The 121,896-nt window shown below is 41.6% G+C and overlaps 1 protein-coding gene across 1 annotated transcript; it reads left to right on the forward strand.

Moving 5' to 3' along the window:
- The first annotated feature begins 19,596 nt into the window (after window positions 1–19,596).
- Bmpr2 (bone morphogenetic protein receptor type 2) lies at window positions 19,597–121,352 on the forward strand. The gene is made up of 13 exons (XM_038315540.1): window positions 19,597–20,071; window positions 64,640–64,810; window positions 66,778–66,948; window positions 86,974–87,084; window positions 88,630–88,721; window positions 90,273–90,503; window positions 92,521–92,635; window positions 96,300–96,460; window positions 98,109–98,256; window positions 106,145–106,281; window positions 111,529–111,701; window positions 115,772–117,054; window positions 119,005–121,352. The coding sequence occupies exons 1-13, from the start codon at window positions 19,996–19,998 to the stop codon at window positions 119,253–119,255; spliced, it is 3,120 nt and encodes a 1,039-aa protein (XP_038171468.1). The 5' UTR covers window positions 19,597–19,995; the 3' UTR covers window positions 119,256–121,352.
- The last annotated feature ends 544 nt before the right edge of the window (window positions 121,353–121,896 follow it).

Here is a 121,896-nt window from a genome sequence, read left to right on the forward strand (position 1 = left end):
ATAAGAAATATGCAATTTCCAAACTCTAGAAATGATAGAGACATCTCGCTGCCTGCACAGTTACCCAAAGTTCTTTTGTACTGTTGGGGCATCCACCTTCAACCTTCAGGCCCATAGTATCCAGAGACATTTCCATGATGCAGGAAATTTCAAAGACAGTTCAATCAGTATCTGCTGTGTCCTGCAGAATGTCTCACAGACTCTTTCATGAGTCAGGAACCCCAAAGAATCATCTCACATTTAGGCAAGTTCAGCAGTCCTCTCTGTGGGTTTTCTGTGTCCAGTTTATGCAACAGTCCAAGCAAGAGCAGTTTCTTGCCAAAATGGCTATCAAACTCCATAAGTAGCCTCTTCGATGCCCATCATCCTCTTGAAGTAGCTGGTGCTGCCAGAGGCAGACGTGTCTCATTGTCATGAAAAACCTTAAGTTATTAAAACATCTAAAATGCGATATTCTGTAGTCTTTGAAAGATATGAAGAATGCCTATGTAACTTAAATAAATCTCTATATAGCTAGAAAATCTAACTAACATAACTACAAGTTTTACTAATATTGATAATTATCCATTATCAACCTATATACATTACATTTTTAAATGAACTACACAATCACAATACATTAATCAGTATCAGAAATACATATACATATAACAAAATTGACCTTAAATTTAAATCACTAAAGCCAAATCCATATCAATGCAAATTACTCATCTCCATATTATATCCCCCTTTAAATGTAAAAGAACATTTATAAACAATGTTTGGGAAAATGGGCGCAGTTATTTCTCTCCAAACTGCTTCCTGCTGAATGGGGACGCTGTTAATTAGGTCTTTCATGGTGTAACCTGTGTGCCAGGTTCATCTCAGTCATCAGTTGGGTGAAGTAATTTTCTGAAGGTGTTCACAGCAACCTTTCAGGAGGCCGTGGTCTATCATACCATATTGGGATAGAAGCAATCCACACGGTCTTATTTTCTGTAAAAACAAAAGAAACTCCTTTCCAAAGCATCATATCCTTAGATCTAAATTCTGAAGTCAAGGTATTTTCAAAATATCTATCTTGGATTAGTTCAGCAGCATTTGCAAACAAATATCTTTTAGCAGCTATTGCTTCTTCCTCAGCATTCAAACAATTCAAAGAGAGTATAATAGTATACAGTATCAAGATTCTCCGTATATTTTCCATCTTTGTACGGCTTTATTTTAACCTCTATTTCGTTTATTTTTACTTTTATTTTTTTATTTTTTGATAAGTTCTTTGTATATCTTTGTCCTGGATAACTCTGCAGACCAGGCTGTCCTTGAACTCTCAGAGATCCGTCAGCGTCTGCCTCCCAAGTTCTGGGATTAAAGGTGTGTACTACCACACCTTGAAGTCACAGAGGTCAATCTACCTCTGCCTCCCAAGTGTTGGGATTAAAGGTGTGTATCACCACAACAAACTACTTCCTTTTTTTTTACTTTTAAGAACTTTAATCTTTAGCCTGCATATATTTTTAACACAGTGTAAACCACTTAGACATTTTCTTCGACTTTGAATTTTTCTTTTACTGTATATCTCTCTTTCTGACTACATGAGTCTTTACTTTACCAAAAAATATCAGTAGGACTAAAGCCGTGACTTTGGCGGCTAGATTCAGCCCATTCCCTAGCTTTCCAGCCTCATGGCAGAGGTACCACAACTCTTTGGCGGTTTAAGGTCCCTGCCAGCAAGCAAGCTGCGACAGTGTTAAATAACACTCAAAAGCTCCATAGTCAGGACCGCCTGCTTGAAAGAGTCAAAGTTTGCCCTGATAGGATGACCCAGAAAGCTGGCATTTTAAAACAGCACAACTTTTTTCCTGCTACAGCTGAAAACTGAAAAGCTATTCATCAACACCATTTAAGTGTTTTGTGGCAGGACCTCTTAATGAGCTGCAGGGTTTTGCAGCTGAAGCTGAGTCAGGACGCCTCTCTTCGATGAGAGTGCTTGCTCAGACCCGAGAAATTGCTGTTATCAAGAAAACATGCTTTACTGTAGTCTTTCCCAAGCTTTCTCAGGCTTTCTGTGGATTCAGTTATCCACGTTGGGCGCCACTCTGTAGTGATGAGCTGCTGGCAGGCCTGCTTTTCATCCTGCCCAGCTCCCAGCCACCGGCTAGCTTATACCCCGAAATAACAACACACAAATTGTATTCTTTTAAATACTGCCTGGCCCATTATTTACAGCCTCTTACTCACATCTTGATTAACCCATATCTAATAATCTGTGTAGCACCATGAAGTGGTGCCTTACCGTTTAGTTTCTAGCATACGTCCATCTTGGGCTGGAGCTTCATAGCGTCTGGCTCCCTGAGCAGAGGCATGGCAGTCTGTCTAACTTAGGAGAGGCGTAGCATCTGACTGATCCGTCTACCTCACTTCCTCTTCCTGTTCTGTCTACTCCACCCACCTAAGGGGCGGTCTATCAAATGGGCCAGGCAGTTTCTTTATTAGCCAATGAAATCAACTCAAACAGAAGACTCTCCCACATCAAAGAGCTAGTTCCAGGACAGGCTCCAAAGCTACAGAGAAACCCTGTCTCGAGAAACAAAAAACAAAAACAACAACAAAAAAGAATTTTGGGTTCCTGGCAAAAGAGGAGAGAAAGAGATGGAAGCATCAAAGACAGCTGCTTATCTCTGGGTAGATAGGGACTTTATCTTAGAAAATTTCTGGTGGTTGTTCAATAGATGATAATAGTGAAACAGAGACTGATCTTAATCTTAAGGGAAATTAAAGGGCATTGAGCTATGGAGACAGATATAATAATGGTGCTTCTGCGGTGGAAGACTAATAACTGTGTTTTCCCTTTTATATAGCAATAGCCATGCCTTCCTGCCACCGTAAACTTGACCCTGTCTGACGTAGTGAGGAACAAGCGTGTCAACACCAATGTATATGCCATCGAAGGATTAACTGCCTGTTGCCAGTTTGCTCGACATCTCCCGTGAGTTCTGGGGACTGAACTCAGGCTTGGGGGCAAGTGTCTTAACTCACTAAGCAGTCCCACTGGTCTAGAGAAAAAAAATGGTTTTTGTTTTGTTTTGTTTTTGAGACAATCTTATTAGATAGCCAAGCCTGACCTTGAACTCACTACGTCAACAAGGCTTGCCGAAAACCCGTAGAGATCTGTCCATGAGCTGGGATTGAAGACATGGGTCGCTGTGCACTGTCAGAAAGTGTTTTGGTCATTAGCCCAAGAATCACTCTGGTAGCTTCCAGAGCTGGGCTAGAATCCAGGCATTCTGAGGAGGCATCATCATCTTACCATTAGGACAGACTTTCTGAAGAATCTGCAGGAAGAGACATACCTAATGACAGAAAGTTCAAGGCAAAGTCTGGGAAAAATGATAGTGTTTTGAAAAACAGAAGTCCAAACTGTGTAATGGGGGGGGGGGGAGGTTGTTGAATTTCCTTGATTTCCTATCAAGTTGGGTCCTGCACAGCTAGGCTTGCCCTTTGTTTACGAGTTGGCTTGAGTTGCTGCAGGCAGTTGGCTATGAGCAGCCTAAACACCCCAGGGCTGACTTCTTCCCACTTTTGCTTGGTGCTGAGAATTCCTCCTGTGAGTCTTATTTGCCAAGAAGGATCTTCACTTGAGAAGAGGACTGGGAGCAAAAAGAATCCTTGGGGCTCTTTCTCAAGAAACTTTCAAATAAGCAAGTAGGGAAACTTGGTTGAACTTTAAGATTGTCACTCGTTTGGAAAACAAGCTTTCCAATGCTAGTTTTCTAAATGCTAGATCATTGTTCAGTTTTTATTTATTTATTTATTTTTTAAAATGCGTAGCCCAGGCTGGCCTTGAACTTGTAATCCTTCTGCCTCTGCCTCCTTCAGGAAATCCTACTGGCAGCGTGGGCACACGCCACAACCAGCCAGTTTTTTTTTTTTTTTTTTTTTTTGCATTTAAAAGGTTTTAAGAACTTAAACTTTTCTCAACAGTGAGACATGCTTCTGGCAGCACCAGTTACTTCGAGAAGATATGGGCATCGAGGAGGCTCATTTGGGGAAGAAACTGCTCCTGCCTGGACTGCTTGATAGCAAGCTGTATGACCTGGACATGCAGAACCCACAGAGATAGGACTGCTGAACTTGCCAAAAGAGGTGAGACTAGCTTAGGCTCATTTCTGGCTATCTCTTTTAATTTATATTAACCCGTTTCTCTTTGTCTACCTTTTGTCTCAGGGCTTTTTTTTTTTTTTTTTTTTTTTTTTTTTTTTTTTTTTTTTTTTTTTTTTTGGTTTTTCGAGACAGGGTTTCTCTGTGGCTTTGGAGCCTGTCCTGGAACTAGCTCTTGTAGACCAGGCTGGTCTCGAACTCACAGAGATCCGCCTGCCTCTGCCTCCCGAGTGCTGGGATTAAAGGCGTGCGCCACCACTGCCCGGCTGTCTCAGGGCTTTTTACCTTTCTTACTTCTGCATCTCTTACTCTCACTGCTTCCCTACGGCCAGTTGGAGGCTGCTAGGAAGTGGCCCTGGGCATCTCCCACAGTCTCTCCTCTCTTCTCTCATTCCTTTGGAGCCTAGATTTCCCTTCCTACTCATTCTCTCTGCCCACCAACCCCGCCTATCTTTTCTCTGCCAAGCAATTGGCCATTATTAGACCAATCAGGTGTCTTAGGCAAACTGAAACAAATGCAATAAATGCATCTTTGCATAATTAAACAAATGCAGCATAAACAAAAGTAACACACCTTTGCACAGCTAAAGTAAGTCTGCAGCATAAACAAATATAACACATCTTTGCCCAATTAAAATAATAATTGGACAAAATCTACTCAGCATAGTAGATCTCACCCTAGTTGTGTGAGCGAGAGAGAGCCATCCCTCACCTGTGCAGTGTGGAGAGCAGGTGAGCTGGGCCCACCCCTTGCTGACGGCTCCCACACCTTGCACAGTAGAGCTTGGCCTGGTGGTATGAGTGAGGGAAAGCTGTCCTACCACACACACACACACACACACACACACACACACACACACACACACGGCAGCATGGGAGAGCTGGCCTGGTGGTGTGAGTGAGGGAAAGCTGCCCCACTATGTGCACACACACACACACACACATACGCACGCACACACACACACGCACACATGCACACACACACACAGCATGGGAGAGCTGGCCTGGTGGTGTGAGTGAGGGAAAGCTGTCCTACCACACACACACACACACACACACGGCAGCATGGGAGAGCTGGCCTGGTGGTGTGAGTGAGGGAAAGCTGCCCCACTATGTGCGCACACACACACACACACATACGCACGCACACACACACGCACACATGCACACACACACACAGCATGGGAGAGCTGGCCTGGTGGTGTGAGTGAGGGAAAGCTGTCCTACCACACACACACACACACACACACACACACACGGCAGCATGGGAGAGCTGGCCTGGTGGTGTGAGTGAGGGAAAGCTGCCCCACTATGTGCGCACACACACACACACACACACACACATACGCACGCACACACACACACACACACACACACACACGGCAGCATGGGAGAGCTGGCCTGGTGGTGTGAGTGAGGGAAAGCTGCCCCACTATGTGCGCGCACACACACACACACACACACACAGACAAGCACACACGCACACATGCACACATGCACACACACACACATGCACGGCAGCGTGGGAAAGCTGGCCTGGTGGTGGTGTGGGTGCGGGAGAACAGGCAGGCTGACCAACTCAGCTACCACCCAGGTCCAGATCCAGGGCTTTGAGTTGGCCAGTCCCAACATCTACCCCCTCTGTGAACTGCTGGAGCACATGAAAGGGCTGGTCCTTCAGAACCAAAGCTGCAGGATTTCCATGACACAGGGTAGCAAGAGGATATCTGAGAGGAGTCCCAGTAAGGATCCAGGATCCAGTGTTGAAGGTGTAGCAGAAACCAGAGGCCTTGAACCTGACCAAATGACTCACTGCAATGAACTTGTGCAAATAAAGCTGTTTGGGCAAAAGGGTAGACTGTGCGACACAGTGACACACCACAACTCCACACTGAGATTTTTGTTGTTGTTGTTTGTTTTATTTTGGAGGGGAAGTTGCAAGGACAGAGGGCAGATAGGCACAGACAGGGAGATGAGTGGGATTGGGGTGCATGATGTGAAATTCACAAAGAATCAGTAAAAAGGTAGAAATAAATAAGATAAAATACACAATGAAAAAGCTCATTATTTAGAGTCAAGAGTCAATTATTCTGTTTTAAAATGATTTTTAAATTATTATTATTATTTTATATCCCAACTGCATTTCCCTCCCTCCTCTCTCTTCGCTCCTTACCACCTCTCCGAGTCAATTAATTTAAAAGTTTCAATTAAGTTTATCTAAACATACACATAAAAACATAAAAATTATGCATATTTGTTAATGTTTGTAATTTGATTAGATCAATGAAGCTTTGACAAAGATGTCAAGATAATTCAGTAGGGAAAGGACAATGTAGTCAATTAAATGTGTTAGAGTAGATGCATATTCACAGACAAAAAAAGTATTCTACTATATACTATATACAAAAATTAACTCAAAATGGATAAAAGACTTAACAGACAAAACTCTTGATCTGGAGAGATGGCTCAGAGGTTAAAATCACTGGCTGCTCTTTCAGAGGTCCTGAGTTCAATTCCCAGCAACCACATGGTGGCTCACAACCATCTGTAATGATACCTGGCGCCCCCTTCTGGACTGCAGGCAGACATGCAGATAGAGCACTCATACACATAAAATAAAATTCTTCTAAAAAAAGAGACAAAACTCTTAGGATAAAACACAGAAATAGATGCTCATGATATTATAGTACAATAACTTATTAGATAAGACACTAAAAACAGACTGGGTGGTGGCACATGCCTTTAATATCAGCACTTAGATTATTAAATAAATAAATAAATATGTAATTGTATGAATTGATATAAATATTTTGGAGGATACATATGTATATCTATATAAATACATTCCTATACACAGTCACGTGTTAGTTACGTAGGCTACATCGTACAAATGATATGATTAGATACATTCATCTAAACATCAGTTAAAGGGGAGGAGTAGAAAATGAACATTTTTAAGTTGTACAGCCAGGTCTAGTGGTAATGTTTGTGATAACAGGACCTAGAAGTTAGAAGCACCACAAGCTCAAGGTAATACTCAGCAACAGAGTTTGGGGTCAGCCTTGTCTCAAAACAAACGAATGAACTCTAGAAGTTGTTTCTGGGACGTGCACAGTACAGCTAGAATTTTGTGCTACAAATAGTTAAGAGGGCCAGTGTGGTGGCTGGGGAGGGGGTAGCAGAGGGTGGGGTGGACAAAAGGTCTTGTGGCTGAGCCTGAGAACTTGAAATCTGTCTCCAGGAACTCACGTGGTGGAAGAAGAGAAACAGCTTCTGCATGTAAGCTGTGGCATTTTCCGGTCCCCAACAGAGTCATGAAAGATGTTTAAAAGAAAGTTAAAAACAAATTAACATTTGCAATTTTGTGTCTACAGAAGAGGCAAGAAAACAATTTTAGTACCACTCACAAGAGCTTGGGGTGCTGCATTTGTCTGAGTGCTAAACTGATCACTTTGTGTACTCACTCTTGATACTATGTAAAAACTGTGAGGCTGAAGTCCTGGGGGGATTATTATATGCTTTTGAAACATATATTTTTAAAAATTGCATAATAGCATCCCTCTGCTGAATTACATTTGCCAAGTAGAAATTCAAGCTGAACAAGTGAGAACCAAGTTCAGCTCTGGAGGAGGGGGTGACCTCCCATAGCTGCATTATTTGTCTCTCCCAGATAAAAATCAAGTGTCTTTCATATGGGATTTCAAAGCGGTTTAAAGTTGTTAATTAGTTCTCTTAACAACTATGAGAATTAGGTGCGTTTGATTTTACCTGTTCTCGACATGAGGAGGCATACATCGAATGATTTCCCAGCATTATATACTCGCATGACTGCCAGGGAAAGTAAGAATTCTTTCACTTCTGTCAGCAATTTTCTTTTCTTGAAACGTGACAAAGCGGGCTGGGGAAATAGCTCAGCCATGCAAGTATGAGGGCCTGAGCTTGCCAACGCTAGCATGCAGCCCAACACGTGTAATACCAGCCCTGGGAAGATACAGACAAGTGATCCTTGGGGCTTGCCAGCCAGTCTAGCCTAATCAGCAAGTACCAGACCCCAGGGAGAGACCCTGTCTCAGAGAACAAGGTGAGTGGCTCCTGCAGAACCATTCCCAAGACTGACCACAGGAACGCACACACATGGACATAAATAACACATACACATATACACATACATATCACACACATACACACACAAAGACAGAGAGAGAGAGAGAGAGAGAGAGAGAGAGAGAGGGAGAGGGAGAGAGAGAGAGAGGGAGAGAGGGAGGGAGAGAGAGAGGGAGGAGTTTTTGGGCAAATAAGCCAAGCTAAAATAACTATTCATATGTTGAATATTTTAAAAACACAACTATATTTTACTTTTTATGTTTTCTGTTTCTTTTTTTCCACCTTCACCTACAGTGGGATATGTTCTTGTACACTGTAAAAATTTGTCGCTCAGGGGTTGGAGAGATGGCTCAGAGGTTAAGAGCACTGGCTGCTCTTCCAGAGGTCCTGAATTCAATTCCCAGCAACCACATGGTGGCTCACAACCATCTGTAATGAGATCTGGTACCTTCTGGTCTGTAGGCGTACATGCTGGCAGAATACTGTATATGAAATAAATAAATAAATAAATAAATAAATCTTAAAAAAAAGATTTGTCACTCATATTGGTTTAATAAAATGTTGATTGGCCAGTAGCCAGGCAGGAAGTATAAGTGGAACAACCAGACTAGGAGAATTCTGGGAAGTGGGAAGGCAGAGATGCAGCCACCAGCCGGATGCAGAGGAAGCAACGTGAGAATGACTTACTGAGAAAAGGTACCAAGCTACGTGGCTAACCATAGACAAGAATTATGGGTTAATTTAAGTTGTAGTTGTAAGAGCTAGTTAATTATAAGCCTGAGCTAATAGACCAAACAGTTTATAATTACTATAAGCCTCTGTGTATTTCTTTGGGACTGAATGCCTGAGGGACCATGTAGGATAGAAACTTCTGTCTACGTTCATCCCACTTTCAGTGAGGTTTATTAGGAATAAAAGTACTGTAAACTCATGATTGGGGCTTGTGATAGAAAGGAGAACATTATTATTGTTACTATTACTATTATTATTATTTTGGGGGTTCGAGACAGGGTTTCTCAGGGTATCCCTGGCTGTCCTGAAACAAGCTCTGTCATTCAGGCTGGCCTCAAATTCACAGAGATCCACCTGCCTCTGCCTCCCGAATCGTTCTGTAATTCAATGCACAGCTTTGAATTTCTGACTATCCTCCTATTTCAGCCTCCTGAATGTTGAGGTTGTCATTACTTTATATTATTATATAATAATTATGCATTTTATATTATATCTTTTGGTGATCCTGTGGGTTGAACCCATGGCTTTGCACACACAAGGCAAGAACTCTACCACTGAGCTACCCCCAACCCTATTTCTTATGACGGTGATGATGACATGTGTTCTGGACCACACTCATGGAGACGCCAATGCAAAAAAACAAAGAATCAGTAAGTAAGTACAGGAATAAAAATACAAATGCGGAGCAATGGTTTGTAATCTGCAAAACTTAAATAAACTTTACTGACTGGTCAAACAAGTCTAAGACAGCTACTTTCCTGGGCCTATTCTAGAAGGTCAGCACCTTGCTGTTGCTGCAGTGATATTTCCAAACATGCTTGCTGATTTTCTAAGTGTAAGCTAGTAGCCAACGACTTCATCCATAATGCTCTTGCCATTTGTTTTCCATTCTGGTTCTGTTAATTTCTCTTCCCGTACGTACCCTTCGTACTGGGAGACCTGAGTGGCTCCTTTCTGTCGCTCCTCGGTTTCATCAGCTCGGATGCTGCAACCGTTGCATGGGATTGAATTCTGGAATTACTGGGTAAGAAATCTTTGAGAAAAACATTAAAGCAAGTCTGCCAACAAGAGATTGCATCTCGGCTGGGGCTTCCTGTGCTCTTATCTCAGCTCTGCCTCATGCTTAAAGGATTTAAAGGGGAGTAGAAAGGTCACTGGGAATCCCAGCAAAGTCTGCAAAGTCCAGAACCTACTTTCAGACCTAAAGTTAAGATTTTTTTTTATTGATTTTTATTGAGCTCTACATTCTAAAGTTAAGATTTTGTTTGTTAATTTTTGCATTTGTGTTCCCTGTCTATATCTCAAAACAGCTTAAGATCTCGGGCATTGTTCTCAGTGAACCAAATTGTTTATAAATATGCTGATAATATCAGGCAAAAAACCATGGGAAAGAAGTGGCCGGTTTTATCGTCTTGATTTCACACTGCTTCAGAGGTTAATGACTGACGGAGGAGAGGAGTTTTTTGTTGTTGCTTTTAAACTCCTGTCCTTTTTCAGTTTAGTAATTTTTAGAGTTAATGATAACATGCTTTCTACTTACATTTTAAACATTTTTATTTTTAATTTAAATTGTTATTTAATTTTTATTTTTTAGGTTTTTGTTTTTTGTTTTTGTTTCAGGACAGGGTTTCATAACAGTTTATGGTAAAGCTGGTTATGACCCTTTGGGCACCCTAGGTTATGCCTCTACTTCCTCCATCGTGACACAGTATCTTTGCATATTTGAACCATTATTACAGAGGCTGGAGAGATGGTTCAGTGTTTAAAAGTACATATTGCTTTTTTTTTTTTGGTTTTTCGAGACAGGGTTTCTCTGTAGCTTTGGAGCCTGTCCTGGAACTAGCTCTTGTAGACCAGGCTGGTCTCGAACTCACAGAGATCCGCCTGCCTCTGCCTCCCGAGTGCTGGGATTAAAGGCATGCGCCACCACCGCCCGGTTTACATATTGCTTTTGTAAAGGACTGAGTTTGGCTTCAGCACCTCTGTCAGACAACTCACAACTACCTGTAACACCAGGTCCAAGGGGATCTATCACCTCTGACTTCCAAAAGCATTATATTCATGCACACACACACACACACACACACACACACACACACACACACACATCAAAATAATACAAATAAATGTAAAAACCCATTACAGCCTTCTCCTAACTGACTCATTCCTTTTTGAGGAGATTGTTTTGGGGATCATTCTCATATCAATAATTTTGCCTTATGTATCTGCTACTGGCCAAAAGGCTCTAAAAAAATCCCCCTTCAAAGGATCAAGTTTGATTTCCATTAACCAGAGCAGGTCATCCCTACCCCGACTCCAGAGGAACCGATACCTTCTTCTGGTTTCCAAGAACACCGGCATATATGTGACACACACAGGCCCACACTCATACACATTTATAAAAGGTTTCTCTATAACTCTCAAGAAGAAGAGATTTATTCAAGCAGAGGTTCACATTTCAGGGTATTAGTTCTGTTTGGAAGCTGCCTCTAAATATTTAATTGGTTTTAACTAGGGGAATTCTAGATTGAGAAAGAAGAAACTCATTTTGGATGTGGGTTTCTCTTTGTTTTAGGAAGCCTCTCAAAAGGATGGATGTGTCCTAATCTTGTTCAGGGTGAAGGCCGGGAGTATGGGTATTACAGTAGCTTCATTCTTGCACAAATTGTGCCCTTGAAATTATCTTTGTAATTTCTGAAAGCAGATAGTACAGCACAGTTATTTGGAGGTCAGTATGAAGGGCCAGATAAATATTTATCAAAAGCCAGAAAGACTAGAATGCAAGGCCATAAGAAGGTCTTGTTTTTAAACTTGAGTGCATTTCAAATGCTCAGGCAGCAAATGCTCAGCCTCTGGGTGAGAAAAATGTGAACTTGCTTAATAGCCGGAGAAAGTGTTGGAAAATTATCAAACATCTGTAGAATGTGTAATAAATAGGATATTCATTATGATTCCCCTGCCCCCTGCCAACCCTCTAGGCACAGAGAATCTTATATAGGATCAAATGGTTGTCTTGTTTTACGTTCTTAGTTGGCTTTTCACTTTGGTTATTATTTTTCGGACACTTTCTGGGTTTGTAGCAAAAGAGGATTTGTTCACTGCTTTCTGATGTCACGAATCTTTCTAAGGAAATGCAATTTTCACATATTAACTGTATGAAATAATGAAATAATAGAGAATGCCAGGTAGTGGTAGCACACACCTTTAGTCCCAGCACTTGGGCCGGGCCGTGGTGGAGCACGCCTTTAGTCCCAGCACTCGGGAGGCAGAGGCAGATGGATCTCTGAGTTTGAGGCTAGCCTGGTCTACAAGGTGAGTTCCAGGACAGCCAGGCCTACATGGTGAAGCTCTGTCTCAAAACAACAACCACAGCAACAAAAACCAAAACCAAAATAACAAAAAAAAGAAATAACTAGAGGGATATATTTTATGCTGTAGCACGAACATTAGAACATTAGAAGCTCATCACTGAGAAGCACAAAGATGAATACTGATATTTTTGCAAAGTAAGGTTTCAGAAGGGGTTTGATGAGAGCTGTTAATTGATTAGCAACTTCCCAAGTCACTGATCTCTAAATGAATATGCTAAGATGGGAATCTGACTTTTTAGGGGCGCACGAAAGACACATATATTCTTCTCACATACTAGTATTGAGTTAAGTAGAACAATTTGTGTTCTAGGTATGAGCAGGTGAAAACAGAATACTTAAAAAGGATAATTTTTTAAATATTTATTTATTTATTATGAATACAATATTCTGTCTGTGTGTATGCCTGCAGGCCAGAAGAGAGCACCAGACCTCATTACAGATGGTTGTGAGCCACCATGTGGTTGCTGGGAATTGAACTCAGGACCTTTGGAAGAGCAGGCAATGCTCTTAACCTCTGAGCCATCTCTCCAGCCCTAAAAAGGATAATGTTATGGTCGTGTGTGCCTTTGATCCCAGCACCTACGAGGCAACAGCAGGTGGCTCTCTGTGAGTTAGGGGTTAGCCTGGACTATATAGTGAGACTCTGTCTCAACCCTCCATCACACCCCTCAATATAAACCTTAATAAAGCACAGTAATTGTGAATATAACCTGAAGAAGACTCTTTTGATGTAGGAATGAAATGTAAAAGTAGCCTTAAAATCTATAGTTAGAAATAAAAGGGTTATGGCTGTGGATATTAACTGTTCTAACTATCCCACATCAAGGTTAAATAGAAGATGGATACACTCCATGAACTTCAAGATCTCAGCCCTATTCTTATTCTTAAATTTTATTTTATTTTAATTTATTTTTTGGAGACAGTGTCTCACTTTGTAGCCTTGGCTGGCCTGGAACTCACTGTGTACACCAGGCTTGCTCTCAGACTCATAGAGATCTGTTTAACTCTGTCTCCCTGCTGGGATTAAAGGTCTCCAACCACCACGCCCAGCTTGTTTCTCATATGTTAGGGACAGTCTTAAACAATTTGTTTCAACAGTGTTTTTGAGGAAAACTACTAAGCTTCTTGCTAGGGACAGTGACTAATCAGGCAGTTACACAGTGTCTCATATTCTTTTTATTTATTCTATGTGTCTTTTACATCATGTATCTCGATTCCAATCATTTCTCCATCCCTTCACATCCACCCTACACCCCTTTACCCCCTCATACAGTCTCTCATTTTAAGTTGTTTTTTTCATCGAATAATAAAAGCCAGTGACCGAAGTGCAGTGTGACAGTGCATTAGACATTTGCAAAAAGGAGCCTGCGCAGGCCTCTAACCCAGCACTCAGGAGGCAGAGGCAAGTGGATCTTGGTGAGTTCGAGGCCAGCCTGGTCTACAGAGTGAGTTCTAGGATAGCCAGGGTTACACAGAGAAACCCTGTCTCAAAAAAAAGCAAAGGGAAATAATTAAATAATTATTCTTTAATTTGCATGTGTATGTGTAAGGGTATTTGAGTACCATGATACTTGTGTGTAGGTTAAAGGACTAGGTAGTTAGCCTCACACTGCCAGGCTTGAGGCCCAGTGTCTTTACCTGCTGAGGCATTTGCTGGTCCCCATGTCATGTTCTCACAGATAGTATTGTCTAACCTGACTGAAGAACGTGAGCATTCATGACATGGAGCGTAAAGTATGTTCTTGGCAGACAAAACAACCGAGAGCAAAGGCTCAAGGTTCCGTGTGCTTGAGAAACTATGTTGTTTGGTAACATCTAGCTCGGCCAGGGCACACAGTTTGACTGTTTTCTTTGTATGCAAAACTTCCTAGTATGAAGTCTGGTGTACAAAGATAAATGAGAGAGGACCTTGTGTCTGTCTGTCTTTCTTCTTTCTTTCTTTCTTTCTTTCTTTCTTTCTTTCTTTCTTTCTTCCTTTCTTTCTTTCTTTCTCTCTTTCTTTCCTTCCTTTCCTTTCTTTTCTTTCTTTCTTTCTTTCTTTCTTTCTTTCTTTCTTTCTTTCTCTCTCTCTTTCTTCCTTCCTTCTTCTTTCTTTCTTTCCTTCCTTTCTTCCTTCTTCCCTTCCCCTTCCTTCTTTCCTTCCTTCTTTCCTTCCTTCATTCCTTCGTTCCTTTGTTCCTCCCTCCCTCCCTTCCTTTTTTGAGACAGGGTTTCCAGAGCTGCCCTGGAATTCGCTCTGCAGACCAGGCTGGTCTTGAACTCACAGAGCTCCACCTGCTTCTGCTTCTCAAGTGCTGGGATTAAAGCGTGCACCACCACTGTCTAGCTCCTTGATGAGCCATTGTATTATCTCTTTCCGTCAAGTTTTTAAGCCAAAGATTCTTTCGCAAGATTTCTGCCTAGCCATTAATTCCAAAACATCATATAAATCTCAGATTAAGTAACACTTCCTCCAACAGGCCTCTCCTTTTGAGTCCTAAGGTAGAACAGTTGTCTCTCATGTGGTTTCTTCTTGCTCAAAGTCAACATGGTGAACAGTATAAAGATGGCTCAACAGGTAAAAGCATTGGCCACACAAATCTGAAGGTTGATCCCCAGACTCCCTGTGAAGGGGGAACAGAAGGGACTCCACAGAGATGTCTTCTACATCCACATGCATGCCATGGCATGAGCAAGCAAGAAAGCATACACACACATGTGCGTGCACACACACATTTAAACATAGGGTCGGGCAAAGTGGCACACATTTTTATCCCAGCACTTTGGAGGCAAAGGCAGGGAGATCTGTTTGTTCCAGGGTAGCCAAAGTCGCCCGGGGAGATCTTATCTCATGTGTTTGTTGTTTAGGGTGGATGGACAGATGTAGATGACGGGACTGGATTCTAGGAACATAGCTAGTGGACTGGAGCTAAGCAATAATACTTTCAAAGGTCTACTGAGCAGGTGTCCATGTGACCGATGGACTTCAGAGAACAGTACTCGGTTTTAAGCTTCATTAACCTTGTTTTAATTATGTGCTTTGTCTTTTAACTACGGACCTCAGTAAAAGATTTAACAATGGGGTGGTGGTGGCACACACCTTAAGTCTTAGAGTTCCCAGGCTGAGGCAGGGAGATCTCCGAGTTCAAGGGCAGCCTGGTCTACAGAGCAAGTACAACCTGAGGTACACAGGGAAACCCTGCTTCAAAAAAGAAAAGACAGACAGAAAGGAAAAGAAACAATAGGCCATGTTTCTACTCTTTGATCAACAGAGCCAGTTTCTGGCATCAGTAAGGAAGAGCTGTTATGTCAGTAAAGAAATCCAGGACAAATCAAGCAAACTGTGGAAACTATAGGGCTAGTGACATAGCTCAGGGGTAAAGGTGCTTGCTGCGCAATCTGAGTTAGAATCCTGGAACTTCCCCTTACCCCAGTAATAATAATAATACACTTTTAAAAAGTTGTGGAAAATCTAAGTCTTCTCTGGAGAACTTATCTTTTGGGGGGTTGTTGGCATGTGGGTTTGAGACAGGGTCTCTGTATGTACCTCTATCTGTCCTGGAACTCATTAAGTAGACTGGGCTGGCCTCGAGCTCAGAGATCTGCCTGCCTCTGCCTCTCAAGTGCTGGGATTGAAAGTGTGCCCCACCACCGTCCAGCTTTAAATCCTAAAATTTCTAAGCAGCTTTTTTTTTTGACGTTTTGTGTGACTGTATCTGAGAGAAAATACGTGTGCATGTATGACCATGTCCCCTTGGAGGTTAGAAGAGGGTGTTTGATGTCTTGGAACTGTCGTTTCAGAAGTTTGTGAGACACCTGTCATGGATGCCAAGATGCAAGTGCTGGGCCTTCAGAGTGAGCTGGGATGGCTCTCACTGCCTGAGCCATCCCTCCATCTCTTTAGCCCCGAAGTAGCTTTATTTTCTGTTATTCTGATCTGGATAGATATTTCCATACCAACCATTGGATATTTGCATGATTTTTCTGCTGGAGTTCAGTTTTTTTTTTTAAATGATCATAATGTCTCTTCTTAGAAGAATTCAGTGTTTCTGAGATCAGGCAACTCCTATGTGTCTTCATTGGTAAAACATGGACTTGTTTTGAACTTTACTCCAGTTCTAATAATCTGTTTATATGAGGACAGTTGGCTTGTATGTGTAATCAGAGCACTGAGGAGCAGTGGCAGGTTCAAAGCAGCTAGGGCAGTAAGTATACGGAGACTGTCTCAATTAAAATCCCCAAACTAATGTCCCCTCCTAACCTGGGGTCTTGCTGTGTTTTTATTAGTTCTCCAATTCAAAGGGAAGACAGACTCCATGAAGGACCACAATACACAATGAGGATACGTCAGTTTTTCAGATGTTGTTGGCCTGACTACTGGATTTTTGCGTCGTTTCCTGTCAATATCTAGGTTCCTTATTGCTGAGTTATCCCTGTATATTATGATACCCTCTTACGTGTTGGGCTTTTGGCAACTCGAGTACTAGGGATATTCCTAAATTGCATACAAACCCCACTTGTGATAGGTCCACTAATGCTTCTACCGAACACAAACCAGGGTAAATACGTTTGTCTCAGTAAGCTAGCTAACAAGATCTGTGGGATGTGACTATAACTTAGCCCGTCCTGATCACTGGACAGGACCTTACTGTCCGTTTTCACTAGTTAGACTTGTACTGCCTGTCTTCTCTAGTAGATTAAGTCATTGCTAACTTTTGTTCCCTCTCACTGTGAATCGTCACATCTCAACTCAGATAGTGACCGCAAGGGCAACAGAAAAGGAAGTAGCCGCACAGCAAGGACTACTGATAATTATTCCTGCTAAGCTAGTGGCATGAACTTTTTCTACATGAATTTCCTAAGACTTCTTTCCTACATAATTTATTACACATATGTAACATGTACAAGGGCACTTAATGTTTCTTAGGAAAATTTTATGCAAATAATAATTGAATAATAAAGTACTTGACTGCAATTCGAGGAAGAAAAATTGTATTTTACCAGTTAATAAACTTCCTGCGCCTTCAACATCTGTCATTTCCCTGAGAACTAGCTCTCACGTCTTGAAAACTAAATGTTAAAACAATGCCAGTTCCTTATTTTAGGCCTTTTAGTCAAAACAAAACATGGTAGTAAAGGTAAAGAGCCAATGCATATGCTCCTTATTTTTCAAAAGGGATTTTATTTCATAGGAAAAAAAATTCTCTCTGCCTGAAGGATAAACAATATAAAAATATTTCAGCTAAAAAAAAAAAAAAAAGCCCTGGGCAGGTATTACCACAACTCTTAATTATAGCAGATATTTACTATGATAACAGAAACCAGTTTAAGGAATGTGATTTATTAACATCACGTTCAGATAAAGAGATAAAAGACTTGAATAAGCAAGCAAACTTGAGGAGTGTATTTATGAATGTATCCTGGAACAGCCTTTAGCCACAATGAAAGACCGGCAAAACCAGCCTTCAGAACAGCCTTTCTGCCTACCACGAGAAGGGAGGGCTAGACTTCATCTCTTAAGATCGCCCTCCCACGCAATTTTCCACCTCGCAGTTAAAGAATTAAACCCAGACTTCCGATCATGGCGCCAAGCACGTCACCTTCTCCCCTCTCCCCTAGCAAAATCCCACCCAAGTCGGCTGACCCCCGCAGGGGATAGTCATAGTCCCCCCCCCCCTCCCCTGGTTGCCTCAATACAACCAAACTGTGATTAAAAAAGAAATAAAGAAAATGCTTAAAGCGGTCCTGGGAAACTGCGGTGCGGGCGAGACCTTGTGCACGGGTTGAGTGAGGAGACAGGCTCCCACTCCACACCTGGAGGCAGAAGTCTGCGCCGGCCGCAGCTCTCCCGCAAAGCCCCTCCAGCCTTTGTGCACACCATCCTCCCCGGGAGAGGGGCGCGGGGGCGCGGGAGCCAGACGGGCGTTTCCGCTCGCCCTCTCGCGAGCCTGGTCACCTACGAAGGCCGCGGGGACGGCTGCTGGAGGAAAAGGCCGACCCGGGTGGCCCACCGCGGAGGCCGAGGCTTTTGTTTGCACCTCGAGGGGAGGGGAAGGCGACGCGGCCCGGGTCCCGGCTCCCGCTGCAAACAACAGCGGCGGGACGTCCTCCAGGCTTTCCGCCCAGACCCCAGGGTAGCATGGCCTCTCTGTCACACACACGCTCGCACAGATCGCCACGCCACGCCATCCACGTGCGGAAGGGACGCGGGTGTGGAGGAGGAGGAGGGGGGAACCGCGGCTGCCCGCCCCACGCCGGCCCCACCCTGCCCCGGGTCCGCCCGGGCGACCAGACGCCGCGCCAGGGCCAGCCTGGGAGCGAGGGGCGGGGCCGGGCGGGGCCGCGGGCGCGCAGGCGCAGTGCGTCTCCCCGCCGCCGCCGCCGCCGTCGCCGCCGCCCGCGCTGCACCACAGGCCCGAGACAGACAGGGGTCGGGGAGAGCGAGGAGGAGGAGGAGGCGGCGGCGGAGGCGGGGCGACTCCGGTGACCGGGAGCGCCTCAGACTGGCAGCTGCGGCGACTCCCCCCTTTGTGTCTGGTCTGCTCGGAGCCGCCGGAGCCGCTTCCCGGAGGGGCGCGGGGTGTTTCGCAAGCCCCCGCCGCCCACCCCTTCCTCGGCCACCTACGTCCGTCTTCCCGCCGCCCCCCGCCCTCGGCCCGCGACGCCCAGAGCTGCGGAGAGCGAGGCGGCGGTGGCGGCGGCGGCGGCGGCTGCTTCCTCGGGCTGTGCTGTGATTCGCTCCTCGGAGCCGTCGACGGGAGGAGACCGGGCTTCTTCCACGGTGCTGGGATTTCCTGCAGGCCGGAGCCGAGCGGCGGGAAGAGCCGACAGCGAGGCCGCGGGCCGAGCGCCCTCGGAAGGCCAGCCGGGGCCGCCCCGCACCTCCCCGCGTGCGGCGCTCCGGGGCTCGCCGGGGCCGCGACCCTCGCTCCCCTCCCCCGCGCCCCGGGGCCCGGCCCGGCCTGCTGCCTGACGGCCTGCGCGACCCTCGTGCGATTGCTCCGAGGAAGCCGTGGACTCGCCCATGGAGGCCGGCACCTTTTCCGACCCAGTCGGCGGAGAGGATTTATTGATGTCGGAATCCGAGTGAAGCCAGCAACGAGGCGAAACTTTCAAAGGAGACCCTTCCGTCTGCACTCCGAGTCCGGAGCGATGCGACTCGGGCGGCCGGGCGCCGCCGCCCGCCCCGCTGCGCCCTTCCCGGCGGTCGGGAACTTGTTCTGATCCTCAGAGCCCCCCGCGAGTCCCCGCCCTCCATCCCCCACCCCCACTCCCGGCACTCTGGATATGTTTTCTCCCAGATCTGGATATTTTTTTGATATCGTAAAGCTACGAGGGAAATAATTGCAGGCGTTTCTTCAGGGCTCCCTGCTTCTCTCCTCCCTCTCCCCCCCACGGACATGCCTTCAGTTTGGGGAGCCGAGGCACCCTGTCCTAGGCGAATGAAGCCCCCCAGCCACGAGGGAGCGAAATGAAGGAAAATTCTGCAGTGGAATGAGAGCTCTCCAGCTAGGTCCTCGCATCTGCCATTTGTCCTTTCAAACTGCATTGTAATCCGGGCAGGATAAATCAGACGGAGAGACGAACAGCCTCCTGGCCAGCTTTCTCCGCCCGAATTTACTTTCCAGATTTCTTTTCTTTGCCTTCCTGCTTCTTGGCTGGCCCAGGGATGACTTCCTCGCTGCAGCGACCCTGTCGGGTGCCCTGGCTGCTATGGACCGCCCTGCTGGTCAGCACTACGGCTGGTGAGTAGCCCTGGGTGGCGCGTCCGGGCTCTTACCCCAGCGGGTGGCGAGGGAGGGAGCCAGCAGAGGCCGAGGCCTGTGCTCGCCCTTCTCAACGTGTGCGCTCGGATCCCGGTGGAGGAACCTGCCAGGGAAATCACCTGCACTGTTTTCGTGTAATTTCCCGTCCCCACTCCCGTATTCCCTGACCCCTCCCCCACGGGGGGGGGTAGAAAGACATATTGGGTGTGGTATCTTGACATTTTTAGCTGTGAGGTAATGCAAGGATTAAAAATAATATTTTAATCGCTAGTGAATTGTGTCTATTAGATTTTGGAGATAGAACTGGTAGTTTGTTTTTTTTTTAGTGTAAAGAAGCAGATTTGGTTTACAATAGAAAGAACTAAATACTCACTTGATTGAACCTTATTTTTACATTTGGATCACTCTTTGGGAATCCACGTTACTTTTCGTTATTTAAAAATGTTACCTGATGAATAGAATAATGTCGAGGAAGGCAGAGTGTGAGAATCTTGATACGTTGTATAATACTGTTTGTTGCTGCCATCGTTAATGTTGTTTTGCTCCCAAGAATCTTAGCTGTTCTCTGTCTTCTCAGCCTGGACATTTGTACTTTGTATGCTTTTGGAGTTACTGCTGGGCACACAAGTGTTTTGATAACTTTGCTATTAGTCATCTGGCGTCCTTGGCTTTCCTGTCATTGAGACAACTTTGACCCCGCATCAGACTTCTAGGAGATTTGACTCCTGAAAGTTCTTTGACATTTACTAACGTGTGAAAGGAAACGGTCCTCCCCTTTCCCTTGCCCATTTCCTTTTTAATTCTCAGTCGCCTTGAAAAGAAAGAAAAAAAAAAAAAACAATACATTTTCTCACTGCAGTTATTTTCAAGCAACAATTTTCGTGGTTTGCGTTTAGAAAATTTCAGGAATGAATTCTTAGTCACATGAAGTATGCATTTTAAAGCGAGTAGACAAAGTAATGGTTTTCCAATTTTTTAAAAGTAATTTTCACATTCAGTAAAATTTTCATTGCTGTATTAGACACACAGATTACTTGTTTAATTTACATTTTAAATGTTTGACGTTTCCTTTTATGAATTTGATATATTGTCTATTGTTGATTAACATTTAGTATTTTATATTTTTGGTTGTGAGCTTAACCTTTAACGACTGAGTCATCTCGGCAGCCCATTATATTGAGTATTTTAATAATAAATATATATAGTGTTAAAATCATTGGAAGATCTGATTTGATTACATTTTGAAACTTGATGTTTTAATATTTTTGATTATTTCATTTCTTTCTGAAGCAAAACAAACCTTTTTCTCTAAATTTCTTTGTTAGCTGTCTAGATTCTCTAGCCACAAGTCATGTGGCTCCTGTAAAATATGAAAAGATCAGAGATGGCCTAGACACGTAAGCAGCCATTCTGCAGGCAGAAATACAAGAGCGTTTCTGTTTAAATCCTTTTGATCATTTTAGAATGCAGATTCTCATTTATAGCGTTGCCCTCATCATTTTGTGACCAGAACTGATAAAAGTCAGAGAAAAATTAACACTGATTTCAAAACAGTTTCTATTTGGTAAATGATTTTCGTCTTTTAAAAGGGTCTTATATGTAAAGGGTCCTTGTATTAACGTGGTTTATATAGTCCCAGATGATGGCATTTCTGAAGCTGGATCCTAGAGCTGTCATAACTGGTGTTTACTGCTATGCACCAGCATTTATTAAAAGAGCTTTACATATATTTTCTCCCCTGATCCTCCTGACAGTTCTGTAGCCAAGGTTTTTATTTCCCTTTTACGGAGAGCAAAAAAATGAAGTGCAGAATTTTAAGTAACTCGTCACAGTAAACTGAGGAGCCGGGATTATAGCCTGCATCCTTCCACACCTTCTTGGTGCCCTACAGCAGGAGCAGCGGAGCCAGCAACAGCTTCCTCTCACTGTAACTGGAGCGTGAGATTTGAAAGGAAGCTTGGGCATTTATAAAGTAATGGTACGGGTACTGGTCATGCACTGCCATGGTTCTGAACGTGTTAAAAACTTGGTCTCACTCTGTGAGTTCGAGGTCAGCTTGGTCTGCCTAGTGAGTTCTAGTCAGGGCTCCATAGAGAAACCCTATTACAGAAACAACAAAAACCAAAACCAACTAACCAAACAGAAAACAACTTTGCCTGATGGTGAACCGGTCAGTAGTGCAAGTGCAGCTTCATTAAGTAGCAAGTGACAGGGGAAGCCGTGCGGCTGGTAGGTGCAGTTAGTGCAGTCGGATGGGAGAAAATAGTGCACAGGGGCTGAATATCTAGAAACTCATTAATTATATCTTTTATAACACACATAGGGACTTACTACATACTAAACTGTTCCCTTTACAGTTACAGCTTCTAGGTTTTGTGACGAGGTCTCATGGTAGAGCGCAGGCTGACATAAAACTTAGTCTTTCAAGCTCAGAGACTGTAGACAGCTACCATGTTTGGCCCTGAAACCTAGGTCTCAGTGATTTAGTCTTCAGTCATTTCCTGAAGCAGTGAAGATGACTGGGTGTGACAGACTTTATCTACTTGAGACAAGGTCTTCTGAAGCGCGACTGGCTTCGAACTGTAGAGCTGGCACTGGGCTTGAATTTACCTCCTTCTGCCCCTCCTAAGTGCTGAAATACAAGGTAGACTTGTTTTAAAACATTTCTTGTTTTGGTCTTGGAGGTGGATATGGTAAGAATACATATAATTTATGGATGTCTTCTGTGGAATTAGAAATAAGCTATTTTATGTGTATGGTTTTTTTGCTCGCACGTGTGTGTGTGTGTGTGCCTGGTGCCTGCAGAGGCTAGAAAAGGGAGTTGTAGATGCCCTGGAACTGGAGTTAGAGAGGTTGTGAGTCACCTACCATGTAGGTGCTGGAAATCAAACTTGGTCATCTGGAAGAGCAGCCAGTACTTTTAACTGCTGAGCCATCTCTCCAGCCCTGACAAAAAGGATCTTACTCATTCTTAAAGTAAGGAGGTATTTTATTAGTATTATGAAATAATTTTATTTTGAATTTGCTTGATACCATTATAGTATAAAATATATTAAAATGAATATGAATTTAATCTTTATAAAAATGAGTGCTGTGTATTCTGAAAAGAAATTCATTAGGTAATAATTTGGCCTTTGATATAAATAAGAAAAGTGATCAGAGCAGAAAATGACCCACCATGTATTTTCAAAATCTCAGTTATTCCACATTTTAATTATCACTTGTTTATGTATGGATTTAATGACTTCTAGAAAGTATGAATTTTTTTTAGGACTTGAATAGAAAAATTTTAGAATGTGTTGCCTTAACCAAACATGTATATGTTCTCGCTTTTTTTTTTTTTGTTAATATAGTGCTTGACAAAAAGAGTTTAATCTTTTACAGTTTTTGTTCAAATATGCATGACTGGAGTGGCCAGAAGGGTAGGTAGAGGAGTGTTAGGATAGGTAGAGGAGTATTAGGATAGGTAGAGGAGTATTAGGATAGGTAGAGGAGTGTTAGGATAGACAGGATCCAGGAGGATAGGTAGAGGAGTATTAGGATAGGTAGAGGAGTATTAGGATAGGTAGAGGAGTATTAGGATAAGTAGAGGAGTGTTAGGATAGACAGGATCCAGGAGGATAGGTAGAGGAGTATTAGGATAGGTAGAGGAGTGTTAGGATAGGTAGAGAGGAGTATTAGGATAGGTAGAGGAGTGTTAGGATAGACAGGATCCAGGAGGATAGGTAGAGGAGTATTAGGATAGGTAGAGGAGTATTAGGATAGGTAGAGGAGTATTAGGATAAGTAGAGGAGTGTTAGGATAGACAGGATCCAGGAGGATAGGTAGAGGAGTATTAGGATAGGTAGAGGAGTATTAGGATAGGTAGAGGAGTATTAGGATAAGTAGAGGAGTGTTAGGATAGACAGGATCCAGGAGGATAGGTAGAGGAGTATTAGGATAGGTAGAGGAGTATTAGGATAAGTAGAGGAGTGTTAGGATAGACAGGATCCAGGAGGATAGGTAGAGGAGTATTAGGATAGGTAGAGGAGTATTAGGATAGGTAGAGGAGTGTTAGGATAGACAGGATCCAGGAGGATAGGTAGAGGAGTATTAGGATAGGTAGAGGAGTATTAGGATAGGTAGAGGAGTATTAGGATAGGTAGAGGAGTGTTAGGATAGACAGCACCCAGAAGGGAGAACTGAAGTACCCGCTGGCAGACATCTATCATGCATACTGTTTACAGTTATTTTGTAAATCTTAATGGGGTGATACAAAAAAAAGACCCCTGCCCGTGCTCAGCCATCTCATGCCATGTATGTCATGATGAGATACAGGTTAGAATGCATGCTATTTGAAGCAAGGGTGGCACTTGGTGGACTGTTAGAATTTTGAAATTTCTTCTGCTACCTCTCTTTTTTTAAAAATTTTCTCTGGGTATCTTTTTGCTCTTCTCAATTCTCTTTTAAAATACCCCTCCCCCGTGAAGCCCTCTGTAAAAGGAGCAGTGAAAACAACTCTTCCTGGCTTCCTAGCCTACGCTTCTTCCTTTCTGCTGCTTTCCAGTGCAGATGCCACCAGGACTTCATTTCTTTAGCTTTTATTTATCTCAGCCTTTCTAGTGCCGGGAACACCGAGTGAGCCGCCACAGCCAGCCAGCAGTTTTCTCATGGCCAACTCTGGTCAGCTTCCAGCTTTTTGACTTTTACGGAACTCTGTTCTGCTGCTGCTCCTCTCCCTGCTGATTTCCCTCTTTGCGATTCCTCTCCTAGGCTTTAATTATCTCTGAGGTAAATGATGCCTAAGTGAAGTGTGCAACTGGAACTGGAAGCCCTGAGTTCCTCTTCCTATTACTACTGCTGTTTACTTTGGGCAGATTCCCCGTGTTGGCATTTGGGAACTGTGGGCATGGTCTAGATGACACTATACTTATGTAGTGTTTTTGCATATTGAATGAGAAAAAACAGTGGCCTACATAATTCTTAGTAGGCATATACGCACTTTGAATGATATGTTTGCCTATTTATTATGTGTATTTTTTTCTTACATTGATATGGTCAAATTTTATAAGTCCTTGTGCATGCTGGGCAAAACTGTATCCCACTGAGAAACACCACAGCCCCAAATATTTCAAATTTACCTTAGATTGGAGAAATTTTGAGGCATTCTAAAATTGTAACAAATTACATTGAGAAAAACATAATTTAAAAATGTTTTACAGCCAGGAAGGTGTTGGTGCGTGCTCTTAATCCCAGCACTTGGGAGGCTGAGGCAGAGGCAGGCAGATCTCTGTGAGTTTGAAGCCAGCCTGGTCTACAGAGTGAGTTCCAGGACAGGATCCAAAGCTACACAGAGAAATTCTGTCTCAAAAAAAAAAAAAACCCATAAAAAGATAAAAAAGTTTTATATTGAGTGCATATGTTGAAGTAGCCCCACGAAAGTGTAAAGAAGGGCTCTGTAGGGCTATGCTTTAATGAAAATGGAAGGTTGGTGCATATCAGATGTGTAAGGAGTGCTCTAAAAATATAAGTTTGGAAAGGACTGTAAAATGTACTTTAAATAATTAGAAGTTTAATAAAGATTAATTCATCTGGGTTGGACATAGATACCTTTAATCTCAGCACTGGGGAGGCAGAGGCAGGTAGAGTTCCAGGCCAGCCTGAAGCTGGAGCTGTGTAGAGAGACCTGGTTTCATCTGCTATCTTGTCTGTCATTTTAATGCCAAGCCTTTAAACTGAAAGTAAATAATGCTAAGGTTAGTTTCACCTCAGTCTTTTAAATATGGTATATTTTAAATCAATGAGATCTAGTTAATTTTTTAAGCTGTTTCTTTTTTTTTTTTCTTTTGTTTTTGAAACAAAGTGTCACATTGCAGCCCAGTCTGACCTAGAACTAGCAATTTTCCTGCCTCGGCCTTCCAAGTGCTGGTATTATGCGCCTGAGCCAACATACATACATACATGGTTTGATATTTAAATTTAGGTTAATGTGGTTTTGTTGTTTGCTTTTTTGTCTGAGCAGTGTTGAGTGAGCTGAGGACATTCTGTGCATGCCAGGCAAGCACTCATCACTGAGCAATTCTCCAGGCCTTCAAATAGTTTAGTGTGGCTTCACTGATTTTTTTATTCATATACCATATAATTCAGCCACTTAAAATATATAATTTAGTGGGTTTTGTTATAATATTCATAATATGTAAGATTTGCCATTTTAAACCTTTTTTCCCCCTTCCCTGAGACAGGGTTTCTCAGTGTAGCCCTGGAACTCACTCTGTAGACCAGGCTAGCCTCAAACTCAGAGATGCCCCTGCCTCTGCCTCCTGAATGCTGGGATTAAAAGCGTGTGCCACTATTACCCAGCTCATTTTAAGCATTATTAAATGTACATATTTACACTGTAAATTGGGTGTAGTAGTACATGCCTTTAATGCCAGCAGGCAGGTAGGCAGGTGAATTTATGAGTTTACATGTCCTAGGACAGTCGGAGCTACACAGAGAAGCTCAGTCTCCAACAGCCAAACAACAACAACAACAACACCCACATACAGGATAGAACATTCTTTGAGTAGTACATCCAATGGGCACAGAAGGAATCGCATTAAAGTATAGGGTGTTGCCAAGGAATTATGAATCTTTAACAGTGAAAAGTAATGTCTGGCAAGATGAGAGGTAAACATGTGATTGGTTAGCACTGCTCTTGAAAGGTACAATTTAGCATCCTGTTTTGTTTAGCACTATAACAAGCAGGAGTAATTATACGTCTATATTATGAAATGTGAAGTATGTAAAGGAGTCGGTCATCGGTGGGTTAACTGAGGGAGTTTTTTCATTCCGTGCAGCTATCAGAATGAGGAGGGTCTTTGTGGATTACTGTATCCTTTCTGGAGTGTTACTTGGTGTTGTTACTTCTTTCACAGTAGAGAGTAGCAGTGAGTTCTGCTGATGAGGAGTTCAGAGGATAACTTGTGGCCATTGGTCCTCTACCATGTGGGGCTTTGGGACTGAACTCAGATGATTGTGCGTGGAGGCGAGCACCTTCACCCACAGCGCCATCTCTGACTCTTACAGTTCCTCATTGAGTTTTAGTTAGCGCTCAGTACTTTTGTTGCTGTTGAATTTTGGAGTTGTTAAAGGCTATAATACTCACTAGTATTTGATTAAGCCTAGAAGTGTTACCTTTCTTTCTGTCCATGGGTTACAGGAGTCACACTCAGGCCTACAGGCTTGCTCAGCAAGCATTTCCCCAATCTTTTATGTGTCTTTTCTTAATTTTTAGCAACTGTGTGTTCAAACCACATGCTTACACATGTGGCAAGCGCCACCACCGCCTCACAATCTCTACACTACTTTTAAAATTTGCTGTAAAACAAAAACTACTTAAAAATAAAAATTTGTGAAAAACTACACATACTCATTTCGGAAATATTAGAAAATACCAGAAAGATAAAGAATAGTAGGAAAAAATATCACAGTCTTTACCTAGATATGAGACTGTTTTATTTTTATTTATTTTTTTGAGGCAGGGTTTCTCTGTAGCTTTGGAGCAGCTCTTGTAGACCAGGTTGGCCTCGAGCTCACAGATATCTGCTTGCCTCTGCCTCCCGAGTGTTGGGATTAAAGGCGTGAGCCACCTCTACCTGGCTAGACATGAGACTTTTGAATATCGTATTCTTCCCCCACTCCAGAACTGAACATGGAACCCAGGACCTCACTCAAGGGTAGGTACTACCCCAAACTCCTTTTTGCATATCTTCATTTTGATTTAAATGTTTTCCATGCAACTATTTAAAGTTATACTGTGCATGGCATATCGATGTATGCGCATGTGTAACTTCCAAACCTAGTTTTTATAATGAATCTGTAACCTGAATTATAATTAATTTATTTAAGGCCAGGTTTCACTGTGTAGCCCATGCTGCCCAGAACTCTTCCTTCAGCCTCCTGCATTATGGGATTTTGGTGTGTGTGTCACTTAGTTGGCGTCTAGAAGCTAAAACTCACTTATTTTTCGATATTGGAGACAAAGTCCATGTGTCCTTGATGTGTGTGCCCTCCCCTCAGGTCTGCAGCCCCAGCCTTGGACTGAGGGGTGCTTTCTAGTTTGTCTTGTAAACATGTCATTCAGCAAACTGACAATTCTATCTTTTCCAGTTGTTTAATCTGCAAATAGGCAATGTCTTCTCTCTCTCTCTCTCTTTCTCTCTCTCTCTAGGCAATGTCTTCTCTCTCTCTCTCTCTCTCTCTCTCTCTCTCTCTCTCTCTCTCTCTCTAGGCAATGTCTTCTCTCTCTCTCTCTCTCTCTCTCTCTCTCTCTCTCCCCCTCTCCCTCTCCCCTCCCTCGCTCGCTATCTTCCCTTTTTTTATCATTTCATTCGATCTGATGTCAAAACCTCTTGGTTGCCTTCATGATGTGTGGATTCTCATTGCTTTCTACCAGTCCCACCACCACCGTCTTATCCTGTGTAAAGTTTGACCAGTCTTTCCTGTTTCCGTCTACACTTACTATACTATTTTAACATAGCAGCCTTGGCGACCCTTCTCATGTTCCCCCTTGGTGGTTCTGGGGTTGCCTGTGCAAGGCTAGTGCTGTTCCGCGGACGTATCTTCAGTCCCATTTACTTTTTATTTTGAGACAGAGTCTCAGAAAGTTGCCTAAGCTTGCATTGAATTCAAGAGGTAGCACAAGCTGATCTTAAAACTTGCGATCCTCCTGCCTCAGCCTCCCCAGTAGTTAGGATTATAGACCTGCATCACCAGGCCCCGTTTAAATCATGACATTTCTTTAATTTCTCCAGTACCCCTCCATGTCACTTGAAATAATATTTACAAGTCATTTCAAATACATGTAATAAACATGGTATGATGGTAAAGCCTGTAATTCCAGCCCTTGGAAAGGGGAGGGAAGAGGCTCAGAACCCCAAGATCCTGGGACACTTATACTCTACAAAACACCCTGAGGTGATCTAGCCCTACCGTTGATGACTTCATGAACCAATTTCTCTCTCGCTCAAGTTTAATCCTGCTTTTAACTTTACAGAGAAAAGTTCAGAAGGTTAGATATTTTAGAAAAGGTTCTTGAGTTGCCTTATACTATATCTTTGACAGTGGCTACAATTAATGAGTAAATCTGTGTGCTGAAGGAGTAAGGGAGGAATCACAGTTTTTTTTTTTTTTTTTGTTTGTTTGTTTTTTGAAACAAGGTTCCTCTGTGTAGCCTTGGCTGTCCTGGAACTTGCTCTGTAGACCAGGCTGACTTTGATCAAACTTTTTTTTTTAAGATTTTTTTTTGTGTTTTATATGTATGAACATCTTGTTGGCATGTATGTATGTGTACCACATGTATGCCTGGTGCCCTTGGAGACCAAAAGAAGGTGTTGGATCCCATGGAGTCACCTGCTGGGTGCTGGGAACTGAGCTAAGGTCCTGCAAGAGCAGCAAGTGCTCTTAGCCATCTCTCCAGCCCCAGCATTTCTTGAACATTTAGTATATTTAAGTTCTTTTTATATTTATATCTGTTATCTCACTGTCTCTTAAACAGGCTGAGCAATATTATTTTTCTGTTTTTTTTTTTTTTTCCTGTGTGTGTCTGGCTTAGCTTTGAACCCAGGGTCTAAAGCATCTGGCTAAGAGCTTCACATTGGAGCTCTCTATACACTATTATTATTATTGTTCTTTCTGTAGACAAGTACACTGACTGAGTGGGAGACTTGAGATTAAGATCAGGACTTTATTGCTCCAAAGCAAGACATTCATATAACATACAGTGTTACCCTGAATGTATAAAATGACTTAGAAACTGTGTGATGGCCTATAATCTTAGCAGTTGGGAATTCAAGGCCACTGTGGGAAACATAGTGAAATGGAGTCTCAAAAAGTACCGTCCATTCCCAACCAAGTAAACAAAAAACTTGAATGTGCTGTCATTGTAGCTCCCTTAGTGTGCAGGAAAACTTGGGGCCTAGTCCCTAACACTGTGCAAACTGTGGTGGGGCAGGAGTTTGGGGAGGGACATCAAGAGGGCCAGAATTTCAGTGTCATCCCAGGCTGCATAGTAAATTCAGGGCCAGTCTGGACTATGTAAGAACATACATTTAAGCTGGACAGTGCCTTTAATCCCAGCCCTGCGAGGCAGTGGTTTACAGAGGGAGTTCCAGGACAGCCAGGGCTACACAGAGAAACTGTCTTGAAAAGCCAAAACGAAACCAAACCACCCCCCATGCATTTAAAATAAACAACCCCCCCAAAAACCAATCAAAAATATTTTAAATATCTAAAATTTTACATTTAATTATTAAAGAATTGATCAACTGAATTGTGTCTCAGTTGTAGTCTCATTTGCTACAAATTATAGCACATATTTGAGATTTTGATTTCATTTATAATGTTCAAATGTCGGTGGATAAAACCTTCTTTCCCTTGAAGATGGGAAGCTTCAGCTGTGGAAAACAGCAGAGTAGGAGTGTGATGATGACATCATCTCATTGAGGATGTGTTTATAATGTTTCCATGTGTTCATAGTGATTAGAACCCCTAGGGACCGGTCTAGCATGAAGAGTAATTTATATTTAGTGACTGCACCAAAAGCAGTGTTGCCGTGATAAGAAGGCAAGATTAACCCAGTTCAATGAAACCATTTGGAAACAACAGTTTCACACGGCGATGCCGTTGAGTTGTTTTTGTCCTTTGGCCAAAACCCATGTGTTACCTTGATGAAGTGTTATGAAGAACGTTAATTTATAAATTTACTTTATCTTTTAGCACTAACCTTTTACCGATTATACAGCTACTCTCTAGAAATCATTGTTTGTCATTGTTTTATACTTAGATTTCTGAGAAGTTCTATTTTCTTCAAGGTTTATTATTTATTTTTTTTTATTTTGAGACAGGCTCTCTCTGTTATGTAGCTCTGGCCAGCCTGGAACTCATTACGTAGACCAGGCAGGCCTTAAACTCAGAGATTTGCCTGCCTCTGCCCTGCAAAGGCCAGCGCCACCACTCCTGGCTAAGTCATTCTTTTAAAAGTAAAATATTGGGTTGGGTACTGGAGAGATGTTTTAGTGGTTCAGAGCACTGGCTGCTCTAACAAAGGACCCAGGTTCTATTGCCAGCCCTTGCATGGACCTTACAACCATCTGCAAATCCAGTTCCTGGGAATCCAGTGCCCTAGTCTGGCCTCTAAAGGCACCAGGTACACACCCATAAGCGGAGACCAAACACTTGTCTTAGGATTAGAAGAGACACCATGAGCACGGCAACTCTTACAAAGGAAACCGTTTAATTGAGGTGGCAGCTTATGGTTCTAGAGCTTTTCCATTATCATCATGGAGGGACGTGGTGGTGTGCAGGCTGACATGGTCCTGGAGCGGTAGCTGAGAGCCCTACATCCTGGAGGCAACATGAAGTGGTGTGTCTATACCAACTGGATGGTATATTGAGCATATGTGAGACCTCAAAGCCTGCCCTGATGTGGGAGGTCCTTCTGTATATGTGTTGCTCTTATTGGTTAATGAATAAAGCTGCTTTGGCCTATAGCAGGGCAGAATATAGCCAGGCTAGAAGAGATATATAGAGAGTAGGCGGGGTCAATGAGACACTGCCATGTCGCTGCTGAAGGAAAAAGACACTTCCCTATTGGAACCTTACCGGTAGGCCACAGCCTCATGGTGCTACACAGATTAATAGAAATGGGTAAATTTAAGATGTAAAGCTAGCTAGAAATATGCGTGAACCATTGGCCAAACAGTGTTGTAATTAGTATAGTTTCTGTGTGATTATTTGGGTCTGGGCAGCCGGGAAATTAACACATGGTCTCCATTTACATGCCCCCACAGTAATACACTTTCTCCACAGAGTTATGTACCTACTCCAACAAAGCCACACCTCCTATACTGCCACTCCTTCTGAGCTAATTATATTCAAACTACCACAACACCCGAACAAATATAATTAAGTTAAACATAAAAGATATCAGATTGCTTTTTTTTCTTAGCTAAAGAGAGGGGCCATTGGTCCTTGGTTCCATCCTCATCATAGTAAAGAAGGATTGTCTTTGGTGTTAAGTTGAGCTTTAAGAATCTAGTAGACTTCCCCCATCTCTTGATCTCTACCTAGACCTAGCTTGTCTAGCCTCTTTGTAGCTTTATGACTTTGTACATTTTAAATGTAGTTTTGATATTAGAGAGTCCTGTGACTATTACTTTTTTTAATTTTTTATTTTTAAGAGAAGGTCTTACTGTGTAGCCTGTAATTCTTACTGAGAAAGGCAATGGAACAAGAGTGGTGGTGTCAGCATTCTGAAGATTGTGGATATATGAACTATGTCTAAGTGCGTTCTCTTAGCTTCTGACGTACTTGATTGTAGACGTACACCAGCGTATCTAGCTTGGGGACATTACTGAGAGCAAACAACTGTAGTTGAAGGAGAATCGGAATGATGAGGTAAGGAAGTTAACAAGCACTAGTACTGAATCACAAAAGGATGCCCTTTTGGTCTGCATTCTTCATTTTGTAAATTAGGTGAGCAGATTCTTGAAATCTTCCCAGCCTATTTGACTTATATAGGCCACTAATTATAGCATTGTTGTTTAGAACATGACATCTTTTTGTTAAGGTGCTGAGAGAGTCCTGTGAGATTCAGCTGAGTCATGTCCTTAGCAAGTGGCATGGCAATTATGTTGGAGAAGCAGTGGATTTCTATAGCAAATGAATGTTTCATTGTTTAAAGGAACGAGTTTTGCAAAGGACTTACCAAAAAAATAACCCCAACCCCTATAGAATACTTGTGTATTAGATACTGTGGAGAATAACTAGCGAAGTGAGATAGTTGCTATTTATCAGTAGGAATGTCCCCATTTTGAGTGTCTGCTGTGTGTGTCAAGTACAGTGCAGGCTGATTTTTATCTTTTTCTTTTTTGGTTTTTCAAGACAGGGTTTCTCTGTGTAACAGTCTTGACTGTCCTGGAACTCACTTTGTAGACCAGGCTGGCCTTGAACTCACAGAGAGAGATCTGCCTACCTCTGCCTCCCAAGTGCTGGAATTAAAGGCATGCGCCACCACCACCCAACTTATTTTCATTTATTCATTTGTGTGCATGAACATGTGTGGAGGTCAGAGGACAACTTGGGTGTTCTCTTCTTTCACTATGTAGACTCCAGAGATAAAACTCAATGTCAGTATTCCCGAACGGCGTACATATACTTTTAACAGTATCTAATTACTTAAGTTATTTGTTGCAGACTTTCTAGTTAGAGGCATTATGCTAAATATTTTTGTTTCATGTAGTTATTATAAACTTTGCTCTGTGTGTGTGTGTGTGTGTGTGTGTGTGTGTGTGTTTTAACATATACAGATATTTAGGCATCGAAATTCCTGGAATGTAGAACTTTTTCAACCCAGGAATATTTTGACTTTTAAAACTTTTTCCCAGCACTTGGGAGGCAGAGGCTGGTGGATCTCTGAGTTCTAGGCCAGCCTGGTCTACAGAACAAGTTCCATGACAGCCAGGGCTACATAGAGAAACCCTGTCTCGAAAACCAAACCAAACCGAAAAAGAAAAACCCGAAAACCTCAAAAAGTTTCTCATTGTTGATTTCTCTGTTGCTGGTATATAACTCAGGGCCTTACCCATGTGAGGCAAATGCTCACATGTCAAGTACTCTATTCTTTTTGGGGGACGGAAGACAGGGTCCCTTATATAGCCCATGGTAACATGGCACTAACTGTGTAGCCAAGGCTGTTTTTGAACCTGGCTTAGCTGTTGCCCAGTTGTGTTGGGTTTACAGTTGTTAGTTGTCCTTGTTAGTGGTTGCCTTTTAAACTGTGGCTATCCTGGTCAGCAACCGCAACTCCGCCGCTACCCGCAGCCTGAAGAAATTCTGTTCTCTCAGGCACCCACTCTTTCAAAACTACTCAAAGAACTTAATCTATTAAATAAATAAATATTAAAAAAATACATGGGAAAGTGCCAGGAGTTGGCAGACCACGCCTTTAGTCCCAACACTGGGGGTGGGTGTTAGGGTAGAGGAAGGTGGATATCTGAGTCTGAGGCCAGCCTGGTCTATAGAATGAGGACCAGGACAGCCAGGGCTACACAGAAAACCATGTCTTGAAAAGCTAAAAGGAAAAGGAAAAAAATAGAAAAGCTACACAGGAAAACTGAACAAGTTTTACTATCAGTATTGTTTCTTGCTAACAGAAGTAACAGAATGCTATTATAGAACCAGAGAGCTTAAGAGTCCTAAATTAATCCTAAAAGTCAGCTAAACCTACTTAATACAATAAAAATCTGTGTCTACCTAAAAAGAATCCCTACTCCAGCCTGCTATTCATTGTCCCCCATTCTCCACCTCATTCTCCTTCTCTCGGCTGCTCTTCTTAGGTCTCAAGGAAGTGTGGGGTTTTGACCAACTGAATGTCTGGCTACAATCCAGCATTAGCTTAATGAAGTCCTGGCAACAGGACTATTGGGCATTATAGACTTTGCCTAAAATAGGCAGGATGCACAGGCAAAACTATGCAAACAAAAAAGCTCTTTACAAAAGCTTTCCAACTTTTTTTTGCTATGTCTTCATTTTAAAATTTTTCCAGCATTTAAGATTTCCAACATTTTACTGCACCATAATCACAGAGCAAAAAGAAAAAGGTGAACAGTCTGGAAACCTTTCAACAAAAAATAAACTATTAATTAAATGATATTCTTTTGTTATGAAATGTAATTGATACACTGAGACTCTGTTTGATACATGATTCCTTTATCTGGAACTTCTCAATAATTTTTTTTTCCAAAAATAGTTAAAGATTAACAGTTTTGTTCAGCCTTTTGTTTTAAAACTAATACGCTATAAAAATACTTATTTATATCATGTTAAGGTATTGTATAATGAAAACAACATTTTACTGATTTATATCAAATAAAAGACTAACCACATACAATACAGAGTAAGGATTACCAATCTATATGAAAGACAACCTTACTAAACACCTACAAATTCATTAACAAAGAAAACCACTTATATCTACTCTCATTTCTGAACACCTTTCCCTCGAAGTGTTTCAGCAATGTTCTCAACGTCCTGTGACCATATCTACTACCTGAAAAATTTGCATTCACTGGATTTAAAAAAATCTGTTAAGAGTCTTTATTTCACTGTGCCATGCAGTGGGAGGAGACGTGAGGTCCTGGTCCTCACCAGTGCTCCTTCACTCACCACTAACTGGGAGACATGAGAACAAAAGACTTAAGCACACTGGACAGACTGAATGACATTGAGGAAAACTGCCACTCTCCGTGGTTCAGATAATAAGAATGTTATTAAAACGTTCATTTCACTAAATGCCCTTTTAAACAACTTGAACTCTTCGTAATAGATTTTTGTAATAGATGTATATTATTTAAAACTAATTGTATTATTTTTTTGTTTGTTTTTTCGAGACAGGGTTTCTCTGTGCAGCTTTGGAGCCTGTCCCGGAACTAGCTTTTGTTTTTGTTTGTTTGTTTGTTTGTTTTTCAAGACAGGGTTTCTCTGTAGCTTTGGAGCCTGTCCTGGAACTAGCTCTTGTAGACCAGGTTGGCCCCGAACTCACAGATCCACCTGCCTCTGCCTCCCGAGTGCTGGGATTAAAGGCATGTGCCACCACCAACCAGCAAATATAATTTATTTTTATTTCATGCACATTGTATATATGTCTGTCTGAGGGTGTCAGATCACCTGCAACTGGAGTTACAGGCAGTTCTTAGCTGGCCATGTATGTAGGTGCTGGGAATTGAACCCAGGTCCTCTGGAAGAGCAACAAGTGCTCTCAACCACTGAGCCATCTTTCCAGCCCGGGAACTAGTTCTTGTAGACCAGGCTGGCCTCAAACTCACAAAGATCCGCCTGCCTCTGCCTCCCGAGTGCTGCGATGAAAGGCGTGCGCCACCACTGCCCGGCTGCTAATTGTATTTCTAAATGTTTTAAATTACATACTAACATGTTTCATTATGGCATCATGACACTTTTTTTTACTTTGTTCTTATCATTTTCCTTCTCCACTGCCTTCCCCCATCCCTTACTCCTCTGTTGCTAGTTCATTTTTTGAGGACCTTCTACCCTGACTACTACAGTAGCCATACCAATTTCCATTCCCACCAGTGTTGGGGACTGTGAACCCCGAGACCCTGAATTTCCTGTGTCCCCTTGCCTGCCAGAGTAAACAGCTTGTTATGCTTGCAGCTGCTCTGAGCAAACAACTTGTTTTCCTGTGTTTGCAGCTGCCCTGAGCACGAGACCCTCAGGAGTTCCTGATGGCAGGGAAGTGGTTTCTGGTGGGCTTGCAGCTGAGAGTTAGTGCATGGGCACTGGTCAGGGAGACCCTGTATGAGTTGCCCCAGAACACAATAAAGTTGGCTTCTTGGGGACTTCAAGGATGACCCATGTCTCTGTGTGTCTGTCTGTGTATTTCAATCTCCAGCCCCTTGCCTAGCTCGCGAACCGAACCGTAGCCTGGAGAGCACAGAGCAGAGTTTGCGTTACACACCAGTAATACATAAGGGTTCCTTTCTCCCCATATCCTTATCAGTATTTCTTATCATTTGTTTTATTGTTAACGGTCGTGCTAACTGGGGCAAGATGGAATCATAAAGCAGTTTTTTTGCTTAGTTGGTTTTTCAAGACAGGGTTTCTCTGTGTAGCTCTTGCTATCATGGATTCACTCTGTAGACCGTGCTGGCCTCAAACTGAAATCTGACTGCCTCTGTCTCTGGAGTGCACCACCAAGCCTGGTTTTAGACAGTCAGGGCTAGAGACATATTATTTCAAAAATAAATCAATATAAACGTGTGTGTCTGTAAAATAAGCTCGAAGAGGTAAGACATGGCTTAATTTACTCATTATAATGTATGTTGTATTTTATTTTTTACCCTTTAATGGGGTTTTTGGAGTTTTTGTTGTGGGGTTTTGTTTTTGTTTTCTTGTTTTTTTCCAGACAGGATTTCTTTTGTAGCTTTAGCTGTCCCAGAACTTGCTGTGTAAACCAGGTTGGCCTCGAACTCATAAAGAACCGTCTGCCTCTGCAAAGTGCTGACTGACATTAAAGGTATGTACCACCACAACCTTGCAAGTTTTTATCTTTAATCTCATCTCATATTTCAACATATTTGAAAATGAGAGTTGTCTTTTTTTTTTTAATTACTCTGCCACTCAAGTGCTGGGACTAATTGCATGTGGCACCACACCCTGAAGAATTAGTTTTACAATCACGTTTACAGTTTCATATTCTAATTGACAGTATTCTTTCTTAGTGATGCTTTTGGTTTGGTTTGGTTTTAATTTGAGACAGGGTCTCACTATGAAGCTCTAGCTGGCTGGAACTCACTATGTAGACCATGTTGGAACTCAGAGAGCCACTTACCTCTGCCTACTGATTACTGGAATTAAAGGGATGTACCATTATGCCCAGGTTTTAGTGGTGACTTCTAAAATCTTTAATGAAGCCGGCGGTGGCGGCGTACACCTTTAGTCCCAGCATGTGGGAGACAAAATCTTAAATTTTCAGAGCTAAGCATAACAACTGAGCTAACACATGCCAGCACCTCAGCTCATCCTCTTTACAGTCTACAATCATGTATTTCCTAGGTGTTGTCCCAGTGCCTTCTCCTGGCTGCTCTTCCAAAGAACTCCATAACCAAACCGTTCCTTAGTCAAGCCTTAAGGAAATTTTAAGCCCTTGTTAGTACCTGTCCAGTCACAATGACTTCTACAATATCTATACTGTTACGATCATTTTATTACTGTCTATAAGCATTCTGTTTATTTTACTACATTTTATATTTTGATTGTTGTAGTTAGGATTACTACCGCTGTGGTGAAACACAAGGGTTTCTTTGGTTTACATACCGAGTCTCAGCCCATTGAGGGAGCCAAGGCAGGAACTTAAACTGGGCAGGAACCTGGAAGCAGTAGCTGATACAGAGGCCATGGAGGAGGCTTGCTCCTCATGGCTTACACAGCCTGATTTCTTAGAGAACCTAGGACCACCAGCCCAGGGATGGCACCACCACAATGGGCTTGGCCATTCTCCATCAATCACCAATAAGAAAATATCCAACAGCCAGATCTCAAGGAGACATTTTATTAATTGAGGTCCCCGCCTTTCAGATAACTCGAGTTTGTGTCAAGCTGACATAAAACTAGCCAGCACGGTTCTCCAGTTATTCACTGAGAGATGGGGCTCTGGCTATGTTGCTTAGGTTGGTCTCAAACTCATGGGTGATCCTCACTCAAACTTAGCTCACCTAGCAGCTGGGACCATTGGCTTGTGCCAAACCTGGATACTTGAACTCATAACTTAGCAGCTGAACACACATCAAATACTGGAATCACAGCTCACACGTCTGTGTGCTAACACCGGTGTATGATTGCACGTGACAGATATTTAATGAATATACGATAAATGCAAGACAACTGATGAAATAGAAAACTGTCAAACCAAATAGTACATAATTACAGTGATTAATCAATTTATCCTAACTTGCTAAATTTACAGAGAAAACAATTCACAGGATGTAAACATGAAAGGCACCTCAGTATGATCAATTCTGCCTTATAAAATGAAAATGTATTGCAAGGAAATATAATTAAGAATCAAAATTTGGAAACTAGATGTTGTAGATTATTTTAAGGTGTGTTAGTTTTGTTTATGCTCTGGAACATTTAATGATGAAAAGATGTATTTGATTAAATAAAATTCACCTGTGGTCAGGAGGCTGCATCAGCAGCAAGCTGATAGGAAGTAGTAGAGAGGAGTCAGGTGGGGAAGAGCTTATAAAGAGGGACGAGAAAGGCACGAAGACTTCTTGGGGGACGTGAGCTGCTTGCTATTCAGCCTCTCTGGGAAGCAGGATTCTACCTCAACTTCTGGATCTTAATAGAGCCATCTCTCCAGCCCTTTCCCATGTATTTTTAAACAGACTAAATACTTTTTTTTCTATTTTAAAGAAATAGAAACTTGGGGCTGGAGAGATGGCTCAGCGGTTAAGAGCATTGCCTGCTCTTCCAAAGGTCCTGAGTTCAATTCCTGGCAACCACATGGTGGCTCACAACCATCTGTAATGAGGTCTGGTGCCATCTTCTGGCCTGCAGGCATACATGCAGACAGAATATTGTATACATAATAAATAAATAAATAAAAGAAAAAAAGAAATAGAAACTTACCTGTAATCCCAGCACTTGGGAGGCAGAGGCAGGCAGATCTCTATGAGTTTGAAGCCAGCCTGGTCTATAAGAGCTAGTTGCAGGACAGGCTCTAAAGCTAAAACCCTGTGTTTTTTTCTTTTCTTTCTTTTTTTCTTTTTCTTTTTCTTTTTTTTTTCTTTTCTTTTTTTTTTTTTTTGGTTTTTCGAGACAGGGTTTCTCTGCAGCTTTTTTAGAGCCTGTCCTGGAACTAGCTCTTGTAGACCAGGCTGGCCTCGAACTCACAGAGATCCGCCTGCCTCTGCCTCCCGAGTGCTGGGATTAAAGGCGTGCGCCACCACTGCCTGGCTTTTTTTTTTTCTTTTTTTTTTGTTTTGTTTTTTTGAGACAGGGTTTCTCTGTAGACATTCATGTATTTTATTTTTCTCTCTGCATGGATCCCTGGGGTGGGGTGGGGTGGATATACTCCGAGACTTTTTTTAGGGAATTATGAGAGGTCAAACATATTTCTTGATAGTTCTAAGATGTTATTTTTTGTTTATTTCACTATGTTGATCGTTTATACTAAAGACACAGCTGGCATCTTATCATCAAGACCAAACTATGAATTTAGTTTGTGTTCTTTGATTCTGAGAACTGCTTTTTTTTAAAATTTATTTATTTATTTATTATACAATATTCTGTCTGCATATATGCCTGCAGGCCAGAAGAAGGCACCAGATTTCATTACAGATGGTTGTGAGCCACCATGTGGTTGCTGGGAATTGAACTCAGGACCTTCAGAAGAGCAGGCAGTGCTCTTAACCTCTGAGCCATCTCTCCAGCCCCGAGAACTGCATTTTTTAAATGCCAGTTTCAGCTGGTTGGTGGTGGTGCACGCCGTTAATCCCAGCACCCAGGAAGCCAAGGCAAGTAGCTCTCTGAGTTAGAGCCAGCCTGGTCTATAGAGTGAGTTCCAGGACAGCCAGGGCAACACAGAGAAGCCCTGTCTTGAAAAACAAAAGAAACAAAACAGTTTTATTAATGAATATCCTTAGAAGAAGCAGTAAAATTTAATTTTATTAAATTTAACAGTTCTTTCATTGTTTATCTTTTTAGTGTTTTGTACTGCACAATGAGAGCTACAAATATTTCTGCCCCTACAAGGGTTTCTGCTGTGTGACTCCCAAAGGAGTTGAGACCCTTAGGTTAAGAACCACTGATCCAGGTAGTTCACGGGAATGTTAGTGCTGGCCTGGCCTTTTCCATTTCCCCCTTTAATCCAGTCCAGGGTCCCAACTCCAGGGATGGTGCTGCCCTTGCTCAGTGTGGGTCTTGCTTTCTCAGCTCACCTCTACAGATGTTCTAGGAATCATGTATAGACAGTACAAAGAGCTTACATGCTTTTTGATTCTGCCGTATAGCTTTTAAGAAATTGGTGCTTGTCCAATTTTGGCATAATACTAAAAGAGACTTCTTAGGCCTGGAGAGATGGCTCAGTGATTAAGAATACTTGATCTAGATTTCGTTCCTAGCATCCACAGGGTAGTTCACAGCCATTTGGAACTACAATTCTAGAGAATCTGATCCCTATGTGTGATCTGTGCTGGCATCAGACACGTGCACAGTGTGCACACACACACCTTGGCATAAAACACACACACACACTAAAGCTAGAGGGTGGGGACTCACACCTTTAATCCCAGCACTTGGAGGGATCCTGAACTGAACTCACTCTGTAGACAAGGCTGGCCTGGAACTCAGAGAGCTTCTTTCTGCCTCTGCTTCCCAAGTGCTGGTATTAAAGGGTGTGCTACCTGGCCAAAACATATATTTTAAAAAAGGGTAATTTGGACAGCTTTGAGGGTGTAAACAGATATCTGTTAATCACTGAACACCAGAAATTTCCAGCAAACTAGGAGAAGCTAGGAGAGAGGCTTAACCATATCCTGAGTTAATTTTTCAGAAATCCCTATTAGATGCTGACATATTTTAATTGTATATATGAGGTACAGAGTGGCCCTATGATTTGTATTGTATAAAGTTTAGAATGATTGATCAAATTAATTGGCACAGTAACCATTAAGCACCTCAATTACTTATTCACTCTGTTTTCTGCTACACTTTGTAACAGTGAATTCTGTGCTCCTTTCCTTCTGTTACCAAAACATCTACACACACAGGCATGAGCACATACACTTACAAAACATACAAACACACAAACAAATCTCTATAGGGATTCTACTTTTAGACTTTTTAAAGCAACTTTATTCTATTTTTAAACTTTAATTTAGTTTTTAAAATTATTTATTTAATGTATTTTATGTATATGAATGCTCTATTTGCCTGCATGACAGAAGTCATCAGATCCCATTACATTATAGATGGCTGTGAGCCACCATGTGGTTGCTGGGAATTGAACTCAAGGCCTCTGGGAAGATCAGCCAGTGCTCTTAAACGTTTAGCCCTCTCTCCAGCCCATTTATATATATTTAATTTTTACTTTTTTATATTTTAAAGAGCAGCTTGATTTTTATATTGCATGTTTCGCAGAACTGTTTGTATGACCTTCTGGTCAGTATTTTACTGTAACAACATTAATATAGTAGTAAAAAACCTATTGTGATTCAAGTTGTGTTAAAGACTGTTTCTTTTCCTTGCTGTTAGACCATCTGGATACTTTTTGAACTTCATTTAAAACATTGGTCTCCAGTTTTTTTATTATATTTTAATTTGGATACTAATGAAGTTTTATGGTCCTGACGCCTGAAAAGAAAATCAGATGTAGTAGTAACTATTGTTGAATGGTTGTTTCCTAAGCCATCATGATTTTGATTCACTCATTAGAAGTCCTGACAAGGAAAGGTTGTGTGTTGGCAGGGTGCCTACATCATTGTGTGTCTGAAGGAAAAACAAAACTGTGACCCTCTTACTCAAAGAACAGGAAATGAGAGCCGTTGAAGGCCCTAAAATACCCAGCCTTTCTCTTTCCTGTATGGTCTCTCTTTTGATAAATCATATTTCTTAAAACATTATTTACTATTATTTGAAGAAAAGAATAGTTAAAAATATAGATCATTCACATGAACTTTGGCATTCTTTATATCTGTGCAGTGCCCATTGAAAATGCAGGTATAAAAATAATTCTTTTATGTGTATGTGTGTGCCTGAGTATATGTATGTGTACCATGTGTGTACATGAGCACACAGAGGTCAGAGTTGATTAGGAGAGGATGTCAGATCTCTGGAATTGGAGTTATAGAGGACTTTAAGTGTTCATATGGATGCTGGCCACTGAATCCGTGTCCTCTGAATCATCCAGACTCCAGATACATAAATATTTGACTTGGGTTAGGGGTGTGCTCATCATTTGGTAGAGTGCTTGCCTTACACGAACATGTCCCATAAACTGAACATGTTGGCACACACCTGTGACCCTAGCACTTAGGAAACCGAGGAAGGATGATTAGTAATTTAAAGCCATCTTTTGCTAGTGAGTTTGAGACCGCTTTAGAACCATGGTGCATGTGTGCCCGTCAGAAAACAGCTTTGTAAAGTCAGCTCTCCCTTCGACCATGTGGGTTCTGGATCAAACTAGGTTGTTGCTTGTTCAGTAACCACTTTTATCAATCAACTAACTGGCCCCAGTTAGTTTACTTCTTCTTATTTTAAATGAATTTATTTTTTATTATTTTGTTTTCATTGGTGTTTTGCCTGCATGTCTGTCTGTGTGAGGGCGTCAGAAGCTCTGGAACTGGAGTTACAGACAGTTGTGAGCTGCCTTGTGGGTGCTGGGAATGGAACCCAGGTTCTCTGGAAGAACAGCCAGTGCTCTTAACCACTGAGCCATCTCTCCAGCCCCCCAGTTTACTTCTTAAAATATACATATCCTCTCAGAATTCTACCTTCAAGTAAGGAGAGACCAAGAGGAAGAGATACTGAGTCGACTTATCTGTATCTTTCCTTCTGTGATGTCATATGCAGCAGAAGTAGTTGGATAATTTAGGCAAGTAATAGAAGCAAGAAATGGGCATGGTGGTGCTTATCTGTAATCTGTAATTAGTGTTTGGAGACTCCAGGAATTACAGTGTCGCCAGCACACCCAGCCTTGATGTTAATAGTGGGTGAGTCCTGGTCCTTGTGCTTGAATAGCAGCACCCATACATTGATTGTTCTGAATGCTGATACTTTGTTCTCTCCGTTGAGTGGTTACCTTGTTGGTTATTGAAGTTATGGTACGATCTATCTTGTTCAGATACTGTTACTTTTTTTTTTTTGTTTTGTTTTGTTTTGTTTTTCGAGACAGGGTTTCTCTGTAGCAGATACTGTTACTTTTAAAGACATTTAAAGTTTCCTTTTACCTTATGTGTATGAATGTGTTGCCTGCTTGTATGTGTGTGGACCATTTGTGTTCCTGGTGCCCGACGAGGCCCCGAGGCTTTAGAGCCCTTGGAGCTGGAATTCCAGGAGGGTGTGAGCTGTTATGTGGTTGGTTGAAGCCAAACCCAGGTCCTTTGAAGGAGCAAGTGTGCTCTTGTGTCCTATTGTTAATTGTATTTCTTAGTAATACTGTGTTCACATTTTATTGTGCAAAGACTCTTTTGATAGTATTTCATAGACAGGATTAATTGAGAAAAAAACAAAATCCCTCTATTGTGTGAAGATAATCATATAGTTCTTGGCTATGATTAAGCCTGGGATGATCAGTAAAATACTGAAAGAACTTTATCTTCTATGGAGTGACTTTTTACCTTTATACATTTTAAGCAGCAAAATAATTTCATATTCTCATTTCTTCACAGGAAGCATATTTTTATGTCTGCTTCTTAGTTGCCATTGTTAAATATCTACTTAATCATACAAGTAGATTAAATTCCTTCCCATAAGAGATTGACCTTTATAGTTTTTTTGTTTATTGTTTTGAGACACTTTTGCTCTGTATTACATACAGGCTGACTTGGACTTACTAGATAGCACTGAGTGGCATCAGATTCATAGCAGTCCTTCTGCCTTAACTTCCTAACTGCTGAGATTACAATCATACATCCCTTACTCTTAAAATTTTTTGTTTTTAGCTTTTCCTTATCATCAGATGTTGTCTATATTGACATATTGGGGTATAAAAGATAGGGTGGGATATTAGAGAGATCCATGTGATCATGCCAGAGTTAATGGGTCTTTTCCAACGCTCTCAGTAATAAATATATACGAAACCTTTCACATTGTTTCCAGCATGTAAGAGACATACAAGTGTTTTTAAAATACAAATTTAGATTCTTGTATGAATGAGGCCTTCCCAGGCATTCTAATCAATGTTCTATCTTGAGATTTTAAAGAAACAGGAAATAGGGCGTAGGATCTACAAGGAAACAGGAAGATTACCCATGTTTTTATTTCAAATTCCATTTGAACTATCTTGGAAAAACAAGGGAATCATAAAACAATAACTGTATAAGTTTTTTTGTGTTTTTATCTGTGTCTTTATCTTGTTTTTAATACGTTATCATTTGGGACACTAGAGATAAGAGTTTTATGTTTGGGACAGACATGTCTGGAATGTCTTGAATTGATCCATTATAATTAAGAACTAAGTGAAAACTTATTAAGAACTTTGTCAAAAAGATGCTGACTTTTCTTACTATTTCCAAATTACTACCTAAAGAAACAGTTCTCTTCTTCATTAAAGCAGGTATATGAGCTCCAGAATAAATAAATCATTCAGGTCACCCAGGAAATGGGGAGAGTTCAAAAGTAACAAATGAAGCTGACTGTGAAGGAATAACACCATGCTGATAAAATTGGGGAAGAAAAGACCACCCTGAGTTGTTTCAGAAAACTAAGATTAAAGACGGGAAAAGTGACACAGATGTGTGCTTGGTTAGTTTCTTCATCAGAGGCATGAGTTAGCAGTTCTGAATTGTTCCTAGCATTTTACTTGAAACGTCTACTTGTATTAACAAATAAATAATCTAGTGTGTGGATAATGAGACCAGGATTCCTAACCCTCTCCACTGAGAGGATCTGGAAGTTATGGTACCTATAGTATCGCTCAGATCTCGATTTTTCATAACATTCTCCAACTGAAACAAACAACCGTCCCTGCCACCCCCCCCCCCCCAAAAAAAGTAAAACAACTCTGGAGAAGTGGTTGATGACTAGGCCAGAGAAGAGAAAATCAAGATATAGCTGGATCATTTAATGATATTGGAAAGTTAGGAAGTACTCAAGTTATGTGGGTACTTGGAAGTATAGAATTAGCTTTAAGGTACTTCCAATAGGCTAGAGTTGGGACAAATCTATACTGTTTAGACATGAGAGAAGAGATGGCTTTTCATGTTTAAATACCTGCACTTAAAGATGCACATATCCCCACATAGATACACACATAGCCACATAATTTTAAACTTTTTTTTTAATGCAGGGAGAATGCCAGACAGTGGTGGTGCACACCTTTAATCCTAGCACTTGGGAGGCAGATGGATCTCTCTGACTTCAGGGGTTAGCCTGATCTACAGAGCTAGTTCTAGAACAGCCAATCTACACAGAGAAACCCTGTTTTGAAAAACAAACAGAAAGAAAAAAAGAGATAGAGAGAAAGAAAGAAAGGAAGAAAGAAAGAAAGAAAGAAAGGAAAGAAAGGAAAGAAAGGAGAAAAGGAGGAAAGGAGGGCTGGAGAAAAATAAAACAACTCTGGAGAAGTGGTTGATGACTAGGCCAGAGAAGAGAAAATCAAGATATAGCTGGATCATTTAATGATATTGGAAAGTTAGGAAGTACTTGCTACGATGGTTTTTATCTGTGCAAATGGTCCATAGCATATTTAAGCCCAACACCTACAGGTGTGATTCCTAGAAAACTGTAGATTTACAACTGGGAAAGGAGAAAGGCCATTCCTTAGGGATCATATTGCCTTAAGCATTGTTCTTGGCTGTTACAGCATTCTTTTTGTGGTTGTTTTGTTTTTGCAGATAGGGTTTCCCTATGTAACAGCTCTGGTTGCCTGGAGCTCACTTTGTAGACCACCCCAGACTGGCTCTGAACTTACAGAGATCGCCTGCCTCTGCCTCCCACGTGCTCGGGGTCTGTGCCACTTTCATCTGGCCTATCATAGCGTTCTTACATGAATGACTTATGTATTGTCACTATGTAGGCAACTTTCATAGTAAATTCTATTAATTATGCCAGAAGTCTTGATTCTCAGATGGTTCCTGTGTTCCCTTAAGTTTCCGTGTCTTTCATTTCAACCTGATGCACAGTCCCAGTTCAGGTAGAGCAAGTTAGCACTGTCACCTTGTTTTTAGTTCTCAGTGTATGAACAAGTCTTCCTCCCTTCTCCCCCTCCTTCCCTCCCCCCCCCCCCCCCCCCTCCCTCCCTCCCTCCCTCCCTCCCTCCCTCCCTCCCTCCCTCCCCTTTCCTCTGACAGCCCCATTCAGTCTGCTGGCTGTGCTTACAGCATTACTTCCCTTCCCTGCTCTGGACTCTTCCGGATGCCTCTGCCTGTACTCTCCCTTACATCTACAATAAAAACGTCCAAGGCCAGCATGGTCTACAGAGCGGGTTCCAGGACAGGCTCCAAAGCTACACAGAGAAATCCTGTCTTGAAACAAAACAAAACAAACCCAAATACCTTCCACCAGGCAGTAGTGAGTGGGGTATGCCTTTAATCCTAGCACTTGGTAGGTACAGTCAGGGGCATCTCAGTGAGTTCCAGGACAGCCAGGATTGTTACACAGAGAAACCCTGTCTCAAAAAACCAAAACCAAAACACACAAACAAAAAACACAACAAAGCAAAAAACTCCTCAGTCATACCTTGGTGTGGTCATGTCCTTAATTTATTCAGCCGCAAATGTAGTACTCAAGTGTTAGCTCGTGTTTCTGTTACAGGAAGGCCTCCCTGCCCCTCTCCCTGTCTCAAAAGAGCCACTCTAGCCATGGCTGGCTGTGAGTTTCAGGCTCGTTCATAGAGATAGCCCTGCCTTTGCCTCTTAAATGCTGGAATTAAATACATTTGCCATCATGCTTGGCCAAGGGTTTTCTCTTTATAGAGAAAATACATGCTTAGATAATGAAGATTTGGCTGGGTGGTGTTGGCACGTGTCTTTAATCCCTGCAGAGGCAGAGACAGGCAGATCTCGGTGAGTTTGAGGCCAGAGGCCAGGTCTACAGAGTGAGTTCCAGGACATCCAGAACTGTTACACAGAGAAACCCTGACTCAAAAAAATCCCAGCACTCGGGAGGCAGAGGCAGGCGGATCTCTGTGAGTTCGAGACCAGCCTGGTCTACAAGAGCTAGTTCCAGGACAGGCTCCAAAGCTACAGAGAAACCCTGTCTCGAAAAAAAAAGCCAAAAAAAAAAAAAAAAAACCAAACCAAAGGGGGAAAAAAAGATAATGAAGTTTCGGGTGTGTTTTGAATAGGCAGGATTTGTTTGTTAAGGAATCACTAATATATATTAACATATTTAATAAGGTACATTTAAACAGACATACAAAACAACACTATTGATGATGTATTGATGAAAATTTGACAGGAGTCTAACACTGTAATTTTCATAGGGATAATGGTCAGTTGTTCAGTATTCATTAACTCAGTGTTTACAGTGGCTTTGTAAAACATAAGAACTTTATATGTGTATGACATCTGGTCATCTAATAGATTGTATACTATCTTGTTAATTGTATGTTAACATGTTAATTACATATGTAGTACCAGTATATTTGACATATATTTCTTGTTTAATTCTCTAAGAACATGAGGATAAGCAGTTGTCTGTAGTCTTTTTAGATTTTTGCCTGCTTTGCCTATAAAATATAGTACACACAAGCATATGTAAGCATATCTTGGTTGAATTACATTGTGGAACTAGTAAGGTTTTCCTCACATCTTTTTTTGAAGCTTTATTGCCTTCATTTTAAAGTTAAACTCAGCATTATGTACTTATTTGTTTTAGCAATGTAATTTTCCCCCAATGATTGACTTACTTAAAATGATGTGTTCTAATTAGTGTACAAAGTAAAATCCTCTAGGTTGGGGTTTTGTTGAATGCAGTTTTGACTGGGAAACAGGCAGAGTTTCACTTTCCTTGGGTTAGATCCCTTACGTTTAGAATGCCTAATTGTTTCCAGAAGAAAATGGTACCAGTCAATTCCCCAGCTCCCCAGTCCCCAAAGCAGCAATATAATGAGTTAGGTGGAAAACATTGTTTAAAATAATCTTAGGGATTGGACCAGCTCAGGCTGAGGCAGGAAGATTAGGAATTTGCTGTATTTTCTGTGTTTTTGACCAGCCTGATTTAGCTATATACATTCAGCCTTGCTAATTTTACCCCACCCCAACCCTTCAAGATTGACAGTTTATTCCTGTGGTTTTGGTGATACTGTTATTGAACATCTTGGTATTTTGGGGTACTTTTTGATTTTTTTCTTCTGATCCATTATAAATACTCCATTTTTAATGTGCCTCTAGAAATGTTTTTATATGCCCACAGTTTGTTTTTATTTCTGTCCTGACACTTTGCCTTCTAAGCTATTCTATTTTTCTAAGTTAATAGTATTGTTCAGTATTGCATAGGTTTTTAGAATGATCCTTGATTCTTGATTATCCCCCCTCTCTCTTCCATGTTGACTTGCCAGAATGTCCAGCTAGGCACACGGCAGTCCTGTCAGTTCTAAGTAACTTTATCTAGAAGCATATTTGACCATCTAAAAATTATTTTTGTAACCTTCCCTGGAGGGATTTTTATTTCCATTGTATGGTTGAGATGTTCAAAGAGGCTAAGGAATTATGCAAGAATAGATGATAGTTTTGTGTATTGTCAACCGTATTGTAGTTCAGTTTGGATCTGTAATTCTTGTTCCTGCTTAATTTGCAGCACTGGTTTCTAGTATCCTTTCCCTGTGTGCATTCCAGCAACAGTGAACTGTTTATGGTTATTGGGACTTAACACCAGTTCCCCAACTTTCATGTTTCTTTCTCTTGCTTAGGATTCCCTTTTCAGCCGTGAGTCGTGATCTTTCTGTCACAGTTCAGATCAAGCTGACTATCTCTCGTATTAACTTTTTTGTTTTGTTTTGTTTTTGTTTTTTGAGACAGAATTTCTCTGTGTGGTCCTGTTTGTCCTGGAATTTGCTCTGCAGACCAGGTTGGCCTCAAACTCACAGAGATCTGCCTGCCTCTGCCTCTCAAGTGCTGGGAGGGATTAAAGGTGTGTGCCATCACCGCCATCACCAACTGCCTGAGATCCTATCTTAAAACAAGTATATTTATGTATAAAAACAGGACTGGTCCTGGCACTAAGCCTTTAGAATAAATATGAATTTTGTATCACTTTTTAGTAAAATTAGGCAGACGAAGAACCTCTGAGTGTTGTTGGTCTATTTAAGAATACCTTACATTATAGTTTGGGTTTATTGAAATGACTTTTAAATGAACATGTAAAATTTACATTTATTTTAAAATTCTAATAGTATGAGAATATATAGTGAAATTTTTGCAACTGTTTTTATTAGTTTCTGTATACTTTCAAAAGTATTTTATTTGTAAGTACCAGTACTTACATGTTTACATATGTATGTATGTTTATGGGGATTGTTTTTTTTTTTTTTTTTTTTTTTTTTTTTTTTTTTGGTTTTTCGAGACAGGGTTTCCCTGTAGTTTCTAGAGCCTGTCCTGGAACTAGCTCTTGTAGACCAGGCTGGCCTCGAACTCAGAGATCCGCCTGCCTCTGCCTCCCGAGTGCTGGGATTAAAGGCGTGCGCCACCACCGCCCGGCGGGGATTGTTATTGAAAACAATGAGTTATATAAAAGAACTAGCATAATGTAATATAGTTAGATTTTATTTATTTATTTATTTATTTATTTATTTATTCATTCCTTTGTTTTGGTATTTCAAGACAGGGTTTCTCTGTATAACTTTGGTGCCTGTTCTGGAACTTTCTCTGTAGACCAGGCTGGCCTCGAACTCACAGAGATCCACCTGTCTCTGCTTCCCAAGTGCTGGGATTAAAGGCATGTACCACCACCACCCAGTTTGTAAACTGGATTTTAAATGACGGTTATTAGTGTGTCTCCCCCCCTCAACATGGAAGAAGGAGATGATTTCTGAAGGGTTTTTGCAATTAGAAAGTTCCTTAAGATTTTTTTTGTAGTTGAAAATATTGTTTATTTTTAGTTCACAAAGGTTAACTATGTTTACAAGTAAGAAATCCTTAATATCTAATGTAAGGTAGTGGTTTATTATTGGTAATTTGAGGTTATTCTGTAACATATTGTTTCATTCGATTACCATAGTGGGTGTTACTCCCCCCCCCCCCCCCCCCCGCCCCGAGACAGATCCTTTCTCTACAGCCCTGGATGGTTTGGAACTCACTAAGTGGACCAGGCTGACCTTGAACTCACAGATATGCCTGCCTCTACCTCAGGTGCAGTGCTGGGATTAAAGCCATTCAGTACCAGGCCCAGACTGTCATAGTAGTTTTAGCTAGGGATGGTTTTGTGTGTAAGAACATTGGCAGTGTGTGGAGGCCTTACTGGTTGTAGTAATTACAAGTTGCTTAATTAGCTGGATAGAAACTGCTAAACTTCTTACAGTCATGGAGGCCCCACCCCCCCAGCAAAGAATTATAGGGTTAATAGCTATAAAAGATTGAGTATACAAATCACAGCTATTGACACTCATTCTTTGTCCTTCCCCCCTTTCTCCCCTATGTGTGGTATGTCTGTGTTTGAATGTCTGGCCAAGAATAATGTTGGGTGTCTTCAGTTACTCTCCACTGTATTTTTAATGATTTATTTATTTATTGCGTATACAGTGTTCTGTCTGCATGTATGCCTGCAGGTCAGAAGAGAGCACCAGCTCTCATAGTTTGCTGTGAATCACCTTGTGATTGCTGGGAATTGAACTCAGGACTTCTGGAAGAGCAGCTAATGCTCTTAATGGCTGAGCCATTTCTCCAGCCCCTCTCACTGTATTTTTGAGACAGGGTCTCTCACTAAACCTAGAACTCATTAATTCAGCTAGTCTGGCTGGCCAGTCAGTAAGCTCTGGGAAATCCTAACTCAGTTCTTATCCTCATGTGGGAGTCACTTAACTGACTGACCCATCGTCCTAGAACCCTGTTTACTATTATTTTTTCTGTAGTTTTTGCCATTGAGTCCATGACATCATTCTTTTTTATAGTGTATCTTGACTTCTAGGGGGTAAAGAAAAAAGACACTCTCACAGCCTTGAAGATTTCCTTTATTCTTCTCTGTTCTTCATTCTGTGTTCTATATTCTCTTTTTAACTTAAAATTTTTTATTTATTTTACATACAAACCACAGTTTCCCCTCCTTCTTCTCTTCTCATTCCCTCCCCCAGCTCCTCTCTTACTCCCCCATCCACTCCTCAGAAAGGGTAGGGGCTCCCATGGGCGTCAGCAGAGCCTGGCATATCAAGTTGAGGCAGGACCAAGCTTCTCTCCCCGCTGCATCAAGGCTGAGCTAGGTGTCTGCTGTAGGGAATGGGTTCCGAAAGCCAGCTCATGCACCAGGAACAGATCCTGGCCCCAGCGCTAGGGGCCCCACAGACAGACTAAGCTACACAACTGTCGTCTACATGCGGAAGGTCTAGGTAGGTCCCGTGCAGGCTCCCTAGCTGTCAGTCCATCTCTGTCCAGAAATGTCCCTTCTCTCTCTCTCTCTCTCTCTCTCTCTCTCTCTCTCTCTCTCTCTCTCTCTCTCTCTCTCTCTCTCTCTCTCCCCCCCCCCTTATCCTTTTAACTCTCTGCACGTTTTCCTAATTCTCTCATTTTTGATGTTTTCCTTCTTAACTCTATTCTTAATGTTTTCCTTCAAACCCTTATCATTCTTGATGTTTTCCTTCTAACTCATTGTTTCCTCTATGTTTCCCTTATGGTAAAACCTTTCAAGCAATATAAAAATTACAGTGTGGCTACATCCTATTTTTCAAGTGAATGATTACAATGACTACAAGTACAAAGCAGCATATTCTCCCTATCGATAACAACATTCAACATTTTATGTATTACAGGCGAAAAAGAAATTATCCCAAGAACCCAGGCACATTCATACCCAGGCAACTTGTTGTAGATTAACAGGTGTAAGCGAGCAAGATACTCTTTTACTGGAAGACTGCACTTCACCATTACAAAGAAAGGGCCAATCTCTTTAATACTTATCTCGAAAGGTAATCTTAATAAGGAATCTTAAAGGAATCACAAATCTAAACGTTTATATATGAAAAAGAATCAGTCAGCTCTGCTTTAGATCTTTAGGGTACGTACCCACTCCTCCATAGTTTTTTATATCAGGTGATTGAGGGTAAAATGGGTATCAGGAATTGATCATCACCTTTGATCACCAACCCTAACAAGGAAAGTCATCAGCTGGTAACAGTTGGGCTGCTTTGTATTTGTTCCCTGACCTTGATGAGTTCCTCATTCAACTCTGTGCCTTTCTAACACTTTAGATTGTCTTCTTGGGTTTTTCATCTCAAAACTATTTGACAGAAACATCTAGTCTAGCCTTAAGTTATTTTCAGAGCTCTGTTTCAGGTGTGATGCACTCTGAAGCCTGTGAACACATCTCCCAACATAAGATAGAAAGAACTGGAGCCAGCCTGGCTCCTGCAGCTCCAATGTTGTTTTTAATCATTAACCTAAGCTACAGTCTGTACTGCTCCCCAGTAGAAACTCCCGTGTTCTAGCCGTGTGACACTTCCTTGCTTTATTTTTCATCATCAACACTCTCCTTAAACTAACATTATCATCATCATCAATTAGACTACAGTTTAGGAAGACATCATAATAATCCACACGTAAAAATTGCCCAGTAGACGGGATTATTTCCATGAGATAAACACATTGCGTTACAGGCAGTGGGGCTCTCCCCGCTCCCGTTCACGCCGTGCCAGGTGCCAGAGAAGGATGGTTGCAGCAAACACGTGAAAGCCCCGCAGAAGCAAAAGACGTTCTGGAGTCTGTGGTCTTGGGGCCTTGCCTGTGTGAGATTCACCCGTCAGTATTTTGCCTCCTAGTGGCCGACGCCTGAACTTCACTTTCTGCTTGCCCTCTGATAGGGCAGGGCCACCAGCAATTCACAGAGACTCCTAAGCCCGCTGTGGTGGCAGCACACTTGCAATCCAGTATTTGGGAAGCTGAGGTAGGGTCAGGAGTTGAGGCCAGGGCTGGAGAGATGGTTCAGCAGTTAGAGCACTTCCTTCTCTTCCAGAGGACACAAGTTCAGTTCCGCACCCACACCAGCAGCTTACAGCCACTTCACCCCAGCTCATCTGATGTGTACACCACCGTCACACACAACAACAACAAAAGCGTGCTCACCTAGAGAAGGAATGCTGCAAAACCAGTGCAGTCGGTCTAAGATCAGGAAGAACCCTCCCTTCCTCCCTCCATCCCTCCCTCCTGTTTTACCTTCTCTTCTATGACTTTACTGCTGTAGTTACAATATTGTTTCATAATCCAGGGTTACAAAGATGTGCTGGGACTCTCCTTTTTTTCTGAAGATTATATAGGATTTTAGCATCTTTTGAGGTATTTTTAGTTAATTTTTGTTAATTGAAACTAGGAGCCTTCAGCTTTATTGTTTTGTACAGGGTTATTCAGTTGAAACACTGTATGTTAGAAAGGTTAACTTTTTTCCTCATTAAATTGCCTTGGCATTGTCTTAAAATGAGCTCACAAAGGCTGGAGAGATGGCTCAGAGGTTAAGACCACTGACTGCTCTTCCAAAGGTCCTGAGTTCAATGCCCAGCACCCACATGGTGGCTTACCATCAATAGTAAGACCTGGTGTTCTCTTCTGGTGTGTAGGCATTCATGCAATCAAAACACTGTGTACACAACAAATTCTTTAAAAATAAATAAATAAATAAAATAAAAGTAAGTTTACCAAACTGGATATGATGATACATTCCTGTGACCTAGCCCTTAGGAGGCTAAGGCTCGACTATCACAAACTCAGGGCCAGTCTGGGATACACAATGAGACCTTGTCTCAAAACAAGAATTTTTATTAACTCATTTACCATGAAAGTTAAGGGTATATATCTTCATGAGAATACCACACTGTCTTCATTGGTTGATTTGTAGTAGGTTTTGAAATCAGGATATATAAATCATCCAATTCGTTTATTTTTTGGTCAGATTATTTTAGCTGTTTGAGGGTTCTTTTTTATGTCAGTCTAAATTTTAAAAGTCACTTGCTAGTTTTTGCAAGAAAGGAAACACTGTTTGATAGAAATTGCATTGAATAAGCAGATAAATTTGGAAGTTTTGCCTCCCACAACATTTTCCTGACATTCTATGAAAATGGAGTATTTGCTAAGAGCTTTAATTTTTTTCATTAATGTTTTTAGTTTTCGATGTATGAATCTTGCACTTACTAGTACTTTTGGATTGTGCACTGCTACTGGGTAGAAATACAGTCGATTTTTATATGTTGATCTTATGTTCTGGAACATTGCTGAATGAATTTATTAGCTCTAATTTATTTTTAAAAGAGATGCCTGGGACTGGAGACATGGACCAGTAGCTAAGAGCACTCACTACTATTCCAGAGGTCCTGGGTTCAATTCCCAGCACCCATATATATGGTGGTTCACAACTTAGAACCTGAGACGCAGAGGATCTGGTTTCTTCTTCTGGTCTCCTTAGACACTGTATACACATGGTGTACATACATGCAGACAGAACACTCAGAGACATAAAATAAAATGAAAAAATTAATAAAAGAGATTTCTTTTTAATTATTAGGTACAAGACCCTGTCTGCTGCAATCAAATATCTTTGCTTCTTCCTTTCTGAATTCGGTATCTGTTGCTTTTTTGTTTGTTTGTTTTTCTGAGACAAGGTCTCTCTGTAGCCTTGGCTGTCATAGAACTCACTGTGCAGACCAGGCTGGCATTGAACTCAGACATCCTTGAGTGCTGGGGTTAAAGGTGTGTACCACCACTGCCCAGCTCATTTTCTGCTTTTTGTCTTTTTTTTTTTTTTAAGTTTATTTATTATGTATGTAGTGTTCTGCCTGCGTGGTTGCCTGCAGGCCAGAAGAGGGCACCAGATTTCATTACAGATGGTTGTGAGCCACCATGTGCTGGGAATTGAACTCATGACCTCTGGAAGAGCAGCCAGTGCTCTTAACCTCTAAGCCATCTCTCCAGCCCCTTCAATTTTTTTTTAAAAAAGATCTTATTTATTATGTATACAGTGTTCTGCCTGCATGTATGCCTGCAATCCAGAAAAGAGCACCAGATCCCATTACAGATGGTTGTGAGCCACCATGTGGTTGCTAGGAATTGAACTCAGGACCTCTGGAAGAGCAGTCAGTGCTCTTAACCACTGAGCTATCTGTCCAGCCCCTTGTCTTCAGTTTTTGCAGACTTTCTTAACATAGTGTTCAGTAGACTTGAAGGAATTAACATCTTTCCTGTTCTTGATCTTGAGGGAAATTTTTCTGTTTTCCCACCATTGAGCTGTGGGTTTTCACTGATACCCTTTCTAAGATTAGGAAGTCACTTTCTGTTCTACACTTAGTGAACATTTGATCATCAGATTGTTTTATATTCTTTTAAGCATTATTTATTTAATGTGTATATGTGTGTTCTTGAGTGTATGAATGTGCTCCACATGTTTTCATGAGCCTGTGGAAGTCAGAAGAGACATTGGATCCTTTGGAATTGGAATTACAGGTGGTTGTTAGCTGCCGTGTGTGTACTGGGAATTGAGCCCAGCAGCAAGTGCTCTTAACTACTGAGCCGCCTCTCCCCCACAGATGGTTGCATATTCTTGACATCAAATCAAGACTGAGTAGTATTTATATTATCCCACGTAGAAAACATTAACGATAATCTTTCAGTGTCTTCTGTTTTCATTTTCTCTTTTCTGTTCTGAGCCCAGCATGAGTTATTCCCAACAAATATATTTCCTGAAATTAAAAACACCAATTGAAGACATTTAAAATGTCTCTCTCTTTTTTTTTTTTTTTGTGCTGGGTGGCGGTGGTGCAAACCTTTAATCCCAGCATTTGGGAGTCAGAAGCAGGCAAATCTCTTGAGTTTGAGGCCAGCCTGGAGCCTGGTATACAGAGCAAGTTCCAGGAGAGCCAGGGCTACACAGAGAAACTCTGTCTCGAAGCAAACAAACAAAAAGTTTTATTTTGTACTTCCCAAAGAAGGTTATATAGTAGAGCATGTTTCTATTATATTCTAAAATTTACCTCTCTTTCAAGAGTACCCTATAAGAATGACCATTTGTGGGGCTGAGGAGACAGATTGATAATTAGGTAAACTGCTTCCTGTGTAGGCATTAGTACTGAGTTCCAATCACCAACACGTAGGTAGAAGGCAGGTGTGGTGACCCTGACACTGGGGGAGGGCAGAGCTGGCCATAGCTGAAATGGCAAATGCCAGGTTCAGCAAGACGTCTGTGTCACTAATGTAGAGAGCAGTGAAGGAAGACACCTAATCGATACACACCCTCTGACATAGAATGGCCACTCATCACAGTGAGGGTGGAAACACTGAGCCACTTAGTCTTCCAATAAATGTATTTATTTGTGTGTTTATTACTTGTCTGTTTATATCACTAGGATACAAGCACTTTGAGGGACTAAGACTCACTCAAGCTGCGTCCCTAGGTGTGGAACGCGGCCGCCACGTCACAGGCACTTGGTAATATTTGACTCTAATGGCTGTCATGCCCATCCCCGGATGGAAGCCTCTTAGAAGCTTGGGACTGTCTTACTTGCTTTTGTGTAGTCTCGTTTATTGCTCTGGGTTAGAAAGAACAATATGTTTTGGTTTATTGTTTTTTTGTTTCTGTTTCAGATGTGTTTTGTGCATGTGTGTTCATTAGTTTTTAGTTGCTTTAGGAATCTGTTCAGGGAAAGAGTTAAAATGACAGGCCTAAGACGGCTGTTCTTAGAAAGCCCGGCATTCCAGGTTGGCCACTGGCTGGCATGTGGGAATTTGTGTTTGGGAGTGCTCCCGCTGAGGGGTCCCTGCAGATGTCTAGGCAGGGAATGAATCTGCAGGGAGACTTCTGGGAGCCCAGCGCCAGGTCATTTGTTGTCAGCCTGTTTAAAACACAGTGCAATTTGGGGAAAAGTTTCCAGGCAACAATTATTTCAGTTCCAGGTGCACAATAAACCTTGAGGTCTGACTACATAATAGAAACAGCTTCACAAAGTACATGTGACTACAAACATGGGTTTTATAGCTAAAAGCCCTCGAATCTGGGGTGGTCTCTGACCATAGCATAGATGTTAGCAGGTTATATCATACATGTGACATCTCCAGTTACGTTTTATTAACTCTGGGAGCTAAAGATGATGGTCTAGGGAGGGAGAGTGTGGGATAATCATTATGGGGAATTTGGACAAAGTCTGCCTCTTATAGTAGAAGGTGGGTGAGGTCTGCCTCCACAGATAGCAGAAAGGTCTACAGGTTGTTAACAATGTCCACTCTCAGTCTCTGGATGGAAGGCAGGTATTTTATTTTATCTTCCCATTAAGGAGACACCCCTGTGTGATTAACATTTCTGTTTTCCCTGGATGTCTGTGGGTGCAAGGACCTTCATGCTCCCAACACTCCCTCCCCTCCCTAACTGATTGGAATACTTTACCATATTTACATTGTTTGTGCAGACGGTATAATTTGTGTCAACCATCTCCTTTTCTTCTGTGAATCTGGGATTTTGGTACCAGACTAAAAATGCTTACATGATCAAACTATTAATTAATATTGGAACAATATTTAGACAATATTTTATGTGTTTCACAATTCTGCAGTGGGAGACTAAGTCTGTACTATGTGATGCTATGGAGATTCAAGAAGTCTGGACCTTGTTTCCCCTTGTTAGTTCTGGTTTGCGTTACTTTGCTGTGACAAGTTACACGTGAATATGACTGAATTTATGCAGAGTTCTGTGACTCTCAGGAGTCCTCAGCACAGCATTAAACTCAAGAAAAAGCTAAAGAACTTGCCTTTAATCCCAGGATTCAGGAGGCAGAGGCAGGCAGATCTCTGAGTTTGAGGCCAGCCTGGTTTACATAGTTCCAGGATAGCCTGAGAGACACAGAGATACCCTGTCTTGAGAAACCACCCCCACCACCAATACCAACAACAACAAAGAAAATACTAAAGAGGTATCTTCTGATGATTTTAATCTTCCAGTGTTCTCTCTATTTGAAACTATGGCAATGCTTAGCAGAATAACATTTAAATATGTTGCAGTCTGGGAATAAAAATATATAAATTAAGAGCTGAGGTGTAACTCTATAGAGCACTTGCCTAGTATGTGCGAGGTCCCAAGTGTGTTTTTCAGTATTACTTAAAGAAGATGAGGGCATAATTAATAAATTAAAAACAGATTATTTACAAAGTGATGCATTGTAACATTGGAAAATAAGGGTCTTCTTTGCTTCATTTATTATAATTGAATTAAAAAATCTAAATTTATAGTAAATTTCTGGGGGATATTTCTGTTAAAATATCCGTGGGGCTGGAGAAGTGCTCAGGGTTAAGAGCATTTGTAATCTTGCCAGGTCCCAAGTTCAGTTCCCAGCACCTGCATGGTGGCTCACAACCACTTGCACTCCAGTGCCAGGGGATATGCCTTCTTCTGGCCTCCAAGGGTGCCAGGCATGCAGGAAAAACTTGCATAAAACAAAAATAAAAAATCCAAATCTTTAAAAGATATTCATGGGGTTGAAGAGTTGACTCAGTTCATAAAATGCTTGCCCTGTAAGCATGAGAGGCTTAGTTTAGATCCCTAGTACTCAAATTAAAAAAGAAAAAGAAAACTAAACATTTAGTGCAATAATTCTGCTGCTGAGGCGGCAGAGACAGGCTAGCTAGGCTCCTCCCATCGATGAGCTCCAGGCTCTGACCCATCGATGAGCTCCAGGCTCTGAGCGCCTTTTCCAAGAAGTAAAACAAGGCGGACAGTGAATGAAGAGCACATCCAGCAGCAACCTCTCTCTGGCGCGCGCACGCACGCACGCACGCACGCACGCACGCACGCACGCACGGCAGGAGAGAATCTACTCTGTATGCTTTATAACAGAGCCACTGTAGCGCTGCCCCGAGATCACGGTCCAGTCTGTCCTTAGGCACTTGCGCTCTGGGAAAAGGATACTGTTGCTTCAGTTCTTCAGTTATGTGTCCCACGCCTGCAAGGTTTCTGTGCTGTTTATTTTAGATAGTTCATTTTGACACTTAGATAAACAGGAGCCGAGCAGAAGCCTACCCAGAATTAGTCCCTGAACTTTGTTCCAGGGCAGAGATAAGACGCGCAGACTTCTCCAGCGCAGATAACTAACTCTGTTTCAGCTGTATTGTGTGACTTCTGGGTTGTTTAGACACAGCATGGCAGTGAAACTTGAAAATTTTGCCAGTGTTGTGACTCACGCTAGTACTTCCTGCATTAAGACTTAGACAGGAACTGTGGTTTCAAGACCAGCCTGGGCTACACAGTCTCTTCCAGGGCAGCCTGGCTTCTGCGGGATACTGTCTTTCAGAGATTTTTATATTCATTCATAGTGAATTTAACAGATGTTCAGAATAGTAATCATTTATTTCACTTCCACAGTTTGTTCATCTCCACATTTTGTCTTATTAAAACAGCTTCATTTTTATTTATATTCTCTAAATTTCTTACTTTTTTTTCCAATTTTTATCTACCGTGAGTAAACTATTCACTCTAATATTTTTGCCTTCTAAATCTTTCTAGTATATAAATTGGCTATTTCTGAATTCTGAAAAAGTTTTGTAGAATTTGAAGCATGTTTCTCTGTAATTATGTATAATTTCTTGAATTTCAGATATATAGATATCATACTTTGTAGACAGAAAAAGTACAGGCTCTTCTCAAAATGTTAGATTAAATAAGATGGCCTGTTGATAAACCCGAGGTTGTTTTGTCTCTGTTGGAATCCTCCTTTCCCCCCCTTACGTTAAGTCTTCCTCATGGATTGAGCAAACTCTATTCTTTGCCTTCCTAAGTTGATAGTGTTATTATCGGATGCGTGTTCATTACGCATTTGTCAGTCACCACCAGGCAGTTCATTCCTGCCTTTCTCCTTTTGTCTACTTTTAGTTGTCAGTTATCAACTGACAGTGACAGACGTGTATTGTTATTTATGTATGTTCAGTATAAAATAATAAAAAACTATATATCATGAAAGACGGAGCAACACTTAGATTTTTTTTGTGTGTGTGTGTGTCTTTCGAGACAGGGTTTCTCTGCGTAGCCCTGGCTGTCCTGGAACTCTCTCTGTAGCCCTGGCTGTCCTGGAACTCTCTCTGTAGACCAGGCTGCCTCTGTCTCCCGAGTGCTGGGTTAAAGCTGCACCACCACCACTACTCAGCCTCTAACGTGTAGTTTCAATTTGCATTTCTCTAATGACTGGGGGGGGGTTAACATGTTTTTCCATGTGTCTAAGAACTGTAGACTGTTATCTGCAATAGGATAGTTTGACCTTTTCCTTTTTGTATCCTCGTTCCTTCTCTTGACTCATCACTTCAGCTGAGACATCCAGCAGTATGCTGAGTAAGAATGGAAAGGTGAACTAGGTGTGATGGAGCATGCTTTTAATCCCAGCACTGGGAAGGCAGGGACCAGTAGAGCTCCCGGCCAGCCAGGTCTACACAGTGAGATCCTGTCTTAGGAAAAAAGTGGAGAAAGGGACATTCCGGCCTGCAAGATGGCTCAACAGGTGTATGTACTTGTATGACCTGAATGTGATCCTTAGGACCCCACATGATCTCATGTTTTCTGACCTCCAAACACACACACACACACACACACACACACACACACACACACACACACACACACTTAAAAAGAAATCAAAGAGTGAATGCCCTTGTGTTGTTCTTGATTTTAGTGGAAATGCTTTCAGGTTTTACTATTTAGGACAATTTATGTTTTTTTCAGGGCTTTTGTGAAAGGATGTTGGATTTTGTCAAAACACATACATCTGTTGGGATGAAACTGTCATTTCTGTCCTTGAGGCCATTGGTGTGATGGTTACATGTGTTGACTTACGAATGTGGAATCGGCCCTCCCTCTTTGCCGTGGTGAATGAGCTTTTTGGTGTGTTCTTCAGTTCTCTTGGCCGGCATTTTTTTTTTTTTTTTGAGAACTTTTGCATGTTAAGCAGGGGAATTGTTCAGTAATTTTTCCTTATTTGTTATGTCTTTATAAGAAGATTTGGTACTATTCCTCCCATTTCTGTTCTGTGGAATAGAAACCATTGCTGTGGGGCTGCTACTTTTGGAGGACGCAGGTTGCCTTTATCTCCATGTTTACTGTGTGAACATCTGGAGTTGGGTCACTGGTTGGAGTTTTCTCATTGTTTTTCCCCATCCTTGTTCTTTCAGGAGAACTGCTTGCAGCGTTCAAGAGGCGATTAGATTGTTCAGGTTGAGGTGTCATTTCCCACTGCATTCTTGGTGTTGAGCCCCAGTCCTAGTTACCCCACCCGAGAACAGAATACTGTTCATGTAAACAACCATCTCTTATTTACTCCAGTGTAGCTCTCATTGCATTCCTTCTCAGGCTTCCAGACGCCTTAGAGACCCTGTTTGATCTGCAGATTTGTTTTCCTTTTCTCAGCTTTTACCAGACTCTGATAAAATGGACTTCCCTTCTGTAGTGCCCTGGTCTTTCACAAAAGATGTGAAGGACTGATTTGGAGTCTGCATTCTGAGAGAGCCCTTACTTCCTGATGCTGTTTCCTCTTGAAATGTGTTTGCTACCCTGCCAGCGATGCTGCCTTCTACCTCAGTTATCTGTCTGTCCTTTTGGTTTTTTGAGACAGGGTTTCTCTGTAGCTTTGGAGTCTGTCCTGGAACTCACTCTGTAGACCAGGCTGTCTTCAAACAGCTCACAGAGATCCGCCTGTCTCTGCCTCCCAAGTGCTGGGATTAAAGGTGTGCACCACCATCTCCTGGCATACCTGTTTTTCTGATCGGTAGCACTACATATATATTGTGATCTTTAGATATTAGTAAATATTTTCTAGAAGATTGAAACGTAGTTTAAAAGTATATACATCAAGCCACATTTCTTTTCCATTAATTGCTGTCTGTGGTTTGGTTTGTCTGAATAAACTTAATAACCAAAGATTTGACAACTGCAGCTTTCCTTATCTAGTCTGTTACCTGGCCCAGTACTTAGAAAGTACTTTGCATACCAGTAAATGTGACAGGTCTATTTATGTGAATTGGCTGGACACACAGATGTTAAGCCCTGCCATTCCTTTTCTAGACTTATTTTGGCCAGGTGGTGGTGGCCCTCCCCCTTTAATCCTAGCACTCCGGAGGCAGAGGCAGGCAGATCTCGGTGAGTTTGAGGCCACTTAGTCTACAAGAGCTCGTTCCAGGACAGGCTCCAAAGCTACAGAGAGACCCTATCTTGAAAAAACACAAAAAGCAAAAAATAACAAACATTATTTTGATAAATAATAAGCTTTGCTAAAATGCTCCTGGATTGTACTGTTCCAATTCTGTACACCTCAAATGCAATACTGATTCAAAATCCTAAGAAACTATTGGTATTCCTAGTGATTATCCTTGCTACTCTAACATTAGGAAGGTCTGTCTTAAGAAATTAAAGATCAGATGTTGCTTTTTGATAGCCTTTTACTTTTTTGATATTTTCACAATGCTGGCTAATGTTTGTTAATCACTGAATTGCATGGCAAATGCTCTATTAGAATCAGTTAAATCACATGGATATATATGAAGAAAGAGGGCTTCGCATTAAATTACATTAGATTGTCCCTTAAATATGAGGAGCCATTGAACATTTCTTCATCTGGCTGTTTTAAGTAATGCAAAATCATTTTCTTTTTTTTAAAAAATATTTATTTATTTATTATGTATACAATATTCTGCGTATATGTCTACAGGCCAGAAGAGGGCACCAGACCCCATTATAAATGGTTGTGAGCCACCATGTGGTTGCTGGGAATTGAACTCAGGACCTTTGGAATAGGAGGCAATGCTCTTAACCTCTGAGCCATCTCTCCAGCTCCCAAAATCATTTTCTTTTTGCTCAGAAGTAGTCTCAGTTTTAAAAACCTATTTAGCAAGAGTGGTAGTGCACACCTTTAATCCCAGCACTCAAGGGGAGAGCAGGTGGATCTTTGTGAGTTTGAGGCCAGACTGGTCTACAGAGAAAGTTCTAGGCCAGTCAGTCCTAAAAAGTAAGACTGTCCCTTAAAAAAAAACATATATTACATGTATATTTACTCAGACATGATCTGTATATCATGAAATTCATTCATCTGAGGTAAAGTATTCCATAACTTCTTTCTGTTAATTTGATATTTATGTAGCCATTACCACAGTATAATTTTAAAACACACACATACATCACTCTGAAAAGAAACCATATAACCATTTTTCATTATTCTCTTACCTCAGCCTATCATGTCTAATAATGTAGCTTTATACAAATGACTGTAAGGTGATAGAATTGAATACTGTAATACTTGCTAGAATTCTTATGCTCTTAGTGTTTGTTTGTTTGTTTATTTGTTTGTTTGTTTAAGGCAGGGTCTCTCTATGTTGCCCTTGCTGACCTGGAACTAGCTATGCAGACTAGGCTGCTTTTGAACTCACAGAGATCCACCTTGTCTCTGCCTGTCAAGTGCTGGGATTAAAGGTTTGCACCACCATACCCAGCCTACCTCTTTGTTTTAAAGGTTGATTTGGAACATGGTATTTCTTTTTCTTTTTTTGAGGTAGGGTCTCATTTTGTAGCTCTGGCTGTCCTGAGAGTCACTATGAGACCAGGCTAGCCTAGGACTCTCAGAGATCTGCCTGCCTCTGCCCCCTCAGTCCTGGCACTAAATGTGTACAAATCTATGCCCATTAAACATGGTCTTTCTTTTTTTTGAACAGCAGAAATATTTAATAGTAGAAATAGTAATAAGAGTTACATGAGTAAAAGAAGACTCTTTTCAGGAAGCATTTTAGAAAAGGTCTTGCATGGATGTAAAAATTAACATGCAAAAGGAAATTGCCAGAGGCTGTGGATAGAGAGACAATACAGTAGTTGAAAGCATGTGTACTGCTCTTACAGAGGACCCAAGTTCAATTACCAGCAACTATGTCAGGCAGCTCAGTCACCTGTAACCCCAGTTACAGGACCATGCACCTCCCGGCCTCTCTGGGTCACCTGTGCACACACAATAATAAAAATAAATCTTGAAGAAGGAAATTGTTGGGTAGAAATTTATTCAGCAATGAAATTTGAAGGATTTAGTAGGAAAATTTATAATCTTTTAAAAATTATGTTGTATATTAATAAAGAAATCTTACAGATTCTCTTAGTCAATAGTATTATCAGAGTAGCATCAGTTTATCATTGTGTTATTTCCCTTTTTTTTAGCTTCCCAGAATCAAGAACGGCTGTGTGCATTTAAAGATCCCTATCAACAAGACCTTGGGATAGGTGAGAGCAGAATCTCTCATGAAAATGGGACAATATTGTGCTCCAAAGGGAGCACGTGCTATGGCCTGTGGGAGAAATCCAAAGGGGACATCAATCTTGTGAAACAAGGCAAGTAATATTTTTTTAACTTAAAATCCCCCCCCCTCTCCCTCTCCCTCTCCCTCTCCCTCTGTGTGTGTGTGTGTTTGGGTGTGTGTGTGTGTTTGGGTGTGTGTGTGTGTGTTTGGGTGTGTGTGTGTTTGGGTGTGGTGTGGGTGTGTGTGTGTGTGGGGGGGTGTGTTTGGGTGTGTGTGTGTGGGTGTGTTTGGGTGTGTGTGTGTGTTTGGGTGTGTGTGTGTTTGGGTGTGTGTGTGTTTGGGTGTGTGTGTGTGTGTGTGTTTGGGTGTGTGTGTGGGTGTGTTTGGGTGTGTGTGTGTGTTTGGGTGTGTGTGTTTGCGTGTGTGTGTGTTTGAGTGTGTGTGTGTGTGTGTGTGTGTGTGTGTGTGTGGAGCTGAGAGGCACACACAGAATGTCACGCACATAGGCAGGCCTTTGCCCAGGGCCGTATCTTCAGCTTTGTTTTTCATACAGTTGGAGCTTGTCTAGTAAAGATGTGTAGGGAGATTAAAGCCCTCTCCAGAAACTGGTACATATGTATCTGTATGTTCACCCACAAAGCTCCACATTTGTAGAAGAATTTTTACTTTTGGTGTAGTTTGTTTGTTTGATAGATGAGATAGGGTCTCACTGTGTAGACCAAGATGACTGACTGACTGACTGACTGACTGACTGACGACTGACGACTGACTGACTGACTACTGACTGACTGACGACTGACCGACTGACTGACGACTGACTGACTGACTGACGACTGACTGACTGACTGACTGACTGACTGACTGACGACTGACTGACTGACTACTGACTGACTGACGACTGACCGACTGACTGACGACTGACTGACTGACTGACTGACGACTGACCGACTGACTGACGACTGACTGACTGACGACTGACTGACTGACTGACTGACTGACTGACGACTGACTGACTGACTGACTGACGACTGACCGACTGACTGACGACTGACTGACTGACGGACGACTGACTGACTGACTGACTGACGACTGACTGACTGACGACTGACTGACTGACTGACTGACTGACTGACTCTAGACCAGCCTGGCCTGGAACTCAAAGAGATCTGCCTTCCTTTGCCTCCCAAGTGTGGAGACCAAAGGCATACCATGCCTGACCTTTTAATAACATTTTAATAGCATCTTTGTCTTTATAAGTTAATATATGTGAATGAAGTGTGGGAAAAAACTACTCAGAAAAACCAAGGACTATATTCAGTTCTCTTTAAGAAATATTATTTTCATATTGATTTGTTTCCTTTAAGTACGTTTTCCATGTAAAATGGTTACATGTCTACCAGTCTTCTTTGAAAATTAGGATAATGCTATATAATAATTCCATGCTCTTCCCCCCGCGTTATTGTAAATAATTTCTGAAAACATTGTCCCTCAGCACCGTATGTCCTATGTACATGTTTCACAGTTTACTTATGTGCTTTGGATAAGACGCTTTGTCAAGGTTTTCACTGAAATGCATTATCCTGCAGTGAAAAACTTTAAACATATATAAAGGTTGTGTCTGATTTTTTTTAAAGTAGATTCTTTGATGTAGAATTAGTAGATCATAAATGTATGATTACTTTAAAGTCTCTACATTAAAATTGTTAAGGATTTTTCCAAAATTTCCATCATACATGCATTTATTATAAAATTGTATGAGAGCAACTGTCACTAACACTTGGCTATGATTGTATATTGTTATTTTAAAAATTAGGACAACTTAAATCTAAAATAGTTTGATGGCAGTTTTAGGAATAATTCTTATAATAATAGTAAAGTTAATCATAACCATGTTGTTGATTGCTTTTCCCTCATAAAATGTCTGTTGTATTCTTTACCATTTTTTCAGGTTGTTTTATGACTTATATATTACTTAGTTTTATATTACTGCAATTGTTTCATAGTTTGCGGTTCTACTTACTGTATTGTTTCCTAGCTTATTTTAATATTGTTTTGTAGGATGTTGGTCTCACATTGGTGATCCCCAAGAGTGTCACTATGAAGAATGTGTAGTAACTACCACCCCACCCTCTATTCAGAATGGAACATACCGTTTTTGCTGCTGTAGTACAGATTTATGTAATGTCAACTTTACTGAGAATTTTCCACCTCCTGATACAACACCACTCAGTAAGTATTTCAGTAACTTCTTTATAATTCCTTGCTTTATGAAAATATAAAACAGATAAACATTCAAGGTTAGTGGAAGTGAAAGGGAGAGTTCTAGCATTGTAAAATTTTATCTAAAGCCCCAAAGAGATTTACCAGCCCCAGCAAAGCATCATTATATCACTAACTAAGTCTGAATCAAGATATATTTTTCCTTTTGTCAGGAAATGGTGGTGTATGCTTGTAGTCCCAGAACTCCAAAGACTGAGGCAGTAGGATTGCAAGCCAGCCTGAGCTACCTGGTCAATTCTTGGCCAGTCTGGACTACATAACAGGGTCATGTCTCAACAAACAAAAAACCAAAACCTTAAGGAAGGGAATTAGTGATATCAAGAAAACTACAAGTAGTTGTGGTGGTGCATGTCCTTAATCTTACCCAGCACTTGGGAGACAAGCAGGTGGCTCTCTGTGGGTTTGATGCTATCCTGGTTTAGATAGCAAGTTCTAGGCCAGCCAGGGATATACAATGAGACCTTGTCTGAAAAATAAAACAACTACAAAAAAATAAAAGAAAAAAGAAGCTATAGTTTAGAGGCGTGTGCCTGTTGTCCAACTTATTCTGGAGGCTAACGAAGGGCCACTTGAGGTCATATATTAAAGTCTAGTATGAGAAATGTAGAGAAATTGTAACTCAAGAAACAGACAACAGCCAGCATTGTGGCACACACCTTTAATCCAAGCACTGGTAGGCAGTGGCAGGTCAATCTATGTGAGTTTGAGGCCAGCTTGGTCTACGTAGCATGCTCTAGACCAGCCAGAGCTCCATGGTGAGACCCTGTCAGATGAGAAACCAGAACATCAAATAAACGAACGAAAAAGCCAACCAAACAAAATAAATATTAGCAACAATGTCCTTTATAAAGGACATACATGCAAGTATAGACTAGAGGAAAAAGATAAGACCGTGATTGACACTTGCAGTACAGCTTATTGATATAGACAGGAATTGTAAAATATGCGTACATGTATTACATACACACTGTGGTGGTTTGAATGAGAATGACTCCATAGGCTCACGTGTTTGAGTGCTTGGTTTCCAGTTGGTGGAACTCTTTGGGAAGGATTAGAAGGTGAGGCCTTGTTGGAGGAAGTGTGTCATTGGGGGTGGATTTTGAGGTTCCAAAAGTCCACACCATTCCCAGTTAGCTCTTTGCCTTGTGAATCAGATATGAGCTCTCAGCTACTGCTAAGCACCATGCCTGCCTGCCCCCATGTTCCCCACCATGATGGTCCCCAATAAACTGTTTCTTTAATGAGTTACCTTGGTCGTGAGTATTTTCACAGCAATAGAAAAGTAGCAAAAACAGAAGTTGATACCAGGGAATGGCGTGTTGCTGCGACAGGTATTTTTGGGGGAATGTATGAGACTTTGTATTAAGAGAGTGGTTTAATGCTGTATGTGGTTGAATGGCCATACTAGGTCATTGGAAGTTCATCCTAGGGGCTGGGAAGAGAGTAGTGCGGAGAGTGATGTGGGCTTTGGCAGACAAGCGCAAGAGGGTTCAGAGGGGAATAATATTAGTAACTAGCCCAGAGTCCATTTTTGTGATATTTTGGCAAAGAATGTGCCTGCTTTTTGCCCTTGTACTAAGAATCTGTCTGAGTCTGTGAGTGCATGTGCCAGAGGAAGCCAGAAGGAAATGGTAGCGTTACAAGTGGTTGTAAGCTGCTCTGTGTGGTGTTGAGATCCAAAGTTTGGATTCTCTGCACGAGCATCAGATGCTTTAGCCCATCAAGCTGTCTTTCCAGCTCTGATTTCGAAGTGCTAAAAGGACTTCTCAGCTAAGCAGTAATTAGCTGCTATAATGACTAGACTGTCCCATAATTAACGGCAAAAATGTTCCGTCCCCAGAACTCATAAAAAAAGAAAAAGCTGATTATGTTGGTATGGGCTGCAATCTCAGCTCTGGGGAGACAGACAGGCAGAGAATGGAGCTCGCTGTCCAGCAAGCCAAGTTAAAAAAGAAAGCCTCAGGTCCTAGTGAGAGGCCTTCTCTCAGAAAACCAGCTGGACAGTGCCTGAGGAATTACATAAGCTTCCTGTGCACACACATAAGTGCACACACACTGCATGTACACAGATACCTACAGGTGTGTCTACACATAACACTCAACATACAGTGTGCTAAGGGCCAGTGTGGGTCAAGTGAATAAATGGACACTTTAACATTGTCTCAGTGTCACACTTCACTGACAGCAGTATTGTGGTTCAGTAGTAGTCTAAATAGATAAAATAAGAGAATAGATGAGGAAAATAGCTGTTTCATATGAAATATTATGTAACTGTTGAAGCAGACAGCTCTAAACTCAGGTAAAGGGGTCTTACCTATTATCCCAGCACTTGGAGAAGTGGAGATAGGAGGAGTTAGAGCTCAAGGCCAACCTCAGTTATTTAGCAAATTCATGACCACACTGGGTTTTATGAGATCCTGCTTCAAAAAAACTTAGTAAATAAGTAAACATACCAATAAATACTATGAAAAATACATAATGATCTTGAAAATAATTATTGCGCTAAACAAAAATGCTGGGGGCTGGAGAGATGACACAGTTGTTAAGAACACTGGCCACTCTTGCAGAGGACCCAGGCTTGATCCCAGTCCCCACATGATCGCTCACAACTGTCTGTAACCCCAGGTCCAGGGCCTCTCTCCCCTGTCCTGGCCTCCATGGGCTGTAACCCCAGGTCCAGGGCCTCTCCTCTCTCCCCTGTCCTGGCCTCCATGGGCACCATCCATGCACATGGTGCACAGACAGCGTTCAAGCAAAATACCCAGACCAATAAAATAAAAAAGGAACTAAAAATCTGGGCATATAATAATAGCATCTTACTAACATGACCATACTACAGTTTGAAGGACTATAAAGAAGCTATCTCTCCTCCCCCACCTCTTGGAGCACCTTGTTAGTCCAGACTGGCCTCTAACTCCGTGTAGCCCAGGCTAGCTACAACCCCAAATCTTCCTGTTTTCACCTCCGAGCCTTGCAGTTACAGGGATGAACCACTGTACCAGACTTACTTCTTTTTAAAAAGTGCTCCTTTGGGCTGGAGAGATGGCTCAGTGGCCAGAAGACCCAGTTTTGAGTTTTGGCATCCACATGGTGGCTCAAAATATCTGTAATTCTAGTCCCATCTGGTGCTGTCTGCTGACGTCTGAGGGCACTAGTCATGTATGTTGTGCACTGACTTATATGCATGCAAAATACTCATAAATAAAAAAAATTTAAATTAAGTTTTAAAAATTGCCTTTTTGTCCCTTTGAACCATTATATTGTTGGGCATATAGTGAGAATGCAGTAAATGCTGAATACACAAAGAGTTTGTACAAATGTATAAATTATGAAATGTTATCAAAATCTTAAAAGGAATTTTGGTGTGGTTTTTTGTTTTGTTTTGTTTTGTTTTTTTCCAAGACAAGGTTTCTCTATAGCTTTGGAGTCTGTCTTGGAACTAGTTCTTATAGACCAGGCTAGCCTCAAACTCACAGAGATCCGCCTACCTCTACCTCCCAAGTGCTGGGATTAAAGGCATGCGCCACCACTGCCTGGCTCCATAAAAAATATTTTAAGAAATTAAATTGATGCCCCTCTTCTGTACACATGTGGTACACAGACATTTATGCAGGCAAAACCTCCATACACACAAAATAAAATTTAAAAAATGTCCCCTATATAATGAAGGTATGTCTATTGAAAGCTGGGTACTGCTTCCTGCTAAGAAGACAAAGACTGTATAATTACAAGAGCAAGTGCAGATCAAAACAAAAATTATTGGCCCCTCATTTATATTCATTCTTAAGTACAAAACACTACTTTTAATTCCTTTTTACTACACCTCATAAATGAGGCATCAGACCGGGCAGTGGTGCCACACTCCTTTAGTCCCAGCACTCGGGAGGCAGAGGCAGGCAGATCTCTGAGTTCGAGGCCAGCCTGGTCTACAGAGAGAGTTCCAGGACAGGTTCCAAAGGTCTAAAACCAGGGCTGATGCACAGAGAAACCCTGTCTCAGGAAAAAAAAAAAAGTATCAGAATATTTTAGGCACTGATTTTAATTTTTTTTTAATTATGGTTTATTTAACTTTATTTTATGTGCATTGGTGTGAAGGTGTCAGATCCCCTGGAACTGGATTTTCAGACAGTTGTGAGCTGCCATGTGGGTGCTGGGAATTGAACCTGGGTCCTCGGGAAGAGCAGTCAGTGCTCTTAACCACTGAGCCATCTCTCCAGCCCCCTGATTTTAATTTTTAAAGTAATACTAGAATCCAGAAAACTTTCCCTACATACCATTATATGATCATATTTCTAAACAAACAAACATCCTTGAAAAATAGAGCCTCTTTTAGAATTTATAAAGAAAATACTCCATCACTCTACATAGTAAGGCTACATTTTAGGAAACAGCAGAAAGTACTTAGTATTCTTTGTTTATTCTGATCATTTTCTTGAAGGTTATTTTTACCTGAACAGCTCATTTCTTTTAAAAAGCACTTAGAAGTTTTTATGTATATAGGCGCTTTGGTTTCATATATGTGTGTGCAGTATGCTTGGTCCCTTCAGAGGCCAGAAGACAGCCTTATGTCTCTTGAAACTGGAGTTACAGATGGTTGTGATCCACCATTGAGGGTCTTCTGGAAGAACCGAGAGCGCTCTTAACTGCTGGACCATTTCTCTAGCCTGAGAAACTATAATTTATGTGTATGTGTGTTCCTGTGTGAGTGTCTGCCACATGTGTGCAGTTGCCCACAGAGGCAAAAACAGGGTTTCTGATCCCAGAACTGGAATTACAGGAGGTTATGCGCCACCTGATGTGGGTTCGAGTCAGGTCTTTTGGAAGAGCAACAAGTGCTCTTAGCTGACCCAGCAGCAGTAAAAGAATATATAGCTCACTGGCGATAAGAAAATAAGCTCTTTTCAGTAAAAACCATTCCCGTCTTCATTAGACAGTCTGGAATGTATATTAGTAACTAAAGTGTATAACACCAATGGACTTTTAACATGTGGTGAGAGTTTTTTTGGGAAATGTGACCGACCAATGGTGTAACCATAAATGAGTATCTAATTGTGCTGAGCCATAGAGCCACCCAGTCATTCAGGGATTACTTTGATGTAGAGTTAGGACAATGGAGAAAGGGTATACTGTAGCCTGAATAATAAAAACCCAGAGACAGTTATTGGGGTTCAACCTGAAGATCAGAAAAGCAAAGCAGCCAGACCAACTATGGGTAATCCTGCCTCCACAAATCCTCAGATTGAAATTTAGACTGAGGCCTCTCTTTCCATTTTATATTCCTCTCTAGTGCTGGGATTAAAGGCGTGCACCACCACCACCCGGCCTCTATGACTAACTAGTGTAACTCCTGGAATTAAAGGTGTGTGCCGCCACTGCCTGGCCTATATGGCTGACTAGTCTGTCTGCTTTGCACTGATCTTCAGGCAAGCTTTATTTATTAAAACACAAATAATATAGCACTATAGTATTCTATTTACTTTTAGTTTGTACTTAAGTTACAGATTTTGTGAATTTTTTGTCTGTTTTTGGTTTGGTTTTTATTTTTGAGATAGGGTCTTCCAACAAAATCCAGGCTGACCTCAAATTTACAGAGAGTTGCACCTGCCTTTTCTTTTTGAGTGCTGGGATTAAGGGGCAGTGCCTTTAGGCCTAGTGAGTTTTGTGAATTCTTATACAACTGTACTGCATATATATTTTTAGACACAGTAAGATAAGCATTTATCAATAAAATCACTACAGACTCTTGATCCTTTCTGTATTTTGGGGCTGTTATCAGAAGATTTTTTTTTCTTTCTTTCTTTTTTTTTTTTGGTTTTTTGAGACAGGGTTTCTCTGCAGCTTTTTTAGAGCCTGTCCTGGACCTAGTTCTTGTAGACCAGGCTGGCCTCAAACACACAGAGATCCACCTGCCTCTGCCTCCCGAGTGCTGGGATTAAAGGCGTGTGCCACCACCGCCCAGCTTCAGAAGATTTAAAAAGATAAAAAGTCTACTTGTGCTTTTGTTGAGACATACATGTAGTATGCTTTATTTTATTTTTTTATTTTTTTGGTTTTTTGAGACAGGGTTTCTCTGCAGCTTTAGAGCCTGCCCTGGAGCTAGCTCTTGTAGACCAGGCTGGTCTCGAACTCACAGAGATCCGCCTGCCTCTGCCTCCTGAGTGCTGATGTAGTGTGCTTTAAAGTAAATTAAATTCTAATTATCCGTATTGAGAAGAGATGTGAGCACTGTTACATTCTATCCACTCTGTATAGTCTACTCTTACTGTAGGTTACCAGCTGTCTCCAGTCCAGAGGGACACTCACTCTGAGAAGTAAAAAAGCCATTGCTATTTCCAGTTTTGTCAGTTGAAGCTTAGTTACTTATTGTATCTTCCTTGGAGATTAATTACTGTCATTAAGAAAAATAATTTTATAATTAGAACTCCAAGCTAATTATTTTTTCTGTAATTCCTAGTAGTTGAGATCTGAGATTGCCATCAAAGGCTGAAAGTCTGTTCAGTGAAGAGAATGTTAACAGATAATTTTCTAAGGCCAGACTGGCCAGAGATAAGGTTTAAGTGCTCATAATTACTGCCTTAGATTTTTGTACCCCAATTTTCAGTTTTCAAAGATTTTTCTCCTCTCTGTAGTCTGTTTTAGACTTCTAGAACCTATTTGATTGTTTTTATTTTATGGGAACTTTAAAAAGTGCTAAGTAGTTCTTGGGGCTGGAGAGATAGCCTGGGGCTGGAGAGATAGCTGGGGGCTGGGGAGATAACAGAAGACCCAGGTTCAACATCCAGCATTCACATGGTGGATCACAACCGCCTGTAACTCACACTGGATCCATGCCCTCTTCTGGCCCCCGCAGGCACTACACTACTGTAGTGCACATACAGGCATACAGGCAAGGTACATACACATAAAATAAAAATAAATCTAAATTTAAAAAATATACTAAGTAGTTCTGTACCTATTTATATACAGTTTAATGTAGACTTGACTTGAGACAAAATTATGAAATTAAGAAAAGTTAACTTCTTTTCTTTCCTTTGAGAGCTTACTTTATGAAGAGGGGATGCACAGTTTATCTTGTGCCTGGTGTCCCTGGAATCCGTTAACTTTCTCTAGGCACTGTCGTTTCTTCAATCCTTAACAATTCTGCTGTTTGCATGTTTTCCCACTGATCTTAAAATAGTAATTGTAGATAGCTATCTAATGGGGTTTTATTCATGAAATACTTGTGTTAAACTTTATGTGGTAAAGAATGTTATTCCATGTGGGATAAGCCCAGCAGTTAAACTTGTTCACTTCCCCCAGGACAGAGTTATACTGAACAGCCTCTTCAGTATCCTGTGACGTGCTTAGTGATGGCAGCTGAGCGCCTGAACACTCAGTGTGTAGCACACACTGTTCTTTTATTACTCATATGCATAAAATTTTTAATTTAACCCTTTCAGAAACATTGTGAAATAGTTACAATTGCCTTCTTTTATGTTGAGGACATTAAGGCTTAGGTATGTAAAAGTAACTTGCCTGGTGTTATATAACTAACAAGTGGTAGCCAAGATTGAATTCTGAGTGTCCTGACTCCAGGCTGTTTCATCAGTACACAAGCAATGATGCAGTGATACTTTGTTTATGTTTTAACAAATAAAGCTTGCCTGAAGATCAGAGAGGCAATGCAGCCGGCCACTAGAGAGACCTTTTACCTCTACTAATGCTCAAACTGAAAGGGCGATCCTGTCTCCCCAGACTTTGTCCTCTGACCGCAAAGGGGAAAAGCAATGATACTTTGTATTTTAACAAACAAAGCTTGCCTGAAGATCAGAGTGCAGAGCTAAGCCACTAGAGGCCAGGGAGTGGTGGCTCACACCTTTAATTCCAGGAATCAGGAGACACAGGCAGAAAGTAGAATCTCTGTTAGTTCAGGGCCAAGATTGAGTCTGTCCAAAGAGAAACAGAGCTCACACAAAGTTGATCCCAGCACGTGGGAGCACTAGGGAGGTGGAGACGGGAGTGATGTGTCTGGGTGGAGAGAGGAATATATGGCGGGATGTATGGAGACAGCAATGATATGGCGGGAGGAGACAGGCGCTCAGGGCAGCTGAGGTTTGGTAGACAGGTGGAGTCTGGAGATGCAGTGTGGGGACAGGATCGTCCCTTCGGTCGAGCATTGGAAGAAGTAAAAGGTCACTGCCTCTCTGATCTTCAGCCAAGCTTTATTTGTTAAAACATAAACAAAATATCCCTACATAATGGGCACATTTATTTTTTATTATGAGCTGGGTGAGGGGATAGATTCTTTTTTTGAAAATACTCAATCATATTTTTAAAAACTTAAGAACCCTGTCATGATTTTCACCTTAACTCTATAACAGGAAGAATTATGTGTTTCATTATTTAGTATTTTCTTAAATTGTGTAACTACAAGTTTTATATATATTTATAATTTTATTTTATGTATATGAATGTTTTACCTGTATGTATGCATGTGCATCATATAATTTTAAAAATAAAATTAGTTTCTAAGTTGATGATATCTAAGCTATAATATTTATTTATCTCGTTATACCCTGAAGAAATTTTCATCTATTTGTAAAGTCACAATTTGAAAGAAGTACATAATTATTATATTTTTGGAAATTTTTTAGAACATTTTCATGATAAGATATCTAAAATAGCTATAATTAAGCTCCCTAATTGTGTAAACAAGATAATTAAGTCAGTAGAAAAGCAGGCAAAAAACTGTATTATATGTTTAACTGAATAAACCTATTTTATTTTATTGAACTTTGGAAGTTCTTGTGTGCCAGGATATAAATGTAGAATTCTTTTGTTTTCTTTTACTTACATCATTCAGTACTTTGAAGTTGGGCCAAACAGTGAGAAACAAAGATTGAATTGCTTCTAAATTCAAGTTTAGGAAATAACATCGTAATTTATTCTGTGTTGTTAAGATTATAAATTATAATTTCCGATATCTGGCAACAAATATCTTTATCTCACACCAAAGCTCACAATCAGAAAAGCCAATACTGGCATGGGGCCACAAAAAGGCTGTGAGCTACTATAACTTTATAATGCTCAGTGTTTAGTGTTTCTGTAAGGGCATTAATTAAACAGAAAAAGGGAAGTAAGGATGGCTCAAGATCTTTGTTTACTTAAGAGGCAAAACAAGTTGCATTTTGTACTTATTAAAAGTAGAAAAGAGAACAAAAAAGTGTGCATATTTTAAGAAAGTAATTATTTTAAGTTAATTAAAAAAGGATCTGGAGCCAGGCGGTAGTGGTGCACTCAGGAGGCAGAGACAGGCGGATCTCTGTGAGTTCAAGGCCAGTCTGGTCTACAAAGTGATTTCCAGAACAGCCAGAGCTAAACAGTGAAACCCTATCTGGAAAAAAAAATGGAATCTGGAGAAATAACTCAGCAATCAAGAGCACTGGCTGCTCTTCCAGAGGTCCCGAGTTCAAATTCCAATAACCACATAACCACATGGTGGCTCACAACTGTCTATAATGGGGTCTTGGTATTCCACTCCCTGGCCCCCATAGGCTTGTAGCTATATTATCATGATACAAATGCATTTATTCCAACTTCAAAAGTTCCCATAGACTATCACAGTAGTCTCTTCTGAGACTCATGTAATCTTTAATGCAGTCCTCTGTAAAATCAAAATGAAAAATCAGATCCCATAGTTCTAACATATAATGACACAGGATATGCATTACTGTTCCCAAAAGGAGGAAGGGGAACATAGTGAAGAAATACTGGGCTAAAGCAAGACCAAAACCCAACAGAGTAAACTCTAAACTCTGCATCTCCATGTCTGGTGTTAAAGCATTCTTCAGGTCTCCAACTTCTTTTGGCTTTGTTGACTGCAACACACTTCTCTTTCTTGGGCTGGTTCCATTCCCTGCTAGCAGCTCTCCTTGACTATGTGTACAGATCCCACGATTCTGGCATCTCCAAGGCAATCCAGGCTTAAACTTCACAGCTTCACACACTGGCCTCTGTGGGCCTCCATTCAGGGACACTCGTGACATGTGCCTGGCCTCAGTGGCTTTCCTTAGCCATGGAGGGAGATATTGTGAACCCTTTCTTATGTCTTTGACTCTAAAGCCAGAACCATGTGGCCAAAGGTGCCAAATTCTGCTTTTTTTCTGGGACTAGTAGATGGCCACCTCTTTCAAATACATTTTCACCAGCTTTTTGTTTTTGATGGTTCCTTCTCTGCCTAAACTGGACATCCTGGAACTTGCTCTGTAGACCATGCTGGATATAACCTCTGAAGTCCCCCTGCCTGTGCCTCCTGAGTGCTGGGATTAAAGGTGTGCCTTACCACACTGGGCCCAAACTCATCCTTTTTATAGGGAACAAATGCCTATAACTTTATTAACCCATCATAAGGGCAAAATTCTCTTGGCTTAACTACCCTTTATAAAGAGTCCACCTTTGCATTGGATATTAAGTTTCACTGTATGAACATAGGAGGTCACGTTCAAACCATGGCAACACACAGTAAATTGTAATGTAGGTGAATCAGTGTCAAGTGCTAATGGTCTAAGTGTATCTGCACATAGTTTTGCAATTTTCAACATGTTTCATATCTTTAGAAATAAATTATACTATATAAAATTGTCACTTTAATAAAAGCAAATTAATTATATGGGTTCAGTACATTGCATGATTAGTGAGTACTGTCTGCAAATATAAAAGATTCATACTCACCAGTGAACAACATTTATTGAAGACTATCTTATCTCATATAATAGGAAGTTAATAAAGGGTTCATTCCCGGCACCCACATGTTGGCCGACAACCATCTGTAGCTCCAGCTCTTGGGGATCCCATGCCCTCTTACAGACATATGTTCAGGTAAAACACCCAGTGCACATAAAATAAAAATAAATCAATTAAAAATATATATCCGTTAGAGTCTTATCTAAAGCCATGTTTTTTTTTTTTTCTGAGTTGAGAAGATAAAAGAGAATATGTATATGTTGGGTTTGGTGGTGCACGCCTTTAATCCCTGCACTCAAGAGGCAGAGGCAACAGGATCTCTGTGAGTTTGGGGCCAGCCTGGTTTGCACAGTAAGTTCCTGGAGACTGGAGGATTGAAGCCAAGGTGTTTATTGAGTTAATTTCTTCTAGGGTTGACCACCATAAAATCACATTGCCATGCCCAAGAAGCCACCGGCCTAAAACTACCCCTGCTGTGCTTTTTATACCTGGACAATGCTTCCCGCACGTCCTGTCTGTGCGTATAAGTTAGGTGAATCTGCCCAGGCTTTGTGATTCAGCATTTGGTAGACTAGGGGAAAACGAAAGGTCTCCCAGAGATATCTGGAACCTAAGACAGTCTAGAAAATGCAGGAATTTTGCCTTCCGACCTTAGTATATCACAAGGTACAGTTTGAATTCTTGTCTCAGTATTCCCCCATCCCGCCCTCACCCCAGCTTCCCCCCATCCCGCCCTCACCCCAGTTCCCCCCCATCCCGCCCTCACCCCAGTTCTCCCCCATCCCGCCCTCACCCCAGTTCCCCCCCATCCCGCCCTCACCCCAGCCCCCCACCCCCACCATGCCACTGTCCTTTGCCTGCTATTGGTGTCTTCCTCCAGGAACACTTTGGTGCTTTTTGACCTGGACTCTAGTGACAAGTCTTTCTAATCACATCTACAGACATCCTTAGGATGTTGTCATGGACTTCCCATTTTCTCAGCGTCCTATTTTTCCACCTCATGCATGTGATTCCAGGCTAGTTCTCTTCCCAGGAGAAACAGCATTAGCTCTTTAGCAAATTTTTTGACAACTTTGAATATTTGAGCAAAATTTCTAAATAATTTTTGTTTATGTAATATGTAAGGAAATAAATCAACACTCTTAACTGTTCTACCTGATAAATATTACAGTAGCCTGAGCTAATTCAGCTGCCTGCCTGTTTGAAAGTCTAAGCCCTCAAGATGTTCAGTTATGTTTTCTAAAATAATTACTTAAGTTGTTAGCCATTTGAAAGTTATCCCGTGGTCATGAATGTGAAAGGGTTGCTGTGTGACACAGCCCATGATCCTGGTCTGATTTCCGAGTTATTGTTAGTAATGTCATAGGAACACAATCTATGTGGCTGCAGATTCAGGGGGACAGATACTTGGATCATTACAGAGATCTCACAGGGGTATGGTTGGTATTATTCATGTGTGATGATTTTAATTCAGGGATGTGTTTCATTGTTAATAACTCTTTGAAAGTGCTGGAGTACATTGCATGTTCTACTTTCTTTAATTTAATTCACTCAATGAAAAGAAAAAAACCTAGAGAATAAATTCCAAACTCAGGAGTTCTGGTCCTCTTGTTGTATTAGTCTAGGGATTTATTCTTTTACTATTTAGTTTTATGTATGTTGGTGTCTCACTTGTGTAAGGGTGTCAGTTTGGCCCTCTGGAACTGTACCTAGAGACAGTTGTGAGCTGCCACAGTGAGGTGCTGGGCATTGAACCCTAGTCCTCGGGAAGAACAGCCAGCGTTCTTACCCACTAAGCCATCTCTCCAGCCCCTAGTCTAGGAATTTATCAGAGTGGTTTGCAGGCTCTGGCTGAGCAATCCGACAATGGCTGTCTCCTGGCAGAGGGAGAAGGCAAAGTGTATAGTAGTTGTTCAATCCTTAGGATTCTAGTGTCTCGGCAGTCCCTGCTTGGTGCAGATAGAGTCCCAGAGAATTCCAGAGAGCTGCTAGTTGTCCGTTTATATTGGAATCCCAAGAAGTAAAGTATATACATACCAGCAAAGTAATGCCTCAGCAGCAGGGTAGATGAACTTGTCGGTGACAGTGAGGGTAAGCAGGTCAAAAGCAAAGATTTCCTTTTTCATTCTTTTAAGTGGGCTGCACCAGAGGGGTGACCTAGATTTAGGGCACACCTTCCCACCTCAAATAATCATTCAGGGAAATCCCTCACAGGTGTACCCAGCTGTTTGGGTTTTAATTAATTTCAGATATAGTCAGCCTGACACCCAAGATTACCCAGCACGTTAATGTGACTTAGGGAGCTGCAGAGATGGCTCAGCAGATAAGAACACTGACTGTTCTTCCAGAGGACCCAGGTTCAATTCCCAGCACCCACGTGGAAGCTCACAATTGTCTATAACTCCAGTTCCAGGGTATCTGACATTCTCCCACAGACATATATGTAGGCAAAATGCAAATGCACACGAAATAAATAAATAAATCTTTTAAAAAGTGTGTGATTTAAAATGATTAGAAACAAAGTTATTCATGGGAGCATTGTTATAGCAAAACAGAAATAATTGAATGTCCATAAGTAGAGGATAGGGTCAGCTTACTTTGCCATAATAATACAAAGAAATAGGATGAGTTTTAGAATGACTTAAAAATATATCCAGACTAAATACAAGAAAAGCATCAAGGGAATATTAAAAGAGGATGATTTCTGAATCCTACATATATAAGGAAATTTTGAAAGAACACAGATATGTTTGTGCATGTGCGTCATAGTCTAGAGTAGGCATGTTAAGATGGCACTTCGGCTGGGCAGTCATGGTGCACGCCTTGAATCCCAGCACTCAGGGTGCAGAGACAGAAGGATCTCTGTGAGTTCGAGGCTAGCCTGGTCTACAGAGGGATTTGCAGGACAGCCAGAGCTACACAGAGAAACCCTGTCTCGAAAAAGCAAACCAAAAAACCCCAAAAAACCCACCACCACCACCAACAACAAAAAAACACTCAATAGCTCTATGTTTTCATGTCAGTGTATCGCTCATTCAGAAATTGAGACATAAATTTAAGAAATATTTCGAGTGTAAATAAGACATTTCAGGATCTAACTTAGATGATTACATGTTATGATATGCTAACAGTATCAGTACTCTAAACATTGACATTTGTACTACTGAATTTTATTTTTATCTGTATATAATCACTGTTTAAAAAATAGGTTTTCGTCTATAAAAGGGGAATCTTAACTGCTGAATCTAAGTGGTCTCTGAGCCCCACAGACCACTATTTTTAAGTGTAAAGCTTAAGACTTGTACGTATGTTTACACTGTTGTATAGTCAGTCTCTAAAAGTCTTTTATATTTTGCAAATCGAAGCCATACTTACTTAGCCCCTCCCCATTACTTGACCCTCCAAAGCCTTGGTGACTGCGCTTATACTTTGTGATCTCAGGATCTGACCGCCCCAGACCCTTGTTCATGTAAGTGACACAGCGTGTTTGTGTTTCTGTTTCTCTCGGCTTCACAGACTATTTACCTTGCCTTCATTTCAGATTTTAAAGTAAATAAACTTACAGAAAAGAGGGAAATCACAACTAAGTAACTGGAAAGCAAAGAATAAAATAATTATAAAATGTAAAAGACTGGGCAGGGGAGATGTTCAATTAAGAGCACCGCGTGGGTGGCTCACATTGTAACTCCAGTTCCAGACGATCTGACGCCCTCTCCTGACCTTCCTGAGCTCCTGTGAGGTCGGTGCACACTCACAGTGTCAGGCATACATGCTGACACATAAAACACAATTTTCTTTTTTAGAAAAATAAGCTAAAAGGTAAAGAAGTCAGATATTAGATGTCTTTCTGTTTTTGTTTTTCTACTATTTAATGACCTTTTTCTTTTTTTCTGTTTTATTTTAATTTTATCATGTGTATGTATGTATGTTCCTTGTTCTGCTCTTCATTTGTAAATTGGACATAAAATGTCTTGACAATTAGACACCATAGCTTTTTGTTTATTTTTGTTTTGTGTAATCTGAGAACTAGTCAGAATGTTTAACCAGACAAGTTAAACTGGCCTTAAATATTTAGTGTTTAAAAACTGACTGAAAAGTAAAAAGAAATGCAAACTCCTCCCCTATTCAGTTTGTTCAAGAATACTAAGATAAATAGTGATCTGACTGTGGTTGTTGCATAGGCACCATTCCAGGCATATTGTTAAGTCAGCATTACTCATTCTTTATAGAAATATTTGTTTAAAATACTGAACTGTGTGATACAGTTTGGAAGTAATTTAACAATCTTAATTAGTATCTCAGAAATTCACTAAACTCTTCTTACATTAATTGTTTTAATGTTGAAACTGTATTTCTTTGTTTTTATGAAAAATACATTTCTTGAAAAAAAAAAAACAAAACAAATCTAAGCTCCAATTTGCTTCTCTGAGCAGAGTGCAAAGATTAAGCAGCTGACATAACCACTGGTGTGTTTTATTTGAACTTCTCCCTCTGGTCGCTGCACATGTAACAATGTTGTTCTTTCTCTGACACAGACCCACACAAAAGCCGAGTGTAGTAAGGAAGCAGACAGCCTGCCTCCTGCAGGAGCCCCCGCCTGGCTCCAGGGTTTGTAAACAGAAACATCCCAGGCTCCAATGAGGCAGACAGCGGGGGGCCCTGTCTGTTCCGCACTCAGGAAGTACTCGCTTGTGAAAGCCCAGCCATTGCACACGGGCATGCTTAGCATGGCTTCTGTTTGGCTGAATATTTAACCAAGAAAACTAAAAGAGGAAAAAGGGGTATATTAGGGCTGAGAAGTAAGACATTTCAGGTATGGTATATATAACATATTGGATAAAAGGAATTATTTTAATGACTGGAGAGATGACTTAAGAGCCCACTGTGTGGTATGATTGTATTTTAATTAACTTTTTGGCTTTTTACAAAAAGCTCATACCACTCTTGTGGAGAACCCACGTTGGTTCCTGGCACCCACAGCAGGCGGCACAACTACCTATTCTCAGCTCCCGAGGGCTCCTACACTGTGGCCTCCAGGAACACCTGCATTCACACACATACCCACACACAGACATGCATGCATGTAAATAATTAAAATAAAATTTTTTTAAAAAATTATTTGAGGAAGTAAAAATGAGTTTTCGAGTTAAAAGCTTTTTTATTGCACATACACAGATACACATATTAAAGTATTATTCCTGGCAGTTTTTCAGTGATTTCAAGTTTTTAGACCATATGACAGGACCTGGAATGTTCCTAATTTGAGACATTTAACCATTAGTATGTCATTTAATGTGTTTAAAAGCCCCTTGACACCTTTTCACTCTCTCTATTTTGAGTTAATGAATTTCATGCTCCTATTTTTTCCATTTTCAGTTGTTATTATTTAAATACCTTTTACTCTGTGGGAAAAAATATGGAGTGTTTAGAACCACCAGTAACAGGAAAGGAGGCCTTCCCACCCTCCAGGTAGTGGTGCCTCTCAGGTCGGGCAAGCGCAGCTATACTGAGCTACTCTCAGCTCCCAGAGGTGTTGGTGTTTCTTGAGAATAAAATACTTTCTATTTTGGTGGGTATGCATACCCCCCATACTCTCCTGCTTGGCTGTTTCTCCAGCCCCGCCATAGTCTGCCTGTGTGATGTGTGAAAGGGTGGGATTAACTTTATAACTGAATTTGACAGCAGATCTTTAGATATGGTACCAAAACAACAGGAAATAAAAGAAGAAAATAGATTCTACTTTAAGGTTAAATTTTTTATACTTCAAAAGACGTTATAAAGTCGGGAAAATAACCTCTACAATTTAAACTGGATGAGTCCTGAGAAAATTGGTGCTGGGTCCGGGGCTGTAGCTCAGCGATGCAGTGTTTACTTAGCATTGTGGAACTCTGGAAGTAAAACATAAAATGAAGCATCTTGTTCTTCTTAAAAATATTTTGGGGCAGGGTCTGGTGTAGCCCCAGTTGGCCTCAAACTCACTATGTAGGCAAAATTGGAAACCCTTGATTCTACTGCTTCCACCTCTTACATCCTGGGGTTAAAGGTGCCCACCACTACCTCCCATCTTCTGAAGCACTAATCCCATCATGAAAGTTTTACCATAGAGCTTTGGTCTCTGCAGGGCCAAACCCCATCACACTGGGATATGAGCATCGGGGAGTGGGAGCACAGTCGTGGGAGCTCTGGCAGGAGCAGGTTCCAGGGAGGTGAAGAGCAGGTGCACTGGAACTTGGAGCTCCTCTGACCTAAACTGCCCTAACAAACTAAGTCTTCCAGGTGTACTGGAACTTGGAGCTTCTCTAAACCTAAACTGCTCAAACAAACTAAGTCTTCCAGGTGTGGTGGTGCACACCTTCCCTTCCAGCAGCCACGGCAGAGGCAGGTGGATCTCTGTGAGTCTACAGAGAGAATTCCAGGACAGCCAGGAGTACATAGGGAGACAACCATCATCATCATCATCACATCTATTAAAATAACTACAAATGGGAATGAAAATTTTCTAATTTAAATATCAAAAATTTCATAGTTCCTTTTTTGATAGCTATTTCCTAATAGAATGCCAAGTCTGATGTGAAGAAAGTTATTTCAAGACAGCATTCATCATGGTTTTTGGTTCTTTGCCATTTCTTTCTTATTTAATGGTCTCTACTTAAATATAACTAGTCTTGCTACCTCAGTGTTTCTTCTTTTTGTCCTGTCTTTAATCTTCCACCTTTTCCCCCTTTTAACAAAATAAAATGTGATCATTATTTGATGATATTATGTGTGGGAGTGTTTTGCCTGCATGTATGTGTGTGTGCGCCACATGCATGCCTGATGCCCTCAGAATCTAGAAGAGGATATCAGATCCCTCAGAACTGAAGTTACACGCAGCTGTGAGCCATGTGGGTGCTGGGAACTGAGCGTGGATCCTCTGTGAGAGCAGAAGTGATTTTTAACCACCAAGCTGTGTTTCCAGCCCTTGTTCACTGATACCTTAAACTAGTAAATGCAGCCAGGTGGTGGTAGTGCACGCCTTTAATCTCAGCACTCGGAAGGCAGAAACAGGTGAATCTCTGTGAGTTTGAGGCCAGCCAGGTCTATAAGAGCTAGTTCCAGGACAGTCTCCAAAGCTACAGAGAAACCCTGTCCTGAAAAAGCAATCAATCAATCAATCAGTTTGTTTTTTATAAAACAAAATATAGTGGTTCTGTTTAACCCAAGGTTTCACTTTCTGAGGTATTAGTTGTTTATGGTTAATCTTAGCTCAAAAATGTTAAACGAGCCGGGCGGCGGTGGTGCACACTTTTAATCCTAGCACTCAGAGACAGATGGATCTCTGTGAGTTTAAGGCCAGCCTGCACAGAGAAACCCTGTCTCTAAAAACAAACAAAACAAAACCCAAAGAAAAAGAAGGAAAAATGTTAAATGGTAAAATTTACAAATGAACAATTTATAAGTTTTTAATTGTACACAGTTCAGAGTAATGCTATTAAATCTAATATTATTCCACACCATTCCAAATGAGATGTGAAATTTTCTGGAGTATTCATATAGCATGTGTCCTGTGGTGGTGTGAATGAGAATGGCTTCCATAAGTTCATGTATTTGAATGCGTGGTCCCTAGTGAGGGTAAAGGATTAGGGTGTGTGGCCGTACATAAGGAGGCTTTGAGGTTTCAGAAGCCCACACCAAGCCCAGTCCCCTCTGTCTGCTGCCTGTGGATCGGGATATAAAGTTCTCGGCCACTGCTGCAGCACCATGCCTGCCTGCTTCCTGCCTTAGTGATCGTAGGTGAAAATTGCAAACAAGACCTTTTGTAAGTTTCGCCTTGGTCATGGCGTCTCTTCACACAGTAGAGCAGTGGCTGGGGTGTGTTCCTTGCCCTGTAGTCACCACCAGACTGTGGTTGTCGCAGGGCCTGGGTCCAGCTCGTCATTGTAGAAATGGTCCCATAGGGTGAGAGTGATGCTGACAGTATTACTCGCTGTCTTTGTACGTTATTTTGTTATTATTTATGGTTCACCTCTTGCTATGCTATGCTTAATTTATAAATTAAACTTTCTCAGCAATATCAGAAAAATAAAACTACACATTCTTCATTGCTCTTAGCAGATGCCCTGAAGCATGACTGTATAAACTATGAAATGGCAAAATATTTACATACAATCCATGCATGCCTTCCCAGATACTTTAACTTATCTCCTGTTTTGTTTTGTTTTGTTTTGTTTTGTTTCAAGACAGGGTTTCTCTGTAGCTTTGGAGCCTGTCCTGGAACTAGCTCTTGTCGACCAGGCTGGCCTCGAACTCACCTGCCTCTGCCTCCCTGGGTGCTGTACCATTTCCTGGTTTAATACTAATGATCTTAATTACCGTTGGCTGCATAGAACTTTGTACTTTTCTAAGCACTTAGACTCCCCTCAAGCTTCATAACTGACATGTGAGCTACAGGTACCTCTTATAAATGAGGAAACGAGGCACACAAGAGTCAAGCAACCTGCTGAAACTACCGAACACATGGTTTAAAGCCACATTTTAAAGCAAAATATGAAGCTGGGCTTAGTGGTGCACACGTGTAGTCCCAGCATTTAGGAGGCAGAGGCAGAAGGATTGCCCTGAGTTTAAGGTCAGCCTCAGCTACTGCCTTAGTTTTTTTTCCTATGGTTGTGATGGAAAGACCCTCAAAGTCCACCCCCAGTGACTCATATCCTCCAATAAGATCACACCTCCTAACCCTTCCCAAATAGTTCCTCCAGCTGGGGAGGGGCCGTTCTCATCCAAACCACCACAGCTAACTGGCAAGAGCCCTTTCTTTTTAAAAATAACATAGTCCAAAATTCTAGTTCTGTGTTTAAATATATTGTTTTGTGATATGGTTGATATTTTATATGCTTTAATTAAATATGAATGTTGGGCTAGGATATGTGTGTGCATGGTTGCATCAGGTCATACAGAGCTGAGTTACAGATGGTTGTGAACTGTGTGATACGGGAGCTGGGTCTGAGAGAGCAGCATAGACTCTTCGTCAGTGATCCTTCTACCCAGCACCTGGTTGATGTTTTCATAATTAGTACCATTCCTGGCAGATATTTTAAGTTTACATAAGATAATCTGTGATCAAAACATGTCATTTATAACTATCACAAGTTGATTAATTTTTTCTTTAATTTCTTTTTATGCAAAAAATTACTGATTTGATATTAATAATTAATATAGCTGTTGTAAAGGCTATTTTGTCAGTACTAAATAAAATACTTTTCTGTTTTCTTTTAGGCCCACCTCATTCGTTTAATCGAGATGAGACAATAATCATTGCTTTGGCGTCAGTCTCTGTATTAGCTGTTTTGATAGTCGCCTTATGCTTTGGATACAGAATATTAACAGGTAAAAAAATACTACCTTTTATCTCATTCAGAAAAATGCCATTTAAATCAGAATTTATTTTCTTTAACAAATTTCTTTTACAGAGATCTGCCTATCTTTGCTTTCTGAGTGCTGGGAGGAAAGGCGTGTGCCACCCCCGCCCAGCTTGTGGGCGAGCATCTTTACCAGCTGAGACATCTTGCCCTCCCTATTGCTTCTTTTTTAAAAAATCTTTGTGGAAAATGTTTATACAAACAGAAACTCTGAGCTATAGTAGCTCCAATTCTCAGCTTTAACAAACATTTCTCCCCAGATTTTACAAGAAGGTTTTTTTTTTTTTTTTAGGCATAAAGCTTTATTAAAGGGGAGAGAGACAGAGAGAGACAGAGAGAAGGGGGAAGAGAAAAAGGCACGTGTGCACACACACAGGGACAGTGAGAAGAGAGAGCTACAAGAAGTTTTTTAGCCGGGCGGTGGTGGCGCATGCCTTTAATCCCAGCACTCGGGAGGCAGAGGCAGGCGGATCTCTGTGAGTTCGAGGCCAGCCTGGTCTACAAGAGCTAGTTCCAGGACAGGCTCCAAAGCCACAGAGAAACCCTGTCTCGAAAAACCAAAAAAAAAAAAAAAGAAAAGTTTTTTAAAAAATTTATTTTTATTTATGTGTCTGTGTGTGGCTCTGTATGTCATGACGTGTGTGTTCCCTGAGGAGGCCAGAAGATGGCATTTCATGTCGGAGAGCTAGCGTCAGAGGTGGTGGTGAGCCACCTAATGTGGGTGCAGAGACGTGAACTCAGCTCTTTGGAAAGCATAGCAAGCTCTCTTAAAGCTGAGCCATCTCTTCAGCCCCGACACAGTATTTTTTAAGATTTATTTATTTTATGTATGTGTGAGTGCTCTGTTGACTTTATGCCAGAAGAGGGCATCAGATTCCATCATAAATGGCTGTGAGCCACCATGTGGGTGCTGGGAATTGAAATCAAGGCCATTAGAAGAGCAGCCAGGGCTCTCAACTGCCGAGCCCTCTCTCCAGCTCTCGTCCAACAGGAGGTTTTCAACTTACCCGAATGTGTGTTACCCAGCGCAACAGTTACTACTTGCAGGCAAGATCACTTAACTCTAAATCCCCAGTCTCTACACCTTTCACATCACTGAACTCCTTTAGTCAAAGCACAGATACCATAAGTCTGTAAGTACTTTCGTATTATCTCTTTAACAACTTAAAAACTGTATATCCATAATGCTATTTTGTCAGTGATTTCTATTTTAATGAGTTATTCTAACCCCTGCTGTAGCTCTTCTTAACTGCAATACTAGAAAGGCGGCGTTTTCACGTTAAGAAGGTCTCCCTTCGGGGGCTGGGGAGATGGCTCAGAGGTTAAGAACACAGAGAGTGGACCCGGGTTCAATTCCCAGCATCCACATGACAGCTCACAACTGTCTGGAACTCCAAGATCTCACACCCTCACACACACATGCAGGCAAAACACCAGTGCAGATAAAAGGAAAATAATTAAAAAAAAAAAAAAAAAAAGAAGGTCTCCCTTCAGTAATTCCTTACTCTTCCAGGAGACCGGAAGCAGGGTCTTCACAGCATGAACATGATGGAAGCCGCAGCCTCAGAGCCGTCTCTGGACCTGGATAACCTGAAGCTCCTGGAGGTGAGGCTGTGCTGAGACCGACGGCTGGCACGGTTGCTCCGTGCCCTCCTGAAGTCAGGAGCTGGTTAGAAGTTTCTGGGGCGTGGTGGTGCACACCTGTTATTCCAACAGTCAGGAAGCAGAAGCAAGAGGATTTCCTCAGATTCCAAGCCAACCTGGTCTGTGTAGCAAGTTCCAGGGTAACATAGTGAGAAGTGAAGGAACCAGTCTGTGGTGGTCCACGCCTTTCATCCCAGCACTCGGGAGGCAGAGGCAGGTGGATCTCTGAGTTTGAAGCCAGCCTGGTCTACAGAGTGCGTTTCATGACAGCCAGGGCTGTTGCATACAGAAACCCTGTCTCTAAAACAAAAAAGCAAACAAATAAACAACATAAAAATAAAAGAGAAAAGAAATGACAATAGATCTCCAACCTGTTTTATTGAAAATTCCCCAGCAGTCCAAAATAAAGAGACCAGTGACATTTTACTATTGCTATTTCTTTGTGCATGGAGTAGATTTTTTATTCTAGATACTGTGTGTAGAATATTGTGGAACTCCCAGATTCTTGCTAATTTCTAATGGTTACCATTTTTTAGAAATTTAGTTATCTGTGTGCATATGCATATGGGTATGTGCGTGTGATTGCAGTATCTGTGGAGGTTAGGAAGGGGTGTTGGGTCTCCTGGACCTGGAATTACAGGTCGCTGTGATCCACTCCTCACAGCTGTGAGGTGGGTGCTGGGAACTGAGCTTAGATCCTCTGGAAGGTTAGTACATGCTGTCAACCACCGAGTATCTCTCCAGCCCTGTGTGTTGATTTTTGTTATTTGTTTTTGTAAGTGATTAACTGGTGGACACAGATTACAAACCTAACACTTGGGGCAGAAGCCCAAATCTTAGTTATTATATTTAGCTAGAATCAGTGTTCACTGGATTCTCTTCTTCCGTTTTCATCCTTTTGAGGCTTCTTCCCCTCGCTCTGTAGAAGCTCTCCTCGTTCAAATGACCCTCCTGTACCATTTTCAGTTGCACTGCTCGAGGCTGATTAGTCTGCCTTTGAGCTGATGCCCACAGCAGCTGGTAGCTCACCACATGCGTCCCTTTCTTCTATGCTTTGGTGCCCTTTACACTCTTGACTCTTCAGTGTATTTAGGTTTTTCTTGTAGTTCTGTCCAGAGTGTTTAGCTTTCATCTAAGGAAGGTTAGTGAGGTAGACAGTTCCTCAGTCTTTCCATACACAGACACGGTTGCTTCTTGGTACTGGGACAAACTGAGGGCAAAAGAGCTGCTATAGGGCTGGAGAGGTGGCTCAGAGGATAAGAACACTGGCTGCTCTTCCAGAGGTCCTGAGTTCGATTCCCAGCAACCACATGGTGGCTCACAACCATCTTTAATGAGACCTGGTGCCTTCCTTGCAGTACATTGTATGCTTAATAAATAAATCTTAAAAAAAAAAAAAAAAGAGCTGCTGTATATAGTGGGGAATTAGAGTTTGTTTGTTTTTTCTTTAAGTATTGCTCAATTTTAATATGAATCAATTAATACCTTGCCTTTTTACAAACAAACTTGCAGCTGATTGGACGGGGTCGATACGGAGCAGTGTATAAAGGTTCCTTGGATGAGCGTCCCGTTGCTGTAAAAGTGTTTTCCTTTGCAAACCGTCAGAATTTTATAAATGAAAAAACCATTTACAGAGTGCCTTTGATGGAGCATGACAACATTGCTCGCTTTATAGTTGGAGATGAGAGACTCGCTGCAGATGGACGCATGGAGTATTTGCTGGTGATGGAGTATTATCCCAATGTAAGTTCTTCACAAAAGAGTTTCTGTCATGTACTGTACTTTCCGTTAGATTTTTAGGATGTGTTAGAGTTTTGCTTGTTTATAAATGTGTTATTAGTGTTCTGCAGTGAAATAAGGATCTTGTGTCAGAATTTGAATCAGATACATCAGTCTGCCAGGTACCGTGGCACACGTCTGTGATCCCAGCACCAGAACAGAGGCTAAGGTGGAAGGATTGGGAATTCAGGCCAGCCTGGGCTGTTACTCTAAGACCCCATCTTCAACAACAGCAAAACACTAGCGATTCTCTCTACTCATCTCTCTTCTCTCACTTTTCCTTTTCTTCACTCCTTCTGTTCCTCCCTCAGGCCTTCCTTTCCTTACCCTTCCCTCTCCCCTTCTCTAACTTTCTCTCTTTCTTTAGTCAGACCCTTTCATCAGACCTTACAGTACCTTGATTGACGTTCATTCTTGTGTAAGCTCCTTGCCTAATCAGAAGCTCATTGTAATTTGTAGGTGAATACTTAGAGGTGAACAGATACATACAGTCATCCCTTAGCGTCATCAGGCAGTTGCTTCTGGGATACCTACACACACACACACACCCAAAATCACAAGTCCCTTATATAGAATGCCATGTAGTGTGTGCTTATTACTCATTCATATCATTTCTTTATTATACCATGTCAATGCCATGTTAGTAGTTGTTATACCATTTATTGAGGGAACCATGACAAGAAAAAATAATGTTATATACAGATTACAGATGCAAAGATTCTTTGGGTTATTATTTGTTTGTTTTCCTTGACTCTGTTGGAGATAAAACCAGGGTCTGGGTATACCGAGCAAGTACTTTTCCATCAAGCCACGTCCACACCTCTGAGTATTTTTTTTTAAAATATTTATTTATTATGTATACAATATTCTGTCTGTGTGTATGCCTGAAGGCCAGAAGAGGGCACCAGACCTCATTGCAGATGGTTGTGAGCCACCATGTGGTTGCTGGGAATTGAAATCGGGACCTTTGGAAGAGCAGGCAATGCTCTTAACCTCTGAGCCATCTCTCCAGCCCCCCCTCTGAGTATTTTTTACGTAGCTGATTGAACCCCAGGATGTGAAGCCTGCAGGTACAGAGGCTGGCGGTATAGATTTACAGGAGACGTGTGTTCTACTTATAAACCATAACAATATTGTTTATAAAATTTTGGCTTAAAATTTTTCTCAAGTTAATCTGATAGCCCAAAGAAATGTTTAAAAGGAAGTAGCCATCCATCATTTAATATTTGAAACCTAAAAATTGATACTTAAGTTCCTTCTTTCCGCTGTCCTAGTTAGGGTTTCTGTTGCTGTGATGAGACCATGACCAAAGCGAGCTGGGGAGGGAAGGGCTACTCAGCTTACTCTTGCCCAGCACTGCTCCTTCTCTCAGGGACTCACACAGGGCAGGAGCCTGGAGGCAGGAGCTGTGCAGAGCCATGGAGGCCACTGACCGGCCTGCTCATCCTTTCTTGATTTTGTGGGTGTTCTTGTTGTCGTTGCTGTTAATTGTTTACAGACAGGGTCCTTGAACCCACTATGTAGACCAGGCTGGCGTTAAATTCAGAGATTCACCTGCCTCTACCTCTCAAGTGGTGGCATTAGTGTGTGCCACTGTAGTTGACTTGTTTGTTTTGTTTTGTGGTCATTCAGCTTTTTTGTAAAACCTCAAGACCACCAGCCCGGTAGTGATCCTGGGCTGGGCCCTCCCACATCAATCACTAATTAGGAAAATGCTGTACAGGCTTGGCTGCAGCCTGATTATATGGAGACATTTTCTCAGTTCAGGTTCCCTCTTCCCAGAGGACTACCGCTTGTGTCAGAGTTTACATGAAACTAGCCAGCACACCCTCCCTCACTTTCCTTTTCAGATATACCTTACCTTTGTCATTCGCGCTTCATGTAATTCTAGCCTATGCAAACCCTTCATAAGGTTGTTTAACTTGTCTCTTGTTGAAGCACATAAATTTAACTTTTTTGGTGTACTTTTTCCTTTATACAGGGATCTCTATGCAAATATTTGAGTCTCCATACAAGTGACTGGGTAAGCTCTTGCCGTTTGGCTCATTCTGTGACTAGAGGATTGGCTTATCTTCACACAGAATTACCACGAGGAGGTAAGAGAAATAAAATTTTAATCATATTTTAGAAGAAAAGCCATAATTTATATTGTTAAAATATGAATATTAACCAGTTGTTTGAAAGCTCCATTATGAGGAAATATACTTGAATGTAACAGAAAGAAAAGCAAGCATTAAGAATTTGAAGACTAAACCGAGCTGAGAGGTGGCTCAGCGGCTAAGCACGCTGCCTGTGCGTCCAGAGGTCCCAAGTTCGATTCCTGGCTGCGAAACGGTGGCTTTCGGCCATCTGTCCTGAGTGCCTGTGCCCTCTTGTGGCCTAATACCGGAAAAAAATTTGAAGACTTTGCTTCTAAAAATATACATATAGCTAATTTTAGAGAAAATTATTTAGGGGGAGTATATTTCAGTGATAGATTGCTTCCTTAGCTCGTGTAAGGCCCTACATTTGATACCTGATATCATAATACCAGGCAAAGAAAATCCTAGAGGTTTTTCAGATCTCTTGAAGTCTATTTGTGAACCTTAGGTTAATACACTTAACTAGGCTGTTTTCCTTGTATTTATTTTGTTTATGGAAATAAATTACAATGTATTAGTTTTAATATTACTTGAGGTTTTTATTCCATAAGTTGTAATTCTCAAGCATCTTTTTGTAAATTAATATTCTGCTAGCTAGAATTGAGAGAGAAGATATAACAGAGGTTTTATTAATAAAGAAACTTTTTGCCAGGCGGTGGTGGTGCATGCCTTTAATCCCAGCACTCGGGAGGCAGAGCCAGGCGGATCTCTGTGAGTTTGAGGCCAGCCTGGTCTACAAGAGCTAGCTCCAGGACAGGCTCCAAAGCTACAGAGAAACCCTGTCTCAAAAAGCAAAAAGAGAAAAAAAGAAAATTTTCTTCTTTCTCATATACATATAAAAATCTTGAGGGTCAGGCATAGTGGTGGCGAGACCCTATTAAAAAAAATAATAAAGAGAGGTCAATTAAGTTGGCATATACTAATTATAATCCTCATACTCAGGAGGTTGAAACAGGGGGATTGTGAGTTGATTCTAAGCCACCCTTGACTGCATAGCGAGACCTGTCTCATACAAGGAGAAGGAAGAAGAAACAGCTAGAGAGGATTGAGCTTAGAGGCCAGGGGTAGAGCATAGAGCCCTTGACTAGTGTTGTGAGGGTCTTGGGTTCAGTCCCCAGCAACAAACAAAACCAGAACCTAAGGTGAGGGTGTCAAGCGTGATATTGGACTCGAGGCTCCTGTGCTCTTCTGTGCGTCCCTTACGTGTGGATCCCAGTTTCAGTTATTTCCTTGCCCTGTGTGCTATATTCCAGGTGGGGTGGGGGAGAGGAGGAGCTGTCCCCTTCCCCCTTCAGAAGTTCCTCTGTGTACCTGTTTTCTTTCTTAGACCTAATTCATTCTTACCCACTGGAGACCAAGAATATAATTGGGTGTTTTTGTTTTGTTTTTGTTGGGTGAATTGCACTTCAGGCAAGGTTGGGTTCTGTTGTTAAACAGGAATGGAAGGCAGTGTTGGCTAATATTTTGAAACTGAAACTGTATTACATTCTGTTATAGCTTACGCCTTCTTCAGCTTTCCTGAGTTCTTTAACTAGTTGTCCAGAGCACCTCTTCTAAATACATTCACTTTCTCACTTTGTTTCAAAATATACTCACATCACAGGCGCCCCTAAATTAGTGTGGCTGCGCTTTCTCAGGTTTCCACTCGGGGACCACATTTTGTCACACTTGTAACCGTCACCGTTCCTGTAGTGTCCCTGACCTCATTAGGGCGGAGACTTTAATGTATCCGTTTCTTAGGTCTTTGTTCCATTATATAATAGCATGGATCATCTTTTTTAGCTGATGCTTCATATATCAATAATTTCTTCTGAATAATTTATTGGCTCATTTACTCGACATCTTTCCTTGGGCACAAGACTGACCTGTTATTGCTGTGTCAGCAGCCAGTATGCTTGCTTCGGTCAGCCATTGGACCTGTTCCTTACTTTAAATGATAACTCCATTCAGAAGCTGGCTTAAAGCAAAATTTAAAATATCATCCTGATTCCCCTTTCAAGGTTTGCAAGATTCAGTAAGGTTTTAGTCAAATACTGGCTGAAATTTCTTTGCTTAAACAAAGATGGTTTTTCTCAAACAGTGGCTCATGCCTTTATTCCTAGCACTCTGGAGGCAGAGGCAGGTGAATCTCTGTGAGTCTGAGGCCAGCTGACGTAGTAAGCTCTAGGACAGCCAGAGCTTCATATGGAGACCTTGTCTTGAACAAACAGTCATACGTACTGTCATACATACATACATACATACACACACATACACACATACATAATACATATATACACACATACATCCACACACATACTTACATCCACATACATACATACACACATACGTACATACACGCATACATACACATACACACATACATACACGCATACATACACACATACATGCTCACATACATGCATACATACATCTCACTGAATCAGTGAGTGCTGCTCATGTGTATATGTGTTTTAGGGCTGAAGACTTGGTATTAAATAGCCAGTTGGGGCTCATTCTATGGAAAAACGGATTCTCTCTCAGCAGTCATTATTGATCTAAGCTCTTTACCTAGAATGAAGCTGTGTCAGATTTCCCCCATTTTTGTTGGCCTATCCCCTGATGTCATTGTTCAGGTCTTCTTTCAGCTACCGTATTGTTGGGATTTTATGGGTGTAGCTTGTCTGTCCTGTATAGATTGTCTCTTACCAGGTGTCCTGGTCCTCTTGCTCTTGGGGTGTGTTCACCCTTCTCGTGATGTTCTGAGTCGTAGGTGTTGTGTTGTGTTGTGCTTATATCAGCTGGGGCTTGGTACCTGCTGGTGAGTCGTTCTCCACATTTTGATCAGTTGTGGCCTTCTGTAAAGGTCTCCATCTGCTGCAACATACGTACATACGTACAGTCATATGTACAGTCGTCATACACACAGTCATACATACAGTCATACAGCCATCTCACTGAAGGTGAGTGATAGTTCCATGGAGACCAGCCTGATTAAATGAAACCCTTTCTGAAAAACCAGCCAATCTACCAACCAAGCAAGCACAACCACGGAAACAAAACAGAAAGAAGGAAATGGAGAGAAAAAACTTGCTTGTGTCAACAGTTAGAACTGTGTTTACTGTTAGATTCAGTTGAATGTTCAGTGCTTGATTAACTGTGAATGTAAGAGGAGTTAGTTACTAATAGTTACCCTTGGAAAGTAGTAATAAGTTGAAACTGTGAGGTTCTGATTTGGGTTGTGTAGCCCATGTTGGTGTTAAACTCATGATCTTCCTGTCTCTACATCCCAAGTGCTAGGATTGCAGGCATGTGCCTTGATAATCAGGTTTCTTTCCCCCAGCCCCATTTTTTTAGACAGCTATAATGAGTAGAAATAGTACTGTCTTTTATTTACATGTATGTAGCACCCGTTACCTCATGTTAATTTAATCCCCAATAATTCTATGGTTTTTTTTTTTTTTTTTTTTTGGTTTTTCGAGACAGGGTTTCTCTGCGGCTTTGGAGCCTGTCCTGGAACTAGCTCTTGTAGACCAGGCTGGTCTCGAACTCACAGAGATCCACCTGCCTCTGCCTCCCGAGTGCTGGGACCCAATAATTCTACCTAAGCATTAATAAGTATTTGAAATTATCCAAACAGATCATTATAAACCTGCGATTTCCCATCGAGATTTAAACAGCAGAAATGTCCTGGTGAAAACGGATGGCACGTGTGTCATCAGCGACTTCGGTTTGTCCATGAGGCTAACCGGGAACAGACTGGTGCGCCCAGGGGAAGAGGACAATGCAGCTATCAGCGAGGTGAGTCCGTAACGTGCACTGCCACGCTGCACAATCAACACTGTCACAGTCAACTGTCAGGACTATTACAGTTATCTGTCAACACTGTCACAGTCAACTGTCAACACTGTCACAGTCAACTGTCAGCACTGTCACAGTTAACTGTCAGCACTGTCACAGTCAACTGTCAACACTGTCACAGTCAACTGTCAACACTGTCACAGTCAACTGTCAACACTGTCACAGTCAACTGTCAACACTGTCACAGTCAACTGTCAGCACTTAGCTACAGGCTGTTAGGGTTAGAGATCAGGAACTACCAAATACATTGGATAAAGACCCTTGTAAAACTGGTCAGTTCATTTTGAAAAATCCCAGCTCATTTGAACAAGCATTAGGGAGAAATATCTAGGAATTTTTTTTTGTTGTTGTTATTAAAGGGAATTCATTAGAGTGTGTTTTCTGTTGTTTTGTTTTTTTTTTTTTTTTTGAGTCAGATTTTCTTTATATGGCCAAATTTGTTATTTACATGTGATTTTTGGGCTAATGTTTGCTCTTCAGGATATGTTGCATTTTATTTCTTTAAAATAACACTCTGAGGGTTGAGATTTCAGGCAAGTGCTTCCCAGACCCAATCAGGAATTGATTTTTGAAGCAAGAGTAAGGTTATCAAGTTTGAGATAGGAAAGTCTACTCTGTGGTTACAATGTCAACAAATTTTCTCATCACATTTGATAGTTTTTGTTTTGCATTATTGATTATACTGCAATGATGGGCAATGAATTAGACAGTTAACTATAGAACAGCCTGCCACCTTATGGGTTATTTTTGTTGTTTGGTTGGTTGGTTTTGGTTTTTCAAGACGCTCTCTCTGTGTTGCTTGCCCTGGCTGTCCTGGAAGCTCTGTAGACCAGGTTGGCCTTGAACTCACAGAGCTCTACCTGCCTCTGCCTCCCAAGTGTTATGATTAAAGGTGTCCAACCATTAATTATGATTAATAGTCCAACCAGATTTTTTAATTAATTAATTTATTTATTAAAAATTTCTGCCTCCTCCCCGCTCCAACCAGATTTTTAAAAATGGGCAAAGGAACGCTTACTTTATTCTCTCACAGGAAGACTTACTTTATGTTGAGAAGGGAGAGATTTTTTTTTTCTTTTTCTTTTTTTTTTGGTTTTTCGAGACAGGGTTTCTCTGCAGCTTTTTTAGAGCCTGTCCTGGAACTAGCTCTTGTAGACCAGGCTGGCCTCGAACTCACAGAGATCCATCTGCCTCTGCCTCCCGAGTGCTGGGATTAAAGGCGTGCGCCACCACCGCCCGGCTGAGAAGGGAGAGATTTTTAACATGCAGTGTATAAAGGGCTCAGTGACCTGCTTCGGGTTGGATAGTTTCATTAACAGGAGTAAATTTTAAAAAAATTAACTTTATTTTATATGCATTTGGTATGAAGATGTCAGATTCCCTGGAACTGGAGTTACAGTTGTGAGCTGCCATGTTGGTGCTGGGAATTGAACCCGTGTCCTCTGGGAGAGCAGCCAGTGTTCTTAACCACTGAGCCATCTCTCCAGCCCCAACACGAGTAAATTTTACATGTGATTTTTGGGCTAATGTTTGCTCTTCAGGATATGTTGCATTTTATTTCTTTAAAATAACACTCTTAATTCACCAGGTTGGCACAATTCGCTACATGGCGCCAGAAGTGCTGGAAGGAGCTGTGAACCTGAGGGACTGTGAGTCTGCTCTGAAGCAGGTAGACATGTATGCCCTGGGGCTGATCTACTGGGAGGTGTTCATGAGGTGTACAGACCTCTTCCCCGGTAAGAACCGCTGCTAGATTTATCAGGGCTTTGTTTTTAACTGTTGGTTTGTTTTGTTTTTTCTAGGCAAGGTTTCTCTGTGTAGCCTTGGCTGTCGTAGAACTAGCTTTGTAGACCAGGCTGGCCTAGAACTCATGGAGATATCCCTTCCTCTACTTCCTAAGTGCTGGGATTAAAGGTGTGTGCCATCATCATCCAGTGATTTGTCAGTTTTTTAAAGTGATACAGTTGTATCTTCTTTCTCACTTGGAAGTAATTCAACTCAATTGGATGTAATAATCTTTTTTCCTTTAAACCTTAAGTACATTTCCATCTGAATATGGAGTATTCAGAATAAAAACATCATTAACAGAATGAAATAAATCGGAATTTTTTTTAAAATATTTATTTATTATGTATACATTATTCTGTCTGTGTGTGTCTGCAGACCAGAAGAGGGAAGCAGACCACATTACAGATGGTTGTGAGCCACCATGTGGTTGCCAGGAATTGAACTCATGACCTTTGGAAGAGCAGGCAATGCTCTTAACCACTAAGCCATCTCTCCAGCCCAGAATTTTTTAGTTAAAAATGACTCAAGTTTTTATCTAAGTAGTTTTATTCCAATAGTAAGTCCTCAACCCCCATTTCAATTCCGGGGGGATCCAACACCTTCTGGCTTCCTCAGACACCCACGTACGTGTGGCATACATACATATAGACACACATAAAATTAGTTTATAATTCCAATATTTGATGAAATGAACTAATGGTTGTGTAACTTACTACAATGTAATTGTACTTAAATGTAAATTTTCTGGGGTCCTTAGAGAAAGTTCAGCAGCTAAGAATTCAGGCCCCATCAGCCATCTCAGGCAGCTCACAACTGCCTGTAACTCCAGCTCCAAGAGATCAGTGCCACTGGTCTCTCTGGCACCTGCACCCACGACATCTACACACAGGTGCATGTACACATCCCTGTAACTAAAAACAGTAAAAATAAATCTTTTAAATGTATATATTTAAGCTGGGCAGTGATGACACACGCCTTTAATCCCAGCACTCAGGAGACAGAGGCAGGAGGATCTCTGTGAGTTCCAGGCCAACCTGGTTACAAGAGCTAGTCCCAGGACTAGCTGTACAGAGAAACCCTGCCTCGAAAAACCAAAAAAAGTATATATTTAATAAATTTAATGTATATATTTATATATCCAATATATATTTAATAAATTAGAAGTACAGAGAGTTAAGACATTTTTCTGAAAACAGTAATTGTTAACTGGGGTTTTGGCACACCTTTTTTGTTTGGTTTGTATTTTTAACATTGTAACATAGTTTTAGTTTTAGAAAGATGTATGAATTACTTCTTTATTATATTAGCATAATATAACCAGCAACTTGTTTTTATTTTAATTTTTTTAAGTTTTGTTTGTTGTTTGTTTAATACATGCTCTCATAGTGCTGACTTACAAGTATTCTCTATGTAATCCAAGCTAAATAGTTCCCCCTACGTGTAGGTTTTACAGTCAAACACAGTACTCCCAGAGAAGTGGGCGTGTGTGCGTTCGTGCGTGCGTGCGTGTGTGTGTGTGTGTGTGTGTGTGTGTACATGCTCATATATATTCACATTTGTGTGAAGGTCAGAGGTTGTCACCAGATATCTTGATAGCTCTTTGCCTTTTGAAAGAAGGGCTCTCCCTGAAACCTGCAGCTTTTGGATTCATTGGGCCTGCTGACCATCAGACTCCAGGAATCCATTTGTTTCTACCTCCCCAGCATTGGTATTGTAGGTACACATTACTAGGCTCAGCTTTTTACATGGATACTGGGGATCTGAACCCTGGATCTCATGCTTGTATAGCAAGCACTTTACTAACGAGCCATTTTCCCAGCCACCAGGGAACTTTTGTTTTAAAAGTACTACAATTAAAGGATAACTATCACTTATTTTTGTTTTAGTTTTTCTTGAGACAGGGCTTCTCTGTAACATCCCTAGCTGTCCTGGAACTAGCTCTTGTAGACCAGGCTGGCCTTGAGCTCACAGAAATCTGCCTGCCTCTGCCTCCCGAGTGCTGGAATTAAAGGCGTGCACCACTACTGCCCAGCTTTACTTTTGTTGTAATAAACAATTAAGAGCAATATGAATAGTTAGGGTGTGGCTCGGTGGTAGAGTACCTGCCTCCCACATGCAAAGACCTTGGATTTATCCCCACAAAAGGAATTAAAAACCCCTCAGTTTTGAAGTAGGAAGGCAATTAAGTCTTATTTGCAGAATAATATTTTAGCGTATAAATATGTATATGTTTATGTGTGTGTGTATATATGATGGCTTAATATAGAATAGATTATCATGCAGGGCAGTGGTGGTGCATGCCTTTAATCTCACCACTTGGGAGGCAGAGACAGGAGGGTTTCTGTGAGTTCAAGGCCAGCCTGGTCTACAGAGTGAGTGTCAGGATAGGTTCCAAAGATACAGAGAGAAACCCTGTCTCGAACCTCCCCACCAAAACAGATAGAATAGATTATCACTGCTGACAGGAGTAAATTGGCAGAGACACTATAGAAATTAATATGGAAGTTTCTTTGAAGTGTAAAAATAGGACTACCATATGGGCTGGCAGGATGGTCAAGCTGGTGAAGGCTCTTGCTGCATAGACCTAATGATTTGAGTTTGATCCCAGAACCCATGTAAAGATGGAAGTAGAAACTCTACAGACTGTCATAAGCGTGCACGTGCGTGCGCGCGCACACACACACACACACACACACACACACAAAATAAATAAAGCTTAGTAACATCAACAACCAAAAAAACCCCTACTATATGACCAGGCAATTTAGGTGGATTTTTCTGTCCTGCCCGCCAGCTCCCAAGTAACCATATGGAGAGTTATTAATTATGAAAGCTTGGTCAATAGCTGAGACTTGTTTCTAACTAGCTCTTATAACTTAAATTAGCCCATCTCCTTTTTTTTTTTTCTTTTTCTTTTTTGGTTTTCCGAGACAGGGTTTTACTGTGGGGCAGTCCTAACTGTCCTAGAACTCACTCTGTAGACCAGGCTGGCCTCAGACTCACAGAGATCCGCCTGCCTCTGCCTCCCGAGTACTGGAGTAAAGAGGTGCACCACCCACCGCCCATCCCTCGGCTTTTTATTAAACCAATAGAGTATCACATCTTTACAGTGTACATGATGATAATTCCATAGTATATTTTTAGTTCCTGTGACTGAGATACTTTCCCATTTCTGGTCATTACTGCAGTAATCATGTTAGCTAAGAACTGGAACCAGATGATGGATAAAAGAAAGTAATGGAAATTTATTCAGCCATGAAGAGAAATTAAATCATGACACTAATTTAAAAATGCATGAATCTAGAAAGGATTGTGTTCTGTAAAATAAGCCACCTTGAACAAATACTATGTGCTTTCTATCATATACATATTCTAAATACTAATTTTTATCTATGAGGCAGATGTGGGCTTAGGTTCTGAAACGAGAAAAGAGATCATAAGAGGAGAGGAAGAGTCCTCAAGATGGGGGGGGAGAGAAAGGAGAGAGTAATAATACAGTACATGTAACATGTAAACAGAGTGAGTAGGGGGTAGGATGGGGAGGGGGAGCAAGATGATGGAGGAGGGAAGAGAGGTAAATATAAAGAGCAAAGTATGGGAATACCACAGTGAGACCCATCACTGTCGGATGTAGAGAGCAGAGTACGTGTGGAATACCACAGTGAGACCCATCACTGTCGGGTGTAGAGAGCCGAGTATGTGTGGAATACCACAGTGAGACCCATCACTGTTGGGTGTAGTGGTGCACGCCTTTAATCCCAGCACTTGGGAGGGAGAGGTGGGCGGATCTCTGAATTTGAGGCCAGCCTGGTCTACAAGAACTAGTTCCAGGGCAGCTAGGACTGATACACAGAGAAACCCTGTCTCAAAAAACCAAATTAAAAAAAAGATTAATTAAATATCACAGTACCTGTCACAATCTTACCTTTGAAGTAGATAAAAAGAACACATTAAGAATAAATTCCTCCAAAGCTACAGAGAAACCCTGTCTCGAAAAACCAAAAAAAAAAAAAAAAAAAAACCAAAAAAAAAAAAAAGAATAAATTCAAGACAGGTGGTGATGTCACATGCTTTTGATCCCAGCACTTGGGAGGTAGAGGTAGGCAGATCTCTGTGAGTTTGTAGACCATCCTGGCCTACAGATCTGAGTTCTAGGACAACCAAGGCTGTTACACAGTGAAACCCCGTCTCGAAAAACAAACAAGCAAAAAATATTTTAAAAAGTCAATTCAGCCAGGCAGTGGTGGTGCACTCCTTTAATCCCAGCACTCAGGAAGCAGAAGGAGGTATATTTCTTGAGTTCAAGGCCAGCCTGGTCTACACAGTGAGTTCTAGGACAGCCAGAGCTACACAGAGAAACCCTGTCTCCAACAAAACAAAAAAAGTAAATTCAAAGAAAGACTCTGGTTCTAGAGAAGTATCTAGAGGTCTGAAAAATAAAACAGCAGCCAGGAACTGAAAAGAAATGTTGTTTAAGTCAGATGATCTAATTATAGAGTTTAGAAAGGAATATTGATACGTAACTGAAGCATTTATTATTTTATTTTTTAACTTTTATCATCAACTTAGGCACTGTTCTATTGCTGTGAAGAGACACCATGACTAAGGCAGTGTTTTGTTTTTTTTTTTTAATAAAAGAAAGCATTTAGTTAGGAGCCTGCTTTATAGTTTCAGAGGCTTAGTCCATTATCCGCATGGCAGCAGGCATTGCAGGCATGGTGCTGAAGAAGTAGTTAGAGCTATCTCTTGATCCATACCAGGAGTGAGAGGGAAACTGGGTCTTTTAAAACCTCAATGACTTCAGTGATAATCACACTTCCTTTAACAAGACCACATCTACTCCAACAAGGCTATGCCACCTGATCCTTCTATTCCTATCAAAGAGTTCCACTTCCTGGTGACTAAACACTCAAATATATATGATCCTATGGGGGCTGTTTTTATTCAGACCATCACAATGATTTTTAAATTTTATGTGTATGGGTATTTTTTCTCCACATATGAATGTGTACCGTGTGAATACCTGATGCCAGTTGAGTTCAAAAGAGGCCATTAGATACCCTGAAGCTAGAGTTACAGATGATTGTGAGCCACCACATAAGTGCTGGGAACCAAACACAGGTCCCCTTCAAGAGCATCAACTGCTCATAATGACTGAACCATCTCTCCAGCACAAAGAACTTATTATTTGTAATGTATGTTTGGCTACAGAGGCATGGGTACAAGTGCTTTGTCTTCATGGCATGTGGAGGGCAGCCTTACAAATTAGTCTTCAGGGGCTGAAGAGATAGCCTAGAGGTTAAGAGCATTGCCTGCTCTTCCAAAAGTCCTGAGTTCAATTCCCAGCAACCACATGGTGGCTCACAACCACCTGTAATGAGGTCTGGTGCCCTCTTCTAGCCTGCAGGCATACACACAGACAGAATATTGTATACATAATAAATGAATGAATGAATGAATAAATAAATGAATAAATAAAAAAATAAAATTAGTCTTCAGGTACCTTTCGGGTTTTTGAAGAAAATTATGATTATAGGACTTCCTTGAGCAATCCAGTGACTGTAAAGTTTTAAGAAAATCTAAGGTTAGTATCTCCCATCATCACAGGAGTTTAACATCTTTGTGTCCTCATAAGTGTTTATTGAGAAACTAGATTTAGATTTTCTTTGGTGAGTGATGTTTCTGTCTCTCCTCTTAAATGTGGTTGCTTGTTGTACTAAATCCTGACATTTTTCTTTATTTTCTAACATGAGATTAGAGTTCAGGCAGAAGTTTAAGTATTAAATGTTCCTTATAATATTTTACTCCTAAATTTAATACCAGTCAAAACCATTTTAAAATGCCTGTCTAGTCTGAGATGCAACTCCGTGGTAGAAAGCGATCCAAGGCTCAGTGTTGAAGGATGTACTTAGAGTGTTCAAGGCCTTGAGTTCATCCCCAGCAGTAAGGAATAAGTTAGGTAGAATACTGGTATAGCATTGAAACCCCTACTTCATTTATCAACAAAATTTGAAACTGTTCTAAATACTAACAGTACACCATGCCGTATGAGGTCATTGGTTCTGTTCTAGATCAGCCAGAGTGTTTCAGATATCTCAATTTTTCAGTTTTGTTTTGCTTCAGAAACAGAGTTTTCTCTATACCAGGCTGACCTCACATTCCTTATGCAGCCAAGGATGGCTCTGGATTAGCTCCTGCTGCTGCCCCTCCTGAGGGACTAGGTTTATACACCACGGCAGCAGGTCTGTCTCTTCAGGGCTGGGGCCGGACTCCTGCGTGCTAGGTGCTACTCTGCCAGCTGAGCCATAACCAGAGTTGGTCCTATAAAAAATTATAATGATGATCATGTCATTGTTTAAGTTTTCCTCTTAACAAGCAGTATTTAAATCTAGAATTTTAAAGCATCATTAACTATTCTACCAGTATTTGATAACTGTGTGCCATCAATAGGTACCGTTTGCAGCTTACGATGAAATAATTCTGACTTTTAAAAAATGTGATAAAGTGCATTTATAAACAGGCTGAAGCTGGGCGGTGGTGGCACAGGCCTTTAGTCCCAGCCCTCAGGAGGCAGAGGCAGGTGGATCTCTGTGAGGTTGAGGCCAGCCTGGTCCACAGAGTGAGTTCCAGGACAGCCAAGGCTACACAGAGAAACTCAGCCTTGATTAAAAAAAAAACAATAAATGAATAAATAAATAAAGATACTGAGCTATACAGAAAACCCCATACAACTAATACATAAAAATCCAGTGGCCTACAACAGGATTCTCAAATTCCGATTGCTGCGACCCTTTAATACAGTTCCTCATGTTTGACACCCCAACCATAAACTCAGTTTTGTTGCTACTTCATAACCATAATTTTACTACTGTTATGAATCATAATATATTTTTTGAAATAGAGGTTTGCCAAAGGGGTCACAACCCACGTGTTGAGAACCACTGGCCTGCGGGAGACCTGCAGTCTCCCTGGCTCCTCACCACTGACCTAACGTATTAAAATAACAAAAGAGATGAGAAGGGGTGATGTTAGCGCATTTCGGTTCTAATCTTGGCTTCATCTCAATCTTCCTGTCAGCGAAGCAGTACTGTCTGTCTGCCCTCCGCATCTCACTGGGACAGTCAAGAGCTACAGTGACCCAGATGAAAACCCACAGAACAGGGCGAGGTTTTGTTTCTATTTGAATAGTCAAAACAGTCCATACATTCTTACCCTCTATCGTCCATACATTCTTACCCTCTATCGTCCATACATTCTTACCCTCTATCAGTTTTTTTTTTTTTTTTTTTTTTTTTTGGTTTTTCGAGACAGGGTTTCTCTGTAGCTTTGGAGCCTGTCCTGGAACTAGCTCTTGTAGACCAGGCTGGTCTCGAACTCACAGAGATCCGCCTGCCTCTGCCTCCCGAGTGCTGGGATTAAAGGCGTGCGCCACCATCGCCCGGCCTCTCTGTCAGTATTTTTAAAGTTTACAAAAGTTAATTTTTTTTAATGCAGCAGAGCCCTAGTTATTAGAATACTTCACTGTTTTAAAATCAAGACTCAATATTCAAGTACATACTTACCATGCTTAAGGCTTAGAGTTTGATCCCCAACACCAAAGAATAAGATAAGTAAAATATCTGTATAGCATTGAAACTACTATTTCATTTATCAATAAAAATTGAGACTATTCTAAATATTAATAGACTAAAACAACCATAAAGTGTCTGAAATTTGCGTGTATGCTTAAAAGGGTTTAATGCATATGATTTCTGTTTATTTGATACTAGAAATACCTCTGCTATTCTGTCCTCTATGATAATTAGAAATTCTATCATTCTTTCTATAAATACACAGGTGAATCTGTACCAGAATACCAGATGGCTTTCCAGACAGAAGTTGGCAACCATCCCACTTTTGAGGACATGCAGGTTCTTGTGTCGAGAGAAAAGCAGAGACCCAAATTCCCAGAAGCCTGGAAAGAAAACAGCCTGGTAAGAAAACGAGGACTTCCGACTAGAACTAGAGAAGTTTAAATGTGCTTGAAGCAAAAAACAGAAGCCGCCTTGCTGTGGTGATTCATGCCCGCACCCCACCTCTGGGTGAGGCAACAGAATCCCACGTTCAGGGCCAGCCTGGGCTTCAGTGTGAAACACCGTCAAAGTCTGATTGGTGATGGTGGTGTAGAGGTAGATCTAAAAAGTTAACCAAAGTAAAAACAATATTTCCTATACAACAAAATACTGAGCTTGGACTCATAGGAACCACACATACTGCTTCATTGCTTTAAGCTCTTGCTTTGGGGAAGCTCCGTCCAGTGGTTTCAAAGCTGTGCAGACCTTCTCTGGCCTGCAGTCTTCATGATGAGAGTTCGGGTGTGGGCCAGTCTTACTCCATTGTCGGGGCAGGTGAGTGTGCTGTGGTGCACGTGTGGAAGTCTTTACTTGTGCTGCACGGCTTCTCCAGTGTACCTAGCCTTCTAGGCAGCTGTCTCATCACCCGTCCACAGGACATGTGCTGGGTTCATGCATCCAGGACACTGAATCCCACTTAACTGGGTTCCAAGGATTGAACTCACAGCTCAGGTTGTCAGGCTGCCACGAATAGTCCGTGACCCTCCCACCCATCTCACACCGACCGTCCGCTGCTTTTTGTTTTTATCAGTTTGCTTGCTTGCTTCCTTCCTTCCTTCCTTCCTTCCTTCCTTCCTTCCTTCCTTCCTTCCTTCCTTCCCCTTCCTTCCTTCCTTCCTTCCCCTCCCTCCCTCCCTCCCTCCCTTCCTTCCTCCTCCCTCCCTCCCTCCCTCCCTCCCTCCCTCCCTCCCTCCTTTCCTTCCTTCCTTCCCCTTCCTTCCTTCCTTCCTTCCTTCCTTCCTTCCTTCCTTCCTTCCTTCCTTCCTTCCCCTCCCTCCCTCCCTCCCTCCCTCCCTTCCTTCCTTCCCCTTCCTTCCCCTTCCTTCCCCTCCCTCCCTCCCTTCCTTCCTTCCCCTTCCTTCCCCTCCCTCCCTCCCTTCCCTCCCTCCCTCCCTCCCTCCTTCCTTCCTTCCTTCCTTCCCCTCCCTCCCTCCCTCCCTTCCTTCCTTCCCCTTCCTTCCTTCCTTCCTCCCTCCCTCCCTCCCTTCCCTCCCTCCCTCCTTCCTTCCTTCCTTCCTTCCTTCCTTCCTTCCCCTTCCTTCCTTTCTTCCCCTCCCTCTTCCTTCCTTCCTTCCTTCCTTCCTTCCTTCCTTCCTTCCCTCTCCCCCTTTCCTTTCTTCCTTCCTTCCTCCCTTCCTTCCTTCCTTCCTTCCTTCCTTCCTTCCTTCTATCCTTTTCCTTCATTACTCCTTCTCTGGTCCTTCCTTCCTTCCTTCCGTCCTTTCTCTTTTTCCGTTCCTTCCTTCCTGTCCTTCCTTTCCTTCCTTCCTGCCTCCTTCCCTTCTCCTTTCTCCCGTTCTTAGTCCCTTCCTTCCTTCCTTCCTTCCTTCCTTCCTTCCTTCCTTCCTTCCTTCCTTCCTTCCTTCCTTCCTTCCTTCCTTCCTTCCTTCCCCCCTTCTCTCTCTGTCTCTCCCTCTCTTTCAAGACAGGATCTCATTAAGCCTAGACTGCCCTTAAACTCCCTACACAGTTGAAAATGACTTGAACTCCTCTTCCTCCTCTCACATGTTGACTGTCTTAGTAGTAGTTCTATTAATGTGTATAGACACCATGATCAAGGCAACTTATAAACATTTAATTGGGCTGGGTGGTGGTGGGCACACCTTTAAATCTCAGCAATTGGGAGGCAGAGACAGGCGGATCTCCTTCATCAAGGCCACATCTCCAAATCCTTCCCAGATAGTTCCACTAACTAAGGACCAAGCATTCAAACCTTTGGACCCGTGGAGGCCATTCTCATTCACACCACCACGCTGGAGATGCAGGCATGTACTACCACACCAGGGCTTTGGTTTTGGTTTTTCTGTAAGCTGTTCAGACGTACTTTTCCATTGCAGTTTTGAATTTTCACTTGGTTATATGTCAGCGCAGATCTTTTCACACATTTTTCCTAGATATCAAATAGATTTTTCCACTTGAAGATCCAAAATTTTCCTCTTTCACGAGTTCTCTAGTGTTTGTTTGTTTATTTATTTTGAGACAGGGATTCTCTGTGTAACAGTTCTTTCTAACTGTCCTGGAACTTGCTTGGTAGACCAGGCTGGCCTTGAACTAGAGATCCACTACCCAGTTCTAGCTTTAATTTTAAAAATTACTTCTTTCCAGCTGGGTGGTGGTGGATGTCTTTAATCCCAGCACTCGAGAGGCAGAGGCAGGAGGATCTCTGTGAGTTTAAGACCACCCTGGGCTACAAGAGCTAGTTCCAGGACAGGCTCCAAAGCTATAGAGAAACCCTGTCTCGAAAAAACAAAAAAGAAAAAAAAATTACTTCTTTCCTTATATTTCTTTATCCTTAAATTCTCATTAAACTAGTATTGAACCGCCTCACATTCCAAGTCTGAATTTCTTTCTTTTTTTTTTTTTTTCCCTTTCTGTTGTTGTTTGTTTGTTTGGGAAACAGGGCTGTGTCAGACCATACTAACTGTGTAGCTGGAGATAACATTGAACTCCTGCCTTCGCCTCTGAGCGTGTGTGCCACCGTGTTCTACCAACTGCGCTGCGTCTCCAGCTCCGTCTGGTTTTCAGTGTTGTTCTAATTGTTCAGCATTTGCTCGGCTTTACCTTTTGAGCAGCCATTAATTTCTTACACTGTTGTCTCAGTCATTTCTTCATTATGGTTTTAATTTCCTAGATGGCAGGGTGGCCCATCAGGTCCAGGCCCTTGCCACCAAGCTTGATGATGTATCTCAATTCCTGGGATTGAGTGGAAGGAGAGAACTGATTTACACAGTGCTCTCTAACCTCCAGAGCACACCATGACATTTGCCATTCGTCCCCAATAAATGCATTAAAATTTTTAAATTTCTACAATCCTATTTTTATTTCTAGAAGGTTGTATTGCTTCATATTTTCTCAGTGATCTCTTCTTAAGGTAGTAATGTAATGATGATTACTTCTGAAGGTATTTATTACATTTTTATACTTAGTACAAATTAATTTTCTTAGCTCTAATTAAAGATCATGAAGAAATTGAGTAATTTAAATCACTTTACTATATATTTTCCCATCCCACTTACAGATTGCCTCAGCAGAATAGAATATTTTCATTTGTGTCAGAGAGAGAGACTAGAGAGTCCCTGTGTATCCATTCAGATAGGTTGAGCTTTATCTTAGTGGTCATCTTTGTTAATAGATTGATCTCAAAGCTATCTTGTTTCAGATGAGATTGAGATCTTTAAGTATATGGCTATTAAAGAGCTTGTTAAATGAAGATACACAGTTGCCTCCAAGTGGTAGTTTTTGCTATGCAGACTTGGGCAGTTCCTTAAGCAGGTGAGGGGTGAATTGTACTCTACCAGGATTCCCCAGAGCTGCCTACCTCATAGAAAAATGTCTGCGGCGTCTCTGAGAGTTTGTTATAATCAGTTGCGACCTCATCTCCTTAAGTTCTGTCATCTCACGGCGGTGACGGAGATCTATTCTTCTCAGGTATTTGTTGGCAACCCACCATTGTGGGATACGCAACATACACAGATTTACCTGAAAACTCTTTACTTCTAATTTAGATGAGGTTGCTAAGTAAGGGACTTTTAATATTTGGTTTATGTCCAACAAATCCATTTGAACTTGATATGGATGGTATAGCCAAAAGAAAAAAAGTTTCTCTGCAGTAGCAATACAGTTCAAAAGTTAGGGAGGAAGTGTATAGTTTATTAAAGTGACTAAAGGTTTATTAATTCTTTAAAAAAGGAAGAGCTATTTTAAAAAATGCAGTTTAGGTGGGCATAGTGGAACATTCTTTTAATTCCAGCAAAGGGGGTAGGGGGTAGGCGGATCTCTGTGAGTTGGAGGCCAGTTTGGTCTACAGGGTTAGTTCCTGGACAGCCAGAGCTACATAGAGAAACCTTGTCTCAAAATAAACCAAACCAAACAAAGCAAAACAAAAAAAGGTTATTGACTCTTGGTTTTTCGAGACAGGGTTTCCCTGTAGTTTCTAGAGCCTGTCCTGGAACTAGCTCTTGTAGACCAGGCTGGCCTCGAACTCAGAGATCCGCCTGCCTCTGCCTCCCGAGTGCTGGGATTAAAGGCGTGCGCCACCACCGCCCGGCCAGGTTATTGACTCTTATACTTACCTGGAATTACTTTTTAAATTTCAAGTTGGAGAACCTTTTAACTTACAGAGCATGTCTACAACAGTGACTTCCCCTGATTTGATAGATAGATGGATGATAGATTGATGATAGGTAGATACATACATACATAAAGAAATAAAATTATTTTTAAGGAATTGTTTTCTTAGGCCAGGCATGGTGACACACACCTTTATTACCAGCACTCTGCAGGCAGAGGCTGGCGGATCTCTGTGAGTTCAAGGCCAGCCTGGTTTACAGAGTGAGTTCCAGGACAGTCCGAGTGGACTACAGAGAGAAACCCTGTCTCGGAGGAAAAAATGTTTTCTTAATTCAGTTCTTCATCTGTTGTTTTCTTAGTTCTTTGGTTCACTTGAAATTTTTTGATACCTCTAATGCTTGTACTTCCTTGATTTCTGTTAAGATTTTATTTTCCTGTAAATAGATAACACATTCTTGTTTCTTTGCATTCCTTTTTTTTTTTTTTTTTTTTTTTTGTTTATTTTTAGGCGGGATCTCATATATCCCAGTCTTGTCTCAAAGATTTCATTCTAAGATCAAGAGTATCCTTAAGGTCCTGACCTTCTGCCTCTCCCTCCCAAGTGCTAAAATTTCAAGTACAATACTTGGTTTCCTTTGTAATTTTTTTGTTGTTGTTTGAAATTGGACATTTGGGGCTATAGCTGTAGCTTAATTAAGTCCCTGAAACCGAAAGAAATAAATAAACATTATAAAAAATAATAAAATAAATAGCTGGGCATAGTGTCATGCTTTTTAATTCCAGCACTCGGGAGGCAGAGGCAGGCGGATCTCTGAGTTCGAGGCCAGCCTGATCTACAGAGCTAGTTCCAGGACAGGTTCCATAGCTACAGAGAAACCCTGTCTTGAATAACCCAGATAGATATGGTATGCAGATATAAATAAATCTAAAAGAAAAGAAAAGGAAAACGACCACAAAAAACATCACAAACCCATACGTATATATACAACCCTGAACACAGCTGTAAACAGGTGCTCTCTGATGTCTTCTGTGCTGTAGGCAGTGAGGTCACTCAAGGAAACTATCGAGGACTGCTGGGACCAGGACGCAGAGGCTCGGCTCACGGCGCAGTGTGCTGAGGAAAGAATGGCCGAACTGATGATGATATGGGAGAGAAACAAGTCTGTGAGCCCAACAGTCAACCCCATGTCTACTGCCATGCAGAATGAACGGTAAGACCGTGGGGCTCATGGCTGTCACTTAACTGTTGGCAACGGAGACCAAGTAAAGGACAGGAAGTAAACGCTGCTAAGTCAGCCTAGGAATGTGGCAGCTCGTGTTGTGCAGGGCTATCGTTTTTCTCATCGTTTTTCTTTCAATGTCCCAGTGTTTTTTAAATTGGCGGGTTTTGTTTGTTTCTTTGTTTGTTTGTTTTTCGAGACAGGGTTTCTCTGTGGCTTTGGAGCCTGTCCTGGAGCTAGCTCTTGTCGATCAGGTTGGCTGTAAACTCACAGAGATCCGCCTGCCTCTGCCTCCCGAGTGCTGGGATTAAAGGCCTGCGCCACCACCGCCAAGCTTTAAATTGTTTTCTTTTGTAAGATTTTTTTTTTTTTTTAGTTTATTATGTATGCAGTGTTCTGCCTGCTGGCCAGAAGAGGGCAACGGATTTCATTGCAGAGGGCTGTGAGCTGTGGGTGCTGGGAATTGAACTCAGGACCTCTTGAAGAGCAGCCAGCGCTCTTAACCTCTGAGCCATCTCTGCAGCCCCCCAATATCCCCAGTGTTTTTTTTTTTTTTTTTTATAGAAAGAAGATTTATTTTTGTTATTTTAAATATATGTGTGTGTCGGTGGAAGCAGGGATGTGCAGAGTTTGGGTGTCTGGAGCCAGAGGCGTGCGGTCCCTCTGGAGCTAGGATTTAGGCAGTTGTGAGCTATGGAGCAGTGAACTGAATTCAGGTCCTCTACAGGAGGAACACCTGCTCTTGAGCACCGAGCCTTCTCCTCCAGCCTCTCTGCTTCCATTCTTGTACGGAAAATATTTATGTGGTGTGAATACAAGACAGAGTCTGTAATTTCATATATAAAGATACAGTAAAAGAAATGACTCTATTAGCCAGCCTGTCTACAAAGCAAGGTCCAGGATTGCTAGAGCTACACAGAGAAACCCTGTTTCAAGAAACCAAAAGGGGTATGGAAAATTACTGTAACTTACCATTAATGTTAAAGATAAAACATCTTTATAGTTATAAAAGTTTATAACTTGTACATGTACTTTGTGGTCTGTTTAGTGTTTATTGGTGTTTTTATTTCTTAAGCACATGTGACCCTGCCCAGGTATCCACTGCTGTTGCAGTAGACACGACTTGTGCACTGGCTCTCCAGCAGTGTGTAAAGGACACACTGGTACTTCTCTCTGTCCTATGAGACATTTCCTTTGCTAGGACTGTACCTTTAGATCCTAAATAAAAAGGCTTTTTAAGACTGGAGAGACAGCTCAGGGGTTAAGAGCGCTGGCTGTTCTTGCAGAGGACGCAAGTTCCATTCCCAGCACCCACATGGCAGCTCACAACTGTAACTCATTTCCAGGGAATCTGATGTCCTCACACTAATACTCATAAAATCAAATAGAAGTGCTCTCACATTACAAGTATTAGAGAATTCTTCTCCATCTTCTTCTATATTTCTGCTTCCCTATAATCTGTAAAATATGCAGGATAAACATCTGTCAATAGTCAGATGAGGGAACTACAGAGACGGCTCAGTTAGCGCCCTTGCTGCTCTCTCAGCAGACCCTGGTTCAGTTCCCTGTTGCTGATTGTTTTTACTGTAGGCTTTTTGAGGGGCCCACAACCCAGCTCCCAAATAAATCACACACGAAGGCTTCTTCTTAGTTAGGAATGCCCAGCCTTAGCTTGGCTTGTTTCTTGCCTGCTTATCTTAAATTATCCCATCTACCTTTTTCCTCTGGGCTTTTATCTTTCTTACTTTTGAATACCTTACTTCCTTTCTTACGCTGTGGCTGGGTGGCTGTCCCCTGACGTCGTCGTCCTTCTCCTTTTCCAAAGTTCTTCTATTTGTATTCTCACCGCCAGCCCCACCTATCCTTGCTCCTGCCTCGCTATTGGCCAGTCTGCTCTTTATTAGACCATCAGGTGTTTTAGACAGGCAAAGGACCACAGCTTCACAGAGTTAAACAAATGCAGCATAAACAAAAATCACACACCCTAAAATAATATTCCCCAGCAGTTCCCAGCTCCCATCCACATTGTGGTTCCTAACCATCTGTAACTCTAGTTCCAGGGAGTCCAGCTCCTTCTTCTGACCTCTGCAGGCACTGCAGGTGAATACTTATGTACATAACGTCCTTAAAAAAAAAAGTCAGCTGAAGCTCATTCTTTAAATACTTTTGAATTTTTCTTGAGTGATTAAAAAAACAACTCCTAGCCTCTACTTTGGTTTCCCTCCCGCTTATGTTATTCACCTCTACTGGGAATGGCTCTTTGTACCCCATCTCTCCCAAGTTTCTCCTAAATGAGGGCTCACATAAGGGTTGTTTGCACTGTGGCTGCATCTCACTGTGCCTTAACTTCTCCTTCGCTCCCCTTTTCGTGGTTGCTGCCATTCCCGCATAAGACGCCAGTCTTCTTTACAGACCCTCTTTTCCTTGGGCTGATTCTCTTGTCCTGCTTTTCTCTGTTAATACTCCCAGGACCGTGGTCACTTCAGTGAAGTCCGTCCCTAATACTTTCTGTAAAGAGACTTTAAATAATTATGTAAGTGTGACAGTCCAGAGCTGTCACTTCCAGGAGCGATGGGGCCAGTGGGGCTCCTTGGTAACTGAAGAGCAGTCCTGAATGGTAGATGGGTTTTCCTCTCTGGGGGCCACCACCCAGATAAACATACAGCGACTTGTTCTTACTTGTGAATGCCCGGCCTTAGCTCGGCTTGTTTCTAGTCAGCTTTTCTAACTTAAATGTTTCCGTTTTCTCTTTATGCTTTGCCTCTGGGGTTTTTTGTTTGTTTGTTTGTTTTGTTTTGTTTTCTTCCTTTCTTTCTATACATCTATATATTCTATAAATCTTTCTTCTTATTCCGTGGCTAACCCCTGGCATCCTCCTCTTCGTCTTTTCTCAACCCTCGATCTCTTCCCTGGATTTCTCCTATTTATTCTTGCAACATGCCAGCCCCACCTGTCCTTTCTCGTGCCTGGCTATTGGCTGTTCAGCTTTGTTCCTTTATCCGAGTGCCATCTTCTGCCTCATAGCTTAGCTCTACAGAAACTTACATCAGTAGTGGCTCCTGCAGAAAGGTATGTTCCGTTGTTGGCATGTGCCTCTTAAATGAGGATGCTTTGGAAAAATGACCAGATTCTCTGTTCTTTTTATCACTTGGTTATTTGAACCTAGTTTATATTTGTTGCGCATATATTATAGGACCTAGGGTTACAGGAATAAAAATAAACGCATCCTATGGTTCCTCTATTTACAAAACAATGTTACTTGTATAGGTATATAATTCATAAAAGATGTATTTGTTGATATTCTAAAATTATAGGTGATATTTTAAAAATTAACTCTTTTATTTATTTCTTGAGGTGTTTTTATTTGTTTATTCAACACAGGGTTTCTCTGTGTGGCTCTGACTGTCCTGGAACTCACTCTGAGACCAGACTCACCTCGAACTCACAGAGATCCACCTGTCTCTACCTCTCAAGTGCTGGGGTTAAAGGTGTGCACCACCACTGCCCGGCTCGAGATTTTATTTTTATTTTTTGTTTATATGAGTGCCTGAATGTGTGTGCCCCATGTTCCTGCAGTGCCTGCCAAGGCCAGAAGGTGTCACTGGGTCTCCAGGGACTGGAATCACAGGTACTTGTGAGCTGTCATGTAGGTGCTGGGAATCAAAGAGCAGCTGAGCCTCTTAACCACTGAATCATCCCTCCAGCCACTAAATTAACTCTTGTAAGCCAAAACAAAATTTGTGTTCAGCAAGCCGTTAACACTAAGATTTTGAAGTGATCTCTTAGCGACGGTTTGAGAGTGCAAGGGTCAGTGAGATGGTGGGTTAAGTGCTCGCTGCCAAGACCGACGGCCCGGTTTGATTCCTGAGACCCACGTGCTGGCAGAGACGTGACTCTGCTCTCCTCACGTACCCAGACATACTAAATCAATCCATGCCGTAAAAGAATGCAGAGCATAAAATCAGAAGCAGTTGGACTTTGAAACCTGTGTTTACTTGGAATAGGCATTTCGTCGTGAGTTTATGTTCCCGTGGTCATTCCTTTTCTTTTCTTTCTTCAAGCAACCTGTCACATAATAGGCGTGTGCCAAAAATTGGGCCTTATCCAGATTATTCTTCTTCCTCATATATCGAAGACTCCATACATCACACTGACAGCATTGTGAAGAATATTTCCTCTGAGCATTCGATGTCCAGCAGCACACCTTTGACTATAGGAGAGAAGAACCGAAACTCAATTAATTACGAACGACAGCAAGCACAAGCTCGGATCCCCAGCCCTGAAACAAGCGTCACCAGCCTGTCCACAAACACAACCACCACAAACACCACGGGCCTCACTCCGAGTACTGGCATGACCACCATCTCTGAGATGCCGTACCCAGATGAAACCAATCTGCATGCCACGAATGTTGCACAGCCGATTGGGCCAACCCCTGTCTGCTTGCAGCTGACGGAAGAAGACCTGGAGACCAATAAGCTAGACCCAAAGGAAGTTGACAGGAACCTCAAGGAGAGCTCGGACGAGAACCTCATGGAGCACTCTCTCAAGCAGTTCAGTGGGCCGGACCCCTTGAGCAGCACCAGTTCCAGCCTGCTTTATCCACTCATAAAGCTCGCCGTGGAAGTGACTGGGCAGCAGGACTTCACACAGGCTGCGAACGGCCAGGCATGCTTAATTCCTGATGTTCCGCCCGCTCAGCTCTATCCTCTCCCTAAGCAACAGAACCTGCCTAAGAGACCCACTAGTTTGCCTTTGAACACCAAAAATTCAACAAAAGAACCCCGGCTAAAATTTGGCAACAAGCACAAATCAAACTTGAAACAGGTAGAAACTGGAGTTGCCAAGATGAATACAATCAATGCCGCAGAACCTCATGTAGTGACGGTGACTATGAATGGGGTGGCAGGGAGAAGCCACACTGCTAATTCCCATGTCACCACAGCCCAGTATGCCAATGGGACGGTGCCATCTGGCCAGGCGGCCAACATAGTGGCACAGCGGGCTCAAGAAATGCTGCAGAATCAGTTTATTGGCGAGGATACCCGGCTGAATATTAATTCCAGTCCTGATGAGCATGAACCTTTACTGAGACGAGAGCAGCAAGCTGGCCATGATGAAGGGGTTCTGGACCGTTTGGTAGACAGGCGGGAACGGCCCCTCGAAGGGAGCCGAACTAATTCCAATAACAACAACAGCAATCCGTGCTCAGAACAAGATGGACTTACACAGGGTGTTACAAGCACAGTTGCAGATCCTGGGCCATCGAAGCCCAGAAGAGCACAGAGGCCCAGTTCTTTGGATCTTTCAGCCACAAATATCCTGGATGGCAGCAGTATACAGAGTAAGTGGAGCTATGGGGAAGCGTCCTTTAGAGTCTTTACCTCTGTCACCTCCAGAGACAGAGTGACTGGGCCTCAGAAGGATTAGATTATAGTAAAGTGGGGAAATGGGCTTTCCCTCCCTCCCTCCCTCCCTCCCTCCCTCCCTCCCTCCCTCCCTCCCTCCCTTCTTTCCTTTCTCCTTCTTTTTTGGTCATTGAAAATTAAAAAGCTAGTATCACGAGGGTCAGAAGAATTGCCAGGTTAATCTGTGTGTTGTTTGATGGCTTCTTTATGATGTGGGTCATGTACTTGTTGTGACAGAGATTAAATCAGCACCTATTAGTGTCAGAGCACCAGGTGGCAACATTATGCTACTTTTACTTCTAAAGCATTTATTATACATAAAAATATGTTAAATCTCCTTTTAGTTTTAACTTAGTAAGTCTTTAAATGTATTTCGTGTTTGTTTGTTTGTGACAAGGTCTCTGTCTGTAGCCCTGGCTGCCCTGGAACTTGCTATTATAGACCAGGCCAGTCTTAAACTCACAGTGTGCTGGGATTAAAGGCCTGTGCCTCCACACCCAGTCAAGAGAAGTCTCAGGAAGCACTGAAGTTGTTCTCTGTCCTTAAGTGCCATTTTTACTGAGGCTCACACACAGCAGCGCGGTGCTGTGGGCTGGAACCCAGACAGATAAACTGCTGCGTGGTCCCTTGCTCTAGTGGGGTTACAGCCCAAGACAGGAGAGCTCACCAGGATCTCTTAACAGTCATTATTAGGTAAAATAATTTCTCTTTTTCTTTTCATTTATGAATCCCAGCACTCAGGAAGCAGAGGCAGACATACCTCTACGTTTGATGAGGCCAGCCTGGTCTACAGAGTGAGTTCAGGACAGTCAGGGCTACAGAAACCCTGTGTTGAAAAGGAAAAGAAAAAGAAAAAAACAAAATCCTTGCCCGTTACTTAAGTGGTTTATATTACAAGCTAGTTGACACACCTTGCTTGCTTCTGTATCCACGAAGCATCTTGTCAAATATGAGAACAGAGAATTATGGGAATGTTTGTCCCTGTAAAACCATTACATGTTAAAGGCCTTTTGAGTTTGGTCCACTTTGAGCATTTTTTGTTTTGCTTTGTCTTTTTGAGATAAGGACTCACTTTATAACTCATTGTGCCAAAGGCTGGACTGGAATTCAATATCTTCCCACCTCAGCTTCCTGAGAACCTGGAATTTCAGGGGTGCATCACCCACTTCATACTTAGCCCACCTTTAGCATTAAGTCAAATGATAAGTGTTTTTAGCAAGTTGGAGTCTGTACCAGAGCAAGAGGATCTGAAAATGCAATGAAGAATTTTGAATTTTTTTGCTGGGCTGTGGTGGCGCACACCTTTAATCCCAGCACTTGGGAGGCAGAAACAGGTGGATCTCTGTGAGTCTGAGGCCAGCTTGGTCTACAGAGTGAGTTCTAGAACAGCCAGGGCTACACAGGAAACCCTGTCTCAATAATTAAACAAATAAAATGAAAAGAATTTTGTATTTTATCAGTTCTTGTGAGATTTATTTATTTTTTTAATTATGTCTCAAAAATTAGTTGGTTGAATTTTGCTTAGAAAAACATTGTCTAGCATCACATATTGCAAGAACCACCCATCATTGGGTCTATCCATGCTGGCTGAACCTGTGTGTGAAATTCAGCCCCTTTATTTTCCCATTTGGTTTGGTTTGGTCAGAGTCTTACGTAGCTCAGGCTGGGCTCTGTAGTAGCTGTGGAGACAGGGATAGTGTTGAGCTTCTGGTCCTCCTGCTTCCGCTCCCATAGAGCTAGGATTACAGATAAACACCACCAGCGGGGTTTCAGTGGTCCCGGGATTGAACTCAGCCTGTGCGTGCCAGGCTACATTGTATCCAGCCAGCCCTGTACTTGTAAATTCGTCCTTTCATATAGCTCATCTCTTGTGCTTTTGTTTTCAGTAGGTGAGTCCACACAGGACGGCAAATCAGGATCAGGGGAAAAGATCAAGAAACGCGTGAAAACTCCATACTCCCTTAAGCGGTGGCGCCCCTCTACCTGGGTCATCTCCACTGAACCCCTGGACTGTGAGGTCAACAACAATGGGAGTGACCGAGCTGTCCATTCTAAATCTAGCACTGCTGTGTACCTCGCAGAAGGAGGCACTGCCACCACCATGGTGTCTAAGGATATAGGGATGGATTGTCTGTGAGATGTTTCCAGTCTTATGGAGTGAAGTTATTTTTTTTGCATCATTTAAACATGCAGAAGACATTTAAAAAACAAACTGCTTTAACCTCCTGTCAGCACCCCTTCCCACCCCTGCAACAGGACTTGCTTTAAATAGATTTCAGCTATGCAGAAAATTTTAGCTCATGCTTCCATATTTTTTAATTTTGTTTTTTAAGTTTTGCACTTTTGTTTAGTCTTGCTAAAGTTATATTTGTCTGTTATGACCACATTATGTGTGTGCGTATCAAAAGTGGTCTCAAAATATTTTTTTAAGAAAAAAAAACAAAACCAGTGTATTGCTGATAATCAGTTTGGACCATTTCTAAAGGTCACTAAAGCAGAAGCAGATTGAGATTGCCTATACCCATGCTTCGTTCCTGGGCACAAGCTCGTTCATGTGTTATCTGTTGGACATTCTCTCGTGTTTTATTTGAATGTGCAATAGTCTTTAGACCACAAAGAAGCTTTCTTACCAGCTCTCTTCTAGCAGGGCACACATTCTTCCACTGTTGAAACTTGTTCCCCATTCTTCGATAAGATGAACATTTTCTTGCTTCCTCCTTAGGGAGAATGCATAGACACTGTTCAAAGGGCTCCAAAAAGGACTTACCAAAACCTTTCTTGAAATGCCTTTGTCTTTTAGCCTTCCAAATACTAAGTGTTTCCTTCCAGGCATTTTAATAAGCATATTTGGTTCTGATTTTGGAAGTTCATAAGAGAGCATAGAACAAAACAGAAGAAAGCAAATATTAGCCGTTTCCATTTTATTTTTTCTATGTATGTTCATGTTCCATATTCATTTATTTAATAAATACTTTTTAATCAGAAAATTTATAGAGCTAAATTTACGTGGAATTTTTAAGTAAGTAGATGGGCAAGGTGATGTAGTGTAGGAACTTTGGTTTTTCTGACCATCACAAATTAAATTACATTTCCTATTTATAACTTCAGAAAATCTTTTATTGTTTCCCAGCAAAGCCTGACAGCTTTGTGTGAAAACGATTCTTCTTCCCATGACCTAAAACACTGTGTGGAAAGCTCAGTCAGCCAGCATGCCCAGTCCCGTGGAAGAAGGGCTTGCTGCCACTTAGGACTATCGAGACAGCGAAGATTTGCCCTCTTTCTTCCGCTGACTTTCTTTGCTCAACCTATTTTCATGATTTCTCCCTTTGCCAACATCACATGGTCCTCGACTTTGAGCAGCACCTATTACTCACGTTGTGGCAGAGCCTGCCTTCTGGTGACAGCGTGCCGGTGAGGTCACGCGTGCTCTGTAAACCAGGCTCTGTGTCTTAAAGCACTTTCTGTCAGATTTGGATTTTCCCTAAACACTGTTTCCCGCCACTTTGCAAACAAATGGTTCTCATGTTTTCAGATGCTCAGAATTCTTATTATGCATTATCTGATTAAGTTTTAATTTTTTGCAGGGGGAGGTAAAAAAGTTAAGTGTAAGTCTCCAAATTCCTGATCTCAGTTCTCGTGTCCTGAACACCATTTTCTCTGACTTGTAATCCTCTACCCTCAGGCTTTAACTAAAGACAGCCCCTTTCCCAGTACTCTGTCCACAGCACTTGTGACTGACTTGCCGTCTGCTGCACTTCTTTGATGTGACAACATTTAAAACATTTATTCAGCTGGGCTGCTGACTGGAGTCTCGGTCCTTGGATTAAGATGGTCTTATTCTCCCGGGACCCCTTTCTCCCCTTTGTGCTTTCTTGGCCCCTCTTCTGGGTCAGATTTGTCTTGTTTTGTTTTGGGTTGGGTTTTTTTTGTGACAGGGCTTCTCTGTGTAGCTCTGGCTGTACTGGAACTCACTCTGTAGACCAGGCTGGCTTTGAACTCAGATTCTTAATATAAATTTTGTCTTCTGACATCAGTTTATTTAAGATAGTGACGATTTTTTTTAATCTATGTAACAAATAACTTTTGTCTTTTACTTCCTTGTCCGTCCAAATGTCTTTCAGATGCATTTCAGGATTTTTGTTTTTTCAGTTGTCGGACAACTTTAAATCAAAATAAATTATATTCCTTCCGTCTCTAACTGAAGCACTGAGAATAAACGACCCCTGGAGGTGCAGCTGGTCTTTTTCTGTCAGAAAATTGCCTTACATTCTAATAGTTTGTGTTAAGGCCAGTCACCTGTGAATTTCCCAACAGTCTTTAATGGTTAATACATTTATGAAATGCTTTAAAAAGTAATATGCCAGGTTAAAAGAAGAAGGGTATCATTTCCAACCTCATGCAGATATGTTTAAAACAAATAATTCCTTTCACTGATATATGGTGACTGCTTGAAAAATAGGAATAGTAGAAAGCATAGGTCCTTTTAATAAACTTTGGAATTTATAATACAGAGCACTCAAGTCCCTTAAATTACTTATTCACTTTATTATCTGATTTTTGAAGCTGAAACTGAATTTACCACAAGATTTCACATAAAAATTAATGTTGGGCCTTTTGATTAAAAGTCATTCAGTTCAAAAATATTTCCCTGAACAGTATTACAGTCTTTTTTTTTTTTTTTTTTTTTTTTTTTTGGTTTTTCGAGACAGGGTTTCCCTGTAGTTTCTAGAGCCTGTCCTGGAACTAGCTCTTGTAGACCAGTCTGGCCTCGAACTCAG

Source organism: Arvicola amphibius, chromosome 18 (assembly GCF_903992535.2).
Source record: "Arvicola amphibius chromosome 18, mArvAmp1.2, whole genome shotgun sequence".
Classification (NCBI taxonomy): domain Eukaryota; kingdom Metazoa; phylum Chordata; class Mammalia; order Rodentia; family Cricetidae; genus Arvicola; species Arvicola amphibius.

Coding starts and splice junctions, on each gene's coding strand:
- Bmpr2 (XM_038315540.1), top strand. CDS start 19,996: ATGACTTCCTCGCTGCAGCGACCCTGTCGGGTGCCCTGGCTGCTATGG. Junction 66,949..86,973: donor TCCTGATACAACACCACTCA/GTAAGTATTTCA, acceptor GTTTTCTTTTAG/GCCCACCTCATTCGTTTAAT. Junction 90,504..92,520: donor TGATGGAGTATTATCCCAAT/GTAAGTTCTTCA, acceptor TCCTTTATACAG/GGATCTCTATGCAAATATTT.